We start from the raw sequence: 103,877 nt of genomic DNA, 5'->3' as shown, positions 1-103,877 counted from the left end.
CAACCTAGGGGTCGGGCCCTTCCAAAGGGTCAGCAGATAAATCTGAGGGGTCATGAGATGATTAATGGGAGAGGAAAGAAGAAAAACAAAGTGCTGATACACAAATCTGTTTTCAGTTTTTGGACTTTTTCTCTGGTCTTTGATTTTTGGTGAAATATTGGATCATTTGAACATTTATTGAAATGAAACCATGTGAGAAGTTTAGAGGGAAAAATCACTGTTTGGTGGTGAAATGTGACCCCGACTACACACTGCTTTTTATAAGACATCAAAAGCCAAAAAGGTTGGAAACCACTGGTTTCATCTTTAACAATGTGTTGTATTTTAAAAGCTTGTTATATTATCCATTGTGTCAAATCTTCACCTGAAAAGTAACTAAAGCTGTCAAATAAATGTAGTGGAGTAGAAAGTACAATATTTCCCTCTGAAATATAGTAGAGTGGAAGTATAAAGTAGCATCACATGGAAATACTGAGGTAAAGTACACGTACCTAAAAATTGTACTTAAGTACAGTAGTTGAGTAAATGTCCTTAGTTACTTTCCATCGTGTAAATTACAGTGTTGCTGATACAAATGATTGTTTGTAAGAATGTTTTAACAATTTGTGTTAAATGATCCCAATAAGAAAATTGTTTTTTTGCTGTTCTGCACCATACACTACTATAAACTCAGTAATAATATTAGAAAAATATTTGAGTCTAATATTAATCTTCAGTATGTTTTATTTTCTCCATTACTCATTTGGTTTCTTTTTCTTTAAAGGATATTTTTATTAGTTTTCCCATCACACATACACTATACATACCACCTTCCACCACATACTGTATCTTCCATCAGCACAGGCTATTGGAGCTATGATAAAAAAAAATGCATTTAAAAGTTATTTTACACTTGAAATAGTATTTGAAAACTGCTAAATTGCAGAAAGATCAATCTGGAAATGTATGTATTTTATAGGCTATGTATGGTACGGTATCGGTTACAAATAACAACAATTTGAGTATTGAAATATTGATGACTGTGGTAACAGTCAGTCTATCATTACTTTCAGTGTTTACCCTACAAACACATTACGTAATGCCAACGTTGTACTTTTCCAACAGGCGGTGTTGTGACAACATTGCTCTGTGGTTGCAAAATAACCAGTTCTCATGGATACTGTTCTGCAACACTACAGTAACGTTATAGAATTATGTAAATACAATGTAATTTAATAATGTAACATTTATATTATATCACAGTCCTCATCCTTATTTCATTAGAAACGTTACTGGTTGGTTGTCAGAATGTTTGTAAATGACGTACTGGCATACAGAGTAGCCTTGCTATCACAAATAATTGAATGAGCCTTATTTTACAGCAATTTAGGATTTAAATGGAACCAAAGAGGCCATTAATTTGTTTAAAATGATGGGAAATCATGACCAAAACCTCACCTTAACTCTTTAAACAACATAAAAAAACATAATGTAGTAATCCTGAAAACCTGATCCAAAGAGGCATCATAATAATTGTGTTTTTATAATATGAATTAAACTAATGATACCAAATGGACTTGTTGTAGGAAATCATATCTACTCTTGTAAATATGATGTCCATGTCTATGATGTGATTTATCTTGTGTATTTTATAAAGTCCTGACACCTTGGACCTCTCCTCTTTTATTGCGAAGAGCACATCATCATATTTCCGGTGTTTTAGCTCATCGTTGGTAACTTGACTTATTTTGAAGCCAGTGAAAACGGATATGGTTTGTATCTACGCCGCGGCTTCGTCAGAGGGGCGGGGTCACTCGACCTGTCGCTTAAGGACACCGGGAGGACTGTATGAACCTGGTGACCCCAGTAGGGCTCCGACCCCCGTTCAAACCGCTCCCCCTCCGTAAGTTACCGACATGTTTAACACTGAGCCGAGCCGGCAGGACGGCCTCCACAGCGGCTTTACCACAACACAGCAGCCGCTGCACAGCTACTCTACTCTTCCTGTGTGAAGCACCTGAAGAAGCAAACTTTTCATTGTGATGAATAAAAGTGACTCATTGGTAAAAGTGGGGTGAACAAAATATTAGAAACTCTTCTCAGTGGACCATTTAAATCAAAGCAGCCTCCAAAATGACCATAAAGTTGATTATATGAAAAAAGCAATGTAACATTCAGGGTTAGGGTTAGCTCAAACTATCAGTTTTAAAGTGGACACGAGTGGTGGAAAGTAACTAAGTACATTTACTCAAGTACAATTTTGGGGTACTTGTACTTTATTGAGTATTTCCATGTGATGCTACTTGATACTTCCACTCCACTACATTTATTTGACAGCTGTAGTTACTTTTCAGATGAAGATTTGATACAATGGATAATATAACAAGCTTTTAAAATACAACACATTGTTAAAGATGAAACCAGTGGTTTCCAACCTTTCTTTCTTTTGACGTCTTACAAAAAGCAGTGTGTAGTCGGGGTCACATTTCACATGTCTATGAGTTGTTAACAGCTCCACCAAATAGTGATTTTTCCCTCTAAACTTCTCACATGCTTTCATTTCAATAAATGTCCAAATGATCCAATATTTCACCAAAAATCAAAGACCAGAGAAAAAGTCCAAAAACTGAAAACAGATTTGTGTATCAGAACTTTGTTTTTTCTTCTTTCCTCTCCCATTAATCATCTCACAACCCCTCAGATTTATCTGCTGACCCTTTGGAGGGGCCCCGACCCCTAGGTTGGGAACCACTGGACTAAACTAGCTAACTGTATATAAAGTAGTTGAAACAGCTACAACAGTAGCATGCTGCTCTAACACTGATGATTCAGTATTGATAATCTAATGATGTCATGTATAATAATATATCAGTCAGAGGGACAAAATGAGTACTATTACTTCAGGAGGACTTTTCATGCAGGACTTTTACTTGTAATGGAGTATTTTTACATCGCTGCACTGGTACTTTTACTTTAAATATAGAGCAGACTTTAAATATATCAATTATAATAATTGATTTAGTTAATTTTAATTTAGACTAAAATTGTAGTACAGGAATCCAAGATATATGTTTGAAGTAATTCAGTGTTCATATGTTTATAAAGGCATGGCTACAGCAGGCACTTCATTTAATGTTCAGTTATAAATCTGATAGCTGACTTCCAGTTACCGTTAAGGGCATTTTACACCAATGTGTTTGATGAGCCTCTATGAAGCTGCTTTTTTCTTTGATCAAACTTGCAGTCAGATGCAAACATCTACATGTTGCTGCATGACCCAACGATCTTTATGCCACATTTACAAGCTAGCAACACTAGACGGATGATCAGGTTGTATCATGCTTTAAGACCCACACAGCTTTTATACCTACAGCAACTGTGGGTATAAAAGCTGTCAATTAAAGCTTGAAATGATCCTTAAGTATATTATTTGTACCCTTATTATCAAGTATTATCCATTTTTACATACACTTGAGTCTTTTATCTTATCTAAACTTCAATATATCTTTCTTAAGTCATATCATTTATACTCATCGTAGTTACCTTTTCAATATCTGGTTGTATTTGCCAAGTATTTCGAATTGTCAGGTATATTTGCTGAGTGAGCCAAAACAGACACTTAATTTCCCAGAAAACATACATATCATGATATACCTGTATATTGATATTGTAATATAAAATTCAGTATACCATCATAAATTATTTTATCCATATTACCCACTCCTAGTAGTTAATGATAATAAATATTTGCATTTATGTTTATATCTTACTCGCAATCCTTCAATAACCAAATGTGAGGAATCCTTATCAAAAATGTTTACATTAAATTGTTTTGGCAGCATGAAGACGGATTAAAATATGCATCAACAGTCTTGCAGCTGCTCCCTTGTGATGAATAGAAACAGCCATCTATAGCAATGTTATTTAGGCCAGCTCATATAGCTGTTTGCATAAGGATAGTTAAATCTTAATGCACTGCTGGAGTAAAGTAGGTTGACATGACGCATGAGAACATTAAGCCCCATTTATGAATATTACAGAGGATAAGCTGTGTGGTGTTTGTGTTCATCTGAGTCTGTCCATCGTAAAGCCCATATGTGTTGGCCTGTAGGCTGTTTGTGTGTGTCATTAAACAGTGTATATTAATTTGGCATTCATCTAACAGAAATGTGGGTCAAGGCTTGGATAGATCATACAAACACTGGATGAATATAACAGTGTTATCACTTTATCATCTTTCTTCCTCCCGTGTGACTAGAGGCTAGCATAATCCATTATGTCTCTCTAAAAAGTGTGTCTTTTTTAAAATGTCATGTAGAATTAATGGGTTGTTTACTCATTAGTGTGCATTCATAGTGAGGCTGCCGTGCCGCACCATCACTCACTCATTTGCAGCTGTAAATTATAGATGGATGTTTGTCCTCCTAGATGGTAATGAAATAAGAGTAATTATATAAAACACCTTAATGCTAACCACAGGCTCAGTACAAATGGTTGTGTGTTGCAGGTACAGTATCCATACTTCTTACTTTCTTTGCTTGTCCACTGTGCACATTTACATCTTTAGCTCTGTAGGTCTGAATTGCTGCTCCTACTTTTCTTGTCTGTAGGTGGTGCAGGTTGGACTGGAACTTCAGGTCCAGAACTGCAGCTTTGATTATGGGACTCCCTAAAAACTTGGTATTTCACCTGGATGGGTGTGGCTTTGCAGAATGTAGCAGTGCATGCTTCGGCGAGCTCCGCAACCGTCTCAGCATGTGCTCTGAGTGCACGTTTATGAGTTTTCCACGATGCAGGGTGAGTAACATTAGTTTTGTACAAATAATGTAGGTTACTACTTTTAATTTGCACTATCCAGTGACGCTAACATTAGATCGTCATAACATGTCCCCCACATCATGTGCTATGAAAATATTGGATGAAATTTACTGGCTAGCTAATGTTAGCTAACTGTTAACAAGCTAACTTTACGTTAAAAGGTTTCCTTTGTAAACAAGCCTCGCGTGGGGGAGCAAAAATCCAAGTGTATCTTCGTAAATCAATCATGTGCCATGAAAATATTGGATGAAATTTACTGGCTAGCTAACATTAGCTAACTGTTAACAAGCTAACTTTACGTTAAAAGGTTTCCTTTGTCAACAAGCCTCACATGTGGGAGCAAAAATCTAAGTGTATTTTCGTAAATCAATGATCACAAAAAACTATAAATTATCTCAGTTTGAAGTTACAATTAGAGGTGAGTTCTCCTGTAGGTTTAATCTTAGGGTTAAGGCAAAGATTAACAACTTTTTACATTACAGTTTTGCTAGCTTATCCAAAAAGTGACAAGACAACCCAATGCGAGCCATCGAGAACGTGCAACAGGCAAACAACACTCTTTGTGACGCAGGACATAAAACACTGCTGCCAGGTGAAATACCAAGTTTTTAGGGAGTCCCCTCTGATTATATTGTTTGGGCCTGGTTTCTAGTGTTTCACAATAGTGACAATGTGTTCTTGTTAGATACCATACAGTCAGTTATGATGGGGGAGTCTATAAACCCTGCAATGGAATTCTATTTCCAAATTTGATCTATTTAAATTTGTGTGCAAATCAGTTCCTCTTTTTTTAATATGACAAGTTTCAGTAGAGATCTTGAGGTGTAAATGATGTTTGTGAGTCTTTTCTGCTTTTCTGCCTTGACAAAATTCTGAACAAATGTGAAATCATTTTTTGTTTGCAATGAAAGTAGTCAAATTTAATGACGAATATATGCACTGATTATGAGCTATAAGAGCAGTCTTTAAGAGCAAATCAACTTTTTTACGAGCAGGTAAAGGTGTCTTACCTTTCAGTATTTTTCTATCCAGCTCTTCCAGCTTTCCACTTTGAAAGGAAGTTGATTTATTGAGGGAAAAGCTTCCTAAAGCTCATTCCTCAATTTGACAAGTGAGTAAATATTTTGGCCAAACATTTTAAATGGTCCCTTATGCAGTCTTGGATTTTTAACCATGCTAATGGCACAGCTATTGGGATGGCAATGTCAGTCGGTCCACCACTTTTCAGTCCACAGACTGAAATGTCTCGACAACTATTAGTTAGATTGCCATGATATTTTGTACATTGACATTCATGGTCCCAAGAGCATGAACCCTACTGCCTTTGGTGATCCTCTGACCTTTCCTCTGGCGCCACCATGAAGTTGACATTTGTGGTTCAGAGTGAAATATCTTGACTACGAGATGGATTGCCCTGAAATTTACAACAGATATTCAAGCTCTCCAGAGGACACAACGACACGTGATCCACTGACTTTTACTCCAGTGCCACCAGTAGGTCAAAGTTCTCACTTGTACTGTAATATATTGCAACATCTATCTGACAGGATGGCACAAAATTTGGTTTGCACATTCATGGTTCCCAGACCATGTATTCTAATGACTTTTTCTCTTTTTCTCTGACTTTTCTTCTAGTGCCACCATGAGGTTGATTTTTGAGCTCTTTGCTGAAATATCTCAACAACTATTAGATGGAACTATTAGATTAGATGCTGTGAAAATTGGTGCACACATTCATGAATTATAACTTAATGACATCTAGCACCATCATCTGGTCAAAAGGTATAGTCAAAATTAATTTTGTTCAATAGTTTAGTTTAAAACCAGACAACTGCAAAACTGTTGACATTCCCATTAGCCTTGTCTCTACTTTGTATTTAGTGCTAATCGGTGAAGATGGTAAACATTACACCTAAACATGATGCTAGCATTATCATTGTGAGTATGTTCGCATGCTGATGTGAACATGTAACTCAAGTATAGCCTCACAGAGGCCGATAGCATGGCTGTAGACTGTTAGGGCCAGGTTATGCTCAAAAAGAATAGTTTATATGACATGATGTCTTATAATGTCAGAAATCAAATGTTTTTATAGCTGTTCTGAAGCGCCACACTCGAAGGCAGAGTGAAAAGCCTATGCAACATCATGTAAATATTCTCATAGAAGGCATTTATAGTGTTGCACTTGGTTTTCCATGTGAAAACTGACAGAAATAGTTGTGTCAAGAATGAAAAAAGAGAGCTTGGGAGAGAAGTTAAAACCTTTTCTTCTTTCTCACCTTTGCACAGCATGAAGTGGGTGTTCATGTTGAATCGTTGGTTTCAAAAAGTACAGGAAGTCAATCACAGGAAAGGGGGAGGAAGTTTCCGAAGCTATTTGACCATCCAACAAGCAGTTCTGACGGAATATAAACCAGCCTTTAGTCCTGTTAGGTTTTCCTTAGGAAAAGTTTCAGCTAAATGCCTGCACCTGACAGAAGTATGTATGAATCATCCATGTCTCGTGTGAGGACGTTGACCTTGTCCTTGATTACCAAGGTAACTTAGTCCTTCACCAGCGGCCTCTCTGTCTTTCTAAAATCAACAGGGATACGTCAGGAAGGTCAACAATTTTTCCTTTTTTTACCACCATTTAAAATGTTCTCATTTGGACTCTAAGTGATACAGTTAACCTCCAATAAACCTTCTCCATACCACTGATGTTCACCAGAAAGGATCATTTTATGGGGTGTTCATTCATTTTCAATTGAAACATGCATTCCAGTTTGCTCCGGAAGAATGTTAATAATGTCAACGGCGTAGCAGGATTGTATGAGACAAAATGTTTTTTTTATTCAGTGTTTCACATACAATGCCACTCACATAGAAGCATTTACTTTACACTAATACAAGGTTACATGTACAATCTCATCCTCACCAACAATTAAATCTGTGATTAGGACTTTTGTTACCATGGTGACTCTTACCACACTAAAAAAAAAAAAAAAATCTATCCCCATCTCCATCTATGGTGCCAGGAATATTTAATGGATAAACTGCAGACAGTTATTAAAATAACTGAACACAGAAAAATCAGAAAAGGAAAATAAAACCAAGAATTTGTCATTTTAGGGCATGTTTGGAAGGGATTAGGGTGGAGTGTTCACTGCCTCAGTTTGTTTGGATTACTAAGAACTGAGAACAATGCCATTTGCTGCCCGATGGTTCAATGACACTGAAAAATGTGACTTTTGCAAACTATAGCACGTTTCATTTTGAGTTGGATTGGGAATGTCAGGGTTCAACTGGGTTAGAAATCTATTTGCTTGAAGGCAGTTTTTACTTGCGCCTATACAAATGGTTTTATTTAGTAGTGGTTATCAAATAACAACAAAGACTAAAGTTAATTGTCATGTTTAATCTTTATTTAAGTAAATGAAACAGAACAAGGACACAGAGTGTCATAGATGTGAAGCAATGCTATGACACTCTATAAAGCAATGGTATGACCCATCCCCTATACTTCACTGAATACTCAATTCCTCAGATCAGCCCAGTTTCTTTCAAATAATGGAACTGACTCCCTAACATGACGGCAAATACATTTTTTAGGCTCATTTCTTTCACTCCAAGCTTCTTGATTTCTCTGTTTAATATTTCTGGAAAGCATTTAAAAATTACATGCACCACTGGTTCCTCTATTTGACAGTGCTCACACGATCCTGAGGGATGTTTGTTTCACGCATCACACTACTAGCCTACTCGATCCTTGATTGACCAATGGTGCACGCCAATATTCTCCAATGCCTGCAAGAGGAGGGGGCTCAGCTGTGTGCCAGAGAACGAGAACATAATTAATGATACCACGATGATGGAAAAAAAATGATTGAAACATTTATTATACTATTATTTTTTCACTTTTTGTTTTTACCACTTGCCTGATCGGGCAAGTGAGTTACTAGTGAGATTTACTAGCCCGATGTGGCGTTTTACTTGCTCCAGGCAATCGGGCAAGCCTTATTATTGAATCATGGGTATAATTCAAACCAACTACAGGAAACAAACCCAAAACAAAATGATTTATGGGTACATCTAATAGCAAGCAGTAAATGATTGCATAGCCTGAAGTGAGAGCAAAACCACAGTGTGGACTGATGCTCATATTGAGCTTTTTCCTCATGTATTCTGGTATGAACACAAGAGAGGAAAACACAACACTGAGCTTAAGTTACAAGACTTGGTATCAGATTTATTTTAACTCTCCGCCAACACCAACATCTCTAGCCTGGCAGGTTGATCGAATACCAAAACTGTCCAATAACTGAGACCTTGTGACTTCTGTTTACAAGCTCTGGTTCCATTGAAATTGGACAAAGTCAAATTTAATATCACGATTCTTTTCTGGGATGGGAAAGCTGACTTTGTAGGTGTGATCACATCCTTTTTAACACGCGTCCCCATTTGTGTAACAGAGTACACAGGGTGTGTATCTGCGTGCCACTACCACAACTACCGAAGAGGGCTGGAGGAAAAGATACAACGCAATTTGGTCTTTCTAAAAAGTAGCTGTATATTGATTTTGATTCTTTTTGGCTGAAGCAAAGTGGTTTTAGAAAGGAGGGCGGGGAGGGAGAGTGCGAGGGAGGAGTGGGGGGAGGGGGGAGGTTCTCAGGGTTGGAGATTAGAAGTGGAGGAGGGAGGTATAGTTGTGGTAGTGGCTGGCAGCTGAGACTAAATGCTCTCTGATGAATCGGGAGGACGCATGTGTGTCAAACCAGCATCTTATTCAAGGCAGATTTAAAAAAAAAAAAAAAGTTGTTAATGATGAAACAGGTTACTTTTTCGAGGCAAGTTCGGTTTATCTTAGAAGGTGGAAGGAACGTAACACTTTATTATGTGGGTGTTCATTGGTACCCAAGAAGAACCTCTAACTTTGGCAGTGTTGGCGACTTCCTGTCCAACACTTTCAAGAGATTAACAAAATTTCTGGCCTTGAAAACATTGCCCAAGCATCATCATTGTGCTTTCAGACTGCTAAGCCAATGGCATTTCAGTGACAGACAGGGTGATGGAACTACTGTTTGTGATCAGCAACACCTGTCGCTCTGACGGAGGCCACAGCGGTCCACAGAGATAACCATGACGTCTGGCAACTGACCTTTCCAGGTGAAGTCAATATGAAAAGACATTACCTTCCCCCACACTCAAACGCATGTGCACAGATTAACACAATGTACTGCACGATACAGGGAAGCTCAGCTATGACTGTAACAACAGTCCAGCCCAGTCACAGTTATTAACTACAATGATTAGTCTTCATTTGAATCACCGCACTTTTGGGATTTGAAACTAACATTTTGATTGTGTCCTGAAGCATCATTTTTTGGGGGGAAATAAAAATGGTAAAATTTAAAAGATACTTGATATTAACTCCAAATCTATCAACATCTTCAATCCAAAAGCATATCCCCACTGTACAACCTACAGTACATCTGTACCCGAGCAGGCAAGAATGGGCGAGCTCTCATCAAAAGGGGTTGAGTGGTAAAGGACTGAATTGGGCGATGAGATCACCATGGCAACGAGGACCTCCACGGTGTAGAGCATGAGGGGAATGTGGGAGGGAGTTTCATGCTGAAGTGGTCTAAAGTGGAGGGAATCGCTCTTCACTTCTACGGTTTTGGGAGATTCTCATGGCCTCGGTCCAAGCACTCACAGTAATGAACTCTTCACACACACACACGCGCACTCACGCACACACACACGATTACATCACAGATAATAACAGTTATATAACAAGACCGTGTGGACACTGATGTAATTACAATGAGCTTACATCAGTGTCTGCGGACCAAAATAAATACAAACACTTAGAAATGTATGTTCCCTGAAGACAGCAACACAAAACCAAAAAAAAAAAAAAAAAAAAAAAATGTAAACAAACACGGAGTAAACTAAAGTACTGAAGGATTGCACATTTCAGAGATGGGAGATTAATATCTACTCCTAACAGATAATGTCATGGTTTCACTGGTAATCATTGAACATAAAAAGAACACTCAAAGTTTTCATCATTTTTGATTTGATCATAAATCCTGCCACATATAACTTGAAACTGCGTGCACTGCGTTCAGTTACACATTTTAAAACCCACAACACATGTCTTGATAAAATCTAAATCTTAAATTCCAGATACTCGGCATGATTCTTAATATTCCGTAAGGTTGCAAAGAAAACCGACACTGACTTTTGAGTTATAAAAAAACTGCCACATATGAAATGTTCCATAAATTATGCAGATTGGAGGTGTGTGTGTGTGTGGGTGTGGGTGTGTTTAATGGTTAGGCATTACGTTGAAATTAAGTCCACCAAACCAGGGGATAGGAATGATGAGAGGCATCACGTCACGTAGTCCTGAAACAAATGGAAAGAGAGAAAGAGAAAGTGAATTTCAGCATAGGCAGAATTATCTTAAATTTTCTTGACCGTGAACATTGACCATCGGCTGTGAGGGTAAAAGAAAAAATGAGAAAAAGCACATTTGTGAATGCAAACAGAAGCCCCTTTCAGAAAGCTCAGAGTACTGCGTGGTACAAAAGCATCAGGGGCTCGGGGCAAACACACCTTTGAAAATTCACAAAAGTGAAAAGCTCAGTGATTTTTGCATATCATTGAGCTCATTTCTTTTCATGGGGTTGATAAATATTCACGCCTGAGTTAGTGGCACGCATTCTTTTTCCACTGCAGTCTGAGAGAGACAAATGGAGCTGTTTTTGATTTGCAAACAGTCAAGTACAGTACGTACCGTGAAGGAGCAGAAACTGTTGGTGCAGAGCAGCAAGCAGAATATGAAAAACACAAAAATTAAAATGGTTTCTCATTATCTTTAAAATATCTGCATTTTTTTCTTACTATTTGCTCCCCTTTTTTGTGAAATAGCTGCTAGTATTATTTTAGTTCTACCCTCACCTTAAAGGTCCAATTAGGATTCTGGTCTTTCCAGATACATAAAGTAAGAGTTTAAAGCCGCTATGTGTAGAATTTTTATGTGATTATATAACCACTGGGGGGCACCAAAGACTGACATTTTAAAATTCTACACATTTAAGTAAAATTAGCATTTAGTTTTATTATTGTCATCATAATTTAAAGTACGGGCCTGGTATTGCTGATGTAAACAAACCTTAATCAGCACTAAAAATGACATAAAAAGTATAAATTATGTTACATTGTCTAGTGTAGGGAATGTGACAGTAAGTCAGGTTTGTTAATCAAACTCAATAGGTACGCGTAAAAAAGTGAGTGGTTCTGGGACACTGCTACACACTATCAAGCTTTCTCCGTGTTGTGAGCCCAATTCAACTACCCGTTACAGAGAAGGCACTTCAATGATGGCCACACAGACGTTGGTTTCTGCCTCTTTCGTTTACATTTAGATCACAGTTTGTATCGTTAAGTTTTATTCTGACAAACCTCACCTTGTTTACTCCCAGAAGTAGCGCAGGTACCATATAGTTTCATTCTTCAGTTGAGGGCCGAACAGAGGGTTGGCCTGCGCCAGAATCGCTATCAACCAACTGAGGAGACAGAGAGGAAAAGGTTATCAACAAGAATGATCTGTTATGTTAATATATAGTCACATTCTATTATTAATATCCTTTTAAAAATTAAATCAGATTTTGTTGCTGTAGTTTGGGACAATATTTCAAAAAATTATCCTAATATTATACTCACTATCGATGTAGAGATAGAAGACAAGAACACTACACAGGAAAACATATTTATAACAAGTCCATAGACTCAACTAACTACAAAAGGAGGTCTAAAGGTGAACATCAATTTATTGATGCTTGGCGATTGCAATGCAAAGCTACATCTGAGTTCAACTTGCAGGCTGACCTGGAGAAGTCACACACTGACGAGGAAAAGTAATGTATATGGATAAATCAAGCATTTTTAAGGCCAAGAGTTCCTTGGCTCCTTTGGACTCTCTAGTAAAACAGTTTCCACTGGAGCACTCATGTCCACGATCTCTACAGTCATGGAAGTGAATACAATGCTAATATACAGTATCTATAGGTATATTAGCTAAAATAACAACAAGTAAGTGTAGAAATGATGAGTTCCTTGTGTATTTAGTGGACTTTAAGTTAAACAAATCATTAGCCACCTAAATAGCACCTTTGGATCACCTGTTCCATGTGTTTTTCAGGTAAGGTTTTGGCCCATTGAGCTGTGGCCTTCATTGGCATTAGCCATGAATAAATGCTTTTTTCTTCTGTTCAGAAAACTGCAAATGCTTTGACCTGTTTCTTTATTAACTGATGGTCAGAAGGGTTCATTTTAGTGTTTTGATTCATGCTTTTAGCAGTGATGACTTAGCTAGTAGCTGATAGCAACTGACATGCTAGCTTGATGTAGCATATGTTGTACTTTTGTTAATGAAAGCTAATCTGATTGTTTCTGTGTGTTAATTCAAGCTAGCTAATAGGCTAAATGCTAATGCCCCACACTAAGGAGACATTACTACATTATGGGTTGAACTTATTGATTGCCTGATTGATGTCTTTTATTCGTCATTTTGTTATATTTCATGTTTGTTAATTCCTTGTCTTTGATGTCTAGAACCACAAACTCAGCACAGCAAGATTTCTGGAATAAAGCTAGTTTGAGTAGTGCATAAGGTGGGTGCGTAGACAAAGACAAGGATGTCAGCAATAATTATCACATTTTGTTGGATATCTTAATTGCGACTGGAGAATCTGTAGGAGTGATACTACTCAGTAATTGGTTAAAGTTCATTAAATCAGCACCCAGGTTGTAAAATACTGGTGGTACTGGTTTTCCTTAAACAAGATTGCACACCAACACAAGTAATAGTAATAAGAAAAGCAACATTTGTTGTCATAATTGTATCAGTTGAAGTAGCAGCAGTAATATTGATGAAATATGATGCATGTTTTAAGGCTTCTACAGTGTTCACCAAATGAGAATTAAGACATTTTTAACACCACATAGACTGTAATTAAATGCTTTTTTCGCTGACATACTGGTCAAAGAATGATGGAAAACCAGTCAGGACAACAAAGCCTGCAATTATTTGTACAGTGCATGAATCTGTTAACATGTATCACATTGCTGTCTGTTCTTCTCATCTGTATATAACAATAATTCCTTGTAATATAGTTAATCAAACATGAAAAACGATGGATTAAATAATTAAAAAATAATTAGAATTTTTTTGCTTAATTTTACACTCGCCCAGTCTGAGTGGATGAGCTTCCTAGCTACTGTAGCTAGCAGTAGTGACAGTGTTTTCTACAGGTCTGACAGGGCTGACTGAAACACCACAAAAAAGGATTTAACAGCTTCCTGCAGCTCAATCCACTGTCCCACCAGCCTCACTCATAGTTTAATGGCTGAAAAAATATTCAAGAATCTTGTAAATGAAATTCAGATTTTAATACTTTCGAAGGCCTTTTTTTGAGGGACGTAAATTCAATGTTTTTTAAGTCTTTCCAAGACCTGCAGATACCTGGATGTTCACACAGCTTGTTATTGATCTATTATGACTTTATTAGTATTTAAAGGAACATAAAATTGACACAGCAAGAAAAAGAACTCATACACAACATGAAAGACACTAGAAAGGAGCTACAAAGGAACAACTGAAAGGTATGTTGATAGGGCCAGACTGTGTGTTACATAAAAGCATGGTCTGATATAACAAGTGATTTTATCAATTCATCAACTGTGTCGCCCTAAGGGTCTCAATTAAGTAATCCTTCCTTTTCTATATATCCTACGCAGTAAAATCAATCCATTCATCATCATTTGAGTTGGGGCTCCATCTAGTGGTGGAATAATAACCCATCATGCACATCCCTTTTCCAAGATACAGAATGTCCAGGATATGTTTTAGTATTTTCCCAAGAAATTGGTTGTATTAGTGTTCACTGAAGACTAATTGTTTATAGCACAGTGGCCAGTTTTTTCTGTGAATACACACGTATAACCAAAGTATCTTCATGGATTAGTTAGGAAACCGTTTAGGTGTTTATTAATCCTACCTCTTCTGTGATCAGGCATCATCATGTCACTGACTGTCCTGCTTAACCCCTCATTATCACATCGCTCAGTTCTGGGTTCCCCCCTGCCTGAGGTTTAGTGCTCTTCCTCATTCTTCATCTGTTCTATGCAAATCCTGGAAATGAACTCCTTTCTCCTTAAGTACTCTGTATTCCTCCACCACCATTACCACCTGTCATGTTTAAAGAAAGTCTGGTTGGAGTTTCTCGGGCCATTTATTTGATTTCAAATTGCAAATTGTATTAACACCAGATTTTTTGTGTCAAGGCTTGATGAGCCCATTGGACCTCAAGTGTTAACTACCGATCCGAGCGGCTCATGATCCTCAGACTGCCTTCTGGTAATGAATTAAACTGGATATGATTTCTCCAGGATCAACTGTTCTGGTCTGTAATTTAGTCTTTTAGTTGTTTCTTTCTCTGTTTTGTCACCATGATGTTGGTTTGTAATTTATGGTCCTCCGCCTTGCTGACAGTCTGGCCTTGAGCTTGTGAGGATGTTGCAGTCTTCGCCTCTGATTAGCATCTGCAACTAGTTTTCATTTTTCCTTCATGTCTCTTCCAACATCCACTTGGAAATGTGCAAGAGTCTTGTTTGAAATCTTGGAGATTCTTCAGGATTGACGTTATTTAATGGAATAACTCTCCGGCAATGTCTCTCTTCTCTGAATGTTGTCTTGCAAGAAACTATTTCGTTTTCTCAGGCCTCCGTCTCATGTCTCTAGGCTGTTAAATTCTAATTTTTCGGCTTTCTTCAAGCCATGTGACTTGTTCTTGATCTTCCCTTATCATTTCTATCATGCATAGTTACTGAACTGTGAGGAACATTTGTAGAAACCAGCTGGAGCACAGCTTGTAACTGCTGTACGCTTCCATTTTATACAAAAGCAGTGGAAAAACTACATTGATTCATAACGGACAGAGGAAACACTCTGAACTTGTGGCGTTTTGTATCGTTGAGCAGCAATAATCAAAGCTACAGGTTCACGACAGCAACAACAACAGCTTTACACCACAGATGAATAGAATAAGAGTTTATACTCACAACAGGTAGCAGCAGACAGCTGTGAGGATCAGACTGGTGACGATCACACTGTCAAAGAGAACAGAGAGAGAGTCACAATCACACAGCTCTGTCCAAACATGCACAACAGCAATTCAATATAACAATCAATCATCTCGTATCATAACAACATTTTTAATATTGAGATATAGTGTTCACAGTTCTCATGACTAAAGTTCATCAGATCTCGTATACTTAATAAAACATATTGTTCAGGAAATATATGATTTTGTTTGAATAAAACATTAGAAAAAAACCATTTAACTCAATGGAATCAATTGAGTTTCTGTTTGCCTTTTGAATACTTTAATGAACATCAATACATACTTGTATGAAGATAGTGCAATGATAGTTAATATTAGTTTACTTATTATTTAGTCTACATGTCCCACGCCTAATTTAAAGAAGCAATGCACCACATTTTTCACCAAATATCATTTATACCAAGGTAGTTATCCCTTATATCACTGGTTGTGTGAGGCATTTGAGGGCAACGTTGCAAATTATTTTGCAGGACCAGTTTATGGAAATATTGGATTTAAAGAACTATTATCTGAATGTGATGAGGTACCTTTATTTTTCAGGTATTTACTGGGGCTGCAATTAACTATTAGCTATTTTTATTACCAAATAATCTGCCAATTATTCTCTTGATTAATCATTCAGTCTGTAAAATGTTAAAAAATAGTAAAAATATGCGTTTTGAGTTTGCTTGTTTAGTCCAACCAACAGTCCAAAACCCAAAGATATTCAAATTACTGACATTTATACAAAGAAGAGCAGCAAAACCTCACATTTGAGGAGGAGAAACCAGACAATATTGGGTTTCCTCGCTTGAAAAACGACTGAGCAGATTAATCGATTATTGGAATAGTTGCAGAGTCATTTCCTGTTGATCAACTAATCATTGGATTGCTAGTATTTACTTTAATGAATAAGCCAAACACTTACATCACTGTGATTGTTGCGTCTATTAACAGTTTTGCGATTAGATTTTCAGAAAAATGACTGTATCACAATACCTATATATCAATATCACAACATAAAACAATGCACGTAAAATAGTATAATGTATAATAATCTGTTTTCCAAACTGATAATGCAACAAATTTCTATCATATTGCAAAGCAATAAGAAACTCCGGTTATCAAAACAAATGCAGTGTGGTAAAAGACACAATATTTCCCTCTGAAATAAAGCAGCCAGAGGAAGTGTCTCACAAAACAAATATTACAAGAAATTTACTAGTATCTCATTACTAGTTTACTTGAGAAAAGCACCTCTGATAAAATTAATTGATTAACCTGACTATTATCTGAAAGCTTGACTGCCTGTGATCCGCTATAACGGACTCAGCATCACTGTTATTCCCACGTAGTACAGGACTCACAATTTGGACATTTTAACACCCAATACAACAAATGTATCCCCACACTGGAGTCTAAATGATCTTTTCATGTTTACTTCTTATAGATTTGACCTTTTAACCTTACTGCTGCTGTATGTAGGCTAAAGGATGGATGGGGTGGACGCAGGATGACGCGCACGGCGGCCTCCCATCACATGAGCAGCGGATACTCGTGTATTTGTGAAGCCGCTATACGACCGACTACAGACTGACTTTGAATAATACATAAGTCGTCTAGTATCTGCATTTGGCTGTAAGTGTATAAAACGAGAGCAAACACCAAATCGTCGCCGTTAATTGCAGCCAATTAACGGTAGCTTGTCCACCTACCCCCGGTTGGGTCCTTTGGGCACTAAAAACGGAGCAACGACCCCCACCAGCGCCCACAGCGTGGTGAAGCAGATCATCGGCAGGGCGAGAGAGTGAGACACCATGGCTCCAGTCCGCAGAAAACCGCAGATATATAGGAATTAATCTCGATTTGTCCTGTTCGAGATAAAGCGCATCAATGGCTGCTGAGCCAGCCCGTCGCTTCCACTATGTCCCCGCCCAACTAAGCTGACGCGGTACGTGATTGGTCGAGGCTCGGGAGATAGCGGTTTCTGATTGGTGCAGCAGGCTGCCTTTCAGTATTACAGCAGGAGGGATTGGACGGGTGCTCGTGCCAGCGGATTGCAGGCTAGTGTTTTTGTTTTTTTTCCCTCATCTTCATTTCAAATACTTTGATCCATCATCTTTTGATGTTATTGCGTTATTTTTGTCTTTTCATCGCCCCTACTCTGCCTCTGATTGGCTCTGACCCTGATATTCTTACCTTAACTCTAACCAAGTCATTTCAATTCAATTCAGTTTTATTAAATTCAGTTCAATTCAATTCAGTGGGGCTTTATTGGCTTGAAGGTTTCAAGAACAATGTTGACAAAGTATCAAGTACAATTAGTCCAATGATTTGGATGGTTCACAATAACGGTAATATGAATATTAACACAACATTAAGACTGATATATATTAAAGGGACAGAACTCCTCATGCACAGCCAGTATTTTCAGACAGGTGCTGGTCGGTCGCAGGAACATATAAAGGTGAAAATCAAAATTAACCACCACACACTGTAATGACTTTACTGTGACTTTATCAAGAGTGAACAACGCGTTTCGCCTGTAGCTTCTTCAGGTTCGCTCAGTACAACTGCTGAGTACTCACAGGTGTGATAAATACATCTGAGTCACATGACTAATGATCACAGTCTTCATTTTCTCAAACATTTTACAAAGGGCACAAAAATGAAAATATACATATTACAAAAAACATGACGTGATTAATGTTGCACAAAGTTACAAGGATTACACCATTTTATATAATTAAACTTCATCCCGTAAACAACTGACTGAATAGGACGAGTAAAATTCCCTAAGCAGAATGGACTACAGGTCCTACAGCTGTCCCTCTACATCACTAAATGGGAAGGGTTAGTGCCAGGGGACCTAGTGGCTCATCTCTCCCTAAGAGTCCAAATAGCCTGTGGAGAGAAATACAAGTTAATATTTACATATCTCAGACAAAAACTCAAATCCTGTGTTTCATAAAGTTAACATTCTCATATCACAGAAAGAGCTCAAATACTATGTATCATATGGTTAACATTCTCAATGCCGATAAATTTGTAGCCGACCCATAGTTTTTCTCCTTGTAGTGTCAAGCAACGGCATAATCCATATTATCATTTCTAATGGCAGCCTTATGTTCAGCAACTCTTAGTTTGAGATGGCGCTTTGTTTGGCCTACATACATTAAGCCACATGGGTATTTCAAGATGTTTATGACATGTGTAGAGAGACAGTTAATGAATTCTTTTATGTCATATTTCTTTCCTGTATGAGGGTGATCAAATGTCTTGGTATCAAGTGTGTTTGGACATTGTGCACATTTTCCACGTCTATAATTTCCATACACTTGTTGAGAAAGCCGATTAGTTTGTATAGGTTCCTTATACATAGAACTGACAACAGTATCTCTGACATTTCTGCCTCTTTTGAAGCAGAAATGAGGTCTAGAGGATGACAAATGATTTAAACTAGGGTCACATTCTAGGATTTTCCAGTGTTTGTCTATAATCTGTTTGACTTGCATAGATAGCCGTACAATATTCAGAAACAAAAGTTACTCTCCCTATCCACATTGTTAGCTCCTGATATATATTAATTAGATATATACAGCATATCCTATGCATGTATTTGTGTGTGTGTGTGTGTGTGTGTGTGTGTGTGTGTGTGTGTGTGTGAGAGAGAGAGAGAGAGAGAGAGAGAGAGAGAGAGAGAGAGAGAGAGAGAGAGAGAGAGAGAGAGAGTGAATGTGAGTGATGATGAAGGGTTTATGTTTAGGGAAGGATGAAGGGGTACAGTAGCCATATTGAAATGAATCCCCAGTAATGTCATGGATGGTGTGTGTGTGTGTGTGTGTGTGTGTGTGTGTGTGTGTGTGTGTGTGTGTGAATGCATGCATGTGTTGTGTGTGTCAAGGTCATTCACTGGCCCTCAGGTTATGTTATGTTGAATTACAGAGTTGAACTTGTTAAAGTAAATGTTCCTTCTTTCATTGAATGTTTTACATTGCAGGAGGAAGCGCATCTCTGTCTCAGCCTCACCTGTCAAACACTGACCACATATTCTGTTTTCTTTTGGTTGCCGTGGTTTTTTTGTGTCGTTTCGATAGCCATTCATTGCATTTGCGGTCACTGAGCTTGTACTGTCTCTGCTTTCTATCTTTGATCCATCACTTCACTCCTCATGCCAAAACCTAACCAACCTGACCAACCTAACCGACCTAACCAACCTGACCAACAACGGCAACGAGTAGCCAATCAGAGGCAGAGCAGGGCGGATCTTTGCGGAATGCAGGTGGAGGGAAAAAATAAGGTGATGTTATTTCTTCAGCAGGAAAAGGAAATAGAAACCACATAAATAAAACAAATCAAAACACACACACACACACAAATCCAATGGCATCACTTCTTAACAACAACAAATCGATGTTGTTTATATACCAATGTAGATATTACCTTCTATATTACAGGCAAAGCTGGCTTCTGTTGAACCTCCTCACTACACTGTGACATACAGCACAATATTACCACCCAGTGGACAAGGGTGTCAGCCTACATTCCTTGTGCAGTTTTTTTGCAATTCAGGATGGTTTTCTCCACCCACAAATATTCATTCCATCCAGGACAGAGACCACTGCTTTCCAGTTAGGCCAAGTTGCCAGGAAACACCAGATGGCTGAACAGTCTGCCGGTGTCAGGATATTTCTCATTTCTTTGCGAGGCTGGTCCCAAGAGATCTCAAAAATGAAACAAAGCTACAGTATACTGTGAAACTATTGTTGCAGATGAAGAACGTTTTAAGAAAGGCAAGACTGTATTTGAAAAGGTGCTCCACATGCACATATAGAGGCAATTTAAGTTCTTTACATGAGGCAAAAATGCATTTGAACAACATTTAAAAACACAATGAAGGCTTTATTTTGCAGGTCCCTTTATTTTCTGGTGATTTCCTAATATTTTCCTAGATTCCTTTCCATTCCCAGGAATTTGCTACCTATGACTTTGGTTTTTGTTGAGTTTATAAGTAATTTTTTCTTTTCCAGAGGAATTTTCCTTGAAATAAGTGCTTCCTTGGAACATATTTTTTCCTGTGGCACTGAGCTGACCTAATTAATTAATTAATTCCAATGAATTTGAAGCAATTAGTCAGTGCAGAAAGGGCTCAACTCAGCATGCAAAGGCGTAAAATTTGTCCACCGGACAGTATGTAGAATTTAGTGGCATCTAGGATTTGGCAAAAATGGAATTTAATATTAATAAGTATGTTTTGATCAATGTATAATCAACTGAAAAAAAGAATTGTGTTTTGGTATGATGGGCTTTTTGGAAGAGGATCTGCTCCCTATGGGCTCATTCTAAGGTAATGAAAACACAATTTTTATTTCAGGTGATTATACACTAATTAAAACATACTTATGAATATTAAATTCCATTTTTGCCAAGTCCTAGATGTTACTAAATCTTACACACTGCAACTTAAACTTTAATGGAAAAACCATATCAGACACAAATTATTATTCAAAGTAGAGTATTTTATATACATCTTAAAACATGGATCTTTAACGTCAAGCCTGTCGTGCTTTTATTTTGAAGATTGTGGCCGGAAGTCTTCAAATTCTGCCCACATCGTTTTATTGTGAATACCGGAAGCAGTATTAGTCGTAACAGCGGTTAGCTCGACAGTGACGGTGACTAGACAGTCGGAGGAGGCTCAACGGGCGATATTTCTCAGTAACCGGGAGCTTCACCGGGGAGTCGTCAGCGTCAAACGAAGATTATAAACATATCGTTGTTTTGTTTGATAGTTTAAATTTAATTCACAGTATGTGCTGATAATGTTGGACGTTAAAACCCGATGAAGTTCACCAGAGATATCCGCCGGCTGCTCGGTTTGGGAGGCGGTGAGTCAAACTGCCAGTCAGCCGTTAACTACTTTTCATTTTTCTTTCAGATAAGTTGGTGACACAGGTTTGTCTCTGCGGAGTTTAACTTGCTGTGATTTAGCATAATCACTCTGGCTGTGAAAGCACTAATGACTATATCCCATGCTGCAAAAAAACCCCCAAACAAACAAAAAAAAACGCAAATAAAATAATTGCCACTAAATAACATTAGACAAAAATACTTAAAAAATGGCCAACAAAGGCTAACAGTTACAGCAAGTAACGTTAACTACAGTAACTTATATTGAGCTTAAATGTTATCTTCAGAGTTTCCAACTTCAGTCTAAGTTATTTGCCAGTTATTATGCCAACTAACTCTAAATATTGGCCCTTTAAAAAGAAAAAAAAATGAGTTGAATGTTAATTAGCTTCATATACAATTTTCATTATTTGCTGCGTAGTCGTATTTTTAGGACAAGGGAAGAAAAGGCTGATTGAATGTCAGACTTTATTTATTTATTTATTTTTAATATGAAGTGGCTAGCAAATTTTGGGCGAGAATGAATATGTTGTTTTCTGTAAAAGCCACTTTTTAACTGCAACATACAGTATTTCACTATGTATGACTCTAGAAATTGACACCAGTGCTAGCTGTAACGTTAGCTTTGAGCTCACTAAAGCAGCATTAAGTGAAAGAAATGGGACTTTCTGAAACTTTCACCAGTGGTTTTTGACCAAAAGACCAAAGAGGAAGTCCCCGCCCCCCCGAAAAAACCCTAACATTACCGCTACTATTGTTGCTGTTGTTGGACTTAGCATGCCTGATTAGAAAAAACACCATTTAAAGGTCATTTGGGGTTAGTTAGTACAGGTGTTTTGTTGTAGTATGTTTCATAATCCATTTGTACTTCTCTTTACCTTAACCTGAACCCAACCTTACCATAATTATCAGTATCAACATGTGACTGGGAACCTCAGATTTTGCTGAAAGCTCTGACATATTTGACTTGGATATATCTGACTTGATAATACAGACATGGCTGAAAGGGTTTATCTTCCATCCAATATGATGTGAAAACAGCATTAACACAAATCTAAAGCAGCCTTCTTAACTTCAACCCAGTCTTACTACAACCAAATCATAATCTAGTGTTAACCTGAATTAAACCCTAACTCAGATCATTTCAGGACACACAAGTTAATAGAAGACAATGATCGAAGGCTAGACTGCAGGCATTTGTTAGCCATCTGCTCACTTTATTGGATTCTCTTCATAAGTTTAGACTTTACTTTTATCCAATAAACTTAAATGGCAAACCAAAACTCTCAGAGTTTAGAAACACACAAAAAGCAAGAAATGCATATATAAAAATGTGTTGTGACATTGCAGTCACACTTATTCTGTGATTGTGGAAGCAAGAGTTTGCACATTTTAACCTTTAATTTTGCAGCATTTTGAGTTTTCGGTACTTTTATTGTGCTTTGGGAAGTTTTGCATTTTAATACTTGCAGCGTATTAAATTGATCAGAGCTAAGTTATGTTGGAGTTTAATATGTCGGTATGTTGGCGGGTCATCAACCAAAAATATTTGACTGGCAAATGAGTTGTGCACTAACCCCATAAGAATGTACAGAAACTGGTTTGACCACTGTACTGTATTTTTAAGTCTCTTATATGGTCAACCCTGATGACAAATAACTTTGGCATTCATGTAATGAACTCTCAAATGTTTTTAATACTCAAAATCCATTACATGTGTGTAAGATGATGTGTCACAGAAACACTTACGGCTAAGCATTTCAGGAAAGACACTTCAGATGTGATGAAAGCTTTTAATAGCTACTTTATCTGAAAACAGTGATGTCGTAAATGACTTTTCCTGCTGTGTTTTACAGTGGAAGTGGGCCACCTTCCCCCTAAATAAACACCACCGTCATTGATATCATAAAAATGATACACACTTTTATAAGATAAAACATTAATGTTTAGGGGAAAAAAAAAAAAAAGCAGAGAGGTCTCTTTTCACCCAGAAAATAGCACATGTATAAGAAGTGTGGGCTATTGTTCATGAACTACCAAACTATTTCCTGGGGGAAGCCCTGGAGGAAACCACCCTCACTCAACCTTTCCCCGTGAAACTAAATGGAATAAGCAGAATGTCCTGAATAGTAGTAATAGTTAGATTTTGATGTAAGCTAGGATCAATCGCAGAAACTGCTTCTAAGCTGTGAAAGCATTAAAACAGTTTGTCCAGTTTTTGAAATGAGAATCCTTCTCTGGTTAATGAGCGTAATTGTGACATTATTCATATCCACATTAACTCTTATTTTAAATACTAACCGTTGCTCATAGATTATTCATTAGAGACCACAAATTATTAAATCGTGTGCACAAATTAATTTTTTTTTTTCTCCACGACACCTTCTGCACTCTGTATGAATCTTTCTATTCAAATTATTAAGAGACACCTTGAAGCCAAACAACACTCCTTTCACTGACAGAAGCCTATAAATCTATTTAGCGTTAGCAAAATCATGAAAAAATGGATTATTTCTTACTTATAAGCAGGGTAATGTACAGGACTCAAGTCATTAGTCATTAGAAGTAAGGATTAACTTGGTGTTTAATGGAAGTTCTCATCACAGTTCATCAATGTCCTCCAAAAAAGTTGCCGCTCCTCAAACAAACTTGAAAATGTAAACAGCAGCATCCATAAGAAATACAAATCTTGAGCTTTGGTGTGTGCAGTTTAGTTTCTCTTTAGACAAAACGCCTACATCCTAAACACACACTTCTCTTCCTGTCATTTACTCTCAGACATGAATGATTTTTAGTCCAAATATGTCGTAGTTCACATTCATCCTACTCCTTGTCCTTAGACTGTCTCAACCTGGTACGTCATGCTTCTCTATTTGCTCTCACTTCTGCACATTGCATCTTACAGCCTTCATCAACAGATGGAGTTTGGTTTTTTCCTTCACAAAACAACAGTTACAAATTCCAATTGTTGTGTATTTATCATGCTAATTAAATTTTTTTTGACAACCGATGGGAAATTAACTTAACATTCTCCTCCGAGTGCGTGGAGTTAGGTCTGCAGACCATGAGATGTGGTTGAAAGCTAGCAGGCAGACCTTGAGTCATATAAAGTGAATCAGAAACATACAACTGGTAAACGGACGTTGGCAGACGTCAGGTGACCTCATGTGATCTCATTGCAGTGGAAGATTTTAGGGTGTTTTGTCTCTTTTGTCTTGTTTTAATAGAGAGCAGTTTCTGTTGATGAGTCAGAGGGAGAGGAACTTTAGTTTGGACCTGCGTACTCTTATGTATGTGTGTGTGTGTGTGTGTGTGTGTGTGTGTGTTTCTGTGCCTTTGGGTGTGTCTGTCTGTCTGTCTAGTGTGATTTGTTTGCGGTGCGGGCCAAAGTAGTTGGGTTTGAGTTCACCACATGAGACGCCCATTAGTCTTGATCTTCCTCTTCCTTGAAATAATTTAGTTAATGAGAGAGACAGAAGCAACCACACACCCTTTTAATATGAATCATTTTGCTGAAGTCTTTATTTAAAAAAAAAATCTAATTACCTTCTGTTTGTTTTTTTTTTTGTCCATACGTGCATAGTTAGCATTTTAAAGCAAGATAGAGGTAGTTTGGGAAGACACAGTTAGCAACAAGTGAGCATATGAATTACAGATATATGCACTCGTACTTGATAAAATCATCTGCCAGGGTGCATGTCATTTATATCATAATTCTGATATGCATTGTGACATAATGCATTTTCTGGAAAATCAATTCATAAAGAATTAATGAATAAAAAGTCTGTTTTTAGCAAATCCAGCATATTAAGATACAGAAAGTGTAAAAGAATCCAATATTGCCATAAAGCCACCCTGATTATTGATTTACAGCATTGCCTTAATAAAGGAATAGCTACCATGACAGAAACAGTATGACAAACCCTGTAAACTGTGAGTGAATATATCTTCACAGTACACAGTGTGTTGTTATATCGCCCACACTTAGCTTGACCTTTAAATGGAAACTGATGTTTGTGTTTCAGTCGATCACAATTGAACAGCAGAGGCCAGTTTTACATGCGCACTGATGTCAATGCAGCCTCAGAATTATACAGTCTGAAAGTATTAAAGAGCCTTAAATGAAATATATGAAAATTAAGGCCTTAAATTGGCGTTATAAAGACCCTCACTCGTATGAAATATTTTCTTTTATCAGTTCAGCAATTTAACAGACAGTCAGGTCTCAAATAGTGACGAGGCCTTTATTGGAGACACGTCAGGGTTTCCCACAGTGTTTTATAGAGAAGGTGTGGAACAAAGAGCACCTCCACTAACACAATAAAACATGAAATACACTTTTATGAAATATAACATGAACCTTCAAGGGAGAAATGGCAGGAAAAAAACTGATATTACTAAGAGGATTTGCTCGAAGACAGAAGGTCAGACAAGTCTGTATAGTTGTGTTTTTCCTCTCTACACTAGTGTATTTCTAAAATGAAATGTTCTACTACATCATAAGATAAAGAATAACATCAGCAAAAAAAATCCTGGAGGAAATCCAGGAGCATATTGTCAGAAACAAACCTTTATTTCTAATTTCCCTGTTGTTTTAGACGATCACAGTTTAGTAAGAAGCCTCTCTGTCGTCTGAAACGCTCCCGTTTACTGCTACTCCTGTTTGTTTTTAAAGTTAAAATGTCCTCCATCTTTCTCACACATGAACCCCCCCCCCCTCCAGCGGTCCGGGAGGCCTAATTCCTTCACTTTCCTGGAAGATCTAGTACTTAACAGAATAATACTGAGAAAAACGAAAAGGTAGAATCAGTCTGAATAACGCAAACAGTGTGTGAGAACAGTACTTGTGTTAATAAGATAAACACTGACAGAGCGGTGAGTGCTGCATGACTCTGTTGTGTGGTTTTCATTTAGGACCAGGCTTTATTATGTTTTATTATATTATATAGCCTATGTATTATTGATTTATTACTGATCACTTTTATTTGAGAATAATTTGCTTTTAAACACTGACTGGATGGTTTTAATGTCAACTTTAGTGGACCTATGTGTCATTGAAACACTTCCTATATGACATCACTAATGAAAGAGTATATTTACATGACTTAGAAGTTATTTGTGTTGCCATAATCCTGAATATTCAACACTATAAAACTCTTTTTTTTTTTTAAGGTTTTCTCTCCCATGTTGCAGTACAACACTAGTCCTGAATTCCCCATTTCGCCCAAACTCCCAGCACATAAACAGAAAGACTAATTTGAAAACACTGATGTTGAGAGAGTAGCATGTGTGTGTGTGTGTGTGTGTCAACATGGGTGTGTGTTTGACAGAGGGGAGGAAACTGCCAAGGCCACCCTGTCCGGCAGCCTTGAGAACCAGATTTCATCACAGGTGGTTTTCACATCGAACAGTAACACATGGTTTGTTATACTGAATATTTTTCCACCCTCAACATTTTTTGTAGTTGAAGTAAAAAAGCAGATTTTTTTTTTTTTTTACTATAAAGTCAGATGCAACCCATTGCTTTTATTAAAACCCAGTATGTGGCAGTACTGAAGAAAACTACGCAAGTCTGTTGACATTTTGCCGAGTGTGCATAAGTTCACGCACAAATAACTTTTTTGCTGCATGTGCAAAGCTGGCATGTACTTTTTTTTTTTTTTTTTTTTTTTTTTGGTTGTCTGTTACGGTTGATGTGAAAGTTTCCATGGTATTTAATCGTCTGAGTAAATATTGTGAACCCGAGCCGAATGAAAACCATCAAGATCTCACTGAATCATGTTGAAACGCTTGATCATCACAGAGGTTAAGATAAGTCATCCTCTGACAGCAGTGAGCAGGTCGGCCATTGTGATCTGAAATATTTAGGAAGTATCTTTGGCTGTGGTGCAAATATTGTTATGGATAAATTTATGTGACTGTCGGGAATCAAGTTGGAATTTATCATGAGCAGGAAAGTGGAAGGAGCGCGCAGTAGTTGATGTCTTCCTTTATATTCATGTGGCGCTGTTACCATACAGTGACTCACACGGACTCAATCTGGAACTCTTTTACAGTAACTTGACCAAAAAATTGATCCCAAAGCTCTATGACCTCACTTCATGAAGTTACAGAGTGAATAGTAATAAGGAGAGAATCCGGAGGGGAAAAAAATGAACATAATAAAATAAACATTGGACTGAAATTGTAGACTCGAAGATGTTTTGTCACTTATCCAAGAGGTTCTGCTGACTACTGTACAGCCCTCTTATACTGGCTGTACACACAAACATTCCAGCATATAAATTCATGTGAATAACATAAGTGCAACTACTAGACAGCTTCAAAATCCTGTATGTCCACGTTAATAGTGTTGAACACCCGGAATTGAGATCCAGGTATTGTCTTGCCAAGATCTGCTCCTGTTTTATGGGAAACATCTCTGCAGGAACCAATCACTTCAGGCATGTGTCTGCAGGCAACAGGATATGCTGAAAGATAAAGAAGTTGGCATGGATAAGTCAGCAGTGTGTGTGTGTTTTTTTTCTCCATAACAATAGTGTACTTGTAAAAGGAAATGTTGCTCTACAACAACGTAAGATAAAGAATGACATCAGAGCATTTAAATAAACAATATGATTAATTATCAAACTTAATTTATGACAAGAATTTCAGGAAATTCTGAGGATTCAGTAGTATATTCCCAGGAAGTACTCATTTCTAAAATCACCTTCAACCCTACTTTGCACACTCACTCAGGTGTTTTCACTCTATTACATGAATAGACCTCCTCTCAGGACGGTGTGAGTGCAGACAGAATGATTGACGTCCCCATCGGTCTCCTCACTGTTCTGCTTTGCTGTTGCAACTTAAATCATCATTTTTTTCCCAGATGTTAAAGCTACAAACTTGTCATAAGCAATTTTCATACTAGTAATTTTAGACAGAATACTGTCTGTGTTCACTTAGGCTGCATTCATTTGTCAGAGGGGGCGATTTCTGCCTCTCATCAGTGCTTTTGCTATTAAATGTCAGTTGTGCTAAAAAGCACAATCCATAAAACAGCAACCAGGCTGCCTTCCTGTAACTGATCTTATGCGGTGTGGATGTGTTTCAGTTACAAACCTACAGTATAATGTTGCATTGTCTAAATGTTGACGGATGTGTTAATCCCTCGCAAACACCCTCCCTCGTTCCCTCGTCTGTTATTCCTCCTTTCCGCTTGCCTTTTGGTCTCGCTGTGAGTCAGGTGGTGTCGTAGCTCTTAAAGCCGTTTGGTTTTCTGCTCACTCTCAAAAGTTTCTTTAGGGACGAGCTATTCCTGGACAGAGTTTTCTGGCCTTGCCTTTCATCCCGTCAACATCTTGTGTTCGAGGGAAAAGAATGTTGGCTCGAGACCCCTTCGTACATTCCCTGAAACTTTTTTTTTTTTATCTGACATTTATCCAGAACGTGCAACCATCGCTGTATCAGCAGTTTTATTTCATAAAATAAAAAAAAACTGTAGCTTTGCTGATGAAAGAAAGCCTTTGTACTTGTTACCCTCAACAAGCGGTGAGGCTGTGGTTATGACAAAAATAATAATCCTGACCACCGTGGTCATTAATATGTTTTTTTTGGTATCAGCATGTTTTACAGCTTATGTATATTTTTATTTCTTTAGTGCACAGACACAGCAGCTAATCTTACTGTGTGATTATGTACTAAACGTAGTTACGGCCTAAATTATTGCCACCTACGTTGGCACACAGCTGCGAGATGTAACAGAACCTGTATTTCAATGTCATCTGGTTTTAAGTATCACTCCAATACATGCAGTCAGTTGTGATAAACAATTGTCTAGCACCTGTAGAATAATCAGCAGATGAACTTGAGCAGCATGGATGAGCAGTGATGGGAAAAGGGAACCCCATACTGGAAACCCATAAAGTTTGACTGATAATTATCAGTTATTTCTGGTAATTGCAGTGCAGAAACCCACAGCGATGAGCATTCAGCACCAAAGATGGAGACAAACTCAATGAAAGATGAGCTTTTAGACAGATCGTTCCTCTCAACTGCACTTATTAAATAAAATATTTTGTCCCATTGCTACACAGTCTTTTTCAGCTTGTCACACATAATTCAAAAGGTTTGCGAAGCACCAGGATGAAATAGTTAAGGTAATTATGTGGCTACATGCCGGGGATGACTTGGCTGACAAAGGCATCCTTGGCCTCAAGGCTAAACATTTTCCACCTCGTGAGAACAGCGAGTTTCATAGTTTTGTGCAGCTGGCTGATAAGATAAGAATTTTCATGAAGTACAGTTGCTCTCTCCAGCGTGCTCCCTGACTAAACTTCTGACCCGAAGACTCGGTTCCTGGCTGATTCTTTTATGGCCGTGAGGGCAGCAGAACACATGTTTGTTTCCAGACTGTTCTGGAAGCAGCTGAGTGCAGGCCGCCAGAAGCTTATGTGGCAACAATCCAGTTTCACTTCATTGACTAAAAATGACATTCTTATTGAGAAATTGCTTCTTTGTTCTCTGGAACACAAATTCCTGATTAGTTTACTCATACTTGGCTAAAACAAAACATCCAGTCTTTGCATCGGACAAATGTAACTCCGAAGTCTTCCTTTTGATAGTACTTCTTTTGATAAGTGCAGCCCAATACTTTGGTTTATGATAAGAATATTTCAGTCAGAGGCTGTCAGTAGGAAGACAGGTTCGTGTTCAAACGTGTTTTCAGGCACACTGATGTCAGCAGTAAACACTAGTAAAAAAATCCACTTATTTAAATCTCTTTAAATAGTTTGCATACTCTATTTTGTTTATTCAGCACATGTCAGCCGTCTCATGAAACACCTCAGAAAACCATTTACAACTCGCTGATACTTGCCACAGTTTACTTGACTCTGACGCATGTTTCACTGACCCGCACTAGTAACAGCTTTCTGAGATAAACTGTTATTCATTGGTTGTTTAAATAAAGGTTTGCATCCGAGCTTTGACGGTGCAGCCACTTGTATTATTTCTAAAGCTATGAGCAATACTCCCAGCCTGTTGGGAGTATGAACTGCACACTAAGTGCACAATAACTCAAGTGTTTTGACTATTTTTTTTGTTAAAGTTAAGTAAGTAAGTTGTCTTATTGGAGCTTTTTTAATTTTCCTACATCAATCCTTTGTAATAAAAAAGGATAACATTATAGCAGACTAAAAGATCATCACTTCAGGCTTTGGCCTAATATATTGTTTGCTTTCTTTGACATTCCCTAAGTGGAATTTTTAAGAAGAAGTATACAAACCACAGCCAGATTTAGTGGCATTAAATTGGTATGTAAATAGACTATTAACATTTTTAGGCATTGCTCGAGGGATTGCAATGTCTTTTGGTTGGTCCCATTCAATAACTGTTAAGATATATCTCAACAGTTATTGAATGGGTTGCCATGAAATTGGGTGCAGCTGTCCATAGTTCCCAGAGGATGAAACCTATTGACTTTGAGTTTAACTGTAATGAAATGTAGCATATAACAGAATTGACTTGCCTTAGCTGTGGTGATCCTCTGACTTTTTCCTCTCAAAATGTCACTCAATGTCCAATGAAAGATTTTAACATCTACTAGATTGATTTGTGCACATTTTGGTACAGTCATATATGTTCTTTGGATGAATCCCAATGACTTTGGTGCCACCAGCAAGTAGATATTAGTGGTTCAGAGTGAAATGTCTCTATTGGATCCGTCACCATGGAATTTGGTGCAGACATTTGTAGTATTTGTGGACTGATTTATCTATGGAACAGGTTGTTTTGCTAGTGCAGCCGTACTGTAGACTTAGCCTTGTTTCTTTTATCTAATCCCAACTACACCCAGTGTTTGCAATTGATAACATCAGACTAATTGGAGCTTTACAGATTAAGAACATAGGTTATCCCTCAATATACACTGAACCCAACGCTCAGTTTTCTCCAGTCCCTGAGATCTTTTCAGGGGCTGCTGCTCTGCTCTCTGCCACTCTGTGTCTTCTACTTATCACTTGAAATGAAAAACTACCGGCTGTTTTTGTCTCTTGCTGCTGCTGCTGCTGCTGCTGCTGGTAAGTGATCTGCTTCAGCAAAGTGAGTGCTCATCACTTGTGTCAAATTTTACTACCAACAAAGTGATGACAACCTAGCTGGACTCAACCAAAAGGCTAACTGTTAAATTTGTCAGCTCATATCTTAAAAATAAATGTAATCTCAGTGAGTTAATGAGTTGAAATGGAAACATGAGAGAGTGAAATATTTCTCTGTGGAATATTTCCAGAATGCTTCCGGGTACCTGAGCACTATTTCTGTCCGGAGGCTCTCAGATATTTTTGGCATGGTGACCTCTTCATGTGATATGAGAGGAAGGGAGGAGGATTCCCTCCCTTGTCCACCACACACACACACACACACACACACACACACACACACATTCATCTGGAGCCACATTAACATGCACCAGAAACGTGTCTCTCTTTATATCCCAGCGTACAGCGTGTGTGGAGCATAATTGTCTGAAGGATCACTAAACCACTTAACTGGATTCCCAGATCTTTGCTTTCTTGACCAATCAGATCGCTGTGTTACTTATTGACACTTCAAAGTTGCACTTATAACTTGATATTTGTATTTTTTTAAGGAACGGTTCATCACTTGCATCACATGAGACTGAACAGCCAGTTTATGCAGCCAGAAAAATAAAATCATGCATTATACAGTAGGTAAAAAACAATTTCCTAGGTGGTAAACAACATAATTCATCGTATTTGTGTTTATTTTGCAGCTAAAGAACACTGAGGCTACCTATTCACCATCAGGAAGGATTAGGTCAGAGCCTTGAGCTACGGCTACATGTTAATTAAGTCAAATCCATTTTATTTGCATTATATGTTGTTGCCAACTGATGGCAGATAAAAAAAGATGCCAGGCTACGAGCTAAACACAACTCACATGTTGTCATGTGGTTTAATGCACTTACATATATTCATGTCTCCCAGCTTTGAAGTCTCCTGATAATAATAATATGTATGAAACAGGCAGATTTAACTACTACCTACTACCAAACTGTGAACTTTAAGGAGCTCAAGGTGAAATAAGTAGGAGCTAGTCTTGATTTTGTCATTTTTCATGTATTTCTGTTTAGACTAATGAGGGGTGAAGTTGGTAAAAGTGATTAGTGTCACCTTAAATTTATAGGACGGCATCTTTCTCTCCTTCAAACTGACACTTTTAGTGTTGGGTAGCAGGATAATCGATGCAACATTACTCATCTCTCTCTATAAAAAACAAAATCTTTGGATTTTTGATGAGATTTGTTGATAATAAGACAAAATATAAAATCCAAATGTATCCTTTAAAACATCACTTACACATATAAACTGTCTTAATCTGAATGCTGTGTATGTTGAGTCAGACTCATCTGGCTAAAACTTCTGTGCCAGCTTCTATTCAAATGTACAGTCAAACCCGCTGCTCATAAATGAATGTTTTCATACAGAAGGGGAAACACCAGACTAAATAAAAATTCATTCTCTCCCTCTGCCCTTGGGTCATCCAATCACAAGCTGCCACACCTGTGTTGATTTGCATAGAAAATGTGTCTTGTCAAGCATTTAGTCAACACACACTCACACACACATTTTCTGTCATTCAAGAGATGCATTCAGACAAAACGTACAGTAAATACAATACAAGAGTCTTTCCATGTCATACACTGTGACTCATCAGTTAAAGCAAAATGCAATAAACGTGTATGTGTGTGTGTCTCTGTAGATGGGTCAGGAGAGGAGGACATGGACATTCAGAATGGAGCTCCTGAACCATCAGACAGGAGAAAAGATCAAGACTTATCACAGGTAGACGACCACAGGATAGACACATATATTAACTGGGGAAAGTTTGTACTCACTGTACTCATTATATTGTATTTATGTGTGAAAAATAAGTGGATTACATGAAAAACACATACAACAAATGAACTCATGGGATACTGTTTTTCAGTTACACATACTTAGATAGATTTATGACATCTAACAAAGCCAATGCTGAAGTCCTTAGAGTATCACTAACGACCACAAGATGCTGGCTCTAAAATCTTTGGCAACTTTTCTCTTGACATATAAAGTCAAGGTTTTTTGGCTTAAGCTTAAGCTAAGTGAATGTTCAGGTCAGTCAAGAAGTGACTCCAAACTCTTCTGAAATAAATATGCAGCTGTCAGTTACCTAATTTTTGTGTGTGCGTGTGTGTCTGTGTGTGTGTTACTCACGCAGGCCATGCTGAGTGGTGAGGATGGTTTGGATGATGAGAAGAAGACAAGACGGAGAGCAGAGAGGAGGAGAGCCAAAAAGAAAGTGAGTAATAAGAGACCAATTTGACTGACATGACAGTATACTTCATTATATCCATAATATATCTATAAGCTACAACTACCAAAAAAACAAAACAGCTGTACTAAAGAATTGGTACAAAAAAAAGAAATGAAAGACTTTATAAAAGGAGGGCACTTCAAAATACAAATGTACTATGTCTTTATATTGTCACTCTGCACATAAGAGTATCTTTTTTTTTAAAGTTACTTTCTAGCTGACGTGTACAGTAGGAATGTGCAGAGATCCCAGTATTTGTATTTGTATCTGTATTTGTTGAGGCAGCAAAAATTATTTGTATCTGTATTTGTATTTTAATAAAAGTGGAAATAAGCTTAAAAGTCCTGTTTTTGTTTTTCTGACACTTTTAATTTTAGAAAATTAAAATGTTACAATAAGTGTTCATGAATTAACTACCTTACGAAGGAGGTCCACACATCGGGACTTGAACTGGAGTCTCCCAGATCATAGACGACTGCGCTGACCACTGAGCTAAAACTTTATTCATCACCTCCTGCAGACAAACCTCTACCTATTTATACACCCATAACACAGAGACATCACAGCGTGTAATGTGTAGGGAGGAACTTCAAAGGCGATTATTGCTTTGCACTTTTCATTTATTGCCTATTTTTTACAACCTAACTTCCTGGAAAGGAGAAGGGGAACAACAGGTTATGGAGAGTCCCTTGGGACTTACCCCTGATAGATGTAACAATGGAGCAGAGGAGAGAGACTGAGATAACGATGTAACCGACTTGTAAACTGGTATTTCATGTTTTGTTTTGTTTTTCTTCCCAAAAACAAATAATTTTAAAAATATTTGTATGAAACAAATATTTGAATAAAACCAAGTATTTGTGCTTTGCCGAATAATGTATTTGTATTTAGGCACACCCCTAATGTACAGTATGTTGTTTATGCACAGGTGTATCTGACTTATAAATGTGATTTATCTGCTACTTATTTATATATATTGTATTATTGTGTTATATATTTTGAGAAATGTTTAAAGCCAGGAACAACATACAGAACAAACTATTATCCCTACATCAATAACATCAGTATAATCTGCATTTCATCCTCCTGTAAATTGCTCTCAAAAAAACCCCCAATAAAATAAAAATGCACTTTATATCATCCATGTTGCTCATGTCTTTGTCGTTTATGATTCCTCTGCTAACTAAAATGAATGCATCTGCCACATTCCTCACACCACCACATTTGTTACCACACCCATGTTTATCCATGTCACCCGTCACTCCACCTGTCGTCACTCCTTTTTCACAGCTGTTACTGCGTCGGCTTCATCTACCGCATCCCTCTTCATAACTGGTTCTGCACCTTTCCACGTTTTTTTATGACACATCTGACTGCACATATATTTCTATATCTGTGTCCATACATATATCTGTACCATCCCACATCCACCATGTCCATGCTCTCCTTTCAGAGGCAGAAAGAACGGAAGAAACTGGAGAGAGAGGAGAGGATGGAGGACGTCTCGGAGCAGGTGAGACCGTGTTTTATCTGAACAATCTTCATATCATGTTAGGAAATACAACATATTCAGCTTAATAACAAAGAGGCAGATGTGACTTCTTGTTTTTCAAGTCAAGGTCAAAATTCGCTTTTAACTTGTACCAGGGAGAGGAAGTGCCTGGAGTGGCGTCAGAGAGCGACAGCGAGGAGGAACTGAAAGCGGAGGAGGAATGGACTGCGGTTCGTCCCAAAAATAAATGCAGCCCTGAATCAGTCCCTGCCTTCATTACGACAGAGAACAAGAGCAACCGCCAGCCGCCCCACAGGACCTCGGAGGAGGTGGGTTGAGGCCAACGCTTGCAGAACCAAAAGTATCCGTTCCCTCAAACTAAAATAAAAGTGTCTAGGGATCTATTATTTTGGCTGGTGAAGCATCAGAGTGACCTGATGGTTTGAAATTTCTCGGATAGCCAAGTATCCTGTTGAGACACTGAATCCCTCTCTGCTAACTCACTGTAAAGTTGGATGTGTACTCCTAGTAAAATGTAATTACTTTAAAATTGGCTCAGGCAAATAATCTGCTGCGGATGCATTTATTGGCAGTACCATATAACAACATGCCACATTTGCTTACATTCTGAGTATACTTGAACCCAAAGTCACACAAAGGGTCTTCAAGAAAGTGATTGCCAGTTAAATGCCATTAATTCTTACTAAGTAGTACTTGATTGTACATTTCTTTTCCTTTTGCCTTTTATATTTTGAGAGAACAGTACTTAAACTAGGAAACACTTCAGCACTCGTGAATTAGATGCAGAATTATTTAGTAAGAAACGTTTTAGTGCAGACTCAGACTCCAAGGCTCTTGTGATCCAAGGCTGGAGAAAATCATGTCATTGTGAACTGCAGGAGGATGTCTGACTCTGCCGAAATGCACAAACACGTGTTTAACCACCTTTTTAAGCCTCGGCTGCCCAAACGTCAGGTTGGTGTCCTCAGTAGTTCTCGGACCATGGTGTACTTGCACTGCAAGTCTAGTTTTCTTTGGTCTAGTTCAGAATAAAAAGGTTCATTTTGTTTGGTTTGTGTATGTTTGCACTGCCAAGTTATAAGCAGACTAGGTCTTGTAAACAAACAAGACTAGCACTTTACAGCCATGCTTGTAACTCTGTGAAGCTGTACTTTGGCACAATGGTGCTCTGAGCTATGTGCTAATGCCAGCATGCTAACATGCTTACCATGACAATGCTAATATGCTACTCTTTAGCACGTATAATTTACCTCTGGGGACCACAAGTGTGTGAACAAAATTTCATGACAATTGATCCAGTAGTTGTTGAGATATTTCGTTCTGGACAAAATGTTGGACTGACTGACAGGCCGACATGTCATCATGCAGCCTGGAGTTAAGTGGTTTTAAAATATCTTACTTACCTAATTTGTTTATTTATCAGGGACAATAATTAACATCAATATGATGCAAATTTTCATCTTCAATCACCTTTAGATTTTTGTTCACTGTAAATTTGAAGTGTAAAGTGATCCTCCGAAATTTCAGCAAAATAAAAAAGTGCATCAGTGCTTGTTTCGATTAACTTCCTTTTACTGTAGAATGAGTTAAAGCTGGTATTCTTCAGAAGAAGAACTTCTGCTAAGCATTAATAGATTATCTGGACTCAACATATTTTGTGTTTTTTTGTGTTGCGCTCCCCTGCTAAAATTTACCAACATGCTCTGGATGAACACACCCTTTCTTAGAACCATGAGATGACCATGAATGAAGCAAATATGCATTCTGAGTATCAGTTTCAGTCTCCTTAAGAAATTAAAGTGTCACGTTTTCCACATACTGTCAATCTTTGCTGTCAGATATCTCCCTGGATTGTTTCAGATTATACAACATACCAAGGCCAACAGGGGCTTACAAAGATTGTAGTGTGGTCCAGAGGTTAGAGACATGTTTTCATGTGCAGTCAAATATCATAATAATAAGCTGATCAGTCACAGACACAGTGTTGACTTACTAATCTCAGAGCAGGTGTGAGAGTAGGTGAGCCTGTTGTTTCACGATTTTGTGTTACTTCCTGTGTCTCAGGAGCCAGAGTGGGATGTCAGCAGTGCATTTGTGGCCAACGCTGCCAGTCACATCAAACTCAAAGGCCTGAAGACCAGAGCACTACAGATCTCAAGAGAGAACAAGGAGAACGAGGCCAGGAGCAGCCAGGTACGCAAACACTCGCTCACACACAGGAGTATACAGCTGTTCCATTTTTACAACCTCCTAACGGTTTTTAGTCGGGATCTGTGAACAATGAAAATGTGATTCTCCAGCATGTCTGATGACACATTAGTTCCTTTGATGAAGATGTGGAAATCAGCATCACTTATACAGTTCAGTAATGAGACAGCATGTTGTTATTACAGGGGGAAAGCACAGAAGAAATGAAGAGGAGGGGGGAGTCTCTGGCAGGTGAATCTATTTGCTTTCATTTAGAAACACCTTGTAGTAGCAGCGCACATGATAAACATCATTACCTAGTTTTAGTGAATTGTGTCCCTCAGGTTCCAACTGTTTTGCACATTTCATTCATCCTTTTCTTTTCATACTAATTTCATCCTTTAATCATAATTGAAATGACTACTTTAGTCGCCCTTTCTATTAATACAGTAGCGTGACATTTTATTTTGTTGTGTTAAGTCAAGCTTTTGATGAAGTAGAGAGTTACTTTGGATTAAAAATCAAAGAATAACTTTTAAAGGTATTTTTTTACTGATATTACTGCAAATGCAAAGTGTCAAAAGTTTAGTTTAGTACAAAAAATGTACAGTAAGCATGTTTTTGTTTACTTAAAATTATACACTCTACATATTTCATAGGGACTATTTCTTTGGTAGGAAGGAGCGAGGGATGCATTACATCAATGAAAGTCCTCAGGAGTACGGAAGTGCAAATGTGTGTCTGTGGCCCTGTTCACATCTGACATTAAAACGCGTCTTGGGTGAAAAGTGGAAAGCTCCAAGTGCAGGTGTGAATGCACCCAAGATGCACTGAGGACACATTGAGATCCGATCCCTCAGACCACATTCAGAAGCGGTCTGGTCCGCATATGGCCACATTCTTTTAGCAGTGTGTACACAAAGGTGTCCTGGGCCACAATGAAGGACCGCCTACTCAACTGATGTCCTCTGTGTAAGCGGAAGTACATACTCATTTGTGTGCTAACGGCAAGAAATGAATGACAGTGTGGTGTAGTTGTCGCTGTCTGTCTGTCCGTCTGAGAGGAGAGAAACCTGGTGCGACCATAAATGACAGCAAAATGCTGTAGACACTATGCTTATTTATGTTATTTATCTAATTTATGTACACTCTTTTTGTTTCAGCTCAGTGAGAGTCTCTCCATTGCATTTTGCTGTCATTTATGGTTGCGCTAGTTTCTCTCCTCTCTGTTTCACCGAGGGTGGGGCTCAGCCCCTCCACACATACACGGAGCAGAGCAGCGGAGAGACAGACAGTGAGTGCAATAAAAGCTCTGCGAGTAAAAAGCCAATTGAGTAATGTATTAATGCAACAAACTCATTTCCATTCAGGCCAAACAGTTTTGATTTTGTCCGTGTGCCAAGGGCTTTGTAAACTTCTTTTAATTTCCGCCGGGTAAAAACAACAACACACTTGGTCTTTGCAAACGGAAATGATGTCCGTGTTTATTTGCATATAGAGCGAGGAAGTGAGATCCCATCACAAGTGGTCACTTGAGATGATTGTGGAGATGCATTCTAATGCCAGGTGTGAACTGACGTAGTTGGAGCTGTCCACTTGTGATTGGATCACCCAGGACGCATGTTAATGCCACGTGTGAACAAGGCCTGTCTGTACCTTCTCCAGTGCAGGGAATTCAAATGTTTGAGCAAGGCCAGTACAGCCAGGCAGTGGACATGTTTACAGAGGCCATCTACTGTGACCCAAAAAATCACAGGTGAGTTGACTTTGAACTCTGACCTCAGCTGGCCCTTCCTCTTCCTCCCAATCATACAATCCCATTTAGTTCTCTTTATCTCTGCCTCTCTCTGTTGTTGAAATAAAGACCTCTGTATATATCTGTATGTCTCTCTCCTCTTGTCTCTCAGGTTCTATGGCAATCGCTCTAGCTGTTATTGCCGTCTGGAACAATACTCCTCTGCACTAACAGATGCTCAGAGGTCCATTCAGCTGGCTCCTGATTGGCCAATGGGATATTGCTATAAGGCTTCTGCTCTGATGTGGTTAAAGGTCAGCACCCACTACACAGCAGACTAAAAAATTTAAACCAAAAAGTAATTATTTCCATTTTTTAATTCTGTATTTGGACCCACAATGTCTGCTGCCTGCTTGAATATTAAAGGTCCTATATATGGCATTCAGCCCCACCAGACAACTATTTGCTATTTAAAGATATAGTGAAGTCATGACAACCCGAGCAGAGGATGAAGCCACACTCCCTCTGTGTGTGTGTTGTAATCCGACTCTCTCTTTTCTCTCTCTCTCTTTTTTCATACCTTATTGAGTAAACGATGCAGACGTTTGTCTGAGATGCTGGTGCTAGGGTGACATCTAGTGGACTGAATGTCAGATATTGAACCTTTAATGGTTAAAGAAAAGTGATAGGATGGCCTCTAACTTTTCACTTCTGTGTGATGTTTCTGTGTGTGTGTGTGTATTCCAGCGGTACATGGAGGTAGAGAAGGTCATGGAAGACGTGTTGAAGTTAGATCAGCACTGTAAGGAAGCATCCAGTATTCTCTCTGAGTGCCGGATCCTGCAGCTCATGGTGAGCTCGGCTTCCTTCAGAGCTGCTTTCTATATGAAAGCCTGCAGTTAAAAACAGGAGCAGAAATCTGTTCAGTTCAACGTTGCAGACCTACTTTTTTCATATTTGTCGCTGCTTTGTGTGGGGCGTTGCTCCAGGCGTAGTTAAGTACATTAATCAAAGATTTATGAGGATGGAAAAGCCATTATTAGATTTGATCTGAGCAAATGGAGTTATTAAATCAATATATGAACATCATATCAACTTCATTAATCATGATTTTGGCATTTTCACTTTTTTATAGTTTGACTGTGAATATGCAAACAAGAGAGATACTGAGAGATAACATGTATCAAAGGTCCACTGACTAGAATCAAACCAGTATGTGGGAATGTGTCTCAACCTCAACAACCTGTATGATATGTGTCATAACCACCAGGACACCCCAATGTCAGACTTTTCAGCAACCACAAGTCGCGACAGCCAGTGTTAGACATGTGGGAGGAGAGTTAGCATCTTTGCACATCTTATAAACTGTTCTATGCACACATTTAACCAGCTGGTTAGATCCGAGTCAATTTGTAATTCTAGTCTTGGTTCAGGATATTTTGAAATAACTATAACATACTTCAGCGACTCTTTGAATCTTCATCTTGATTTTCATCTCTCTTTTTACTTTAGGAGTTGGGTTTTGAGGAAGAGCAGAGCAAACTGCTATTAGAGAAGTTCACAACTGTTCAGGCGATCCTCACCTCTCCTGATGCCAAGGGTAAGAGCCAGCTGCAGTACCACTTCTGTCCACACTGGGGCAGCACTGCCCTCAGTTACAGTAATACCAGATTTCAGTTCAATCACAGAGACACAGCAGAAAAGCAGAGACACACTGATACAACTGACAATACTGAAAACAAGAGTTCAGTGTAAGAACACATTTACTACATCGAAGGCTGTAAATTACTAAAACTACATATTAATCTTTATATATTATCATAACATGCTCATAACAACAAACTACTGGCAATACTCAGTATAAAGATGCACAGTGAAGTGTAATCAGTTTACTGGATTAGAGTAGCAATCTATACTCTATACTAAGGTACACATACAGTCTAGACAAATACTTACAATGCATAATAAACCTCAGATGTTTTTTTGAAATGTGTAAACACTCAGCAACCACACCTGGAGCTCTGTTGAAAGTTTATTGATGTGATGTTACAGTTAAAACAATGTTGGTAAATTACTTTAGAAAGCCAGAGAATAACACAGCAGGCCGCAGTGGTGAAATATTGTAATAAATATCATTGCTGCTCTGATTTTATTGTTATAATATGACTCTACTTTTTGTCTCCTCCCACCTGAAGCACTGAAGCATACGCCTCAGCAGGACCAGAGCGGGTAGGTTGAATGACTATAAGAAATACAAATAATCACAATCACTTCAAAATGTTTTAGTAATACAGAATATATTTTGGGGCATAAATGTTATGTATGAACTACAATACTGTATCATGTCAAACATGACACAAACCAATCTTCTATTTTGTATAGGAATACATACATCATCTACTATCTTTCAGTGTAAAATATGTCCACTATGGGTCGTAAAAATGATCATGTAAATGTACACAAATGTACAAATAACTTTTGGTTCTTTGTCTAAAGTATCTGGTGGACAAATACATATTATTATCAATCACTTTCCTCACCTGTGATCTTTGCCCTTCATCATCTGCCCATCCCGTTCACCTTTTTCACTTGTTTTCTATTCTATTTTCTCCTGCTTCCTTTTTCTCTCTCCCTCCTCTTCCTCCTTCTTTCTACCTCCGCCTCTGTGTTCCAGGAGTTGTCGCTCTCTGTGGGTTGGAAACATTACAGTGGAAGTGTCCGAGAAAAACCTCTTGGATCTTTTCAAAACGTAAAAATACTTTGTGTGTGTGTGTGTGTGTGTGTGTGTGTGTGAGGACAAATTAGATCTGTAAACAGCATTTTATAGACGAGGTGTATGAGTTCAATCATTAGGAGTAGTTAATAACAAATGAAGGCAGTAAGCTAGAGCCTGTACTGCAATCATTCAGAACAGGTACTAATAAAGCAGCATTTTAAGACATCTGAATCTGCATGAAGCTTCACAGGTAGGTAAACTTATAAAAACTAGACACAGTGTAATAAGACATAGTGCTATCAGTCAAAACCACTATTAAATTCATACAATATCTGCAAATATATCAGCATTGTGAGTTTCTGGTTTTTATTGTTCTGTTTTGGGCATTTAATGCCTTTATTAGATAGCTCCAGTAGAGAGATGACAAGAAATGAGAGAGAGAGAGATGTAACAAAGGTCTTAAACTCTAAGCCTTGGAGGCTCCACTATTGTGCACTTTTAAGTAGAAAAAGTGTTAAAAGTCATTGTCATCACAGCAGTAAAAGTACAATAGATGTAGCAGTGACACCTGTAGATAGGAGCTTCGATATAGTAGTTAAAGTAGCACGAGGAGTAGCACCAGCGCTACTAGTAGTAATAGTGTCACCACTAGAACAAGGGTTACTGCATTACTGTAGTTATAGTAATTGCATTACATTAATTGTCAGTGCTGGATGTGAAGCACAATGTCATTTTGGTTGCAGATCTGTCCACAATGCTTTGCTGTAGGTTAGACGCTCTGTGTTTCCATGGTTGCAGGTATGGTGAGATAGAGAGCATCAGAGTTCTTCATGAGCGCTTCTGTGCCTTCATCAACTTCAGGAACGCCAACATGGCTGCCAAGGCACTGGAGAAGCTGCAGGTGGGTGATTGGCAGGCTCATTTATGCGTAAACGAATCTTGACTCTTTTCATCATCTAGAATGTCACAGAATGTTAAAAGCACAGCTTTGAGTTGCAGTAATGAGCCATCATCCTGTTCTCTTGCCTCTTCAGACATGACATGATGTTAAGTTTGATCACCTGTGCTGTGTCCTCCTGTCCAGGGGGTGGAGCTGGGCGGCAATAAGCTGGTGATGAGGTACCCAGACCGGTGGATCCAGCGGACCATGCCCTCCTTACAAAGGACCACTGCTGGCCTGAGCTCCAGTGCTGCAGGAACACAGCAGAACTCAGCTGCCACAGGGTACTGAGCAATTCATCTGTGTATCTGTGTTGTCCTTTTTTCTCTGCAGGTGTAAACTCAGAATGGTTCCTTACAAAATCAAATAACATCTGTAAGTTGTTTTAGGGTTTGGGAGTTAGCATTAAACCTGCAGTGTGGAACTTTAACATATAGATGAACATAGATGAGTTCAAACAATGCTGATTAAGCCTATCAACGCCAGATAAATCTTTCTGTATTTCACAGTATACAGAGTTTTTAAATGTTGATGGAGTAGGCTACGGTGGAGCCTATGATGTAAGCACATGTCAACAGTGTTTTTGTAATTAATCTCACTGCCAGAAGGGGGAGACAAAGTCCTGCACTCAAGCTTTAAGCTTAGGTTAAAGTTAGGGTAAGAATTAATGTTAGATATGTCAGTGTGATAGTTTAGGTTAGGATTTGGGTTTTGATGATAACTATCTATCATCCCAAGATATATACAGTTTAAAATTAAATACAACTGTTTATATTCTTAAAAAATAAAGGCTGTTTTACTCCTTTAAGAAAGCAGTGAAAAAGATAATCTAGATAATGGACAATAAATTAAAGGCAGAAATTAAAGGCTACACCTGTGCATTTGCACTATGGGTTAATTCCTGCAGAACAAGTTTCATTATGCTGATGACTCAAATGGAAACGCACAGAGAAAAGATCCAACCCAGTTCCTTAGTGCTTGTTCAGGCTCCAGTCTACGTCCTCCACTGGATGAGAGATCTACATCTCTCAGCTATCAGAGACCACACTGATGCAGCGCTTTGAAAACATAAAATCCCAATGTCATCCTTTTAACACAGAAGTGAAAACCCAGCCTAGTGAATTTTCTTTAAGGCCTCCTATGTTACTTTCCACGCACCCTGTGCCCCATTATTTACCCGCATGTGTGTTTTTGTGTGGATAATGTGATGCAGGATCCTCTGCTCTGGTTCTGTCCATGCAGGTCCAGACGGAGGGTGGCTACAAATGGAGACGAGTGCTTCTACTGGCGGACCACAGGGTGTGACTATGGCGTCAAGTGCCGCTTCAAACACATACCTGACCAGCAAGGTCGAGACAAGAAACCATGACAATCATGTCTAGCAACTGCAGCACCAAGGCGCTTTAAATGAAGATTTACAAAGAAAAAGGAAAGGAGGAAGAGTGGAGGAGAGAGGAGAGCAGAGGACGAGACGACAATCCGCCGGAGAACACTGACAACTGAATCTGTCTGTGTGAGAGAGTCAGATATAATATGAATGTGTTGTATGTATGAAAGTTAGTGGTTGTTCCTCTGAAATGTTGAGGAAGCATTCAGAGCCCAACCTCAGGAGGTTGCATAAAGAATAAATCTGCATGATACTGCAGAACATCTACTGTAAGGAGGTCCAATGAATTTAATTTATAGTAAGCATCACTTTGAAACTCTGATGAACTCCTGGTTTCTGAACTCTGCATTGTTTGAAGGATGTCCGCTGTCATCAAAATGATTTACGTGGACAAATATGTTTGGTTGAATTGTACTGGAAACTCTTGTGTATCTCCTGTGTTGGATTGCTATACATGTTAAATGAAGTTATTTTGATATATTTAAAATAAGATGAAACATTTTTGCATTGAAAATTTGCACAAAACTATCAATGAAACCCACATTAAAAATGTTTTCGGGTTTGCAAACTTATGGAAATCGTTTTCTTTAACAAACACAATTCAACCCCACGATGGTACAAATACTGACTTACACATCAGAAATACAGTAGTAAGATTTCCCTCACATATTTTTTGTTATTTTTATTGCAGAGGATGACAAACATATTCACACGCACATATTAAGTAATGTGAAGTCAAGTGCAAGATTTGCACATTTGCAAATCACTATGTGACCACATGCATCGTGTGGTGCATTTGTAGTAGCTGCTCATTAAGTGAGTAGCTGTGGTTTCAGCAGCAGCAACAAGTGGATTTCTTGTCCTCTCTGTGTCAGATACTGTATATCTACATTTATTGCATTTAGTACAGTTATTCAGTGAACTTGAGAAACTTCAAAAGGAAGGTGGGTTTGAACTCTTAAATTGTTACTTTTCTAGATTTGTTGTGTGATGAGACACAATGTTTTACAGGCCTTTAAAAACAGGCAACAACAGACCTTCACTTCTCTTTCTCTAAATTTAACTCTAAACTTAACATTGATGGACAGAGGAAGTGAGAAAGTGTACGCTACTGGAAAACACAGAATGGCAGATTGGTAACAGTGTTACCAACAATATGTGTAATTCAGACAATCAATGAATATGTACACTGGACTAGACCAAACTAGGATGAAATTGGGGTATACAGAGTTTTCTTAAACAAGGGATTTTGGCTGGTCTGAGGCATCAATATTCATGTTGTTTTCAGTGCCAGGCTGGTTATTGAAGCAAAAATCATATAGTCTACATCTAATAGTGTTTAAAGACATCCTGTTTCTGCTTGCTTTTAAATAATGCCTTAGCCATTTATTTATTGGTACAATATGTTATCGTATCAGTAATGCTGTTATTATAGCACCAGCAGGTTAACAAGCTACAATTTGCTTCAGTGTTTGGCATGGTTTGCATGTACCATTGACATGCTAACATCAGCTCAACTCAGTGCCACTCAGAGTGCAATGCTAACATAGAATGACATACTAAATATGTTAACTTGATGACTGTAGGTATGCATGTTGCAGTATTTTAGCTTCAGCTATATCTGACAAAGTACAATTTAGGCTGAGAAAGGTTTAGCACGGTGGTTGTCAAAGTGGGTTCCTGGGACCACCAGGGGTCCTTGTGGGGGTGCCAAGGGGTCCCCAGCAAAAGTGGAGTAATTTATTTTCACTATAATTTCATCCATAAGTGACACAATGACAGAATGTATGACTATTTTGGTCATGGGGTTCATATACTTTCTGTAATAAAACATTGAAAAGTAAAAATCTTCATAGATTGGACTGGAGATTGGATTGGAGATTTGTAGGGCTGCCCCCAACTAAAGGTTTTCCTAGTCCACTAATAGTTCAAGCCATTAGTCGACTGGTCGTTGCATGATAAATGACAATATATTATTTATTTAGGCTATCTAACGTTACAGCGGCCATGCTAAGTGGCTAATGTTAGACTATCATGTTTGAGGTTGACGAGTGATAGGTGAATATTTGCCTGCAGGGTTTGCATGTCACCTTCTTGGGTTTGTCCCTCTCAAAATGATACCACACCGGATTTCCTGCCCGACATAGTAACTAACTATATAATAACCTCAAGTACCAGCCATAAACGCTAATGTCTGTCCCTGACTGATTCAGTGTCGCCACTTCCTGTGTCGTTTCAAATAAAAACCCTCTAGTGTTTCTAGCGCCAAATCTTGAATTGAGCCATAGTCAATTTCCTTTATTGCGAACACTGACACACGTCTAAATGAGAGCAAGCAGGTAAGTCATCTTTGTATTGGACACTTGCTGATTTATACATTTCCTCTTTGGGTTTTATATAATTATTGATTTTGTTTTTATGCTTACATTGCCTCTGAAAAATACAGTCAATATCATGATGTGCACCCAGTGTAATTGTAATCTTTTTTAAATGAAGGGAAAACAGTATATGAGGGACACTTTATGGCCCATGATGGTGCATCAAACATAGATATAGACATTTGTTCTTGTTTTCTTCTGTGTTGTGATATATCACAGCCCAACTTGAGACAAAACAAAGTCAATGATGGTTAAATGTTGATCTTGAAGTGTTTTGTAGTGCATTTCAACTACAACTGCCTGTATTGGTAAAACGTAAAAACAAAATATAATTTGTGCTATTAAAGTGCACAACCAAAAGCCAGTAAAAAAAAAAAAAAAAAGCCCACTGCTGTGACACCAGAAATCCCCATTCTGCTCTCTAGCTGTCAACTGTCAACTCAGCCTTTTTTTTCTGTTGACCGTTTCTTCAAAAAAACATTTCTAGCACATCAAACAGACACAAGTAGGATTTATATCTCAGAGAAAAAAGTGAGGACAATTTTGTATTCTGAGGCATTTCTTTTGCTTATCTTTTTTTTCTACATAACAGCTGTGAATAATTGATTGTGACTCGGTGTTCTATACGTTTCCCTGCAGTTTGCTCTCACACCCCTGCAGGAACCTGACCACAGAGAGGAGGCAAAACAGACACTTTAATTTGCCACAGTCTATTCAGAATTACTTTGGCTTTCATCCTGTTCAGTTAAGCTGCAGAAATGTACACAGGTCGTATTGCCTGTGTTGTCTCTGACTGCACCTTTAGACTGTATGAGTTCATTTGTATTCTGTAAAACTGAACAGTTTTTCTGTTTGTTTCCCCCTTTAGCTTTCTACACTTATGCATAACCCAGATATGATGCAATTATTTACAACATATATACATTTTGGTGACAGTGACTGCAGTAATCAGCACTTTCTATTCTGAGGAGTTTTGAAGCAATGTACCAACCGTCTGTAATAATGCGTGAAGCAGGTTTATAAATGGTACGATCAAGTGGGCTGGCTCAGATGTTCCTTTGAACAGGAAACAGGAAGCTCTAATGTATGAGAAGCCCACTACATCTTTACATTGGCTCTCAATGGTAATTAAAACTTTTTCCTCTGCACTAACCTTGTACAGTCCTTTCACAACATTAAACACAACCTATTATTACCACACTATATCCTTCAGGTAATGTAAACACATTCATCAACTCTCAGGCTGAGTAACAGTAACTGAACAATGTAGAGCTTTTCTCGTAACACTATGGAAATTAGATGGTTAAACAAATGAAAACAAAGTTATCTAATCAGAGTTTCACTTTCCCTTTTTAAGTTTACACAATACACCAGGGCCACAGTGCCTCACATACATTATATCTTTATTTACGGCACAGTTCTCACATGAACTTGGACTGTAAATAAATTGAACCTGACGCTAGTTTTTTAAAAAAGTTAATGCATAGTTTTGAAAATAACAGTATCGTTTCTTCATTTCAGCTTGGGGATTTACATGCATTCGTCTGTTCATGCATATTAATAAGGTAAAGAGGAAGGAAGATAGGGTCTTGGTGGTCTTTTATTAATTCAATTGTGAGAACCACAGACCACATGAACTTTTTTTCAAGGCGGCGCCGTCCTTTTTCTGCTGTAGAGACGTTTATTGTGACTAACTGACACACGGTACTTCTCATGTACAAGATCTACTTGCGGATGTCATTTAACAGACAGAGATTAGAGGAGCAGCTATGACTTTAACAGCAGCAGCAAGTGGATTTGTCATCTTCCTTCTCTCTGTACAAGGTACTGTGCATCTACATTTACATTTTAAGGCAGTTAGCACACTTCAGAAATTCACAGGAGGGTTGTGAGTATTGAATGGTTTACCAGATCACCACTTTTCTAAATTTAATGTGTGTGATAATTTGATGCGGACCTTTTAAAACCTGACAACACCAGACATTCACTTCTCTTTATTCCAGTTCAAATCTTTAGAAGCTATTTCTGTCAGCAGCATCGTAAAGAAATTGTGTTCATGTCATGTGGGATAGATGGAAATTATGACTGATTTACATTAACAAAGAAAAAATCTTGTAAATAATCTTTTTTGTGGAACTTCAACATCTTGCGGAAGTCCTCTAAACTGGCTGGTTTAAGCCAGCGCCCCCTGTAAGCATTACAGTGAATTTGATGGTGACTTGTTCCCTGATAGCACACTGTTACAAGAAATACAAGTGAAAATAAAATGAGCCAGCATGTCTTTCTCACAAGTAATTACGTACCATAGGAAATGCAGTGTAAAAAGATATGAAATCACTGTAAGCTATATGTCAGTAAGAGACTAGCTGGTGGCTAGCTTTTAGCTGCCGAAGAGCCAGATATTTCCCATGTACGTGGACCACCATGTGTAAACTATGGATGTATTAAGATATCTGGATATTGCCTTGCTGCCAATTTGTCCCAGAGCCTAAATAAGCAATTTTAAAGTGCATGACATCATACCAGTGTAAAGTCAACATTTTAGGGATTTTGAAGGACTTTTGTAGCACTGAGTGAACACAACACTGACATATCATCACCTTTTAATTAGATATGTTGAACCTGTTAGCAAACAGTTGCTTATTACACATCCAGCAGTTATGGAGCAACATTATTATTCATTTGGAGGTAGTGCACAGAGGGCTTTTAGAGCTTTTTCTCTAAGAAAAGCTGCTGCAGCTGAAAACGATGCTACAAGAGCACTGAGAGAACCAAAACAGTAACGTTGCAGTTGGACATGAAACTTGTGTAAAGCTCTGTAAAGCTGAAGGGAGCTGCACACTGTTCACTACTTTGGTCCAAACTGCAAAATCAGAAATGAAATGTTGTGCAGACATTCATGGTTCCCTTAAGATGAATCCTACTGACTTATGTGAACATCTAGTGTCATCAGCAGGTTGACATTTTTTGTCTTTTAGTGAAACGTCTCGACAAGTATTGGAACAATAGCCATGACAATTGGTACAGATATCCAACATTTACTAGATGAATTGGAATAAAATTTTGCACAGAAATTCATGATTTGCAATGAGTCCCATAAACATCTGAGACACTCTGACTTTTCCCTCCAGCGCCACCATCAGGTCAACATTAAAATGTGTTCAAAAAACCTTTGTTCATGACTAAATACCTGCTAAACTAACCACATTCCAACCAATTTCAGTTGTACTTTGTGTTCAGTAATAATTTGCAAACGTCAATATGCTTACACATCAAACTAAGATTGTGAGCATTTTAGCATGAAGACATTTTGCTGAAAGCACCTCTTTACAGACTCAATGGTTGTAGAATCTTAGTCTTATTTAACCTTTACTGGCCTACATCAACATTTCTGGTCTATATCATCATACATTAGGACTAAACTTTACAAATCAACGTAGAAGTATAATAAGTCTTACTTAGCTGTGAACCTATGTTCTGACCTCTGCCATTTCAGTATAAAAGTGATGTGCCTTTTATTATTTACACATCACAATAGCTGCCACACCCCAGTCTCATTTCTCTACAGTTTCCATTCACACCCTGCAGCACCCTGACCACAGAAAGGAGAGCAACCAAGCAAAGCATGTTTCCATGTAAAAAACCCTTATTATAAATAACCTTCAGCTTAAAAAGTCAGTAAACAGACTGCATGATGTTCTGCCACAGTGCACAGAGAGGAGCTGTACAGAGCATATCTACCACTGCTCCATTACAGTAAAAACTGACTGTATATATTCAACTGACCACTTTGTCTGTCTGCATAAACCAGAAACTACGTTGAAACTTTATATATAGTATGTAGCCTTGTTCAAAGCTGATGTAAGAAAATCCCTAATGACAGACAAAACAACTTTATGATCTGCTCTGCTCTATTCTCAGAGAAAGGTTGATACTTTTAACATTAGCAATGAGCGCTACAGAAGAAAAGTAGGGCTACTGAAAATACCTGAGATCACTTCTAGCTAGATAGATGCACGATGAGGAACTTCAGACAATGTTTGCAATAAATCAGCACTTGTTATGAAGTTTGAAGTTTGCCCAGGTTGTCCTCTCCCAGATATGTTGATGCCCTAGGTGAGATTTTAGATTGGAGACCCCCTTCCCTACAAGGGGGTGGGCGTAATGGTGGATGGGGCTAGTAGGGCTGCATGATAATAGCCAAAATGTTAATCCCGATTATTCTGCCATTTCAGAGCAATTGGCGCCCCTAAAAAAATGCAAAAGTAGCACCTCCAGTCCAAGTGTTTCAAAATAAAAATGAATTCACAATAAATGAAGTGCAGCAATGGTACCTCCAGCCCAGAAAATGTCCTCCAACTCCTTGAAACAAATAGGCAAATGGGTTTCAGGGACCATTCAGTGAGAGTTTGGTGGCTTTCAGGTGAAAACTGACCGGTAAAGCCTTGAAAATCAAACCAGATGAAAACCCATCCAAGTCAATGGGGAAAAAGAGGAAAAAACGAGAAAGGAGAACAAGTGCATATTTCTGAAAGCTGTATACAAGCACACTTGTCATGTGCCACTCATTTGGCGTCCCCCTCCGTCATCTATGTGGCCTATGCCACAAGCTGCCCCCGCCCACATCGTCTTGGTACCTTGACTACAGTTGAAACACTGTTGTTGTTGTGTTATGAGTCTGATTGTGGTTTCTGATGTGCTCTGTGTTACAGTGATACAGGGACAGTATGCCATGGGAGTGACTTACACTTTTACTGAGATGTGTGTGTTGAAAGGATCAACAGTGGACATACGCTGCACCTACAGATACCCACTCAGAAAAGATGGCCTTGATACTACAGTTGAGAAAACATTCTGGTTCACTAAAATGAAAGGCGCTGAACCTGTGGATCTGAGAACAGACTCAGAGTATTCAGGTCGTGTTCAGTATCACTGTGATAAGAACAACTGCACTCTGAGAATCACAGACCTGAGAGAGAGCGACTCAGCTGTGTACAAGTTCAGGTTCATAACAAACCAATCAGGAGGGAGATTTACTGGTTTACCTGGAGTCTCTTTGACTGTCACAGGTAACATTTTCATTCACATGTTAATTTCCAAATGTTCAATATCTAGAAAATAATAATATGAATGTATCTGTGTGTGTTTGCATGTGTTTGTTGACAGTTTTGTCTAAAATAACACTGATGAAAACAAACACTGATGCAGTACATTTAAACAAGCTGATGACTAATAAATGGTGTGTTTGGCTGAACTAATGGACATGAATTTCATTTAATATCGATTGTGATTGAAGGATTTTCATCATTATGTGTACAAGTTTTTGTTTAGTGATCCACCAGTTTAGTTGGTCACTTATATGAACTGTCATTTTAACTGTCTGCCTTTGGTTTAGTTATTTGTGATGTACAAATGTCTCTTTTTTTCCCCGCAGATCCAAATCTGCAAGTGATGGTGAGCAGAGCCTCTCAGTATTCTACCTGGGCAGAGCTGAAGTGTCACAGCAGATGTCGTCTACCTGATCATTCTTCCTTCATCTGGTACACGAATGGACAGAAAATTCAGGATGAAACACCTTCTATTTATACCGTGTACCTTGACTCATCAGACAGCTATTCCTGCGCTGTAAAAGGATTTGAGCATCATCCTGCTCCTTCAGTGTGTGAGTTTACAACACAGTCTCTCACTAAACTAACCACATCTAGTGGAGCCTTTAACCTATTGTACTACACCTTGTATTTACATGTGATTCAGGGGCAGCATGTGATTCAAACATTGACATAGAAGTGGATCAAAACCAAACCACATCCCCATGAGATTTTACATGTTACATTCTCATATCTTATTCACAGTTTTGACTGTGACATAAATGTAAAATAAGAGCTTACTGTACATTTAAAACATCAGTTCACTCAAAATATAAAAAACATATTTTCTGACTTGCTCCCTTTCTAACCATGTGAATAGTTACAGTTTCATGTGCTCAGATTTTGAACCTTGAAAAGTCTGCTGCCATTCCAATACGATAAAAGTGAGTTGAATATTGTTTGTACTGCTTAAATCATTGAAAGCTTATATTTGAAAAACTATGGATCTATGTGTCTTACAATTACTTTGGATAATCTACAGACCTTGTTGTGGACAGTTTTTATCTTGAGTAGAAAGTAGATCCAATGGAAATCATTGACAGATATGTCTGTGGATGATTCAGAGTAACCAAAACAATTTTCAAACATGATTTTCAACCACAAACTAAATTCCGTCTATCTACATAGTCTTGAGGTTGATCTAAAAGTTAAATAACAGCTGTATTTGTGACAAGACACTACAAATAAGAGAGAAAATATGTTTTTTTGTGATTTGGGTGAACCAGCATTAATCATGTGAAAAACAGGATTTCCTGTTGAGCCTTGTTGAAAAGAAAAGATCTGGGAAAACATCCCTCATCCCACCAAAACACACACACACACACACACACACACACACACACACACACACACACACACACACACACACACACACACACAAACACACACACACACACACACAGATGAGACTGCACTGACCTGTCTGTTTAAAACACTAATCAAAACTCACCTTTTCAGACCTGCTTTTAATGTGTAATTAATGTTGCGTGTTACTTTGTGCTTTTAGTTTGTTGTTTTTTTATGATCCTTTTCACTTATGTTAAATGTCTATGAGTACCCTGAAAAGCCCTTTATAAACAAAATGTATTGTTATTATAACTGTTCTGTTTGAAATTAATTTTATCTTTCAGGTGTCCATGGTCAGTCCTGCAACAGAGTGATTTACACTGACAGAAGCATCTGTGCCTTCAGAGGATCATCAGTGGACATTTCCTGCACATACAGTAGTTCCAGCACATACTATAAATCTATCACATCAAAATTTTGGTTCAATCCTGAGCATAGTCATCAGTGGCAGAATCCCTCACAGCCTGAGGACCTTAGTGAAGACTCCCAGTATGCAGGTCGTGTTCGGGTCCTTGAAACAGAGAGAGGACGCTCCACTCTGAGAATCTCTGACCTGAGAGAGAGCGATTCAGCCCAGTATCACTTCACATTCAAAACACCAAGCTTTGAATGGGGGAGTAGTTTACCTGGAACAACTCTGACTGTCACAGGTACTGATGAACACAAACTGATAAAAATACACAAACATTACTACTTTTAAAAACACTGAAATTGTTGCTAATGATCAATTGCCATAACATTGCATACATACATATTAAGTACAGTTACTAATGACCTTCACTACTTCTAGGAATTGTAACAGATGGCTTGATGTGCAGGTATGTCTATGATAATTTAAAGCTAATGATGATAATATTGTTCTTGTTCTCATATTCAGCTCTCCAGGTGCAGGTGATCACAATAACAGTCCATCAGTCTTGTACCGAGGCAGAGCTGAAATGTCTCAGCAGCTGCAGTCCAGCAGGTCGTATTTCTTACATCTGGTTCAAGAACGGACAGAAAGTTATGAATGAGGAAACTTCTCTTTATTCAGGGCAGTTTAATGCTGGTGACAACGTCTCCTGTGCTTTAAAAGGACATGAGGATTACAGCTCTCCTTCAGTGTGTGAGTTTAGTTCACTGTGTCAGGACACACACACACTGACACCAAGTTCACCTTTTTCTTTCTTTTTTTTTTAAAACTCCATTATAATATCAGATGTAATCATACTGAAGTCCTCAAAATCTTTATGCAGACTCAAGAAAAGCAATTGTCAGATATGTTGTGATTTAACATGTTGAAATTCTTTCCTATTAGGTGAAATTTTGTGATTCTGAAATATTTGCAGTATAGAAAATACTGTATGTTGCTGCTACATTTAATGTTTTGGGAGTTATAATATTTGTTATTGAGATGCTCTAATACGTCCACTGATGATGTCATGTAATTTTTTTTTCATAGTAAACCTTTTTATAGGAGTTACTAGATTATGAAGACTTATTTTATGTCAGACTCATTGCTTTACACAGACCTCAGTTCAGTAGCAGTAAATTTGAAAGGCTTGATATAACAGCATGACTTTAAACTGGACTTTAAACTACTACAACTGAAATAGTTTCTGCAACAGGATTGGAACACAAATGTATCTGAAGATATGTTTAATTCTGTGAAAAATTATGCAGTTGATAATGCAACAGCTGTGAGTATAAACAGCCATCAGGAGGAAGAGTGTTGTATATTTTAATTGATGGGGTCAGCCCAATTAAACTATTAATAAGAGCCCAGCTTTGTTCCCCTCAAAATGAAACATATGATTCATTTCCCATTCTGGGTTATTTTCATTCAATTCATTATGTGTATTCAGCAGAATTATTTATAAAACATAATAAGGAAGTGATCTGCCTGCTGTGCAGAATTATTAAAGGTCTGTTATTTGCAGTTAGTTCCCACCAGTAGCAGTCTAACCTGGAACAGCTCCAGGATCATCATTGTGAACAGCCACTGTGACAACTACTAGGGATGATCAATAAGACACTAAGAGAGAAAAAATGAATTAAAATATTCTATTATCTATCATGACAACATATTCTAATCTTCAATTTAATGCATGTCTAAATCTCCTACAGATGCACCAATGCCTCCCTCTGTGTCAGTGAGTCCCTCTGATGATATCATTGAGGGCAGTTCAGTGACTCTGACCTGTAGCAGTGATGCTAACCCAGCTGCTAATTATAACTGGTACAAGAAGAATGAAAATCCAGACCTTCAACCTCTCAGTAAAGAACCACAGCTCATCTTCAGCTCCATCCAGTCCTCTGACTCTGGAGAGTATTACTGTACAGCTGAGAACCAGCTGGGGAAGAGGACATCTGAACACATCTTTATTAATGTGAAATGTGAGTGAAAAAAGCAATAAATGATTTCTTTGCACCAGGTTAGACATAGAAAGGTTTTGGCTGATCGTCAGTGACAAAATGTGGTTTTGGGCAAGTATTACTGATACAGATATCACTAATTTTGCAGATAGTTTTTAAATAATTTGATATTATTACTCATAGAATTATTTAATAATACATTTTCTAGGAGCGAACACACTGCTAATGATAATAATGAATGATAAAAATAGTAGTGTTGCCTGTCACAAGCTTAGCTGATAGGTAATAAAAAAATGGAAGAGGTTTTTTTTTAAATTTTTTTAGCTTGTACTATTGATAGCAGCTACAGTAGATGCTGAAGAGGCAGTTTTATTCATTCCTTTCATATGCGCTGAATGTGCTACTGCAGTAATACAGCCTTGACCTCGAATAATCTCTGTTAACACATCTCTTCCAGATGGTCCAAAGCCTCCTTCTGTGTCAGTGAGTCCCTCTGGTGAGATAGTGCAGGGCAGTTCAGTGACTCTGAACTGTAGCAGTGATGCTAACCCAGCAGCTACTTATACCTGGCACAAGGAGAACCAAACAGTGCTTCATGGGCCAGAAAACATGTATCATTTCACCTCCATCAGCTCTGAGGACAGCGGGGTCTACCACTGCAAGTCTGAGAATCAATATGGAGAGATCAACTCTTCATCTCTAATCATAGATGTCCAGTGTAAGTACAAAACATTAGAAAATTACTATTTACCACTTATTGCAATTCCTACTATTTACTACCTAGTACTACTAGACAAGGTGGCAAGGCAACTGTGGTTCAGGAGGTAGACTCCTCCTGGCATGTTGAAGTGTCCTTGAGCCAGATACTGAACCCTAAATTGCTCCTGATGGTTGTGCCTGAACCCTGGATGGTAGTTTGCCACCATCAGTGTGTGAGTGTACGCTTGAATGTGAGTGTGAATGGGTGAATGAGCAGCAGAATCGATTTAAAGCGTTTTGGATAAAAGTACTGTAGAAATACAGCCATTTATATTTTTATTTAGGCCCTTTTTTCCTGAAATGCAAGGGGAGCAAAAGCTTATATTCAAGCAAAAATTTCCCAGTACAACAACATCTAGAAATTTTGGTGCTGGTACTGTAAAAATGAAAAACAATAATTGCTTCAAATATTTAATACTAATTAAGCTTTGTGGCTGGTGGGGTGCTGAACAAATGCTCTCTATTGACCGAGCGCCACTGCTATGCTCCACGTTTGGATTTTTGGTTACTTGCATTACTACAAATGTCAATGACATTTTGATTGAGGTTTTCTATTCATGGAACAGAATATTCCAGTTTCTCTTCTTTCTGTTGCATGGCTGGAAAGGTTAAGAGAATACAAAATAGGTTCATTTTTATGTTCATTTCATATTCTATAATTTCATATGTGAAGTTATATCAAAATGCTTAAAAAGTAAAAACTAATTCATTGACTCATTTAAAACCTTAATAAATAATTTATCAAGCTGGATCACTCTGAATTAAACTGTGTGGCTGGTGTGGCGCTGCATGTGTGCCCTCTATTGGCCAGCCACCAATGAATGTGAATAAAGACTCATAAGATGTCTTTCTCTTCTTCAGATGCTCCAAAGCTTCCCTCTGTGTCAGTGAGTCCATCTGGTGAGATAGTGGAGGGCAGTTCAGTGACTCTGACCTGTAGCAGTGATGCTAACCCAGCAGCTAAATACACCTGGTACAAGAAGAATGTAAATCCAGACCTTCAACCTCTCAGTAAAGAACCACAGCTTGTCTTCAGCTCCATCCAGTCTTCTGACTCTGGAGAGTATTACTGTACAGCTGAGAACCAGCTGGGGAAGAGGACATCTGAATTCATCTTTATTGATGTGAAATGTGAGTGAGAAAAAGCAACATGCAGCTAATGGACTTGTCATCCTTGTTAAACTTAAAAAAAACCCAAACATTTCTGATCATGTCTGCTTTCTTAAGCTTTGACAGCTTCACATTCAGTCTGCTGCTTTAGTTCACTGAGCAGCTCCAATACAACATGTTATAGTAATGCAGTCCATCCTCATTTTATAATTAATTCATTTTGATACATCTCCTGTAGATGCTCCAAAGGTTCCCTCTGTGTCAGTGAGTCCCTCTAGTGTGATAGTGGAGGGCAGTTCAGTGACTCTGACCTGTAGCAGTGATGCTAACCCAGCAACTAACTATACCTGGTACAAGGAGAACCAAACAGTGACTCAAGGACAACAGGGAAGTTATCATTTCACCTCTATCAGGTCTGAGGACAGCGGGATATACCACTGCAAGTCTGAGAATCAATACAGACACATCAACTCCTCATCTCTAATCATAGATGTCCAGTGTAAGTACAAAACATTAGAAAATTAATATTTACCACTTATTGCAATTCCTACTATTTCTAGTACTACTAGACAAGGGGGCAACGCAGCTGTGGTCCAGGAGGTAGAGCGGGTCGTCCACTAAACAGGATGTGGTGGTTTGATCCCCAACTCCTCCTGTCATGTTGAAGTGTCCTTGAGCAAGATACTGAACCCTAAATTGCTCCTGATGGTTGTGCCTGAACCCTGGATGGTAGTTTGCCATCATCAGTGTGTGAGTGTATGCTTGAATGTGAGTGTGAATGGGTGAATGAGCAGCAGAATCATTGTGAGGTACTTCGGACAAAAGTGCTATAGAAATACCCTTCTTTCCTGAAATGCAAGGGGAGCACAAGCTTAAATTCGAGCAAAAATCACCCAGTACAACAACATTTAGCAATTTTGGTGGTGGTAGTGTAAAAATGAAAAACAATAGTTGCTTCAAATATTTAATAAAAACAATAGTTGCTTCAAATATTTAATAATAATTAAGCTTTGTGGCTGGTGGGGTGCTGAACAAATGCTCTCTATTGACAGAGCGTCACTGCTATACTCCACCTTTGGACTTTTGATTACTTGCATTACTACAAATGTCAATGACATTTTGATTGAAGTTTTCTTTTCATGGAACAAAATATTCTAGTTTCTCTTCTTCTTTCTGTCGCATGGCTGGAAAGGTTAAGAGAATACAAAATAGGTTCATTTTTATGTTCATTTCACATTCTGTCATTTCATATGTGAAGTTATATCAAAATGCTTAAAAAGTAAAAACTAATTCCTTGACTCATTAAAACCTTAATAAATAATTTATCAAGCTGGATCACTCTGAATTAAACAGTGTGGCTGGTGTGGTGCTGCATGTGTGCCCTCTATTGGCCAGCCACCAATGAATGTGAATAAAGACTCATAAGATGTCTTTCTGTTTTTCAGATGCTCCAAAGGTTCCCTCTGTGTCAGTGCGTCCATCTGGTGAGATAGTGGAGGGCAGTTCAGTGACTCTAACCTGTAGCAGTGAAGCTAACCCAGCAGCTAATTATACCTGGTACAAGGAGAGCCAAACAGTGACTCAAGGACAACAGGGAAGTTATCATTTCACCTCAATCAGCTCTGAGGACAGTGGGATCTACCACTGCAAGTCTGAGAATCAATATGGACAGATCAACTCTTCATCTCTAATTGTAGATGTCCAGTGTAAGTACAAAACATTAGAAAATTACTATTTACCACTTATTGCAATTCCTACTATTTCTAGTACTACTAGACAAGGTGGCAAGGCGGCTGTTGTTCAGAAGGTAGAGCAGGTCGTCCACTAAACAGGATGCGGTGGTTGAATCCCCAACGCCTCCTGGCATGTTGAAGTGTACTTGAGCCAGACACTGAACCCTAAATTGCTCCTGATGGTTGTGCCTGAACCCTGGATGGTAGTTTGCCATCATCAGTGTGTGAGTGTATGCTTGAATGTGAGTGTGAATGGGTGAATGAGCAGCAGAATCGATGTAAAGCATTTTGGATAAAAGTACTGTAGAAATACAGCCATTTACATTTTTATTTAGGCCCTTTTTTCCTGAAATGCAAGGGGAGCAAAAGCTTATATTCAAGCAAAAATTTCCCAGTATAGCAACATTTAGCAATTTTGGTGGTGGTAGTGTGAAAATGAAAAACAATAGTTGCTTCAAATATTTAGTAATAATTAAGCTTTGTGGCTGGTGGGGTGCTGAACAAATGCTTTCTATTGACTGAGCGTCACTGCTATACTCCACGTTTGGATTTTTGGTTACTTGCATGACTACAAATGTCAATGACATTTTGATTGAGGTTTTCTTTTCATGGAACAAAATATGCCAGTTTCTCTTCTTCTTTTTGTTGCATGGCTGGAAAGGTTAAGAGAATACAAAATAGGTTCATTTTTATGTTCATATCATACTTTAAAATTTCATATGTGAAGTTATATCAAAATGCTTAAAAAGTAAAAACTAATTCATTGACTCATTTAAAACCTTAATAAATAATTTATCAAGCTGGATCACTCTGAATTAAACTGTGTGGCTGGTGTGGCGCTGCATGTGTGCCCTCTATTGGCCAGCCACCAATGAATGTGAATAAAGACTCATAAGATGTCTTTCTGTTTTTCAGATGCTCCAAAGCTTCCCTCTGTGTCAGTGAGTCCATCTGGTGAGATAGCGGAGGGCAGTTCAGTGACTCTGACCTGTAGCAGTGGTGCTAACCCAGCAGCTAAATACACCTGGTACAAGAAAAATGTAAACCCAGACCTTCAACCTCTCAGTAAAGAACCACAGCTTGTCTTCAGCTCCATCCAGTCTTCTGACTCTGGAGAGTATTACTGTACAGCTGAGAACCAGCTGGGGAAGAGGACATCTGAATTCATCTTTATTGATGTGAAATGTGAGTGAGAAAAAGCAACATGCAGCTAATGGACTTGTCATCCTTGTTAAACTTAAAAAAAACCCAAACATTTCTGATCATGTCTGCTTTCTTAAGCTTTGACAGCTTCACATTCAGTCTGCTGCTTTAGTTCACTGAGCAGCTCCAATACAACATGTTATAGTAATGCAGTCCATCCTCATTTTATAATTAATTCATTTTGATACATCTCCTGTAGATGCTCCAATGCCTCCCTCTGTGTCAGTGAGTCCCTCTAGTGTGATAGTGGAGGGCAGTTCAGTGACTCTGACCTGTAACAGTGATGCTAACCCAGCAACTAACTATACCTGGTACAAGGAGAACCAAACAGTGACTCAAGGACAACAGGGAAGTTATCATTTCACCTCTATCAGGTCTGAGGACAGCGGGATATACCACTGCAAGTCTGAGAATCAATACAGACACATCAACTCCTCATCTCTAATCATAGATGTCCAGTGTAAGTACAAAACATTAGAAAATTAATATTTACCACTTATTGCAATTCCTACTATTTCTAGTACTACTAGACAAGGGGGCAACGCAGCTGTGGTCCAGGAGGTAGAGCGGGTCGTCCACTAAACAGGATGTGGTGGTTTGATCCCCAACTCCTCCTGTCATGTTGAAGTGTCCTTGAGCAAGACACTGAACCCTAAATTGCTCCTGATGGTTGTGCCTGAACCCTGGATGGTAGTTTGCCATCATCAGTGTGTGAGTGTATGCTTGAATGTGAGTGTGAATGGGTGAATGAGCAGCAGAATCATTGTGAGGTACTTCGGACAAAAGTGCTATAGAAATACCCTTTTTTCCTGAAATGCAAGGGGAGCACAAGCTTAAATTCGAGCAAAAATCGCCCAGTACAACAACATTTAGCAATTTTGGTGGTGGTACTGTAAAAATGAAAAACAATAGTTGCTTCAAATATTTAATGAAAACAATAGTTGCTTCAAATATTTAATAAAAACAATAGTTGCTTCAAATATTTAATAATAATTAAGCTTTGTGGCTGGTGGGGTGCTGAACAAATGCTCTCTATTGACAGAGCGTCACTGCTATACTCCACCTTTGGACTTTTGGTTACTTGCATTACTACAAATGTCAATGACATTTTGATTGAAGTTTTCTTTTCATGGAACAAAATATTCTAGTTTCTCTTCTTCTTTCTGTCGCATGGCTGGAAAGGTTAAGAGAATACAAAATAGGTTCATTTTTATGTTCATTTCACATTCTGTCATTTCATATGTGAAGTTATATCAAAATGCTTAAAAAGTAAAAACTAATTCCTTGACTCATTTAAAACCTTAATAAATAATTTATCAAGCTGGATCACTCTGAATTAAACAGTGTGGCTGGTGTGGTGCTGCATGTGTGCCCTCTATTGGCCAGCCACCAATGAATGTGAATAAAGACTCATAAGATGTCTTTCTGTTTTTCAGATGCTCCAAAGCTTCCCTCTGTGTCAGTGCGTCCCTCTCGTGAGATAGTGGAGGGCAGTTCAGTGACTCTAACCTGTAGCAGTGATGCTAACCCAGCAGCTAATTATACCTGGTACAAGGAGAACCAAACAGTGACTCAAGGACAACAGGGAAGTTATCATTTCACCTCAATCAGCTCTGAGGACAGTGGGATCTACCACTGCAAGTCTGAGAATCAATATGGACAGATCAACTCTTCATCTCTAATTGTAGATGTCCAGTGTAAGTACAAAACATTAGAAAATTACTATTTACCACTTATTGCAATTCCTACTATTTCTAGTACTACTAGACAAGGTGGCAAGGTGGCTGTGATTCGGAAGGCAGAGTGGGTTGTCCACTAATCAGCATGTGGTGGTTTGATCCCCAACCCCTCTCGGCATGTTGATGTGTCCTTGAGCCAGATACTGAACCCTAAATTGCTCCTGATGGTTGTGCCTGAACCCTGGATGGTAGTTTGCCATCATCAGTGTGTGAGTGTATGCTTGAATGTGAGTGTGAATGGGTGAATGAGCAGCAGAATCGATGTAAAGCATTTTGGATAAAAGTACTGTAGAAATACAGCCATTTACATTTTTATTTAGGCCCTTTTTTCCTGAAATGCAAGGGGAGCATAAGCTTATATTCAAGCAAAAATTTCCCAGTATAGCAACATTTAGCAATTTTGGTGGTGGTAGTGTTAAAATGAAAAACAATAGTTGCTTCAAATATTTAGTAATAATTATGCTCTGTGGCTGGTGGGGTGCTGAACAAATGCTTTCTATTGACTGAGCGTCACTGCTATGCTCCATGTTTGGATTTTTGGTTACTTGCATGACTACAAATGTCAATGACATTTTGATTGAGGTTTTCTATTCATGGAACAAAATATGCCAGCTTCTCTTCTTCTTTCTGTTGCATGGCTGGAAAGGTTAAGAGAATACAAAATAGGTTCATTTTTATGTTCATATCATACTTTATAATTTCATATGTGAAGTTATATCAAAATGCTTAAAAAGTAAAAACTAATTCATTGACTCATTTAAAACCTTAATAAATAATTTATCAAGCTGGATCACTTTGAATTAAACAGTGTGGCTGGTGTGGCGCTGCATGTGTGCCCTCTATTGGCCAGCCACCAATGAATGTGAATAAAGACTCATAAGATGTCTTTCTGTTTTTCAGATGCTCAAAAGCTTCCCCCTGTGTCAGTGAGTCCATCTGGTGAGATAGTGGAGGGCAGTTCAGTGAATCTGACCTGTAGCAGTGATGCTAACCCAGCAGCTAATTATACCTGGTACAAGGAGAACCAAACAGTGACTCAAGGACAACAGGGAAGTTATCATTTCACCTCAATCAGCTCTGAGGACAGCGGGATCTACCACTGCAAGTCTGAGAATCAATATGGACAGATTAACTCTTCATCTCTAATCATAGATGTCCAGTGTAAGTACAAAACATTAGAAAATTAATATTTACCACTTATTGCAATTCCTACTATTTCTAGTACTACTAGACAAGGGGGCAAGGTGGCTGTGGTTCAGAAGGTAAGAGCAGGTCGTCCACTAAACAGGATGTGGTGGTTTGATCCCCAACTCCTCCTGGCATGTTGAAGTGTCCTTGAGCCAGATACTGAACCCTAAATTGCTCCTGATGGTTGTGCCTGAACCCTGGATGGTAGTTTGCCATCATCAGTGTTTGAGTGTATGCTTGAATGTGAGTGTGAATGGGTGAATGAGCAGCAGAATGATTGTGCAGTACTTTGGATAAAAGTGCTATAGAAATAGCCTTTTTTCCTGAAATGCAAGGGGAGCACAAGCTTAAATTCAAGTAAAAATTGCCCAGTACAACAACATTTAGCAGTTTTGGTGGTGGTAGTGTAAAAATGAAAAACAATAGTTGCTTCAAATATTTAGTAATAATTAAGCTTTGTGGCTGGTGGGGTGTTGAACAAAAGCTCTCTATTGACCGAGCGCCACTGATATGCTCCACGTTGGGATTTTTGGTTACTTGCACTACCACAAATGTCAATGACATTTTGATTGAGGTTTTCTATTCATGGAACAGAATATTCCAGTTTCTCTTCTTCTTTCTGTCGCATGGCTGGAAAGGTTAAGAGAATACAAAATAGGTTCATTTTTATGTTCATTTCATATTCTATAATTTCATATGTGAAGTTATATCAAAATGCTTAAAAAGTAAAAACTAATTCCTTGACTCATTTAAAACCTCAAAAAATAATTTATCAAGCTGGATCACTCTGAATTAAACTGTGTGGCTAGTGTGGCGCCACATGTGTGCCCTCTATTGGCCAGCCACCAATGAATGTGAATAAAGACTCATAAGATGTCTTTCTTTTTTTCAGATGCTCCAAAGCTTCCCTCTGTGTCAGTGAGTCCCTCTGGTGAGATAGTGGAGGGCAGTTCAGTGAATCTGACCTGTAGCAGTGATGCTAACCCAGCAGCTAATTATACCTGGTACAAGGAGAATGAAGACTCACCAAAAGCATCAGGACAGATCTTCCCCATCACTGATGTCAGACCTGAACACAGTGGGAATTATTACTGTGAAGCCCAGAACAGAAGAGGACGTCATAACTCCACCTTATATCTGACTGTTGGATCTGGTAAGTTATGCTCATTGAACTTCACACACAGACACACACACACACAGACACACACACACACACACACACACACACACACACACACACACACACACACCCATACACACACACACACACACACACACACACACACACACACACACACACACATACTGAACATATTGATAAGCCAGATCTCCTTTCTTTTGGTCTGAATTTTCAGGAAAATCAATAATTAATATGAATATCATCTGGGTGATTCTGGTGGTCCTGATTCTGATTGCCCTGCTTCTCTTGAGTCTGTGGGCAAGGTAAAGCAATAAAAAAGAAATACGTTCTTTTGTTTTCTTATTAAAATATACTTAGAGTTTTTAAGTCTTGAATTTCATTTTGTTAAATATGTCTTGTTTTTGTTTGATTCAATCCAGGAAGAAGAAAACTTTGAGCTCCACCACTGAAATGAATGAACCTGTAGAGACTATAGAGGTGAGAGAGAGACCTTATTGACAGAACTTACCCTAAAATACAGTTATGATCACTTGACTTATAAATGCACTCAAACACATTCATATTGTCAACATGAAGCTGTGAAGTGAATTTATATTTAAAATACAACTGAGAAGACACCCAATGTATATTTCACCTGAACATAATTTTTGTGTTAAATAATTCAGTTTTAAACACGATTTAATACATCTTTAATACAATCTAATTATATACAAGTTTTATGAATGAGGTCCATTAATATTCATTTTGACATTTCTCCCCATCAGTTGGACTCTTCTCCTGTGTATGAGAACGTCTCAGACTTGCAGGTCGTCACTGCAGCACAGACAGAAGACACAGAGGAGCAGGAAGACGTGGAGTAAAGTCCAGTCAGGCTGGAGCATCATGAAAAAAAGGCCAATATCAGATTCATAGTTACAGTTATGAGAAGTACCTCCCCTAAATTTTATCTGATTTTGTTCTGATGCAGTTGAACCAGAGGCTGGACTCACCTGATGGAAGCAGAAAGTAGAGTGTTTTGTCTGAACTAATGCAAGCTTAGTTTTCTCTGTAGAGTTAGTTATATTACAGATATTTAGGATTAGAGCTGTTTTGCAAACCATTATTTTAAATGTGTACATGCTGTAATTAATCACTTTTGAGGAATCCTGATTATCTTCCTGTGCAGTATACTGTATATTTTCACATATCAAACATGATCTCAGTTCTATCAAACTTTGTTGAATGTCACATTATCCAGGTATTGCAGTGGCTGATTCACAATAAACAGACAACTTCCACAACAACTCTGTAGTTGGAAACATGATTTCAGTTCCCTCTCACTGCTGCAGAGGGCGACAGTGTGCAGAAAGTTTCAGCTGAGCAAATTGTTTCTGTGTTTATTTTTCAGAATATGAATTTATTTACCGGCTATGAAGACAAATAAAAATGAAATCTGTTTATCATTTCACCTCCATCAGCTCTGAGGACAGTGGGATCTACCACTGCAAGTCTGAGAATCAGTATGGATAGATCAACTCTTCATCTCTATCCTTAGATGTCCAATGTAAGTAGCTACATAAGAAGACACAATATATTTGAACATACTGATGGTGTGTGTAAAATTAGAGTTTGGACCAGTGGTTAAACCTACTCACTGACAATGCCACTTAGTGTAACTCAATCTCAGTTAGTTACAACAGCTCGATGGTCTAATGCAAATTAGGGAGTGAGTTGTCAGAGAAATACAGCAAAGCCCTTTTCAGACATAACATTCAGCAAGCTGTTGAGCTTTATGTCATTCCAACATTGGTGGCGTTTACGTTAATACTCCTTACAGCCTCAATCAGACATGACAGGACATTTACGTAAAGAGACAATGCTTGTGCGATATTTGGTGCCAGGTGCACAAAAGGGAGCAGAGAAAAAGAGGGAGAGTGATAAGTTAAAAATGTGAAGAGGCAAAGAAGGGGAGAATTGTGTTCGTTCACAGGCTGCATCACTGATGGATTTTAAATGGATTTTGCTGTTGAATCTTTAATTAATGACCATCGTGAGTGTGTGGTGCTGCTCCCAGAAACGGTCTAATTTGCCTTTATTTACTGCATAATCAGATCTGTAGACAGATGTTAATGAGTTGTATTTTTATACATATTGTCCTCCAGATGCTCCAAAGCTTCCCTCTGTGTCAGTGAGTCCCTCTGGTGAGATAGTGGAGGGCAGTTCAGTGAATCTGACCTGTAGCAGTGATGCTAACCCACCAGCTAATTATACCTGGTACAAGGAGAATAAAGACTCACCAAAAGCATCAGGACAGATCTTCACCATCATTCACTTTAGACCTGAGCACAGTGGGAATTATTACTGTGAAGCCCAGAACAGAAGAGGACGTCATAACTCCACCTTATATCTGACATTAGTGGGAGGTAAATTGTGTGCATTTACAGTACACTTAACCTGACCATGTCCCAACCCTATCCAAAGGAAAGCTGCCTCTCCCCTATCGTACAATAAGTGTTTTTAACATAAAGCAGACTTAATATTTTCTAACCTAATACTGGTGGGTGACAAAAACCTCAATAAGCAAGTGGAGAAACATAGCAAATGCAGAAGCTTCCAGACAGGGCACCATGGGTCACTGGATGGTTTCTTGAGTATCTAAATGATGTGAATCATATGCCATGACCATCAAAGTCACCAGATCTCCTGCGTGAGATTTTGTAGTGATGTATTAAACTGGAATTATTTAAATGTCCTGTAATTCCCAAATAAACTGTCAGTATTTCCTTCAGATTCAGCTGCATATAAATTAGCAGCTATTGGAACAATCACTGCTCTTCTCCTGGCTATTACACTTCTTGCTGTCTTCCTATGGATTAGGTGAGCAATACTGTATCACTAGAATTATGTTCACTAATACATCTATAATTTTGGAATCTGTGTCCTTATTTAATTAAATAATTAATCTCATTGTTCATTTGCCTATCCAGAAGAAATAGGAGCTTCACACAACAGTCTGAGCCTGGAGGGAGTACGAATAACAGAGCACAGGTAAGGAGGAAGAGGTCAAGTTTTCCAGTGCAAAAGATGACTTATAAAAAACACTTTTTGTTCCACGTTATTTGTCTTTCTTTATCCAAAATTATACTAAACTAATGAACAGAACTTCAAACTATGGTCTTGTAAAGTGACCAAAAAGTTGAATAACCGTCTCCCTAAAGGTCAGAGAAACGTGGGAAAACCTTTAGTCGTCACTCCAAAACAGTACAGCTTGATCACACTGTGAGACTTGTTCACCATCAATCGATATGGAGTTTTGGTGACCAAAGACAACCTGAGGCAAACTTCTGACAGAGTCAGAAATGAAAGATTCAGTCCTCACAATGTGACTGCAGCTTCAACCCACGACTACAAAGAAATCAATTAGACTAAAAGATGAAATGACACAGAATACACTGGCAGTTGTGCAGTTTTTAATAAAGTTTAGGGGAAAAACACACTCGTTCTCGCAGTGGTAGTAGAGGCTTTAGGAGTGGAGGAAGGGTTGCTACCTAGTAACTTGTTAGTGTACACATCTTTTGTGTGGCTGCAGGGAGAACTAATGGTCACTGTCGTGAATGTTGGTCATACAGATGTGTGCTTGTGTGCTATGCATTTGCCTGGCATGCATAAATGTAGCGGATGTGGTAGCTGGGGGTGTCAGCCCTGTAGCATTTCAGGAGGCAGGGCCACAGGAAGTGGAGGTTTCTGTATACATGCAGGAGGCCACAGTGGGGCCACAGTGGGGCAGCCATCAGCACGTTTCCATTTGATTTCAACTGTCCTCATTCAGATGAGCAGCAGTTAGCTCAGGTGAGGAATTTGCTGGTTGAAAACTCAGATGTGTTTGCCGGGAGTGATAGTGAGTTGTTCTGCACCAAGGTCATACAGTAGAGATTCCCCTGTTAGAGAACACACCAATTAAGCAGAAAAAGGCCCCTCATGCCTCTGTCAACCATACAGGCACAGTTTCTGGGTAGAAACAAATGTGCTGGCCAAAAATTTCATTAGGGGTAGTTAATAACAAATGAAGGCAGTAAGCTAGAGCCTGTACTGCAATCATTCAGAACAGGTACTAACAAAGCAACATTTTAAGACATCTGAATCTGCATGAAGCTTCACAGGTAGGTAAACTTAAGTGATGAAAACTAGACACAGGGTGGTCTTACCGTGCAATAAGACATAGTACTATCAGTCAAAACCACCATTAAATTCATACAATTGTTTCATATCTGAGAATATGTCAGTATAGTGAGTTTCTGGTTTTTATTGTTCTGTTTTGGGCATTTAATGCCTTTATTAGATAGCTCCAGTAGAGAGATGGCAAGAAATGAGAGAGAGAGAGATGTAACAAAGGTCCACAGTCCGGCCATGTCACAGTTCATGTTCGATGTCTTAAACTCTAAGCCTTGGAGGCTCCACTATTGTGCACTTTTAAGTAGAAAGTGTTAGAAGCCATCGTCGTCACAGCAGTAAAAGTACAATAGATGTAGCAGTAGCCCCTGTAGATAGGAGCTTCGATATAGTAGTTAAAGTAGCACGAGGAGTAGCACCAGCGCTACTAGTAGTAATAGTGTCACCACTAGAACAAGGGTTACTGCATTACTGTAGTTATAGTAATTGCATTACATTAATTGTCAGTGCTAGATGTGAAGCACAATGTCATTTTGGTTGCAGATCTGTCCACAATGCTTTGCTGTAGGTTAGATGCTCTGTGTTTCCATGGTTGCAGGTATGGTGAGATAAAGAGCATCAGAGTTCTTCATGAGCGCTTCTGTGCCTTCATCAACTTCAGGAACGCCAACATGGCTGCCAAGGCACTGGAGAAGCTGCAGGTGGGTGATTGGCAGGCGTAAACGAATCTCGACTCTTTTCATCATCTAGAATGTCACAGAATGTTAAAAGCACAGCTTTGAGTTGTGGTAATGAGCCATCATCCTGTTCTCTTGCCTCTTCAGACATGACATGATGTTAAGTTTGATCACCTGTGCTGTGTCCTCCTGTGCAGGGGGTGGAGCTGGGCGGCAATAAGCTGGTGATGAGGTACCCAGACCGGTGGATCCAGCGGACCATGCCCTCCTTACAAAGGACCACTACTGGCCTGAGCTCCAGTGCTGCAGGAACACAGCAGAACTCAGCTGCCACAGGGTACCGAGCAACTCATCAGTGTATCTGTGTTGTCCTTTTTTCACTGCAGGTGTAAACTCAGAATGGTTCCTTACAAAATCAAATAACATCTGTAAGTTGTTTTAGGGTTTGGGAGTTAGCATTAAACCTGCAGTGTGGAACTTTAACACATAGATGAACATAGATGAGTTCAAACAATGCTGATTAAGCCTATCAACGCCAGATAAATCTTTCTGTATTTCACAGTATACAGAGTTTTTAAATGTTGATGGAGTAGGCTATGGTGGAGCCTATGATGTAAGCACATGTCAACAGTGTTTTTGTAATTAATCTCACTGCCAGAAGGGGGAGACAAAGTCCTGCACTCAAGCTTTAAATTTAGGTTTAAGTTAGGGTAAGAATTAATGTTAGACATGTCAGTGTGATAGTTTAGGTTAGGATTTGGGTTTTGATGATAACTATCTATCATATATAGATATATACAGTTTAAAATTAAATACAACTGTTGATATTCTTAAAAAATAAAGGCTGTTTTACTCCTTTAAGAAAGCAGTGAAAAAGATAATCTAGATAATGGAAAATAAATTAAAGGCAGAAATTAAAGGCTACACCTGTGCATTTGCACTGTGGGTTAATTCCTGCAGAACAAGTTTCATTATGCTGATGACTCAAATGGAAACGCACAGAGAAAAGATCCAACCCAGTTCCTTAGTGCTTGTTCAGGCTCCAGTCTACATACTCCACTGGATGAGAGATCTACATCTCTCAGCTATCGGAGACCACACTGATGCAGCACTTTGAAAACATAAAATCCCAGTATCATCCTTTTAACACAGAAGTGAAAACCCAGCCTAGTGAATTTTCTTTAAGGCCTCCTATGTTACTTTCCACGCACCCTGTGTCCCATTATTTACCCGCATGTGTGTTTTTGTGTGGATAATGTGATGCAGGATCCTCTGCTCTGGTTCTGTCCATGCAGGTCCAGACGGAGGGTGGCTACAAATGGAGACGAGTGCTTCTACTGGCGGACCACAGGGTGTGACTATAGCGTCAAGTGCCGCTTCAAACACATACCTGACCAGCAAGGTCGAGACAAGAAACCATGACAATCATGTCTAGCAACTGCAGCACTAAGGCGCTTTAAATGAAGATTTACAAAGAAAAAGGAAAGGAGGAAGAGTGGAGGAGAGAGGAGAGCAGAGGACGAGACGACAATCCGCCAGAGAACACTGACAACTGAATCTGTCTGTGTGAGAGAGTCAGATATAATATGAATGTGTTGTATGTATGAAAGTTAGTGGTTGTTCCTCTGAAATGTTGAGGAAGCATTCAGAGCCCAACCTCAGGAGGTTGCATAAAGAATAAATCTGCATGATACTGCAGAACATCTACTGTAAGGAGGTCCAATGAATTTAATTTATAGTAAGCATCACTTTGAAACTCTGATGAACTCCTGGTTTCTGAACTCTGCATTGTTTGAAGGATGTCCGCTGTCATCAAAATGATTTACGTGGACAAATATGTTTGGTTGAATTGTACTGGAAACTCTTGTGTATCTCCTGTGTTGGATTGCTATACATGTTAAATGAAGTTATTTTGATATATTTAAAATAAGATGAAACATTTTTGCATTGAAAATTTGCACAAAACTATCAATGAAACCCACATTAAAAATGTTTTTGGGTTTGCAAACTTATGGAAATCGTTTTCTTTAACAAACACAATTCAACCCCACGATGGTACAAATACTGACTTACACATCAGAAATATAGTAGTAAGATTTCCCTCACATATTTTTTTGTTATTTTTGTTGCAGAGGATGACAAACATATTCACACGCACATATATAGTAATGTGAAGTCAAGTGCAAGATTTGCACATTTGCAAATCACTATGTGACCACATGCATCGTGTGGTGCATTTGTAGTAGCTGCTCATTAAGTGAGTAGCTGTGGTTTCAACAGCAGCAACAAGTGGATTTCTTGTCCTCTCTGTGTCAGATTCTGTATATCTACATTTATTGCATTTAGTACAGTTATTCAGTGAACTTGAGAAACTTTAAAAGGAAGGTGGGTTTGAACTCTTAAATTGTCACTTTTCTAGATTTGTTGTGTGATGAGACACAATGTTTTACAGGCCTTTAAAAACAGGCAACAACAGACCTTCACTTCTCTTTCTCTAAAGAGGAAGTGAGAAAGTGTATGTTACTGGAAAACACAGAATGGCAGGTTGGTAACAGTGTTACCAACAATATGTGTAATTCAGACTCAATGAATCGATGAATATGTACACTGGACTAGACCAAACTAGGATTAAATTGGGGTATACAGAGTTTTCTTAAACAAGGGATTTTGGCTGGTCTGAGGCATCAATATTCATGTTGTTTTCAGTGCCAGGCTGGTTATTGAAGCAAAAATCATATAGTCTACATCTAATAGTGTTTAAAGACATCCTGTTTCTGCTTGCTTTTAAATAATGCCTTAGCCATTTATTTATTGGTACAGTATGTTATCGTATCAGTAATGCTGTTATTATAGCACCAGCAGGTTAACAAGCTACAATATGCTTCAGTGTTTGGCATGGTTTGCATGTACCATTGACATGCTAACATCAGCTCAACTCAGTTCCACCCAGAGTGCAATGCTAACATAGAATGACATGCTAAATATGTTAACTTGATAACTGTAGGTATGCATGTTGCAGTATTTTAGCTTCAGCTATATCTGACAAAGTACAATTTAGGCTGAGAAAGGTTTAGCACGGTGGTTGTCAAAGTGGGTTCCTGGGACCACCAGGGGTCCTTGTGGGGGTGCCAAGGGGTCCCCAGCAAAAGGGGAGTAATTTATTTTCACTATAATTTCATCCATAAGTGACACAATGACAGAATGTATGACTATTTTGGTCATGGGGTTCATATACTTTCTGTAATAAAACATCGAAAAGTAAAAATCTTCATAGATTGGACTGGAGATTGGATTGGAGATTTGTAGGGCTGCCCCCAACTAAAGGTTTTCCTAGTCCACTAATAGTTCAAGCCATTAGTCGACTGGTCGTTGCATGATAAATGACAATATATTATTTATTTAGGCTATCTAACGTTACAGCGGCCATGCTAAGTGGCTAATGTTAGACTATCATGTTTGAGGTTGACGAGTGATAGGTGAATATTTGCCTGCAGGGTTTGCATGTCACCTTCTTGAGTTTGTCACTCTCAAAATGATACCACACCGGATTTCCTGCCCGACATAGTAACTAACTATCTAATAACCTCAAGTACCAGCAATAAACGCCAATGTCTGTCCCTGACTGATTTAGTGTCGCCACTTCCTGTGTCGTTTCAAATAAAAACCCTCTAGTGTTTCTAGCGCCAAATCTTGATTTGAGCCATAGTTGATTTCCTTTATTGCGAACACTAACACACATCTAAATGAGAGCAAGCAGGTAAGTCATCTTTGTATTGGTCGGCTAGGACACTTGCTGATTTATACATTTCCTCTTTGGGTTTTATATAATTATTGATTTTATTTTTATGCTTACATTGCCTCTGAAAAATACAGTCAATATCATGATGTGCACCCAGTGTAATTGTAATCTTTTTTAAATGAAAGGAAAATAGTATATGAGGGACACTTTATGGCCCATGATGGTGCATCAAACATAGATATAGACATTTGTTCTTGTTTTCTTCTGTGTTGTGATATATCACAGCCCAACTTGAGACAAAACAAAGTCAATGATGGTTAAATGTTGATCTTGAAGTGTTTTGTAGTGCATTTCAACTACAACTGCCTGTATTGGTAAAACGTAAAAACAAAATATAATTTGTGCTATTAAAGTGCACAACCAGAAGCCAGTAAAAAAAAAAAAAAGCCCACTGCTATGACACCGGAAATCCCCATTCTGCTCTCTAGCTGTCAACTGTCAACTCAGCCTTTTTTTTCTGTTGACCGTTTCTTCAAAAAAACATTTCTAGCACATCAAACAGACACAAGTAGGATTTATATCTCAGAGAAAAGAGTGAGGACAATTTTGTATTCTGAGGCATTTCTTTTGCTTATCTTTTTTTTCTACATAACAGCTGTGAATAATTGCTTGTGACTCGGTGTTCTATACGTTTCCCTGCAGTTTGCTCTCACACCCCTGCAGGAACCTGACCACAGAGAGGAGGCAAAATAGACACTTTAATTTGCCACAGTCTATTCAGAATTACTTTGGCTTTCATCCTGTTCAGTTGAGCTGCAGAAATGTACACAGGTCGTATTGCCTGTGTTGTCTTTGACTGCACCTTTAAACTGTATGAGTTCATTTGTATTCTGTAAAACTGAACAGTTTTTCTGTTTGTTTCCCCCTTTAGCTTTCTACACTTATGCATAACCCAGATATGATGCAATTATTTACAGCATATTTACACTTTGGTGACAGTGACTGCAGTAATCAGCACTTTCTATTCTGAGGAGTTTTGAAGCAATGTACCAACCGTCTGTAATAATGCGTGAAGCAGGTTTATAAATGGTACGATCAAGTGGGCTGGCTCAGATGTTCCTTTGAACAGGAAACAGGAAGCTCTAATGTACGAGAAGCCCACTACATCTTTACATTGGCTCTCAATGGTAATTAAAACTTTTTCCTCTGCACTAACCTTGTACAGTCCTTTCACAACATTAAACACAACCTATTATTACCACACTATATCCTTCAGGTAATGTAAACACATTCATCAACTCTCAGGCTGAGTAACAGTAACTGAACAGTGTAGAGCTTTTCTCGTAACACTATGGAAATTAAATGGTTAAACAAATGAAAACAAAGTAATCTAATCAGAGTATCACTTTCCCTTTTTAAGTTTACACAATACACCAGGGCCACAGTGCCTCACATACATTATATTGCACAGTTCTCACATGAACTTGGACTGTAAATAAATTGAACCTGACGCTAGTTTTTAAAAAAAGTTAATGCATAGTTTTGAAAATAACAGTATCGTTTCTTCATTTCAGCTTGGGGATTTACAGGCATTCGTATGTTCATGCATATTAATAAGGTAAAGAGGAAGGAAGATAGGGTCTTGGTCTTTTTTTAATTCAATTGTTAGAACCACAGACACATGAACTTTTTTTCAAGGCGGCGCCGTCCTCTTTCTGCTGTAGAGACGTTTATTGTGACTAACTGACACACGGTACTTCTCATGTACAAGATCTACTTGCGGATGTCATTTAACAGACAGAGATTAGAGGAGCAGCTATGACTTTAACAGCAGCAGCAAGTGGATTTGTCATCTTCCTTCTCTCTGTACAAGGTACTGTGCATCTACATGTACATTTTAAGGCAGTTAGCACACTTCAGAAATTCACAGGAGGGTTGTGAGTATTGAATGATTTACCAGATCACCACTTTTCTTAATTTAATGTGTGTGATAATTTGATGCGGACCTTTTAAAACGTGCAACACCAGACATTCACTTCTCTTTATTCCAGTTCAAATCTTTAGAAGCTATTTCTGTCAGCAGCATCGCAAAGAAATTGTGTTCATGTCATGTGGGATAGATGGAAATTATGACTGATTTACATTAACAAAGAAAAAATCCTGTGAATAATCTGTTTTGTGGAACTTCAACATCTTGCGGAAGTCCTCTAAACTGGCTGGTTTAAGCCAGCGCCCCCTGTAAGCATTACAGTGAATTTGATGGTGACTTGTTCCCTGATAGCACACTGTTACAAGAAATACAAGTGAAAATAAAATGAGCCAGCATGTCTTTCTCACAAGTAATTACGTACCATAGGAAATGCAGTGTAAAAAGATATGAAATCACTGTAAGCTATATGTCAGTAAGAGACTAGCTGGTGGCTAGCTTTTAGCTGCCGAAGAGCCAGATATTTCCCATGTACGTGGACCACCATGTGTAAACTATGGATGTATTAAGATATCTGGATATTGCCTTGCTGCCAATTTGTCCCAGAGCCTAAATTAGCAATTTTCAAGTGCATGACATCATACCAGTGTAAAGTCAACATTTTAGGGATTTTGAAGGACTTTTGTAGCACTGAGTGAACACAACACTGACATGTCATCACCTTTTAATTAGATATGTTGAACCTGTTAGCAAACAGTTGCTTATTACACATCTAGCAGTTATGGAGCAACATTATTATTCATTTGGAAGTAGTGCACAGAGGGCTTTTAGAGCTTTTTCTCTAAGAAAAGCTGCTGCAGCTGAAAACGATGCTACAAGAGCACTGAGAGAACCAAAACAGTAACGTTGCAGTTGGACATGAAACTTGTGTAAAGCTCTGTAAAGCTGAAGGGAGCTGCACACTGTTCACTACTTTGGTCCAAACTGCAAAATCAGAAATGAAATGTTGTGCAGACATTCATGGTTCCCTTAAGATGAATCCTACTGACTTATGTGAACATCTAGTGTCATCAGCAGGTTGACATTTTTTGTCTTTTAGTGAAACTACGATGAAACTTTATATATAGTATGTAACCTTGTTCAAAGCTGATGTAAGAAAATCCCTAATGACAGACAAAACAACTTTATGATCTGCTCTGCTCTATTCTCAGAGAAAGGTTGATACTTTTAACATTAGCAATGAGCGCTACAGAAGAAAAGTAGGGCTACTGAAAATACCTGAGATCAGTTCTAGCTAGATAGATGCACGATGAGGAACTTCAGACAATATTTGCAATAAATCAGCACTTTTTATGAAGTTTGAAGTTTGCCCAGGTTGTCCTCTCCCAGATTCAGGGCTGGCCCTTACTATGTTGATGCCCTAGGTGAGATTTTAGATTGGAGACCCCCTTCCCTACAAGGGGGTGGGCGTAATGGTGGATGGGGCTAGTAGGGCTGCATGATAATAGCCAAAATGTTAATCCCGATTATTCTGCCATTTCAGAGCAATTGGCGCCCCTAAAAAAATGCAAAAGTAGCGCCTCCAGTCCAAGTGTTTCAAAATAAAAATGAATTCACAATAAATGAAGTGCAGCAATGGTACCTCCAGCCCAGAAAATGTCCTCCAACTCCTTGAAACAAATAGGCAAATGGGGTTCAGGGACCATTCAGTGAGAGTTTGGTGGCTTTCAGGTGAAAACTGACCGGTAAAGCCTTGAAAATCAAACCAGATGAAAACCCATCCAAGTCAATGGGGAAAAAGAGGAAAAAACAAGAAAGGAGAACAAGTGCATATGCTGTATACAAGCACACTTGTCATGTGCCACTCATTTGGCGTCCCCCTCCGTCATCTATGTGGCCTATGCCACAAGCTGCCCCTGCCCACATCGTCTTGGTACCTGGACTACAGATGAAACACTGTTGTTGTTGTTGTGTTATGAGTCTGATTGTGGTTTCTGATGTGCTCTGTGTTACAGTGGTACAGGGACAGTATGCCATGGGAGTGACTTACACTTCTCCTTCTAGGTTGTGTGTGTTGAAAGGATCAACAGTGGACATACACTGCACCTACAGATACTCATCCAGAGTAAAGGGCACTTCCACTGTAGTTAAGGAAACATTCTGGTTTACAAAAGAGAGTAATGGTGTGTATGTGGATCTGACAACAGACTCAGAGTATGCAGGTCGTGTTCAGTATCACTGTGATAAGAACGACTGCACTCTGAGAATCACAGACCTGAGAGAGAGCGACTCAGCTGAGTACAAGTTCAGGTTCATAACAAACCAATCAGGAGGGAGATTTACTGGTTTACCTGGAGTCACTTTGACTGTCACAGGTAACATTTTCATTCACATGTTAATTTCCAAATGTTCAATATCTAGAAAATAATAATATGAATGTATCTGTGTGTGTTTGCATGTGTATGTTGACAGTTTTGTCTAAAATTACATTTTTGTTTCTTTCTCATAAATCCAGATTTACAGGTGAGAAGATCACAGCGTTCTTGGTCTAAAAAGCTGATGTGTCACAGCAGTTGTTTACCTCCTCGTACTTCCTACATCTGGTACAAGAATGGACAGAAAATTCAGGATGAAACATCTACTATTAACGTGAACCTGTACTCATCAGACAGCTATTCCTGCGCTGTAAAAGGATTTGAGCATCATCCTGCTCCTTCAGTGTGTGAGTTTACAACACAGTCTCTCACTAAACTAACCACATCTAGTGGAGCCTTTAACCTATTGTACTATACCTTGTATTTACATGTAATTCAGGGGCAGCATGTGATTCAAACATTGACATAGAAATGGATCAAAACCAAACCACATCCCCATGAGATTTTAGACATGTTGAACTCTTATATCTTATTCACTGTGTTGACTGTGACATAAATGTAAAATAAGAGCTTACTGTACATTTAAAACGTCAGTTCACTCAAAATATAAAAAACATATTTTCTGACTTGCTCCCTTTCTAACCATGTGAATAGTTACAGTTTCATGTGCTCAGATTTTGAACCTTGAAAAGTCTGCTGCCATTCCAATACGATAAAAGTGAGTTGAATATTGTTTGTACTGCTTAAATCATTGAAAGCTTATATTTGAAAAACTATGGATCTGTGTGTCTTACAGTTACTTTGGATAATGTACAGACCTTGTTGTGGACAGTTTTTATCTTGAGTAGAAAGTAGATCCAATGGAAATCATTGACAGATATGTCTGTGGATGATTCAGACTAACCAAAACAATTTTCAAACATGATTTTCAACCACAAATTAAATTCCGTCTATCTACATAGTCTTGAGGTTGATCTAAAAGTTGAACAACAGCTGTGTTTGTGATAAGACACTACAAATAAGAGAGAAAATATGTTTTTTTGTGATTTGGGTGAACCAGCATTAATCATGTGAAAAACAGGATTATCCTGTTGAGCCTTGTTGAAAAGAAAAGATGTGGGAAAACATCCCTCATCCCACCAAAACACACACACACACACACACACACACACACACACACACACACACAGATGAGACTGCACTGACCTGTCTGTTTAAAACACTAATCAAAACTTACCTTTTCAGACCTGCTTTTAATGTGTAATTAATGTTTTGTGTTACTTTGTGCTTTTAGTTTGTTGTTTTTTTATGATCCTTTTAACTTATGTAAAGTGTCTATGAGTACCCTGAAAAGCCCTTTATAAACAAAATGTATTGTTATTATAAATGTTCTTTTTGAAATTAATTTTATCTTTCAGGTATCTATGATCCATACTGCAACAGAGTGATTTACACTGACAGAAGCATCTGTGCCTTCAGAGGCTCATCAGTGGACATTTCCTGCACATACAGCAGTTATGAATCTATCACATCAAAATTCTGGTTCAGTCCTGAACGTAGTCATCAGTGGCAGAATTCCTCACAGCCTGAGGACCTTAGTGAAGACTCCCAGTATGCAGGTCGTATTCAGGTCCTTGAAATAGAGAGAGGACGCTCCACTCTGAGAATCTCTGACCTGAGAGAGAGCGATTCAGCCCAGTATCACTTCACATTCAAAACACAATGGTTTGAATGGAGGAGTAGTTTACCTGAAACAACTCTGACTGTCACAGGTACTGATGAACACAAACACTGACACAGTACATTTAAACAAGCTGATTTGGTTTAGTTATTTGTGATGTACAAATGTCTCTTTTTATCCTCGCAGATCCAAATCTGCAAGTGATGGTGAACATATCAAGAGCCTCTCAGTATTCTACCAGGGCAGAGCTGAAGTGTCACAGCAGATGTCTACCTGATCGTTCTTCCTTCATCTGGTACAAGAATGGACAGAAAATTCAGGATCAAACATCTTCTACTTATGAAAAGTACTTTTATCCTGCAGACAGCTATTCCTGTGCTGTAGAAGGATTTGAGCATCATCCTGCTCCTTCAGTGTGTGAGTTTACAACACAGTCTCTCACTAAACTAACCACATCTAGTGGAGCCTTTAACCTATTGTACTACACCTTGTATTTACATGTAATTCAGGGGCAGCATGTGATTCAGAAATTGACATAGAAGTGGATCAAAACCAAACCACATCCCCATGAGATTTTAGATATGTTGAACTCTTATATCTTATTCACTGTGTTGACTGTGACACAAATGTAAAATGAGAGCTTACATTCAAAAAGTCAGTTCACTCAAAATACAAAAAACATGTTTTCTGACTTCTGCCTTTTCTAACCATTAGGGGTGTGCCTGAATACAAATACGTTATTCGGCAAAACACAAATAGTGTTTTTTATTTATTTATTTATTTTATTTTTTACGAATATTTGTTTCATATAAATATTTTTAAAATTATTTATTTTCGGGAAGAAAAAAACAAATCCATGTCAAATACCAGCGTGCAGGTCGGTTGCATCGCTATCTCAGTCTCTCTCCTCTGCTCCGCTGTTATGTCTGTCGGCAGGTCTCAACGAGGGGAGTCACATCCACCTGCCGCAAATGCACATTTCCTAATTTGGACATCACCCCAGGAGTTGGGAGTGTTCCCCAGAGATAAAGCTGAGCTCGCAAGGGACTCTTCATAACCTGTTGTTCCCCTTCTCCTTTCCACAAAGTTAGGTTGTAAAAATAGACAATAAATGAAAAGTGCAAAGCAAGAATCACCTTTGAAGTTCATCCCTGTATGTCTCTGTGTTATGGGTGTATAAATAGATAGAGGTCTGTCTGCAATGAGGCGATGAGTAAAGTTTTAGCTCAGTAATCAGCGCAGTCGTCTATGATCTGGAAGACTCCAGTTCAAGACCTGGTGTGGGGACCTCCTTCATAAGGTAGTTTATTCATGAACACTTATTGTAATGCTTTAATTTTCTAAAATTAAAGCGTAATAAAAACAAAGACAGGATTTTTAAGCCGCTTTCCACTTTTATTTGAATACAAATACAAATGATTTTGCTGCTTTGACAAATATAGATACAAATACAAATACTGGGATCTCTGCACATCCCTACTAACTATGCAAATAGTTACAGTTTCATGTGCCCTGAGTTTGAGACATCAATCCTGGAAAAATCTTCTGCCATTCCAATACCATGAAAGTGAATTGAATATTGTTTGTACTGCTTAAATCATTTAAAGCTTACGTTTGAAAAACTATGGATCTATGTGTCTTACAATTACTTTGGATAATCTACAGACCTTGTTGTGGACAGTTTTTACAGAGAGTACATCTTGAGTAGAAATTAGATCCAGTGGAAATTGTTGACAGATATGTCTGTGGATGATTCAGAGTAACCAAAATAATTTTCAAACATGATTTTCAACCACAAACTAAATTCCGTCTATCTACATAGTCTTGAGGTTGATCTAAAAGTTAAACAACAACTGTGTTTGTGATAAGACACCACAAATAAGAGAGAAAATATGTTTTTTTGTGATTTGGGTGAACCAGCATTAATCATGTGAAAAACAGGATTTCCTGTTGAGCCTTGTTGAAAAGAAAAGATGTGGGAAAACATCCCTCTTGCTCCAGCGACCAAAACACACACACACACACACACACACACACACACACACACACACACACACACACACACACGCAGATGAGACTTCACTGACCTGTCTCTTTTAAACACTAATCAAAACTCACCTTTTCAGACCTGCTTTTAATGTGTAATTAATGTTGTGTGTTACTTTGTGCTTTTAGTTTGTTGTTTTTTTATGATCCTTTTAACTTATATAAAGTATCTATGAGTACCAAAGTAGACAATTTTCAAACATGATTTTTAAGCACAAACTAAATTCTGTTCACCTACATAGTATTGAGGTTGAACTAAAAAATTAAACCACACATATTTTCATGGATAGATACTACAAATAAGAGAGAAAATATGTTTTTTTGTGACTTGGGTGAACCGGCATTAAGCATGTGAGCATGTGTTGAGCCTTGTTGTAAATATTTGGGATCACTAAAGATCTGGGAAAAATATTAGAACATCCTTCTTGCTCCAGCTACCAAAACACACACATGTTCACCTCTTTTTTTTTTTTTTAACTCCATTATAATATCAGCTATAACCATACTGTGGTCTGCAAAATCTTTATGCAGACTCAAGAAAAACAGTCGTCAGATATGTTGTGGTATATCATGTTGACATTCTTTCCGATTAGGTGAAATTTTTGTGATTCTGTAACATTTGCAGTACAGTATGTTACTGATATGCTCTATTACTTCTATTTAGTAATTAAAGTTTCAAGTCCAGCACCGGACCTGGGGCGACAGAGCTTACATCATAGCTGACTCTTCCCTCTGGAACTCTCTCCCCAAACTCATCTGAGACTGCACTGACCTGTCTGTTCAAAACACTAATCAAAACTCACCTTTTCAGACCTGCTTTTAATGTGTAATTAATGTTGTGTGTTACCTCGTGCTTTCAGTGTGTTGTTTTTTATTATCATTTTCTGAAAAGCGCTCTATAAACAAAATGTATTATTATTATGTTATTAGTTTTATTAGTATGTATTATTATAACTGTGGTGTTTGAAATTTTATCTTTCAGGTGTCCATGGTCAGTCCTGCAACAGAGTGATTTACACTGACAGAAGCATCTGTGCGTTCAGAGGATCATCAGTGGACATTTCCTGCACATACAGTGGTTCCAGCACATACTATGGATCTATCACATCAAAATTCTGGTTCAGTCCTGGACGTAGTCATCAGTGGCAGAATTCCTCACAGCCTGAGAACCTTAGTGAAGACTCCCAGTATGCAGATCGTGTTCAGCTCCTTGAAACAGAGAGAGGACGCTCCACTCTGAGAATCTCTGACCTGAGAGAGAGCGATTCAGCCCAGTATCACTTCACATTCAAAACACAAAGATTTGAATGGAAGAGTAGTTTACCTGGAACAACTCTGACTGTCACAGGTACTGATGAACACAAACTGATATAAATACACAAACATTACTACTTTTAAAAACACTGAAATTGTTGCTAATGATCAATTGCCATAACATTGCATACATACATATTAAATACAGTTACTAATGACCTTCACTACTTCTAGGAATTGTAACAGATGGTTTGATGTGCAGGTACGTCTATGATAATTTAAAGCTAATGATGATAATATTGTTCTTGTTCTCATATCCAGCTCTCCAGGTGCAGGTGATCACAATAACAGTCCATCAGTCTTGTACCGAGGCAGAGCTGAAATGTCTCAGCAGCTGCAGTCCAGCAGGTCGTATTTCTTACATCTGGTTCAAGAACGGACAGAAAGTTATGAATGAGGAAACTTCTCTTTATTCAGGGCAGTTTAATCCTGGTGACAACGTCTCCTGTGCTTTAAAAGGACATGAGGATTACAGCTCTCCTTCAGTGTGTGAGTTTAGTTCACTGTGTCAGGACACACACACACTGACACCAAGTTCACCTTTTTCTTTCTTTTTTTTAAAACTCCATTATAATATCAGATGTAATCATACTGAAGTCTTCAAAATCTTTATGCAGACTCAAGAAAAGCAATTGTCAGATATGTTGTGATTTAACATGTTGAAATTCTTTCCTATTAAGTGAAATTTTGTGATTCTGAAATATTTTCAGTATAGAAAATACTGTATGTTGCTGCTACATTTAATGTTTTGGGAGTTATAATATTTGTTATTGAGATGCTCTAATACGTCCACTGATGATGTCATGTAATTTTTTTTTTCATAGTAAACCTTTTTATAGGAGTTACTAGATTATGAAGACTTATTTTATGTCAGACTCATTGCTTTACACAGACTTCAGTTCAGTAGCAGTAAATTTGAAAGGCTTGATATAACAGCATGACTTTAAACTGGATTTTAAACTACTACAATACAACTGAAATAGTTTCTGCAACAGGATTGGAACACAAATGTATCTGAAGATATGTTTAATTCTGTGAAAAATTATGCAGTTGATAATGCAACAGCTGTGAGTATAAACAGCCATCAGGAGGAAGAGTGTTGTATTTTTTATGGGGACAGCCCAATTAAACTACTAATAAGAGCCCAGCTTTGTTCCCCTCAAAATGAAACATATGATTCATTTCCCATTCTGGGTTATTTTCATTCAATTCATTATATGTATTCAGAAGAATTATTTATAAAACATAATAAGGAAGTGATCTGCCTGCTGTGCAGAATTATTAAAGGTCTGTTGTTTGCGGTTAGTTCCCACCAGCAGCAGTCTAACCTGGAACAGCTCCAGGATCATCATTGTGAACAGCCACTGTGACAACTACTAGGGATGATCAATAAGACACTAAGAGAGAAAAAATGAATTAAAATATTCTATTATCTATCATGACAACATATTCTAATCTTCAATTTAATGCATGTCTAAATCTCCTACAGATGCACCAATGCCTCCCTCTGTGTCAGTGAGTCCCTCTGATGATATCATTGAGGGCAGTTCAGTGACTCTGACCTGTAGCAGTGATGCTAACCCAGCTGCTAATTATACCTGGTACAAGAAGAATGAAAATCCAGACCTTCAACCTCTCAGTAAAGAACCACAGCTCATCTTCAGCTCCATCCAGTCCTCTGACTCTGGAGAGTATTACTGTACAGCTGAGAACCAGCTGGGGAAGAGGACATCTGAACACATCTTTATTAATGTGAAATGTGAGTGAAAAAAGCAATAAATGATTTCTTTGCACCAGGTTAGACATAGAAAGGTTTTGGCTGATCGTCAGTGACAAAATGTGGTTTTGGGCAAGTATTACTGATACAGATATCACTAATTTTGCAGATAGTTTTTAAATAATTTGATATAATTACTCATAGAATTATTTAATAATACATTTTCTAGGAGCGAACACACTGCTAATGATAATAATGAATGATAAAAATAGTAGTGTTGCCTGTCACAAGCTTAGCTGATAGGTAATAAAAAAATGGAAGAGGTTTTTTTTTAAATTTTTTTAGCTTGTACTATTGATAGCAGCTACAGTAGATGCTGAAGAGGCAGTTTTATTCATTCCTTTCATATGCGCTGAATGTGCTACTGCAGTAATACAGCCTTGACCTCGAATAATCTCTGTTAACACATCTCTTCCAGATGGTCCAAAGCCTCCTTCTGTGTCAGTGAGTCCCTCTGGTGAGATAGTGCAGGGCAGTTCAGTGACTCTGAACTGTAGCAGTGATGCTAACCCAGCAGCTACTTATACCTGGCACAAGGAGAACCAAACACTGCTTCATGGGCCAGAAAACATGTATCATTTCACCTCCATCAGCTCTGAGGACAGCGGGGTCTACCACTGCAAGTCTGAGAATCAATATGGACAGATCAACTCTTCATATCTAATCATAGATGTCCAGTGTAAGTACAAAACATTAGAAAATTAATATTTACCACTTATTGCAATTCCTACTATTTACTACCTAGTACTACTAGACAAGGTGGCAAGGCAACTGTGGTTCAGGAGGTAGACTCCTCCTGGCATGTTGAAGTGTCCTTGAGCCAGATACTGAACCCTAAATTGCTCCTGATGGTTGTGCCTGAACCCTGGATGGTAGTTTGCCACCATCAGTGTGTGAGTGTACGCTTGAATGTGAGTGTGAATTGGTGAATGAGCAGCAGAATCGATTTAAAGCGTTTTCGATAAAAGTACTGTAGAAATACAGCCATTTATATTTTTATTTAGGCCCTTTTTTCCTGAAATGCAAGGGGAGCAAAAGCTTATATTCAAGCAAAAATTGCCCAGTACAACAACATCTAGCAATTTTGGTGCTGGTACTGTAAAAATGAAAAACAATAATTGCTTCAAATATTTAATACTAATTAAGCTTTGTGGCTGGTGGGGTGCTGAACAAATGCTCTCTATTGACCGAGCGCCACTGCTATGCTCCATGTTTGGATTTTTGGTTACTTGCATTACTACAAATGTCAATGACATTGTGATTGAGGTTTTCTATTCATGGAACAGAATATTCCAGTTTCTCTTCTTTCTGTTGCATGGCTGGAAAGGTTAAGAGAATACAAAATAGGTTCATTTTTATGTTCATTTCATATTCTATAATTTCATATGTGAAGTTATATCAAAATGCTTACAAAGTAAAAAACTAATTCATTGACTCATTTAAAACCTTAATAAATAATTTATCAAGCTGGATCACTCTGAATTAAACTGTGTGGCTGGTGTGGCGCTGCATGTGTGCCCTCTATTGGCCAGCCACCAATGAATGTGAATAAAGACTCATAAGATGTCTTTCTCTTCTTCAGATGCTCCAAAGCTTCCCTCTGTGTCAGTGAGTCCATCTGGTGAGATAGTGGAGGGCAGTTCAGTGACTCTGACCTGTAGCAGTGATGCTAACCCAGCAGCTAAATACTCCTGGTACAAGAAGAATGTAAATCCAGACCTTCAACCTCTCAGTAAAGAACCACAGCTTGTCTTCAGCTTCATCCAGTCTTCTGACTCTGGAGAGTATTACTGTACAGCTGAGAACCAGCTGAGGAAGAGGACATCTGAATTCATCTTTATTGATGTGAAATGTGAGTGAGAAAAAGCAACATGCAGCTACTGGACTTGTCATCCTTGTTAAACTTAAAAAAAACCCAAACATTTCTGATCATGTCTGCTTTCTTAAGCTTTGACAGCTTCATTTTCAGTCTGTTGCTTTAGTTCACTGAGCAGCTCCAATACAACATGTTATAGTAATGCAGTCCATCCTCATTTTATAATTAATTCATTTTGATACATCTCCTGTAGATGCTCCAAAGGTTCCCTCTGTGTCAGTGAGTCCCTCTGGTGTGATAGTGGAGGGCAGTTCAGTGACTCTGACCTGTAGCAGTGATGCTAACCCAGCAACTAACTATACCTGGTACAAGGAGAACCAAACAGTGACTCAAGGACAACAGGGAAGTTATCATTTCACCTCAATCAGGTCTGAGGACAGCGGGATGTACCACTGCAAGTCTGAGAATCAATACAGACACATCAACTCCTCATCTCTAATCATAGATGTCCAGTGTAAGTACAAAACATTAGAAAATTAATATTTACCACTTATTGCAATTCCTACTATTTCTAGTACTACTAGACAAGGGGGCAATGCAGCTGTGGTCCAGGAGGTAGAGCGGGTCGTCCACTAAACAGGATGTGGTGGTTTGATCCCCAACTCCTCCTGTCATGTTGAAGTGTCCTTGAGCAAGATACTGAACCCTAAATTGCTCCTGATGGTTGTGCCTGAACCCTGGATGGTAGTTTGCCATCATCAGTGTGTGAGTGTATGCTTGAATGTGAGTGTGAATGGGTGAATGAGCAGCAGAATCGATGTAAAGCATTTTGGATAAAAGTACTGTAGAAATACAGCCATTTACATTTTTATTTAGGCCCTTTTTTCCTGAAATGCAAGGGGAGCAAAAGCTTAAATTCGAGCAAAAATCGCCCAGTACAACATTTAGCAATTTTGGTGGTGGTAGTGTAAAAATGAAAAACAATAGTTGCTTCAAATATTTAATAATAATTAAGCTTTGTGGCTGGTGGGGTGCTGAACAAATGCTCTCTATTGACAGAGCGTCACTGCTATGCTCCACCTTTGGACTTTTGATTACTTGCATTACTACAAATGTCAATGACATTTTGATTGAAGTTTTCTTTTCATGGAACAAAATATTCTAGTTTCTCTTCTTCTTTCTGTCGCATGGCTGGAAAGGTTAAGAGAATACAAAATAGGTTCATTTTTATGTTCATTTCATATTCTATAATTTCATATGTGAAGTTATATCAAAATGCTTACAAAGTAAAAACTAATTCATTGACTCATTTAAAACCTTAATAAATAATTTATCAAGCTGGATCACTCTGAATTAAACTGTGTGGCTGGTGTGGCGCTGCATGTGTGCCCTCTATTGGCCAGCCACCAATGAATGTGAATAAAGACTCATAAGATGTCTTTCTGTTTGTCAGATGCTCCAAAGCTTCCTTCTGTGTCAGTGAGTCCATCTGGTGAGATAGTGGAGGGCAGTTCAGTGAATCTGACCTGTAGCATTGATGCTAACCCAGCAGCTAAATATACCTGGTACAAGAAGAATGTAAATCCAGACCTTCAACCTCTCAGTAAAGAACCACAGCTTGTCTTCAGCTCCATCCAGTCTTCTGACTCTGGAGAGTATTACTGTACAGCTGAGAACCAGCTGGGGAAGAGGACATCTGAATTCATCTTTATTGATGTGAAATGTGAGTGAGAAAAAGCAACATGCAGCTACTGGACTTGTCAACCTTGTTAAACTTAACATTTCTGATCATGTCTGCTTTCTTAAGCTTTGACAGCTTCATTTTCAGTCTGCTGCTTTAGTTCACTGAGCAGCTCCAATACAACATGTTATAGTAATGCAGTCCGTCCTCATTTTATAATTAATTCATTTTGATACATCTCCTGTAGATGCTCCAAAGGTTCCCTCTGTGTCAGTGAGTCCCTCTAGTGTGATAGTGGAGGGCAGTTCAGTGACTCTGACCTGTAGCAGTGATGCTAACCCAGCAACTAACTATACCTGGTACAAGGAGAACCAAACAGTGACTCAAGGACAACAGGGAAGTTATCATTTCACCTCTATCAGGTCTGAGGACAGCGGGATATACCACTGCAAGTCTGAGAATCAATACAGACACATCAACTCCTCATCTCTAATCATAGATGTCCAGTGTAAGTACAAAACATTAGAAAATTAATATTTACCACTTATTGCAATTCCTACTATTTCTAGTACTACTAGACAAGGGGGCAACGCAGCTGTGGTCCAGGAGGTAGAGCGGGTCGTCCACTAAACAGGATGTGGTGGTTTGATCCCCAACTCCTCCTGTCATGTTGAAGTGTCCTTGAGCAAGATACTGAACCCTAAATTGCTCCTGATGGTTGTGCCTGAACCCTGGATGGTAGTTTGCCATCATCAGTGTGTGAGTGTATGCTTGAATGTGAGTGTGAATGGGTGAATGAGCAGCAGAATCATTGTGAGGTACTTCGGACAAAAGTGCTATAGAAATACCCTTTTTTCCTGAAATGCAAGGGGAGCACACGCTTAAATTCGAGCAAAAATCGCCCAGTAAAACAACATTTAGCAATTTTGGTGGTGGTAGTGTAAAAATGAAAAACAATAGTTGCTTCAAATATTTAATGAAAAACAATAGTTGCTTCAAATATTTAATAATAATTAAGCTTTGTGGCTGGTGGGGTGCTGAACAAATGCTCTCTATTGACAGAGCCTCACTGCTATACTCCACCTTTGGACTTTTGGTTACTTGCATTACTACAAATGTCAATGACATTTTGATTGAAGTTTTCTTTTCATGGAACAAAATATTCTAGTTTCTCTTCTTCTTTCTGTCGCATGGCTGGAAAGGTTAAGAGAATACAAAATAGGTTCATTTTTATGTTCATTTCACATTCTGTCATTTCATATGTGAAGTTATATCAAAATGCTTAAAAAGTAAAAACTAATTCCTTGACTCATTAAAACCTTAATAAATAATTTATCAAGCTGGATCACTCTGAATTAAACAGTGTGGCTGGTGTGGTGCTGCATGTGTACCCTCTATTGGCCAGCCACCAATGAATGTGAATAAAGACTCATAAGATGTCTTTCTGTTTTTCAGATGCTCCAAAGGTTCCCTCTGTGTCAGTGAGTCCATCTGGTGAGATAGCGGAGGGCAGTTCAGTGACTCTGACCTGTAGCAGTGATGCTAACCCAGCAGCTAAATACACCTGGTACAAGGAGAGCCAAACAGTGACTCAAGGACAACAGGGAAGTTATCATTTCACCTCAATCAGCTCTGAGGACAGTGGGATCTACCACTGCAAGTCTGAGAATCAATATGGACAGATCAACTCTTCATCTCTAATCATAGATGTCCAGTGTAAGTACAAAACATTAGAAAATTACTATTTACCACTTATTGCAATTCCTACTATTTCTAGTACTACTAGACAAGGTGGCAAGGCGGCTGTTGTTCAGAAGGTAGAGCAGGTCGTCCACTAAACAGGATGCGGTGGTTGAATCCCCAACTCCTCCTGGCATGTTGAAGTGTACTTGAGCCAGATACTGAACCCTAAATTGCTCCTGATGGTTGTGCCTGAACCCTGGATGGTAGTTTGCCATCATCAGTGTGTGAGTGTATGCTTGAATGTGAGTGTGAATGGGTGAATGAGCAGCAGAATCGATGTAAAGCATTTTGGATAAAAGTACTGTAGAAATACAGCCATTTACATTTTTATTTAGGCCCTTTTTTCCTGAAATGCAAGGGGAGCAAAAGCTTATATTCAAGCAAAAATTTCCCAGTATAGCAACATTTAGCAATTTTGGTGGTGGTAGTGTGAAAATGAAAAACAATAGTTGCTTCAAATATTTAGTAATAATTAAGCTTTGTGGCTGGTGGGGTGCTGAACAAATGCTTTCTATTGACTGAGCGTCACTGCTATGCTCCATGTTTGGATTTTTGGTTACTTGCATGACTACAAATGTCAATGACATTTTGATTGAGGTTTTCTTTTCATGGAACAAAATATGCCAGTTTCTCTTCTTCTTTTTGTTGCATGGCTGGAAAGGTTAAGAGAATACAAAATAGGTTCATTTTTATGTTCATATCATACTTTAAAATTTCATATGTGAAGTTATATCAAAATGCTTAAAAAGTAAAAACTAATTCCTTGACTCATTTAAAACCTTAATAAATAATTTATCAAGCTGAATCACTCTGAATTAAACTGTGTGGCTGGTGTGGCGCCGCATGTGTGCCCTCTATTGGCCAGCCACCAATGAATGTGAATAAAGACTCATAAGATGTCTTTCTGTTTGTCAGATGCTCCAAAGCTTCCTTCTGTGTCAGTGAGTCCATCTGGTGAGATAGTGGAGGGCAGTTCAGTGAATCTGACCTGTAGCATTGATGCTAACCCAGCAGCTAAATATACCTGGTACAAGAAGAATGTAAATCCAGACCTTCAACCTCTCAGTAAAGAACCACAGCTTGTCTTCAGCTCCATCCAGTCTTCTGACTCTGGAGAGTATTACTGTACAGCTGAGAACCAGCTGGGGAAGAGGACATCTGAATTCATCTTTATTGATGTGAAATGTGAGTGAGAAAAAGCAACATGCAGCTAATGGACTTGTCATCCTTGTTAAATTTAAAAAAACCCCAAACATTTCTGATCATGTCTGCTTTCTTAAGCTTTGACAGCTTCACATTCAGTCTGCTGCTTTAGTTCACTGAGCAGCTCCAATACAACATGTTATAGTAATGCAGTCCATCCTCATTTTATAATTAATTCATTTTGATACATCTCCTGTAGATGCTCCAAAGGTTCCCTCTGTGTCAGTGAGTCCCTCTAGTGTGATAGTGGAGGGCAGTTCAGTGACTCTGACCTGTAGCAGTGATGCTAACCCAGCAACTAACTATACCTGGTACAAGGAGAACCAAACAGTGACTCAAGGACAACAGGGAAGTTATCATTTCACCTCTATCAGGTCTGAGGACAGCGGGATATACCACTGCAAGTCTGAGAATCAATACAGACACATCAACTCCTCATCTCTAATCATAGATGTCCAGTGTAAGTACAAAACATTAGAAAATTAATATTTACCACTTATTGCAATTCCTACTATTTCTAGTACTACTAGACAAGGGGGCAACGCAGCTGTGGTCCAGGAGGTAGAGCGGGTCGTCCACTAAACAGGATGTGGTGGTTTGATCCCCAACTCCTCCTGTCATGTTGAAGTGTCCTTGAGCAAGATACTGAACCCTAAATTGCTCCTGATGGTTGTGCCTGAATCTGGATGGTAGTTTGCCATCATCAGTGTGTGAGTGTATGCTTGAATGTGAGTGTGAATGGGTGAATGAGCAGCAGAATCATTGTGAAGTACTTCGGACAAAAGTGCTATAGAAATACCATTTTTTCCTGAAATGCAAGGGGAGCACAAGCTTAAATTCGAGCAAAAATCGCCCAGTACAACAACATTTAGCAATTTTGGTGGTGGTAGTGTAAAAATGAAAAACAATAGTTGCTTCAAATATTTAATAAAAACAATAGTTGCTTCAAATATTTAATAAAAACAATAGTTGCTTCAAATATTTAATAATAATTAAGCTTTGTGGCTGGTGGGGTGCTGAACAAATGCTCTCTATTGACAGAGCGTCACTGCTATACTCGACCTTTGGACTTTTGGTTACTTGCATTACTACAAATGTCAATGACATTTTGATTGAAGTTTTCTTTTCATGGAACAAAATATTCTAGTTTCTCTTCTTCTTTCTGTCGCATGGCTGGAAAGGTTAAGAGAATACAAAATAGGTTCATTTTTATGTTCATTTCACATTCTGTCATTTCATATGTGAAGTTATATCAAAATGCTTAAAAAGTAAAACTAATTCCTTGACTCATTTAAAACCTTAATAAATAATTTATCAAGCTGGATCACTCTGAATTAAACAGTGTGGCTGGTGTGGCGCTGCATGTGTGCCCTCTATTGGCCAGCCACCAATGAATGTGAATAAAGACTCATAAGATGTCTTTCTGTTTTTCAGATGCTCCAAAGCTTCCCTCTGTGTCAGTGCGTCCATCTGGTGAGATAGTGGAGGGCAGTTCAGTGACTCTAACCTGTAGCAGTGATGCTAACCCAGCAGCTAATTATACCTGGTACAAGGAGAGCCAAACAGTGACTCAAGGACAACAGGGAAGTTATCATTTCACCTCAATCAGCTCTGAGGACAGTGGGATCTACCACTGCAAGTCTGAGAATCAATATGGACAGATCAACTCTTCATCTCTAATTGTAGATGTCCAGTGTAAGTACAAAACATTAGAAAATTACTATTTACCACTTATTGCAATTCCTACTATTTCTAGTACTACTAGACAAGGTGGCAAGGTGGCTGTGATTCGGAAGGCAGAGTGGGTTGTCCACTAATCAGCATGTGGTGGTTTGATCCCCAACCCCTCCCGGCATGTTGATGTGTCCTTGAGCCAGATACTGAACCCTAAATTGCTCCTGATGGTTGTGCCTGAACCCTGGATGGTAGTTTGCCATCATCAGTGTGTGAGTGTATGCTTGAATGTGAGTGTGAATGGGTGAATGAGCAGCAGAATCGATGTAAAGCATTTTGGATAAAAGTACTGTAGAAATACAGCCATTTACATTTTTATTTAGGCCCTTTTTTCCTGAAATGCAAGGGGAGCAAAAGCTTATATTCAAGCAAAAATTTCCCAGTATAGCAACATTTAGCAATTTTGGTGGTGGTAGTGTGAAAATGAAAAACAATAGTTGCTTCAAATATTTAGTAATAATTAAGCTTTGTGGCTGGTGGGGTGCTGAACAAATGCTTTCTATTGACTGAGCGTCACTGCTATGCTCCACGTTTGGATTTTTGGTTACTTGCATGACTACAAATGTCAATGACATTTTGATTGAGGTTTTCTTTTCATGGAACAAAATATGCCAGTTTCTCTTCTTCTTTCTGTTGCATGGCTGGAAAGGTTAAGAGAATACAAAATAGGTTCATTTTTATGTTCATATCATACTTTATAATTTCATATGTGAAGTTATATCAAAATGCTTAAAAAGTAAAAACTAATTCATTGACTCATTTAAAACCTTAATAAATAATTTATCAAGCTGGATCACTTTGAATTAAACAGTGTGGCTGGTGTGGCGCTGCATGTGTGCCCTCTATTGGCCAGCCACCAATGAATGTGAATAAAGACTCATAAGATGTCTTTCTGTTTTTCAGATGCTCAAAAGCTTCCCCCTGTGTCAGTGAGTCCATCTGGTGAGATAGTGGAGGGCAGTTCAGTGACTCTGACCTGTAGCAGTGATGCTAACCCAGCAGCTAATTATACCTGGTACAAGGAGAACCAAACAGTGACTCAAGGACAACAGGGAAGTTATCATTTCACCTCAATCAGCTCTGAGGACAGCGGGATCTACCACTGCAAGTCTGAGAATCAATACAGACACATCAACTCCTCATCTCTAATCATAGATGTCCAGTGTAAGTACAAAACATTAGAAAATTAATATTTACCACTTATTGCAATTCCTACTATTTCTAGTACTACTAGACAAGGGGGCAACGCAGCTGTGGTCCAGGAGGTAGAGCAGGTCGTCCACTAAACAGGATGTGGTGGTTGAATCCCCAACTCCTCCTGTCATGTTGAAGTGTCCTTGAGCAAGATACTGAACCCTAAATTGCTCCTGATGGTTGTGCCTGAACCCTGGATGGTAGTTTGCCATCATCAGTGTTTGAGTGTATGCTTGAATATGAGTGTGAATGGGTGAATGAGCAGCAGAATGATTGTGCAGTACTTTGGATAAAAGTGCTATAGAAATAGCCTTTTTTCCTGAAATGCAAGGGGAGCACACGCTTAAATTCAAGTAAAAATTGCCCAGTACAACAACATTTAGCAGTTTTGGTGGTGGTAGTGTAAAAATGAAAAACAATAGTTGCTTCAAATATTTAGTAATAATTAAGCTTTGTGGCTGGTGGGGTGCTGAACAAAAGCTCTCTATTGACCGAGCGCCACTGATATGCTCCACGTTGGGATTTTTGGTTACTTGCACTACCACAAATGTCAATGACATTTTGATTGAGGTTTTCTATTCATGGAACAGAATATTCCAGTTTCTCTTCTTCTTTCTGTTGCATGGCTGGAAAGGTTAAGAGAATACAAAATAGGTTCATTTTTATGTTCATTTCATATTCTATAATTTCATATGTGAAGTTATATCAAAATGCTTAAAAAGTAAAAACTAATTCATTGACTCATTTAAAACCTCAAAAAATAATTTATCAAGCTGGATCACTCTGAATTAAACTGTGTGGCTAGTGTGGCGCCACATGTGTGCCCTCTATTGGCCAGCCACCAGTGAATGTGAATAAAGACTCATAAGATGTCTTTCTTTTTTTCAGATGCTCCAAAGGTTCCTTCTGTGTCAGTGAGTCCCTCTGGTGAGATAGTGGAGGGCAGTTCAGTGAATCTGACCTGTAGCAGTGATGCTAACCCAGCAGCTAATTATACCTGGTACAAGGAGAATGAAGACTCACCAAAAGCATCAGGACAGATCTTCACCATCACTGATGTCAGACCTCAACACAGTGGGAATTATTACTGTGAAGCCCAGAACAGAAGAGGACGTCATAACTCCACCTTATATCTGACTGTTGGATCAGGTAAGTTATGCTCATTGACCTTCAGACACAGACACACACACACACAGACACACACACACACACACACACACACACACACACACACACACACACACACACACACACACACACACACACACACACACATACTGAACATATTGATAAGCCAGATCTCCTTTCTTTTGGTCTGAATTTTCAGGAAAATCAATAATTAATATGAATATCATCTGGGTGATTCTGGTGGTCCTGATTCTGATTGCCCTGCTTCTCTTGAGTCTATGGGCAAGGTAAAGCAATAAAAAAGAAATACGTTCTTTTGTTTTCTTATTAACATATACTTAGAGTTTTTAAATCTTGAATTTCATTTTGTTAAATATGTCTTGTTTTTGTTTGATTCAATCCAGGAAGAAGAAAACTTTGAGCTCCACCACTGAAATGAATGAACCTGTAGAGACTATAGAGGTGAGAGAGAGACCTTATTGACAGAACTTACCCTAAAGTACAGTTATGATCACTTGACTTATAAATGCACTCAAACACATTCATATTGTCAACATGAAGCTGTGAAGTGAATTTATATTTAAAATACAACTGAGAAGACACCCAATGTATATTTCACCTGAACATAATTTTTGTGTTAAATAATTCAGTTTTAAACACGATTTAATACATCTTTAATACAATCTAATTATATACAAGTTTTATGAATGAGGTCCATTAATATTCATTTTGACATTTCTCCCCATCAGTTGGACTCTTCTCCTGTGTATGAGAACGTCTCAGACTTGCAGGTCGTCACTGCAACACAGACAGAAGACACAGAGGAGCAGGAAGACGTGGAGTAAAGTCCAGTCAGGCTGGAGCATCATGAAAAAAAGGCCAATATCAGATTCATAGTTACAGTTATGAGAAGTACCTCCCCTAAATTTTATCTGATTTTGTTCTGATGCAGTTGAACCAGAGGCTGGACTCACCTGATGGAAGCAGAAAGTAGAGTGTTTTGTCTGAACTAATGCAAGCTTAGTTTTCTCTGTAGAGTTAGTTATATTACAGATATTTAGGATTAGAGCTGTTTTGCAAACCATTATTTTAAATGTGTACATGCTGTAATTAATCACTTTTGAGGAATCCTGATTATCTTCCTGTGCAGTATACTGTATATTTTCACATATCAAACATGATCTCAGTTCTATCAAACTTTGTTGAATGTCACATTATCCAGGTATTGCAGTGGCTGATATACAATAAACAGACAACTTCCACAACAACTCTGTAGTTGGAAACATGATTTCAGTTCCCTCTCACTGCTGCAGAGGGCGACAGTGTGCAGAAAGTTTCAGCTGAGCAAATTGTTTCTGTGTTTATTTTTCAGAATATGAATTTATTTACCGGCTATGAAGACAAATAAAAATGAAATCTGTTTATCATTTCACCTCCATCAGCTCTGAGGACAGCGGGATCTACCACTGCAAGTCTGAGAATCAGTATGGACAGATCAACTCTTCATCTCTATCCTTAGATGTCCAATGTAAGTAGCTACATAAGAAGACACAATATATTTGAACATACTGATGGTGTGTGTAAAATTAGAGTTTGGACCAGTGGTTAAACCTACTAACTGACAATGCCACAGTTAGTGTAGCTCAATCTCAGTTAGTTACAACAGCTCGATGGTCTAATGCAAATTAGGGAGTGTGTTGTCAGAGACATACAGCAAAGCCCTTTTCAGACATAACATTCAGCAAGCTGTTGAGCTTTATGTCATTCCAACATTGGTGGCGTTTACGTTAATACTCCTTACAGCCTCAATCAGACATGACAGGACATTTACGTAAAGAGACAATGCTTGTGCGATATTTGGTGCCAGGTGCACAAAAGGGAGCAGAGAAAAAGAGGGAGAGTGATAAGTTAAAAATGTGAAAAGGCAAAGAAGGGGAGAATTGTGTTCGTTCACAGGCTGCATCACTGATGGATTTTAAATGGATTTTGCTGTTGAATCTTTAATTAATGACCATCGTGAGTGTGTGGTGCTGCTCCCAGAAACGGTCTAATTTGCCTTTATTTACTGCATAATCAGATCTGTAGACAGATGTTAATGAGTTGTATTTTTATACATATTGTCCTTCAGATGCTCCAAAGCTTCCCTCTGTGTCAGTGAGTCCCTCTGGTGAGATAGTGGAGGGCAGTTCAGTGAATCTGACCTGTAGCAGTGATGCTAACCCAGCAGCTAATTATACCTGGTACAAGGAGAATAAAGACTCACCAAAAGCATCAGGACAGATCTTCACCATCATTCACTTCAAACCTGAGCACAGTGGGAATTATTACTGTGAAGCCCAGAACAGAAGAGGACGTCATAACTCCACTTTATATCTGACATTAGTGGGAGGTAAATTGTGTGCATTTACAGTACACTTAACCTGACCATGTCCCAACCCTATCCAAAGGAAAGCTGCCTCTCCCCTATCGTACAATAAGTGTTTTTAACATAAAGCAGACTTAATATTTTCTAACCTAATACTGGTGGGTGACAAAAACCTCAATAAGCAAGTGGAGAAACATAGCAAATGCAGAAGCTTCCAGACAGGGCACCATGGGTCACTGGATGGTTTCTTGAGTATCTAAATGATGTGAATCATATGCCATGACCATCAAAGTCACCAGATCTCCTGCGTGAGATTTTGTAGTGATGTATTAAACTGGAATTATTTAAATGTCCTGTAATTCCCAAATAAACTGTCAGTATTTCCTTCAGATTCAGCTGCATATAAATTAGCAGCTATTGGAACAATCACTGCTCTTCTCCTGGCTATTACACTTCTTGCTGTCTTCCTATGGATTAGGTGAGCAATACTGTATCACTAGAATTATGTTCACTAATACATCTATAATTTTGGAATCTGTGTCCTTATTTAATTAAATAATTAATCTCATTGTTCATTTGCCTATCCAGAAGAAATAGGAGCTTCACACAACAGTCTGAGCCTGGAGGGAGTACGAATAACAGAGCACAGGTAAGGAGGAAGAGGTCAAGTTTTCCAGTGCAAAAGATGACTTATAAAAAACACTTTTTGTTCCACGTTATTTGTCTTTCTTTATCCAAAATTATACTAAACTAATGAACAGAACTTCAAACTATGGTCTTGTAAAGTGACCAAAAAGTTGAATAACCGTCTCCCTAAAGGTCAGAGAAACGTGGGAAAACCTTTAGTCGTCACTCCAAAACAGTACAGCTTGATCACACTGTGAGACTTGTTCACCATCAATCGATATGGAGTTTTGGTGACCAAAGACAACCTGAGGCAAACTTCTGACAGAGTCAGAAATGAAAGATTCAGTCCTCACAATGTGACTGCAGCTTCAACCCACGACTACAAAGAAATCAATTAGACTAAAAGATGAAATGACACAGAATACACTGGCAGTTGTGCAGTTTTTAATAAAGTTTAGGGGAAAAACACACTCGTTCTCGCAGTGGTAGTAGAAGCTTTAGGAGTGGAGGAAGGGTTGCTACCTAGTAACTTGTTAGTGTACACATCTTTTGTGTGGCTGCAGGGAGAACTAATGGTCACTGTCGTGAATGTTGGTCATACAGATGTGTGCTTGTGTGCTATGCATTTGCCTGGCATGCATAAATGTAGCGGATGTGGTAGCTGGGGGTGTTAGCGCTGTAGCATTTCAGGAGGCAGGGCCACAGGAAGTGGAGGTTTCTGTATACATGCAGGAGGCCACAGTGGGGCCACAGTGGGGCAGCCATCAGCATGTTTCCATTTGATTTCAACTGTCCTCATTCAGATGAGCAGCAGTTAGCTCAGGTGAGGAATTTACTGGTTGAAAACTCAGATGTGTTTGCCGGGAGTGATAGTGATAGTGACTGTGCTGGCCAAAAATTTCATTAGGGGTAGTTAATAACAAATGAAGGCAGTAAGCTAGAGCCTGTACTGCAATCATTCAGAACAGGTACTAACAAAGCAACATTTTAAGACATCTGAATCTGCATGAAGCTTCACAGGTAGGTAAACTTAAGTGATGAAAACTAGACACAGGGTGGTCTTACCGTGTAATAAGACATAGTACTATCAGTCAAAACCACTATTAAATTCATACAATTGTTTCATATCTGCAAATATGTCAGTATAGTGAGTTTCTGGTTTTTATTGTTCTGTTTTGGGCATTTAATGCCTTTATTAGATAGCTCCAGTAGAGAGATGGCAAGAAATGAGAGAGAGAGAGATGTAACAAAGGTCCACAGTCCGGCCATGTCACAGTTCATGTTCGATGTCTTAAACTCTAAGCCTTGGAGGCTCCACTATTGTGCACTTTTAAGTAGAAAGTGTTAGAAGCCATCGTCGTCACAGCAGTAAAAGTACAATAGATGTAGCAGTAGCACCTGTAGATAGGAGCTTCGATATAGTAGTTAAAGTAGCACGAGGAGTAGCACCAGCGCTACTAGTAGTAATAGTGTCACCACTAGAACAAGGGTTACTGCATTACTGTAGTTATAGTAATTGCATTACATTAATTGTCAGTGCTGGATGTGAAGCACAGTGTCATTTTGGTTGCAGATCTGTCCACAATGCTTTGCTGTAGGTTAGATGCTCTGTGTTTCCATGGTTGCAGGTATGGTGAGATAGAGAGCATCAGAGTTCTTCATGAGCGCTTCTGTGCCTTCATCAACTTCAGGAACGCCAACATGGCTGCCAAGGCACTGGAGAAGCTGCAGGTGGGTGATTGGCAGGCGTAAACGAATCTCGACTCTTTTCATCATCTAGAATGTCACAGAATGTTAAAAGCACAGCTTTGAGTTGCGGTAATGAGCCATCATCCTGTTCTCTTGCCTCTTCAGACATGACATGATGTTAAGTTTGATCACCTGTGCTGTGTCCTCCTGTCCAGGGGGTGGAGCTGGGCGGCAATAAGCTGGTGATGAGGTACCCAGACCGGTGGATCCAGCGGACCATGCCCTCCTTACAAAGGACCACTACTGGCCTGAGCTCCAGTGCTGCAGGAACACAGCAGAACTCAGCTGCCACAGGGTACTGAGCAATTCATCTGTGTATCTGTGTTGTCCTTTTTTCTCTGCAGGTGTAAACTCAGAACGGTTCCTTACAAAATCAAATAACATCTGTAAGTTGTTTTAGGGTTTGGGAGTTAGCATTAAACCTGCAGTGTGGAACTTTAACATATAGATGAACATAGATGACTTCAAACAATGCTGATTAAGCCTATCAACGCCAGATAAATCTTTCTGTATTTCACAGTATACAGAGTTTTTAAATGTTGATGGAGTAGGCTATGGTGGAGCCTATGATGTAAGCACTGTTGACATGATGTCAACAGTGTTTTTGTAATTAATCTCACTGCCAGAAGGGGGAGACAAAGTCCTGCACTCAAGCTTTAAGCTTAGGTTAAAGTTAGGGTAAGAATTAATGTTAGACATGTCAGTGTGATAGTTTAGGTTAGGATTTAGGTTTTGGGAAGGCATTATGATAACTATCTATCATATATAGATATATACAGTTTAAAATTAAATACAACTGTTGATATTCTTAAAAAATAAAGGCTGTTTTACTCCTTTAAGAAAGCAGTGAAAAAGATAATCTAGATAATGGACAATAAATTAAAGGCAGAAATTAAAGGCTACACCTGTGCATTTGCACTATGGGTTAATTCCTGCAGAACAAGTTTCATTATGCTGATGACTCAAATGGAAACGGACAGAGAAAAGATCCAACCCAGTTCCTTAGTGCTTGTTCAGCCTCCAGTCTACATACTCCGCTGGATGAGAGATCTACATCTCTCAGCTATCAGAGACCACACTGATGCAGCGCTTTGAAAACATAAAATCCCAATATCATCCTTTTAACACAGAAGTGAAAACCCAGCCTAGTGAATTTTCTTTAAGGCCTCCTATGTTACTTTCCACGCACCCTGTGTCCCATTATTTACCCGCATGTGTGTTTTTGTGTGGATAATGTGATGCAGGATCCTCTGCTCTGGTTCTGTCCATGCAGGTCCAGACGGAGGGTGGCTACAAATGGAGACGAGTGCTTCTACTGGCGGACCACAGGGTGTGACTATGGCGTCAAGTGCCGCTTCAAACACATACCTGACCAGCAAGGTCGAGACAAGAAACCATGACAATCATGTCTAGCAACCGCAGCACCAAGGCGCTTTAAATGAAGATTTACAAAGAAAAAGGAAAGGAGGAAGAGTGGAGGAGAGAGGAGAGCAGAGGACAAGACGACAATCCGCCAGAGAACACTGACAACTGAATCTGTCTGTGTGGGAGAGTCAGATATAATATGAATGTGTTGTATGTATGAAAGTTAGTGTTTGTTCCTCTGAAATGTTGAGGAAGCATTCAGAGCCCAACCTCAGGAGGTTGCATAAAGAATACATCTGCGTGATACTGCAGAACATCTACTGTAAGGAGGTCCAATGAATTTAATTTATAGTAAGCATCACTTTGAAACTCTGATGAACTCCTGGTTTCTGAACTCTGCATTGTTTGAAGGATGTCCGCTGTCATCAAAATGATTTACGTGGACAAATATGTTTGGTTGAATTGTACTGGAAACTCTTGTGTATCTCCTGTGTTGGATTGCTATACATGTTAAATGAAGTTATTTTGATATATTTAAAATAAGATGAAACATTTTTGCATGAAAATTTGCACAAAACTATCAATGAAACCCACATTAAAAATGTTTTCGGGTTTGCAAACTTATGGAAATCGTTTTCTATAACAAACACAATTCAACTCCACGATGGTACAAATACTGACTTACACATCAGAAATACAGTAGTAAGATTTCCCTCACATATTTTTTGTTATTTTTATTGCAGAGGATGACAAACATATTCACACGCACATATTAAGTAATGTGAAGTCAAGTGCAAGATTTGCACATTTGCAAATCACTATGTGACCACATGCATCGTGTGGTGCATTTGTAGTAGCTGCTCATTAAGTGAGTAGCTGTGGTTTCAGCAGCAGCAACAAGTGGATTTCTTGTCCTCTCTGTGTCAGATTCTGTATATCTACATTTATTGCATTTAGTACAGTTATTCAGTTATTTCCTCTTTGGGTTTTATATAATTATTGATTTTGTTTTTATGCTTACATTGCCTCTGAAAAATACAGTCAATATCATGATGTGCATCCAGTGTAATTGTAATCTTTTTTAAATGAAAAGAAAATAGTATATGAGGGACACTTTATGGCCCATGATGGTGCATCAAACATAGATATAGACATTTGTTCTTGTTTTCTTCTGTGTTGTGATATATCACAGCTCAACGTGAGACAAAACAAAGTCAATGATGGTTAAATGTTGATCTTGAAGTGTTTTGTAGTGCATTTCAACTACAACTGCCTGTATTGGTAAAACGTAAAAACAAAATATAATTTGTGCTATTAAAGTGCACAACCAAAAGCCAGTAAAAAAAAAAAAAAAAGCCCACTGCTATGACACCGGAAATCCCCATTCTGCTCTCTAGCTGTCAACTGTCAACTCAGCCTTTTTTTTCTGTCGACCGCTTCTTCAAAAAAACATTTCTAGCACATCAAACAGACACAAGTAGGATTTATATCTCAGAGAAAAAAGTGAGGACAATTTTGTGAGGCATTTCTTTCGCTTATCTTTTTTTGCTTTTGTTATCTACATAACAGCTGTGAATAATTGCTTGTGACTCGGTGTTCTATACGTTTCCCTGCAGTTTGCTCTCACACCCCTGCAGGAACCTGACCACAGAGAGGAGGCAAAACAGACACTTTAATTTGCCACAGTCTATTCAGAATTACTTTTGCTTTCATCCTGTTCAGTTAAGCTGCAGAAATGTACACAGGTCGTATTGCCTGTGTTGTCTTTGACTGCACCTTTAGACTGTATGAGTTCATTTGTATTCTGTAAAACTGAACAGTTTTTCTGTTTGTTTCCCCCTTTAGCTTTCTACACTTATGCATAACCCAGATATTATGCAATTATTTACAGCATATTTACACTTTGGTGACAGTGACTGCAGTAATCAGCACTTTCTATTCTGAGGAGTTTTGAAGCAGTGTACCAACCGTCTGTAATAATGCATGAAACAGGTTTATAAATGGTACGATCAAGTGGGCTGGCTCAGATGTTCCTTTGAACAGGAAACAGGAAGCTCTAATGTACGAGAAGCCCACTACATCTTTACATTGGCTCTCAATGGTAATTAAAACTTTTTCCTCTGCACTAACCTTGTACACTCCTTTCACAACATTAAACACAACCTATTATTACCACACTATATCCTTCAGGTAATGTAAACACATTCATCAACTCTCAGGCTGAGTAACAGTAACTGAACAGTGTAGAGCTTTTCTCGTAACACTATGGAAATTAAATGGTTAAACAAATGAAAACAAAGTAATCTAATCAGAGTATCACTTTCCCTTTTTAAGTTTACACAATACACCAGGGCCACAGTGCTTCACATACATTATATCTTTATTTACGGCACAGTTCTCACATGAACTTGGACTGTAAATAAATTGAACCTGACGCTAGTTTTTAAAAAAGTTAATGCATAGTTTTGAAAATAACAGTATCATTTCTTCATTTCAGCTTGGGGATTTACAGGCATTCGTCTGTTCATGCATATTAATAAGGTAAAGAGGAAGGAGGATAGGGTCTTGGTCTTTTTTTAATTCAATTGTGAGAACCACAGACCACATGAACTTTTTTTCAAGGCGGCGCCGTCCTCTTTCTGCTGTAGAGACGTTTATTGTGACTAACTGACACACGGTGCTTCTCATGTACAAGATCTACTTGCGGATGTCATTTAACAGACAGAGATTAGAGGAGCAGCTATGACTTTAACAGCAGCAGCAAGTGGATTTGTCATCTTCCTTCTCTCTGT

General features: G+C 38.6%; 6 protein-coding genes and 1 long non-coding RNA gene across 10 annotated transcripts; 6 read left to right on the top strand and 1 right to left on the bottom strand.

Moving 5' to 3' along the window:
* Positions 1-8,179: 8,179 nt before the first annotated feature.
* On the bottom strand, positions 8,180-17,899 carry atpv0e2 (ATPase H+ transporting V0 subunit e2). 2 transcript variants are annotated; one of them, XM_067585456.1, is made up of 5 exons: positions 17,666-17,899; positions 15,910-15,957; positions 12,255-12,353; positions 11,582-11,597; positions 8,180-11,190 (listed from the first exon to the last, which is right to left on the bottom strand). In XM_067585456.1, the coding sequence occupies exons 1-3, from the start codon at positions 17,767-17,769 to the stop codon at positions 12,260-12,262; spliced, it is 246 nt and encodes an 81-aa protein (XP_067441557.1). In that variant the 5' UTR covers positions 17,770-17,899; the 3' UTR covers positions 8,180-11,190; positions 11,582-11,597; positions 12,255-12,259. The 2 variants fall into 2 exon arrangements, with proteins under 2 accessions (XP_067441557.1, XP_067441556.1); XM_067585455.1 differs by lacking the exon at positions 11,582-11,597 and having other exon boundaries at positions 17,666-17,897.
* A 3,709-nt stretch (positions 17,900-21,608) lies between these two features.
* On the top strand, positions 21,609-45,267 carry LOC137180177 (tetratricopeptide repeat protein 31-like). 2 transcript variants are annotated; one of them, XM_067585452.1, is made up of 16 exons: positions 21,609-21,838; positions 33,624-33,706; positions 34,122-34,202; positions 35,671-35,730; positions 35,865-36,038; positions 37,795-37,923; positions 38,124-38,169; positions 39,583-39,673; positions 39,825-39,966; positions 40,400-40,504; positions 41,165-41,252; positions 41,848-41,881; positions 42,327-42,401; positions 43,167-43,269; positions 43,453-43,592; positions 44,551-45,267. In XM_067585452.1, the coding sequence occupies exons 1-16, from the start codon at positions 21,793-21,795 to the stop codon at positions 44,675-44,677; spliced, it is 1,524 nt and encodes a 507-aa protein (XP_067441553.1). In that variant the 5' UTR covers positions 21,609-21,792; the 3' UTR covers positions 44,678-45,267. The 2 variants fall into 2 exon arrangements, with proteins under 2 accessions (XP_067441553.1, XP_067441555.1); XM_067585454.1 differs by lacking the exon at positions 44,551-45,267 and having other exon boundaries at positions 43,403-43,533.
* Positions 45,268-47,765: 2,498 nt separating this feature from the next.
* LOC137180484 (sialoadhesin-like) lies at positions 47,766-63,653 on the top strand. The gene is made up of 12 exons (XM_067585875.1): positions 47,766-48,897; positions 51,786-52,142; positions 54,445-54,672; positions 55,674-55,943; positions 56,380-56,640; positions 57,543-57,812; positions 58,030-58,290; positions 59,237-59,497; positions 60,440-60,478; positions 60,927-61,187; positions 62,164-62,424; positions 63,367-63,653. The coding sequence occupies exons 1-12, from the start codon at positions 48,843-48,845 to the stop codon at positions 63,651-63,653; spliced, it is 2,811 nt and encodes a 936-aa protein (XP_067441976.1). The 5' UTR covers positions 47,766-48,842.
* Positions 63,654-66,942: 3,289 nt separating this feature from the next.
* LOC137180602 (uncharacterized) lies at positions 66,943-68,965 on the top strand. The gene is made up of 3 exons (XR_010928018.1): positions 66,943-67,197; positions 67,564-67,651; positions 67,762-68,965. It is a non-coding gene; the product is annotated as an uncharacterized lncRNA (long non-coding RNA).
* A 240-nt stretch (positions 68,966-69,205) lies between these two features.
* On the top strand, positions 69,206-71,629 carry LOC137180176 (uncharacterized). The gene is made up of 3 exons (XM_067585451.1): positions 69,206-69,645; positions 69,819-69,958; positions 70,917-71,629. The coding sequence occupies exons 1-3, from the start codon at positions 69,499-69,501 to the stop codon at positions 71,041-71,043; spliced, it is 414 nt and encodes a 137-aa protein (XP_067441552.1). The 5' UTR covers positions 69,206-69,498; the 3' UTR covers positions 71,044-71,629.
* Positions 71,630-82,967: 11,338 nt separating this feature from the next.
* Positions 82,968-86,836, top strand: LOC137180483 (B-cell receptor CD22-like). The gene is made up of 5 exons (XM_067585874.1): positions 82,968-83,192; positions 84,193-84,462; positions 84,899-85,159; positions 86,063-86,101; positions 86,550-86,836. Exons 1-5 carry the CDS (start codon positions 83,093-83,095, stop codon positions 86,834-86,836), a joined length of 957 nt encoding a protein of 318 aa, XP_067441975.1. The 5' UTR covers positions 82,968-83,092.
* Positions 86,837-97,733: 10,897 nt separating this feature from the next.
* On the top strand, positions 97,734-101,659 carry LOC137180174 (uncharacterized). 2 transcript variants are annotated; one of them, XM_067585450.1, is made up of 5 exons: positions 97,734-97,822; positions 97,933-97,993; positions 99,600-99,702; positions 99,876-100,015; positions 100,994-101,659. In XM_067585450.1, exons 3-5 carry the CDS (start codon positions 99,673-99,675, stop codon positions 101,118-101,120), a joined length of 297 nt encoding a protein of 98 aa, XP_067441551.1. In that variant the 5' UTR covers positions 97,734-97,822; positions 97,933-97,993; positions 99,600-99,672; the 3' UTR covers positions 101,121-101,659. The 2 variants fall into 2 exon arrangements, with proteins under 2 accessions (XP_067441551.1, XP_067441550.1); XM_067585449.1 differs by lacking the exons at positions 97,734-97,822; positions 97,933-97,993 and having other exon boundaries at positions 99,248-99,702.
* Positions 101,660-103,877: the final 2,218 nt, after the last annotated feature.

This window comes from Thunnus thynnus, chromosome 3, assembly GCF_963924715.1.
Source record: "Thunnus thynnus chromosome 3, fThuThy2.1, whole genome shotgun sequence".
Lineage (NCBI taxonomy): Eukaryota > Metazoa > Chordata > Actinopteri > Scombriformes > Scombridae > Thunnus > Thunnus thynnus.
The sequence above is the reverse complement of the archived record's forward strand: the minus strand, read 5'-3'. Positions and strand labels throughout refer to the sequence as shown.

Excerpts from the sequence above, each read along its gene's own strand:
- atpv0e2 (XM_067585456.1), bottom strand. The coding sequence starts at position 17,769 with ATGGTGTCTCACTCTCTCGCCCTGCCGATGATCTGCTTCACCACGCTG. Across the intron at positions 15,958-17,665 it reads CCCAAAGGACCCAACCGGGG|TGTGATCGTCACCAGTCTGA; the intron begins GTAGGTGGACAA and ends TCTCTTTGACAG. Across the intron at positions 12,354-15,909 it reads GCTGTCTGCTGCTACCTGTT|TTGGTTGATAGCGATTCTGG; the intron begins GTGAGTATAAAC and ends CTGTCTCCTCAG.
- LOC137180177 (XM_067585452.1), top strand. The coding sequence starts at position 21,793 with ATGAAGTTCACCAGAGATATCCGCCGGCTGCTCGGTTTGGGAGGCG. Across the intron at positions 37,924-38,123 it reads ACGAGGCCAGGAGCAGCCAG|GGGGAAAGCACAGAAGAAAT; the intron begins GTACGCAAACAC and ends TTGTTATTACAG. Across the intron at positions 42,402-43,166 it reads CTCTTGGATCTTTTCAAAAC|GTATGGTGAGATAGAGAGCA; the intron begins GTAAAAATACTT and ends CCATGGTTGCAG.
- LOC137180484 (XM_067585875.1), top strand. The coding sequence starts at position 48,843 with ATGACTTTAACAGCAGCAGCAAGTGGATTTGTCATCTTCCTTCTCTCT. Across the intron at positions 59,498-60,439 it reads TCTAATTGTAGATGTCCAGT|ATGCTCCAAAGCTTCCCTCT; the intron begins GTAAGTACAAAA and ends TCTGTTTTTCAG. Across the intron at positions 61,188-62,163 it reads TCTAATCATAGATGTCCAGT|ATGCTCCAAAGCTTCCCTCT; the intron begins GTAAGTACAAAA and ends TCTGTTTTTCAG.
- LOC137180176 (XM_067585451.1), top strand. The coding sequence starts at position 69,499 with ATGCTTTGCTGTAGGTTAGATGCTCTGTGTTTCCATGGTTGCAGGTAT. Across the intron at positions 69,646-69,818 it reads AGGCACTGGAGAAGCTGCAG|GGGGTGGAGCTGGGCGGCAA; the intron begins GTGGGTGATTGG and ends CCTCCTGTGCAG. Across the intron at positions 69,959-70,916 it reads CAGAACTCAGCTGCCACAGG|GTCCAGACGGAGGGTGGCTA; the intron begins GTACCGAGCAAC and ends CTGTCCATGCAG.
- LOC137180483 (XM_067585874.1), top strand. The coding sequence starts at position 83,093 with ATGAATGAGGAAACTTCTCTTTATTCAGGGCAGTTTAATCCTGGTGAC. Across the intron at positions 83,193-84,192 it reads TTACAGCTCTCCTTCAGTGT|ATGCACCAATGCCTCCCTCT; the intron begins GTGAGTTTAGTT and ends AATCTCCTACAG. Across the intron at positions 86,102-86,549 it reads TGTGTCAGTGAGTCCATCTG|ATGCTCCAAAGGTTCCCTCT; the intron begins GTGAGATAGTGG and ends CATCTCCTGTAG.
- LOC137180174 (XM_067585449.1), top strand. The coding sequence starts at position 99,556 with ATGCTTTGCTGTAGGTTAGATGCTCTGTGTTTCCATGGTTGCAGGTAT. Across the intron at positions 99,703-99,875 it reads AGGCACTGGAGAAGCTGCAG|GGGGTGGAGCTGGGCGGCAA; the intron begins GTGGGTGATTGG and ends CCTCCTGTCCAG. Across the intron at positions 100,016-100,993 it reads CAGAACTCAGCTGCCACAGG|GTCCAGACGGAGGGTGGCTA; the intron begins GTACTGAGCAAT and ends CTGTCCATGCAG.